This window comes from Polistes canadensis, unplaced genomic scaffold (assembly GCF_001313835.1).
Source record: "Polistes canadensis isolate GaletaPanama2010 unplaced genomic scaffold, ASM131383v1 scaffold_55, whole genome shotgun sequence".
Classification (NCBI taxonomy): domain Eukaryota; kingdom Metazoa; phylum Arthropoda; class Insecta; order Hymenoptera; family Vespidae; genus Polistes; species Polistes canadensis.
In genome coordinates this window covers 60,119-195,412 of record NW_014569602.1, presented here as the reverse complement: position 1 = coordinate 195,412, position 135,294 = coordinate 60,119, and the positions used below count along the sequence as shown (strand labels likewise).

Genomic DNA, 135,294 nt, shown 5'->3' with positions numbered 1-135,294 from the left:
TCTTTCATCGGATCGTGAGTCGCTCTCTCTCTCTCTCTCTTTCTACGCACATTCGTCTATACAATACGCATAGAGAGAGAAAGAGAAAGAAAGAGAGAGAGAGAGAGAGACGTACATCGATAGAGACATATATGCACATTGAACGCGAACCGTATACACATACCGTCGTCGTCTTTTACCAACAGTTTTATGTAAGGCCTTCGAGAAATCGTAATATAATCTGGCCACATAGTTGTCCTGAAAACCGCGCGCGGGAGATATGAAAATTCGAACGTCACGGTGTCGCATTACCTGCACGCGGACCAAGTCTCGTCTGGCTACTATCCGTTGATTCGTTTCGACGAACGCACCCGATAACGAAGACAAATCACTCACTCCCCTCTGTGCGTGTTCGTGTGCGCGTGTATTGCTGTTCTACGAGAAACGCGACTGCTGATCCCGAGAAGAAAAAGAAAAGCTATCAAAAGAAAAGGGAAAAAAAATATGGCGCAGAAGATACGTCACAACAACGACGACGACGAAGACGACGACGACTAGAAGAGTATACGCATACACGTGTACGCATGTATGCATACATATAAAGCGCGTATTCTTGGTGAGCGATTAAATTCAACGACGATGTCGAGTCACCGGATACATTTCGTTCAAGGCCAGAAAGTAAAAAGCCTTTTCAGCCGTACTTACTTACATACACAACCACCTCGAGCTAGTCTCTTTCATTCTCTTTTTCTCTCTAACTGGTACGTTTGCGCACACATCCTCGCGACAGGTACGTTCGTAGAGTAGAGGCTCGATTCGTGCGCGAACGTATCCACTCTCTCTCTTTCTCTTTCTCTTTCTCTTTCTCTTTCTCTCTTCAAACCCGCCTATCCTCATCGTTCGCTCCACAAAGCAAGTCTACGAAGCGACTAGTTACATGATCCATTCATTATATAAGATATAAGAACAATCGACTCTTCTAATAGATGCTCCTCCATCATCGCGAATCCGAAGGGCATGTTCGCATGTACCGCGCATGCTTTCTATTCCCTCTCTTTTTTTTCCAACTATTATTTTTATTATTTTTTTCAATTATCGAATATCTAACGCGCACGACTAACCGAAAATTAACGCACTTTAGAACCGCGCGAGAAAGTGTCTACTTTGACGAGAACTTTACTTCTTTTGAGTATTTTAAGAGAATATATATATAGGTATTAACGTGCATGTTGCGTACAACGCAAATAACAATGTCACTCTCTTTCTCTCATCTACATAGAAACAGACATTCATTTTTTCTCTCTCTCTCTCTTTCTCTTCGTAATAGCCTTTATGTGCTGGTACACGACGATTCTACTTACATTCTGTTACGTAACGAACGTTCGTTTCTCTCTTTCTCTCTCTCTGTCTTTCTTTTTCGAAGGAACGACGAGACGTCTCCGCGTATTTCTTCCAAAGGGCATTCTTGTTCTCAAAAACGACGGTCTGTCGTCGTGATCGTTGTCAAGGCTTCTTAAGAGGTAGAAGAATCTAATCGAAACAACATACGTATGCATTTACGTGCTCGTTGTTCTCTTCTTCGCTTATTTGCCAATTAAGTGATAGTATTTTTTCGAAAATGAGAGAGAAAGAGATACTGCGTGGGTTAATCATCAAGCTACTAAAGATCCGATAGCTGCTGGGATTGTTAAAATGAATGACCTTTCACTACTTAAAGATCTACATACGCCCACGCTTTGTCCGCATGCGTGCATTCTTCCAACTGCCCTCTTTCTCTGTCCTTTTATCTTTCTATATTTCTATTATTTAGTCATCAGTTGTACTATGATCGTTCACTCAAGTCGAGTACTTTCGTTACATATTTTGTATCATCTGTGGTACCGGTCGTATCGTGTCAACCGTTACTTCATTTTTGATTTTCTTTTTATCAAATTCCGTTCGATATTTAATTATTCGTTTCTTTTTAATTCGCAAAAAACAAAGCAACGTTTATTGGTTTTCATTATTATTCACACATCTATTATTGATACACGATTAACAACTGGTGGTTAGTGAAACTGAATTAACAATTTGTTAATACTTCTATTCTTAATTTTTATTATTTTTCTTTTCTTTTTTTTCTTTTTCATTTTTACTCTCGGAAAATATGTATATGATTTGTTGCACACGATATTTTTCTGTACGGCAAAGAAAACCTGTCTAATGTTATCCACATAGGTGGATTCTTTTGAAGCATTAGGCTAAGTTGACCTCTTTCTTTCATAGTTTATGTTTATCTCTGTTGACGGCAACGATGCCAGCGCGTTTTAATAAAGTCAAGACCACTACTTTTGGCTTGGCCTTGCACACACACATAATATGAGTCAGGCGGAAACGAGGAACGTCGAGCGATGACCAACCGCTTCGCGAGAAACCTATTACCGCTACTATATGCGTTTCATTATTCTTTTCTCTTTATTTTTTCTCTTTTTCTCTTTCTCTTTCTCTTTTTTTCGTTTCATCGTCCCGCTACTCTCGCGAAGAATCTTTCCTCTCTCGTAATAAATTGAGTCAGAGGTGAAAACAATGTTAAAGATGCGATTGATTATATACCAATCTCTTCATTAAAAAAAAAACACACACGCACGCACACTTTTTTATTTTTTCCGTTTCTTTCTTTTTCTGTCTTTTTTGTTTATCTCATTGAATTAATTACAAAAGTCATTAGCGAGCGACTTGGACGCTAAGAACGAGCAACGTGGAAAGAGAATTCTCAAAATTATTATTACTGCGTTAATAATTTTAGAAAGTTGTTACAAAAAAGGAACTAATTTAAAAATAATCAAAATAGAAAGGAATTACTATTATAAAAATGTTAATACGTTAAAAGCTACTACTATACGCATATATTTATATATATATATATATTTTTTTTTGCTCCGTACTCTCTTTTCAGTAAATGTGGAGCAATCAAGCAGCTACACAATAAATTCTTCGCATATTTCATATGACGCTCTAATTTCTTTATAAACGCGTTCCACAATACAAAGAATTCTTTTTTATCGACCTAGGAAAATGTATTCGATATGCTAAAAATATTGTTATGTTGCACGTCAAAACAAGTCTCATTTTATATTGAAAATATTCTTAAATGAACGAATGTTCTTTGTAAAAAGATAGGAAAAAAGAAAGCGAAAGAGTTGGAGGAAAAGAAAAAAAAAAAAAACTATTCTAATTATACAGATGCATCAACGTCGCCGTATCTATCGATGCCAAGCATCGATTAATTGTACAAGGCCATTATCGATTCTATTCATTCCGCACTCGTTTATCCAACTATGCTAGCTCTGCGCTAACGAGGCTTTCGTCAATAACATAACGAAACAGACGATACAATTACTTGCCTCGACCTTGGATTATTTTCGCTTTTCCGTCTTAAACCTAAAACACCTGTGCCATCATAGATTTTCATTTATTACGATTTAATCCTTCGCGTTATATTAGAATAATTGTAATTGTCTACAAAAATATATTATACACTTCATGAAAATAAAACAAAGAATCTTATAAACCGATTGTCGTGAAACATTGAACGTAACGATCAAAGGGGGAAAAAATCATAGTTCTGTTGTAGAGAATCTTCGTAATCGATTGGAAACGTATGTATCGATAAGTAATAAGAAAAAACGAGGATGTTTTCTTATCGAGGATAAAAGTAGCTAGCTTGGCGATATATGATAGGAAAAATCATCATTCCCGCGTTAATAATCGTCGTATCGAGAGTTAGCGCGTGTTTTCTCTGCACCGTCACCGTAACAGGATTCGCAGGTAAGAACGGGACAGGTAGGAAGGATCGAGTCGATTGCATAACGCTTTGAAAAAACCGATGTAACTCGTCGGAAATCGTCGTTTAGTGATACAGTCGCGAGCAACCGAGCGCGAATAAACAACAGCTATATGTAATCCTTATAGAGGAAGAACGAATGATTCATAATTTCATCGCTATCAAAATAAAATATGTATTATATACATATTATTTGAATATATGCATTCATGTTTTTTTATTCATTGTAAAACATATTAATTAGAATCGAAAGATGCTATAGTTCGGATAGCAATGGGTAAACAAAAAAAAACTGCCAATTTCGTTCCAGATTTTGTTCGACCAACTGTATTGAATCGTTCTCTTCTACATGCCGACCATATTACGATTGCATCGTTACGTTCGTCCTCGATCAGTGAGTTTCAAGTCGACAGCCATCGATATGATCGCCTTGGTGAAAATAATGCGAACGGTGTAAACTACTTTTCTTCTTTTCTGCGTTCAATAACGCTCAAGCGATTATCTTACCCACCGACCTTACGTGCTAATCGCACTCTCCCACTCATTTTTACTCTTTTTTTTTTGATAAAGAGACCAGATAAGGAGAGTCGAAAAGGCCAAAAACTTTCTTCTTTCTTCTTTTACTTATTTACGTAACGTTTTGTACACACATTTTCTTTCACAACACTTGTTACATTTAATTAGTTATATTTCATTTTTTTCTCGACCCTGATAATATGAAGACCAGAGTGTGTAGTGTACGAATTGAAAGACATTTTTAAGATTTTGTCCGATTTTTTCTTTGGGGAAAAAGAAAAAAGGATGTTCATTCTGTAAGGTCCATCTTCTATTCTCGGTAAATGAAAGAATGAGACGTGAAGCGAGCACCGAAGGCTCTAGTTTAGAGAGGGTGTGCACTGCTACACTGCTACATGATACTTTTATACGCGTCCACGGCGTGTTCTAGACACTTACGTAATCTCAATGATCTCACATTGTGGGTGTGGGTGGGGACCGGTCGTGGTGTCGTGCGTGTTCGTTCCCTTATGCACGTAGCGAGTTAGAGAAACATGTATATGCACGTTGCACACAGATATTAATACACGTCTTCGAAATTTCCCTTCGTAACTTATTTTGATGTCTCCTTTCATTTAAAAAAAAAAAAAAAAAAAAAAAAAAAAAAAAAAAAAAAAAACAAGAAATCATCTCTTTCATATCTTTCACGATTTTGTCGTCATTTAAATGATCAAATGACATAAATACAAATTACGCGTATAAAAACAAACGTATCTAACGCGATTCGATATCGAGCTACCATAATCGGTGATATTATGTCAATTAACGATTCTACGTCGAGTTGTCGAGCGATAAATACAAAATTGTCTAGAAGATTTGATTTAAATTTAAGATTTCATTGTAATTATGGACGCGAATGTAAAAAAATACATGAAAAAATGTATGACACGGTTGGTAGATTGTAATCGACTGTGTTTCTGACGATTCATATGTTATAATTTGGAATGAAACATTTTCGGGAAGAATAAGGAAGGAAGAAATGATCGAAAAATGATTATTTAGGTCGTTCGTTCCACCACGCGACGTAACCGAGCGCCCGGGATGAATGATTAGCGTATGTCACAAGAGGGGAGAGAGGACGATTGCGAGAGATCGTTTGGAGTAACAATGCCGAAGGAGAAATTACGTCGTCAACGTCGATGTTGGTCGGTTAGGTACGCGCGCACGCACGTACCTAAGTAACACAAGAAAGTTCCGACTAACTCTTATTGCGTCTTCGTGGATCTGTGTGCGTAAATACGTACGTGCATGCGTGTGTCTGTGTGATGTGAAAACGACCGAGGCAAAATATTATTTAGGTACGTGTACCAGAAGCATTCATTTTTCTACAAAGAAAGAATCGAAATTCAAAATTGGATAATATTTCTAACATTTGAATAAGAACAACAAAGATTTTTCCTTCAAAATTTATTCAGGAATTTCGAGGCAAAGGTAAAAGTGGAACACTTTCACTATCAGGAAGGGGTCGAGATCCCTGGGACCCAGGGTCATTCGTAACTCTTTAGAGATACAATTCGCATTGTATTCTCAACCGTAACAAATCTAATTATTCCTCCCAAAATGCTCTCATTTTCTATTCTGGACTATTTGTAAACGGGTAAATGACCTAGGCGAAGATATTCTCATTTTCTCTAAAATATATTTCTCTTATTTAACAATAGGATTCAACTGTAAAAGAGTATTCAAAGAAACTTTGTTGATTTACGAACCCTTTGTAACAGTTGCATCATTCAAAAGAACAATTCGATTATATACGCATGAATTGTTTTTATAAATATTCATTTGGGTGAAACGATTAGTTTTGTTTGATCAATTTGTAACGTTAGGTTAGAAACATTAATTATATTACGTTCAATACGAACGAGAACGCATGACATTTTCTCGCCATTAACAAACTACTCAAATATCCCCATGCATGAAATAGTATAAAGGTGTAAGAGACGAGCGAACACACAGCTTGCGAAGGAAGAAACGAGGAACGGGCGAATTGTAGCCGTCGGATGGAGAGTTGTAAACGCGAGTCAGCGATAGATGAAAGTGAAAGGGAAGGTAGAAAGGGTTGCCGGAGGTAGAAGTATATACACCTTGTCGCTCTCTTACTCGGCTCTTACTCCGCTTCGTACATATATAAGTGTATATATACTCGACTTATAGCCGGCCCAGCACTCTCAAGATTTACAATTGCCACGCGAGCCAGAACGGGCCAGAAACGAAGGAAAATACCACCGGAGACCGTGTTTCTTTTCCTATTATGGCGACCGAAAAGAAACAGAGAGAGAGAGAGAGAGAGAGAGGGAGAGAGGGAGGGAGAGGGTTGGGGGGCTAGAAAAAAGGTAATGAGATGTTAGACGCAAACGAGCGATCTTCTTTCTTTTCGTGCTACGAATTACTAATCTTTTCGTCGATACTTTGATTGCTTCGTCACTTTTTCCTTCCTCTCTCGCCTTTAACTTACAAACTAAGATTACGTACTTTGGTATCCTATGAAAGACAGAGAAAGAGAAAATGTCAGGAGGCAGCAGAAGCTTCGCAATGCAGGAGAGGTCGGACGGCTCGATTTCGATCGAAGAAAAAGGCTAAACGTACTTTGCGCGAGTTCTTCTCCCCCCCCCCACCTTCCCCATTGATTGCGATGATATATATTTAACGATCGTACAAACGAGGATCAACCTGGGATAATTAATTAGCTATTTAGAACTATTTATTAAATTGTAATTCTTTTTTTTTGTGCATATCGCGTTAAACGAAAAAGCGATTAGAGTTTGTCCTTTATTTTTTGCCTTTCCAAGTTACGAAGTAAGAAACGTGGCCGCCGTTCGATTGATATGAGAAAGAGAAAGAAAAAAAGAAAAGGTGGAGAACCAACGTCGCATTTCGTACAATCGTAAGAAATTTCATCGAGCTACGCAATCGATTCCAATTCGGTGAGCCTCTCTCTTTCTCTCTCCCTTTTTATTTATTTATCTATTTATCTATCTATTCATCTATCTCTTTATCTATCTTCCTCTTTCTCTTTCTCTTGATCTTTTTATTTCTCGGTGGCAAGTGAAAGTATATCTACCGTGAGTGGAACATTTTCGCCTATCCCATTAAAATCACTCGATCGATTCTTCGGTGACACAATAATTTACTGGCCGCGAACACGAGGAATACGTGGTTCGAGACGGTAGTGCCGTTTCTAAACCAGGAATAGAACGCCGACGCCTTTTAATAGCCTTACGGTGTTACACAATTCTTAACATTCTTCTTGTCTAGCGTGAAAAAAAACACATAACATATAATACTCTTATATATATATATATAATATTTAGAGTAAAACATTTTCATTTTCCATCTCTTTTCCAATTATTTTCTTAATATTGCGTTCGACAAAACAAAATAAACATTATCTGCAAATGTATACCGATCTCTATACAATTATAATATATTCATTAAATGAAAAAAAAATTAATGTATTTACCATAAAAATGAATGTATACGCGAATAGAAATACATAAAAACGACGTATACGTTGGCGAATAAACTTAAAGGTATTTACAAATGTGATGTCCTTGAATGCAATTAGAAAGTTGCATTACATACAAAGAAGCAAACATTATCGGAAAAGAAATGCAGATGGGTATGATAGAAACAGAGAGAGAGAGAGATAGAGATAGAGAGAGAGAGAGAGAGAGAGAGAGGAAGAAATGCATCGAACGTCGTGTTCATCGAGAGATTCGCAAAATAAAAAAAAAAAAAACGTGCAAGAACAGGAATGGGAATAGAGAACTTCCTCTTCGTCGAGCTCACGGTGCAAATTGCACGCGCAGATTCCCACGGTGGGAGATAAGACTGCAGGAGATAAAGAAAAGAGAGAAAGAGATAGAAAAACAGATAGAACAGGGGGAGAGAAAGAGAGAGAGAGAGAGAAAGAATGAAAGAAAGAAGAGTGGATTCGAAGGGGAAACGCGGGGCAGGGAAAACGAGGAAAAAAGAAAAAAAAACGGGAAAAAGGGAGAGAAGGGAGCCCGTGAGACGTACAGTGGGAGGAATGGAGGAACGATGTGGGAAAAGAGGAAACTAATCAGAAGCGGAAGTACGCTTCGCCGCGGGCCGAGGCCTTGAGAAGTATAGTCGCCGACGTAGCTTTTAGTTCTCTTAATTGCAACTTCATTTAGCGAGTTTTACCCTTTCTTTCTCTCTCTTTTCTTTCTTACTTATTTATATATATATATATATAAGTATATCTTTTCGCGCAAACGTCGCATCGTGAGAGGGAGCACAATTTATTATCTATATATATATATAATATATGTTCTTTATAGAGTATAGGAAATCATTAAGTTACATCAAATAAAATAATAAGACATAATAATAATAATAATAATAAACAATAGAAAAAAAGGAAGGTAAGCGTTATTATATAATAATAAAACCGTTGCAACAAACTGACAAAAAAACGGAACGTGTAATATAAAAAAGAAAACGGAATGCGCCGCAATGTAAAAGATATTTCCTATATTTAAAAAAGCCACATAAAATAGAATTATAATTGTAAGAAGATTAGATTAGAATACTGTCTACACATTACTTAGAATTTATAATAAATAAAAATAAAGATACGTGCGTGAGAAGCTGACAGAATTCACGACAAGATTATTTCTGTATAACGGGCGATACAGTAGATATATAATATTTGTAGAAAAGAAAAAAAGAAAGTAACTATTCAAATAAATCCAATGTTTAGTGCAAATATTTTAGAAAAAGACTAAAATATTCCGAACAGAATGTTGCCATTAATTTTCCCAATTCGTAAACTGAAGTATAGAAGATTTGTGACTTCAAGAAAAAAGAACTCGATAATCGCGTTGTATGTTAATTTAATTAATTATCTACAGAAAGAGAAAAATAGTTAGAGAAACCCAGACAGTTATCAAAGATTATTTTTGAAGAAGAGAAGGAAAAGAATAGAGAACCGCGAATTGCGAATTTAAAGTAATTCGCGATATCGTCGACTCGAACCAGGCAGGCATCGGCTATTTTTATGGCTTCGGGAGCGTTCATTCATAAACTCGATATAGTACTTGGAGACTCGAATGGCACAAACACGAGAGAGCGATCTAGCAAAGCGATGAGCTCGCTTACGTATTTATTTGTATACGCACATCGTACATGACACATATAAACAAACGCACACGTGTACTCTCGCATTTACGTATTATACTCGTATGTAGTAATACTGGATATACGTCACTTATCCGAGCACTCTGATTACGGTTATCTTGTAATACCTACGTTAATGGCATCGCGGCACGATAATCGACTACTATCATTAGTGAACACATAAATTCTTATCTAAATTTAGACGAGGCGAGAATTTAGCGTTTTGCGTTCCTATGAACAAAATCTTTAATCGAGATTTACTCATCAGACGTATACACATCCATCGTCAGGTGGCGACAACGCTAGCGTAAAGAATGATCGCAAAGATTCGAGTTAGTTAATACGCAAAGTTGTTATACTCGTGCGTTGTTTATCGTAGTAGACGCCGCGAGGAGGAGGAGGAGGAGGAGGAGGAGTCGAGTCTGGTAGGGATGTAATCCCGGTTCTTAACCTCCTCTTTGGCTGTGACCCAAATAAAGAATGCAAGAGATCGTGACAACTCGTTTGAACGATTATCGCGTAACGCGCGTAACGCGCGTAACTTGCACGCTCCGGGATCGAGCTTATGGAATGAAAGGTAACACGCAAGCAAGCCAACTTCCAGGAAGGAACTTTTTTCTAACTAACTTTTCCCTTCCGATCGTTTCTTCTCCGTTGGTTCAATCGTTAATCTCTCAGCGACGAGCAAGGGAGACTTTTCTTTTGCCGATCTGCTCCGACCGATCAGCTCCGACCGATCAGGATATCCTTTCAAGCCAAAGCAGAAAATTATTCGAAGAAACGGCGCGAGTTAGATAGCAAGAAGCGCCATTAAATTGGACTTACGTAAAGGGTACGCTCAATTGGACGTGATTCAAGATCGATTTCCACGCTTCTACTAGTTCCAAGACGATGCACTCGATGATGCTTTCCTTGGCTTTAACGAATTACGATTTAACTTTTCCATGACGTTCTATTCTTTAAGATCACTCTTAAATGCCGAACAATTTTCTCTTTCATTGCCTTCCAAATCTTATAACTACATTATTCGTATTCGATTATACGAAAGAAAATTTGGCACTTGGCGCAAAACGTTCATTAATCAAAGCCAATATTGATTATTCGAAAGTAAGCAAGACGTTTAACTTTGTCATATCAATGTATATACAAATTAATGACTCGTTTTGCTAAAATATTTCACGAGTTAATCAAAATTTGTCATCGCTCAGATCAGACAAATATATTCATCGTAAAATATTATTCTATCACCGCGTTTGATTCGTTCTTATTAAATAAAATAAACGACAATGTGAGAAATGAGAAGAAAATGATAAACCTATGGAGGGAGTGCGTGTGTACTGAATTTTTCTTACCCATATAAAATAACTATTATTTTATACACACATTTATATTGCCAAGCGTATACTCTTTATAGGAAGTGTGTTATATAATCAAATATCAAGGTTGTATGCTAGCGATTGGAACGATTAGGAAAATAAGAAAACTCGAGGATGAAAAATCGTTCGAGCGAAGACGAGAAGTTTTTATTTACGACGGATCCTTTTTATTATCTTCATCGATAGTTGCTCCATCCAACTCGATATCTCGATCAAACAATTATTTCAAACCTTTTTCTTTTTTTTTTGTTTCTCTATTTTTTCCTTTCTTTTCTTTCTATTAAAAATTCAAAAGTCATCTACGCGATGAGTAGTCATCGTTGTTGTCGTTCGTTCATGACTATTTATTCGTTCGCGGCCTTTGAGTATGATTACAAAATCACGTGGCATTTCACGTTCCAACTGCATAACTTTCTATCCATCTAACCGAATCGAAGGTGGACGGCCAAATTCATACTCTTTTTCTCACGAGACTCGTTTCTTCTTTCTTTGGTATATCTCGCTATTTAGATAGCTAATATCTAATAAATCTTGTATCGACTATCCTATATATACAAGAACGTTCGAAGAAAAACCGCGTTGTAATAAAATAGGAAATTAATTATCGTTCACGCGAGGACAAGTTGGTTTTTTCGAAAAGAAAAAAAAAAGAAAAAGATGAAAGATCAAGATGAAAAAAAGATATCGTGAAAGAGTTCACACTGGACAAATTCCTTTTTTCGAGTTGCCATATAATCAAGATAATATATTTTAAAAGAGAAGAAGACACAGAGTTGAAATAATATAAGAGAAAAAAATATAGGTGGGTAGAAAAAAAGAAAAGGAAACAAAAATAGAAAAAAAAAAAGAAAAATAGAAAAAGAGTTAACGTTAACTCGGAATTTCGACCTGTTCACCTTTTCGAATCCAATCGCGATTTTCATTTGCAACCGATCGTCGACGACGAAGAAGAAGATGACGAGAGTGTGGATGCAATTCTCTGTATGCATTGACGAGGGTGGGAGATAATGCCCAGGTGAATACGAAATGGCGAAAGTAAAGACGGTTTTTCGAAGACGTGCGCGCGAAAGAGCTCGACCTTGACTAGAGATCGCTTTTTCTCTCTTATAGTTGCGAGAGAGCTGTCGACTATGATGAGGACGACCACGCCGTTCCGTTCCGTTCCTTTCCTCCTTGTTTTTTTTTTAACCCTCTTTTATATTCTCTCCTTATCTTCTTTTTTTCTTTTTTTTTTTTTTCTCACCGCCTTCTATTTTATTCTTCTCTTTCTTGACTAATGGTAAGATAAAAAGGAATGTTACGTAACCGTACACGTATATAAGTTTAATGTAAAGAGAGAGGGAGAAAGAGAGAGAGAGAGAAACGTATAGGAACAAAAAAATAGAGAAATAGAGAACGAGCTATACACCACACTTTAACGTAAAACTATTACGTATATCCTATATATATATATATATATTATATTACGTTGCAAGAAAACAAACAAAATAAAAAGTGATACATAAAAAATACGTGACATGGATATGCATACAAATCTTACGTGAATAGGTTAAAATTGCTAAAAGATTCATGGATATCAAAAGTAAAGAGAAATTGAAAATTAATGAGATATAATTTGTCGCGGGGAAAATAAAAAAGAGAGAGATGGGGAGAGTGAGAAGAAAGATGCATGCATACGAACGAGAAGAGGGGACGACAACAGGGGACAACCGTGGGGCACGGTTGAACTTGAATTATATGCCCAAGAAGAAGAAGAAGAAGTCTCGTGACTTCGTTGCACGCTCGTAGATTAAAATTTCACTTCGACCTACGATATTAGAGACGTTTCCTTTTCTCGTTATCCGGTTTATTGCATCACACGTTCCTGTCCCGTTGGCATCGAAACGCGCGTAACGCGAACGCCTGCCTACTAGGAACAAAATTTCTTACGAGATCTATGGGTAAAAATCCATGAGGTACAGAATGAACGCTTAGAAATTCATTAGATGCAAAAATACTCTTGCGTTTATATAATAAGATTTCTAAGAGTTAGGAATAACTCGGCAAAGTAGTATCGGTCGACGTCGATGCTCTTTCGAAAGCTCGATTTATTGCGAAATTCTGACGCAGAGGGAACACGGTCCTTTACTTTTACCCCATCGCGATTTCTTTTATATACTAATATTATATTCCAGTAGATTCTTTCACGAAAGGATTTTTCCATTCGCCTCTGTTTGTTACGAACTTATGAAGAATCGTTAAAATACGAAGATAATTGTTATTTATCGTACAGTCACGGGGACTCGTTGCCACTTCTATGCGTTAAGATTATCTTTCTTATCTTCTATGATTATTCCATTATATTTTCTATGGGATTGACAGGGAAGCGGAAGTTTCTCTCCGAGAAAATTTATTCGTATTCCCATCGGAATGTAATAATATAATGAATTACAAAGTATAAGCAAGAAAAGAAAAGGAAAAGGAAAGGTAAGCTTTCTTACAAAATATCAAGCTCATTTCCGAGGTTTAAATATCGACGAGTTTCATTTTAAATATTGTTTTCAACAAGCATCGATTACCGGGGAAAAATATTGTCGATACGTGTTCAATATTTATAACGAATAATGCATTAATAAAAAATTATTCTATTCCAGTATTCTACTTTGAATATGATTATTTTCATTACAGTCATATTTTTATTTTCCGATTGTTTGTGCAATCAATAGGAAGAATCGAGATAAGTTTTCTAGACGGCATTTTCGTTTTAACTCACAATTAGATCGGATTACTCTTTCATTTACACGAAGTCTAAAACCCAAGAGAGACAAAATCGGAATGTCGGTGAGCCAGCTTTGCGAATCGCCTTATTATTATCCGCAATGGCTCGACGACGATTTGTCGTTTCGTTGACGCTGCCCATGGTAGTATTATCCAACTACGGTCAAATCGATCGAAGAAACGGCGAGTGAGTTTTTCGATCTACCTTCGAAAGAATTTTTTAACGGCTCGCAACGAAAAATCTAACGTATCGATCGTCCAGTATTAATTGGCAACGTGATTCGTATAACGGGTCATAAAATGTAAGAATTAACGCGCGTGACTTAATAGTCACGCGAACAAAATCGTAAATCGAAAGGTCGAATCGATCGGCGTGAAAATATTGAAAAAAGAGAAAAATAGGACGGGGGAAAAAGAAATAATGGGTATAGATCCTTCGGCGAAGAGATCGATCACCGTATTTGGCGCGAATGACGTTGCGAAACAAGTTAAATCTAGGATGACCAGATTTGAAAATTTAACGCACGATCTATTGTGTCTAAGAAAATGAAGTAAATCAGGTACGTCAAATATATTTTAGCCCACGTAACGTGTTCTTCTTGCCAAATCGATGATCGCACGCGTGTTGCCAGAAATTCGATAACACTTAGTAAGAATTTAAGGTAGAATTTTTCTTCTTACGATACATAACATCGTTATCTTTAATAGGGGGACAACTTAATAAATAAAAGTATAGACATTTAATTGATAAAGTCTTACCTCACAATGTAAGTCCTCCATTTTGTCGACGGGGATCGATCGATCTGTCGATCGATCACTGCCAACGTTCCTAAATTATCCGAATTAAGGTCGGTTGAATCGAAAATTCACGTCCCTCAGGATTCTTTCGAAGAATCTCGAGGCATCCTCCAAGCTTCGTAATAACGACGACGACGACGACAACGATGACGGCGATCTCGCTGGCACGTGATGTGAAACATTGAAACACACCGTTTTATACTGATGGGCGCACAGATATATCACTCGAATAATAACTCAGTTTACATGGAATCGTATTGGCACCCGCGTCGTCACTTAAACACACTCGATAAAAATCGGACGTTAATCTGTGAACACTTGTATCCTATGGTTCCTCCTTGGTTTGTACGAAGATGAAATGGGAGGAAATCGGCATCGGCATCGGCAACGATAGAAGAAGACGAGAACGATAGAAACGAGGATGGAGGTAGTTATCTTCGGTCAGCTGTTATTCTCGGTCCTCGGCTCTTCATGGTCGCGAGCACGTGCTTGGAAGCTCGTAACGTAGTAGCGTGCGGTCTCTTCCGGGTGTTCTCGAGAAGATCGATCCTAGGGGGACCACGTTCGAGGAAACGTCGACGAAAATGTCTTCGTCGAGGAGAGAAGCTTTTTCCTTTTTTTTCTTTTCCCCCTTTTTTCTTTTTCCTTGTTTGTTTGAACGGGGACTAGCACGGCGCGGACTCGAGCGTCCAGGGTCAACCGGCTGCCGCTCCGGTGCTACGCTGCTGCCGGCACTTTTACCCGTTGTGTACTCTCAAGGACTCGGAGGTGACTCCTATTCCTTTCTCTTATCCTTTCGCGCGCGCGCCTTTTTTATCCCGCTAACCTTTTTAAGTGCACTTTTAATTCCGCGTCGCGGCCGCGTGTCTCCGCTCGCGCGCGCGCGCCAACCGATCGAACGAACCAACCAACGGCCTCTTATTGTCAAGTTATCACAGTCACGTATACGCGCGGACGCGCTCCGTCCTATTTCTCTCTTTCTTTTGATTATTTTGTCTCTGCCAGGGACTGTGTCGTCGTCTCTTCCGGAGAACTCGCTTCTCCGGATGTGCCGAGAGGTCTCTTCTACTACACCAACTTTCTTTTTCTCTCTCTCTGCTTCTTCTTCTATCTCTCTCTCTCTCTCTCTCTCTCTCTCTCTGTCTCTCTCTCTCTCTCTCTCTTCGCTTCTCCTTTCTCTTCTGGTTTTGTAATCCTTTTTACGAAACGCTTCTGCAGGCCGACTACTCGTGCGCCGCCCGTACACGAGACGGCGAGTAAAAGCAATGCCTGAGCACTGTTTGTAGGAGGTGGAGAAAAAGGAGGAGGAAGAAGAAGACGAGCCACCAGAAGAACTCTCCTCCGGGGGACGTTATTCTCCCCGGACTAAGAGACGAAGATGACAACGATGACGATGACGATGACGAGGAGGTGGAGGAGGAGGAGGTGGAGGGGGAGAGGGTTACCGAAGAAATATCGTTGACCTTGAACGTTCACATTTCGAAAGGCTCGCGGCATCGAGCCGGCGAAGCGGTCCTAGCATTTCCATTGCTTTTCCTTTCCTTCTTCGTCCTCTCTTTCTCTCTCTCGATCTCGTCGTTCCGTTTCGCGAGCGAGCTCGCAACGTCGTTAATAACCGGATCGCCAGCCGCGTTTCACGACTCAACGAGCCAGAAGCATCGTTACGCAACGTTACCGAGGAGAACGACAACGACAACGACAACGACACGGCTAGGCTACGTCCACCACAACGCGATGACAATGATGATTCCTTTTCTACTCTTTCTCTTCTATTTGTATTATTCTTCCAAAAGAGCTTCCTTGATATCTATAAACAGGTATCCTCAATAAACAATGTTGAGAGGTGAGGGGCGCGCACCCGCGCTAACCCTCTACCTCCTACCTCTTCGAAAGTGCGAATATGAAATAAAGAGGGAGAGGGAGAGAGAAAGAGAGAGAGAGAGAGAAGGCGAGGATGTTTTCGATGATGAAAAATACGTTTGGCGGGGGTGGGGGTAGGGGGAAAATATGGGAGAAAGAGAGAGAGAGAGATCCACGAGATCGGATTTTAGCGCTCGACGGTGCGCTCCGCACGCGCGCCAGCCGAACTCGGCGGTTTCAACTTTTACTTTCAGGTCTTACACAACGCGCGGCCGCTCGTTGCGCTCTACGTAAGCGGCACCCGAGCGTGCACAGAACAACCGTGCACAGAACGATCGTGCACAGAACGACCGTGTTCTCTCGATTCTCGAACTTTGACGGAGCTCTTCTTTCTTCCACCTTTTTCAAACTATAACTGAACTACATATATATAATATATTATCCCTCTTTAATTCCGTTCTGTCTGCCTCTTTCTTTCTTTATTTATTCGACTTTCTCTTTCTCTTTTGTTTTCTACCCGTTGTCGATCAATTCAATTTGTCGTTTGTACACAATCTATTTCGTCCCGTTTATTTTTCACTTTCTCTCTCTCTATTTTGCCTTCCTTTTACGCAACCTTTTTTCTAAGAATCTTCTTTCAATTCTTTGAAAACGTTTACTCTGCTCCAGATTTTTGTTTTCATTGATATTGTTTTCTAATCCGTATAATGGGGTATTTCTTTGACTAAAATTCCCTTTCTCTTCTTACTCGTGATCGTTTCCAAATCAAACCCCTTCCTTTATCTTGTCCTTTGTCAAATCGATCGTAAATGACCTTTATGCGATTTCCTTTTTGTTCCCTTCCCCCTTTCGTCCTTGTCGCCCTAATAACTTTGTTCCCTATACCTCGAAGATCCTTTTACTCTTTCATTCCTTTTAACGTGTCACTTGCTTTCGGTATTTATTCGATCGATCTTCTTTTTTCTAATCCTTGAATATCCTTTTCTTATTTTCTTTTCGTTTCATGGACTAGTTTTTCTTGTCACGAATTTTGCTCTCAATTTATCATACCTCTTGTGTTTCTTTTATGTAAATATAACAAACGGACGAATATATTACGAAATATTCGAAAAGAAAAGGGAATTATTTTTCGAAATGTATCAGCAAAGTTGTACGTATGTTTAAAAGATTTGTTTGACACGTGGTATACGTCCACCACGCGCGCCCATCCAATTCCGAAAGGAGTTTCGCGCGCTCACATCAGTAGAGATCCCTGGACGATAGACGACGCAAGATCTTTTCGCGGTCGGTTTACAAATCCACGTGCTCTCTTGGTGCCGAGGATTACCAAATGGTGAATAACTAACTGACCGATGACAACGATGAAAACGAACAGAAATAAATATTCCTTTTTCTTTTTTTTTTTTGTCGAGGGAGCAAGCGCTCGTTCCCCGTTTCAACAGACAAGACAAATAAAAATAACAAGAATAGTAAACAAGTAGCAGCACACAGTTAACGCGAATAGACGACGGCACACACTTTTCTCTACTAATACAACACTATCTCGGAGTCACCTGTCGCAAGTTAAGACGGGAGGAAGAGAATGGCACAAGCACGCGCGAAAATATAATCATAGGACGCGCGTACTGTTGCTGCTGCTGCTGACGACGACGACGACGACGACGACGACGACGAAGTTTTCACGCGCGTGATCCCTCTCTCTCTCTTTCTTTCTCTCACTCTTTTTCCTTTCGTATGACACACGCACTTACGAACTTACTTCACTCTTTCTTTTTCTTTAGGAGGACTTGTTTAGGGAGAGAGGATCTCTTCCGGTCTCCGCGGTGTGTCTCACTGCTACTCGCTCGGTCGTAACTTTTGCGCAAAGCCGAGACCCTCTCTCGTGCTCTCTACATCTCTCTCTCTAACTCTCTTTCTCTTTCTCTCTCCCTCTACCAACAGAGTACGGCTCCTCTCTCTTTCTTGCTCTCCCTCCCTCTTTCTCTATCCGCTCGGCTCCTAGGTAAGCGTTGAGAAAGAAAGAGAGAGAGAGAGAAAGAGAGAGAGAGGTAGAAAGAGAGAGAGAGAGAGAGAGAGAGAGAGGGAGAGAGGGAAAGAGAGAAAGAGAGAGCGGGTAGAGCGCTCGACAGGAGGTGGTGCTTGCTCTGCCACTGCTTCTAGCACTGTTCTTGCTGGTGGTGGTAGCCGTGGTGGTGGTAGTGCAGTGGTAGTGGAGGTGCCGCTGCTGCTGCTGCTATCGCCGTTGTAGAATTGGTGATGGTGATGGTGGTGGTGGTAGTGGCACACGACGCGACGCGCTTATCCGACAAGAATGAACTATCCGCGTGTGCGTCTACGTTCAGTCCTACGTTTACTATGTGTCCTCTTATATATGTATAATAAATGCTTCTAATGTATATGAGCGCAAACGTACGCATATATTGTACGCTATACCTATTCGTTGGTGTAAGTCTACGATGTTACGTCTATCGGTGAGAGACGGTGGTGAAAGAGAAGAGAGGCCAGGTGGGCCCCGCTCGAGATCGAACCCAAAAAGGGTTGAGGGTCCGAAATGTGCGTCTCTCTCTCTCACTCTCTCTCTCTTTTTCTCTTTCTCCCTCTTTCTTTACCGACGGAATGAATACCCGACGGGCTAGAGAGGCCTCCTCGGTTGGTTCGTAAAGGGAATCGTAATATTCCGAGTAGTATACGAGTGAGTCCCATCTCTCTCGACGATCTCTTTCTCGCGACCGCGTACGCGCTCTCTCTCCCTCTCTCTCTGTACTCCTCTGTTTTTCTAACACTCCCACCATCCCAGTCCACCCTCTCTCCCTTTCCCCGGCGTGTGGTGCTCTCCCTATTACATTACAAATAGCTAGCTAGCTAGCTAGCTCTTCTCTTGCCTAGGCCCGCTGCGCGCTTTCCTCCTCTTTCGTACATACATACATACACATATATCCGCGGAACAAACGCAAAACTGTGTTCGCATTAACACCGTACCCGCGTTTTTCCTGCACATGCATTCGACTTGATAACGGACCGCGTGTTTCTTTCCGAAAGGACGCGCCGAAAATCCCGCGTTTACGTTCTCCCCTTTCATTGGACGTACTTGCTCGAATAAAGCTTTTCTTTGTCTCTCGGCAATAACGTAATACGCTCGACCTATGGTTAGACGCGGTCATCTCTTACGAAACGTAAGACAACGTTAGAAAAATCTATTCGGGAATACTTCTTAGATCTTCTTCTTCTTTTATCTCAATCTCATAATCGGAAGAGACAGGGTTTCATACATTTAAATACAAACATAAATAGATACTTACATATATATATGGGACAGCTTAAAATCCTTCCTCAATAATTCCTACTAGAAAGGATAGAAGAAACTACATAGTATTCTAGCAGTCAAGAATTATTTTGCTATCTTTCTTTCTTTCCCTTTCTCCTTCCACTTCCACTTCCGTTTCCCGCCAATCCTCTTTCTTCTATTCCCTCTTCTCGTCTATGGTCTCTTTCCGACCTCCTCCAAACACCTCAATTCAAAAATTTCGACCTCTCTTTTTCTTATGTCTTATCTTTATTTTTATTTATTTACACTTCCGTTCCCCTTTTTCTTTCATCTCTTTATCGTTTCTTTTTTCCTTCTTTTTTATCTCTTCGAATTTTACTTTTCCGCGAGTCTAAGATTTTCAAAATATAATAAATTCTCATTTTCCCCTATCCTCTCCCTCACCCTCTCCACTCCCTCTCCCTCTCCACACCCCGCCCCTTCTCCCACCTTTCTATCGCTCTATCTCTCTTTCTCCATCTTGATTTCTTTTTCCACGACCATCCCCGACTCCCTTCGTCTTCTTTTTCTCTCGTCCACCATTCCTCTACGACTTCCTCTCTTCTGCGTTCCCTTATTCTCCTCGTGCTCTCTGTCCCTCTCGTCGATTCTTTTCCTTTCTTCTCGTTTTCCGTCTGTTAGAACTCCCGTAGCTGATCCTCCCATCGTCGTCTTTCTCCCGCGCACGTTATATCGCGAGGTTCTTCGTTCGCTCGGAAACCGCAAGTCGAAATGTTTCGTTCCTTCCTTTTTTCCTATTTTTTATCTCTCTCTCTCTCTCTCTCTCTCTCTCTCTCTCTCGCTTCTTTTTCTTTTGCTACTCTCGACTATAAGTTACACCGTTCGTTCTCACATCCTTTTCTCCTTCTCCTCCTAAGAAGGAGGAGCACGTTCTGTCTCTCTCTCTCTCTCTCTGTTGCGCATGCTTTCTTTTAAAAACATGAGATCGCAACGCGGCGTAACTCGATCGCGTTTAGTATTATATATGTATATGCGCAGAAACGAGTCAAAAGAGATCATTTTCATCAAAGCGAACAAAATTCTCTGTAAACGTTTAATTACCCGTTTTTTTTTATTTTTTGTTTCGTTTATTTAATAAATTTGAATGAATATTAATATATAGTGATAACGGTTATCTAATAGTTTACGATGATAATAGGTATTTAACGATTTTAATTAAAACTCGTTGTCACGGTTTGTATGAATATTAAATTCGGATTATTAATATAAACAATAGCTGGCTGCTATACAATTATAATTTTGTAATCGCATTGTTTAACGATTTATGCAATGCAAATAGACGTACAAGAAAAAAGTAAAACTCACTTTTTGAATATTAACGCGAGCTCGCAAATAATGAGATTTCTTTATTTTATTTCACGAAACGTCGTAATTCCATTTTTTCTTCCACCCCCGCGCGAATGAACGAATGATCAACAACGATTGAGAAGGACGAAAAGGATCAATGACCCCGTTTGACGATCACCGACAATGCGTTCGATTCCGTTCACCACGGTTCCGAGCTATGGCTATTCGCATATATCCGCGAATTATGCCAACGGCGTGGCGCGGTGACTATACTTAGGAACGGTAGACGAATTTCATTCGCGAAAAGCAGCCAGTCGAAAGGAGGTCGGGGGAAACAGCTGATAGGATAAATATTCAACTTTCCTAACTACGCTGACTAAAGTAATTATCAGACGGGAGAATCATTCGATGTGAAATTGGTTATAAAAAATAATACAATCTAAAGAGAAAAAAAGAAACTAGAAATAATCTCATACACAATATTATTTATTCATTATTAAATTATTATTCGTGTTCCCCTATATATTAATTTGTTACAAAAAATCGAATTGGCCGATTTAAAATATTTCTCACGAATAACGATTGATTGGTGGTTACATATCTAAATGTGTGCAAAGGATAACTTAGAGGTAAATTTCTAGACGCATTATTGATTAATCGTTTGGATGAAATCATAATTTTTCTTTTTACGTGCTAGATCAATCAATTATCTTTTTCAAATCGATCGTTTTGTTCGACGAATGATTGAAGGAAGGAATGCCATGAAAAATGTCTATTTTTCTATACTATTAATTTAATCATCGATCGATGAGAAATCGGTAACCTTTAACGAAGGAAGAACCTACCCAACTAGGGAGAAACGAATATTGTTCGTCTTACACTCCGCGTTCAAAAGAGCGTTCCGTGACGTTCGTTAATTGCGCGAAACGTTTCGATTTTTGATTTGAACAAATGGAAAAAAGAAATTTAATGATGTTTATATATATATAATATTATAATAAACGGAGCTCGTGCTTAGTTTTCCAAAAAATCGATAAACGTTTTCATATGAATAAAACGAACGCTACGTAAATAATCGGTTCGATTTTCTTGATTTATGTTAGCATAACTAAAGAAAAATATATACGAATAAACTTAAATATGCTTACATGTATCGTATACACTTGTACATACATATGTAGATATTTCTATATTATGTACGCACGATGAGAAACAAAAAGTCTAGTATATTGACAAGAAATTCAACGTTATGACTAATATGAAGTGCACGAGTTAAACTACAAGTAAAAAAAAAAAAAAAAATACAAAAAGAAAAAGAAGGAAGGAAAATATCGAGCTATCTATCGCGTTCGCGATACTGTTTATTTATTTATGGTGCGGTCTAAATTAGAAGCGCGTTGAGAAGGCCAAGCGACTTGCGTAATCGCTGCAGGGAGCAACATGCTGCTGTTTATCATTACTCGTGAAAGAGTTGAAAGAAGATAAATAGATAGATAGATAAATAGAAAGAGAGAGAGAGAGAGAGAGAGAGAGAGAGAAAGAGAGAGAGAGGACCATCACAAGGTCCTCTTCCGTTGCGTTGCATCGCAACACTGTACGTGCAATTAAAGTGTATTGTGTTTTTATTTTTACATTCGCCACACGAGCGGCCTCCTCTCTCGTTTATCGCATTATTCTTCGGTATTTTTCTTTCACTTATCACGAGACAGCTAAATATTCAATACCGAATATAAACTCATGACAGAGGTAAATTACACGTATACGCGTAGAGATTTTTAGATATAAATCAATTATAGAAATATAATAATATTTAAGGAGACGAGCTTTTGAAAGTGTTCATTATTTCGCTAAATATCGTTTTATCTTTCTCACATTGGAATGTATTTATAATTTTAAAATTATAACTATTTGTAAATTGTAGTAATAAATGTTTCGTATATAATATTGTTACTTATTACTCGGACAAGAAAATTTATTTACCCTTTGAAAATGTTCACCTCATCCTGTACTTACATGCATTGAGTTCGAAAATAGAAAGAAAAAAAGAAAAAAGAAGAAATAAAAGAGCAAGAGAAAGAAGGGGGATTTCGTTGTTCTCCGGAATCATGGAACCACCTTTGCATTTTTTTTTCTCTCCACCCTTCGCTCCTTTCTTTTCCCTTTCTCTCTTCTCTTCTCTTCTCCCTTTCCCTTTCCCTTCTATTCTTTCTCCAGCGAACGTTCAACGTCTCTTCGCGTCGTCGTTTTCGTCGTCGTCCTCGTCCTCGTCCTCGTCCTCGTCGTCGTCGTCGTCCCACGAGAACGTAAAAGTGAATGAGAGAGAGAGAGAGAGAAAAAGAAAGAGAGAAAGAAAGAAAGAAAGAAAGAAAGAAAAAGAAACGTTCGTCGGTGATCGTACTTGCACCTTTCTCACAAGGCAACGCGAGTAGCCTAGCTATCCCTTCCTTCCACCAAGAATCCCTTTCACTCGAATTTCTTGGAGGGCAGGAGAACGAAGCAAGAGAGATATAGAAAGAGAGAAAGAGAGAGAGAAAGACACCGAGATCCAGTTTGACCGTATAGGTTAGATCCTCGTTGGACTCTTCGCGTATATTTCGAGGTGGTTCGTTTTATTGCGAATCCGGTTTGCTCCCTGTGACGAGAGTGGAGAAAGAGCTGGAGTACAGCGAGAGGAACGAGCAGAAAGAAAGAAAGGAAGGAAGACGGAGAGGGAATAGGGAGGGGGAGGGGGAGTGGTTGGTGAAGGGGTACGGGGGAGAAGGGAAAGGAAGAAAGAAAGAGGTAGAAGGGGTAGAGGGAAGGAAAGACGTATTGAAAGAAAGGGCTAAGAGTGCGAGTGAGAGTTGTTAACGTGGGATTGGTTAAACGTAGAAAAAGAGACAGACATAGAGACGGGAAGTCGTGGAAGGAGGAGGAGGAGGAGGAGGAGGAGGTGGGGGAGGAGGAGGGATCTTTCTTCCGTCGTTTCGCCAACACAACAAATACTCGTTCCCTCTTTTCTTTTCTCTCGATGGACTCGTTGCCATTGCCGTTGCTCCTCTTTGCAATTGCATTAGCTGTTACTACTTCCGAGGATAGAAATTGCCTTGGCTGTTGAAACTTTTTAACGAAAGTTACAACGTTGGGGGAAGGTGGTGGCCACTTTCAAGGTTGCAAGCTTCAACGCCCGTCCTCTACCTCAACGCAATTAGCGTTCTTTCTAGTCATGGTCTTTTTATTCGTTCAACGTCTAGAAGAGTATTATTTTACATTTCTTCCTCCTTCCATTTTGTCGATCTAACGTAAGAAATTGCGCTAACTCGTTTGCGTTCTGCGAGGGAACGCGGAGGAAAAAACAAATAACGAGAACTATCGTTTCGAGAAATGACGTTTCGTTTTGCCAATCGGTTTTTACATAATTACACACTGCTTTTGTCTTCCCATGTGACGACTAATGTAAGACTTTTTTTTAGTTTGTAATAATGCTGATCAACGCATTGCGAATGTCATGCGCAGTACGCGTATAAGTTACTTTTAATTATTCATTCGTTCGCAACAACGTAATAAGATAAAGAGAAAGAGGGAAAGGAAACAGGGTCATCCTATACGGAGGAAACAAGTAGTCGTCTTATAAATCGATCGAGTAATATTACCATTTTTTATAATGCCACCCAGTCGTTACGTTATGAACGTATACAAATACAATACATATATTTGACATAGTCATGGATATAATATTCTCAATAAAAATATAAACGCAATGCAACACGACGAAAATCTTTCCTTCTCTCATTTGCATTGGCTCATCTATTTAAGCATTTATTTGCGTTCCTAGTAAAATGTCAGCATACCAGGCTCGTTAGCGAGCTCGAGAAGACGAGCTTCGGTTGCTTCAGCTTCGACTGACAACGCAAAGCTTCTTCGTAAGAAAGTTTCTTCAACAACAATCGTAAGAATTTGTTGGATCTAATAAGTGTTACTACGTACAACCATATCCCATCTATTTTATATATCCCATTTTTTCCACTCTTTTTTTTTTCTCTTTTCCTGACAAGTTACAAATTGTTTTCGAACGCGTTAAATCGCTGAGAAAATCGTTAAAACGATAGCGTTATTAGTTATTATCCTGTACGACGTTTATGTCAACGATTCGACCGAGAATCGTAGGAGTCTGTTCGAACGTACTCTCGTTAATGGAAGAAAATGCGATTGCCGCTATCATCGCGCAAGAGAACGAAGTAATAGAGTGTAGTAATAGCTCACGGGCTGATGTCATTCGGTAACCTTCTACTTTGCACGTACGGTGTGCCACGAAGAAACGCGCGAGAGTCCGATACTTGAGAAAAAAGAAAGAAAATTCAAGAAAAAAAAATACATCGTTCTATCATCTCTCTTTTCTTTTATTTCATTATATCAAGCTAGAAATTAATTCGATAAACTACAAATATAAATATGTGTACAATATATTTGTTTAATGCAAAATAATCACATTATACATTTTTTTATTTATTAGATATCTTTTATTTTTGTTTGTTTGTATATTTTTAAGAGAAATATACGAAAGAACTCTTTCGATTAACATATTATCCTTGTCGTCGTCGTTGCAATCGTTCGTCTCGACCAAAACTTGAGAAGACCGATCATTAAAGAATCCGATTAAACTTGTTAACTAAGAATGACCAATTAACTCTTCGTGATATTTTAATTGGACTTATACAGAATGAACAAAGATACATACATATATGAGGAGATAGGTGGATCAATATTGAGTGCAGGATACGGATATCCCTTCCAATTGTACGAGTTTCCCTTTTCATATGTCTTTTACAAATATCTCTCAACCGTATAAAAGTATTCAAGTATTATTGCGTGTATACGTATAATATTCGCATGTTTCTTGAGGATCTACCAATAGTATGAATAAATAATACTAATTGTAAGAAAAATACGTACACGGAGAGAGCACGATTGATCTTTAAAATGCATCATCCGTCGTCTTTCCTTCGGTTGTTACAATGTCTTCATGTAAACATCGCGCGTTCGTAATAGAATCTTATAGAAAGGGAAACCAGGTAAATTGAAGGTGGTATTCCCCCTATTCTATAATTTAAAACATACGCTCATATATATATCAATACTTTTATTATTCTAATATTAAATGTACAAATTTGCAATGAATAATTTCTTTTGAATAACTCGTGAATTAATTTTGTTTTTCAAATTAACGCATACAAACATACACGCATTAATTTAAACTTATCTTTCGAGCATAAATTAGTATTTGATACTTAATCTCGTATCATAGAACACATGCATTACACATTGGATTTTCTTTTTCGGTCAAGAAATGACCTAGATACTTAGCTTGGTCGAAGCTCGAAGATTTAAAGATAAAATGATCGAGTTTGCGGAGTAACTCGTCATATCTTAACAAGAGATTCCTTCGACCGAGGAACCCGCAAACATACATAGATATTCGTTGAGCTAACTACTTCCCTCCTCTCTCTCTCTCTCTCTTTCTCTTTTGCCTCGCGCTTTCACAGAATTATATAATCATTAATTTCAAATCCTTCCTGTGCAGAAACGCGACATATTCTGGATAGCGTTGGGTTGCTCGAGAAAGATTGTACAATTCTGACACGCGTTTCTGGAAACCTTGGTATATCTGTGATATCTATTTTTAACTACGCATTTATAAAGCTTTAATGAAAAGTGATAAGGCAGTATATTATTTTTTTTCTATTCTCTTTTTTTCCTTTTTTTCCTAACTCTAACACACAGAGACAGAGAGAGAGAGAGAGAGAGAGAGAACGTGGAAAGATAAAGTATAGTATGTAATACACAATCAGGGGACCTCGACTTTCCAAGAATGAAAGGCGCACGTGCGTTTCTCTTCGAAATGGTGCTGGGCTGGTGCTGGTGTTGGGCTGGTGCTTGCGATGGCGGTAGTAGGGACCAGAGCCGAGGAAGAGGAAAGGGAAAAAAGAAGGCGATTGTACGTGGCGCTCGTAGGAAATGGAACGTCTTTCGGTACGAGACAATAGGGAGCCATCATGGCCGGTGGGAAACGCGAGAATGAAAAATACAAGGAAAATCTCCGACGAATAATCTTGTGCGCGCGAACGCACTTACACGCTCGCTTACGTAATTTATCATTGACGGAGGACGTTCTCAAAGGAACGAGAGACGTGAAAAGAGAGAGAGAGAGAGAGAAAGAAAAGAGAGATGACTAAAAGGGTATGGAATTAATTCTAAATAGAGAGAAATGGGTACATGATTCTTATTTAATTGGAAAGGAAAAAGGAAAAAAAAAAAAAGCAACGATGGATTTGGTTCAGTGGAGTTTTGTTTTTTGTTAAATGTATTAGGGTAAGATTGGACTATCCGAAAGTAGGTCAAATTAGTTAAACGCGTGTCGTAATGTGTGTTGGATCTAATAAAAATAGATAATATTTATCACGAAAACGTATGATAATGGAATAAGGAAGGCCTTAAAAGGTCTTTGAAGATTTTCGTAAGATTGATTTTTCAACGCAGAACAGTATTTTCTAAACTAAGAAGATTTTTGGAAAAATATTGAAATAAGACTCGTATTAAGAGACAAGTGTCGATTAATCGATTATATATGTTACGCATTTAATTCGACACGACATGGCTTCGTGGCTTAGAATTTTTCTTTTCCGAGAAAAACCATCTAAATGGCGCCAGGCAGGGCGATCGTACGTCTGATAATCCACGACGCGATCCACGTGTACCCCCGATCGAAAACCTCGATCACGAACAGATAAAACTAGTGTTTGCTCGTCAACTCGAAATATCATTCGATTTTTCGTGCACGTGGAGAAACATTCCATCGGACGGATTTTTACGATATCGATCGTTCGATATTACCGAATATATCTACCTAGTTACGCACATACGTATGTGCGTATATCATAGGTACATAAAAAACAATCAATGATTTCTCTTTTATCTAAATGACAATGCGATTCAGTAACTCGTATAGTACCCTACCTACTCTAATTCGAATTTTATTTAAACGCAATCTTTTGCTTTATGTTGTCCATTCGAAAAAATGATTTCTCAAGTAATCGATATTGACGAACAACTAACGCATATCACGTATATCAAGAGACGAGTTACGAAAATACTTTTACATTTACATTCATACGCTTTTATACCCGTTCTACCGATGTTTTCAAAAAATCACCTTGACTGCCGTCTTCTTGCCGACTAGTCCAGGCATAATAGCTCATTTACGCATTGTTTATCTTCTCTTTTCTGCATCATAATGATCCAAATCTTTCAAACGATTTTCGATTATCGCGTACGGAGGAGGCGACATTGCAATAGCATTATTACTCTACCGATCATTATGTAAGGTTATAACGTTATGTGAACGTTTTACATTCGATGGCTTGCGCGATCGCGGTGCTCTCTCAAGGCCTCCTCCACATTGTTATTTGTACGTCGCGTTAACGCGTCGACGCTCCTCGACTTCTCCAGGGACGTAGTGTACAAGACGTCCACGAAGAAACTCCCATCAATCGAGAACGTCTCTTTCTCTTTATCATTCGACAAACGTAACCATCATCTATAATACCTTTTCTATCTATCCACGAGTATTTTCTCTTAAACATTTCAATGTCCTTTAATACCATCGAATATCATATTTCCATAAAATTTATTTCCATTCGTGTCAAGCAGTCAACGTCGTCTCGAATTACGTGTTTTAGAAAATGATTACATCCTCTGACTTCAAGGAAATGTCATTTAATCGAATTTATTCGAATGATTTAAAGGTGTCCAATACTTGTGTAACGTAATACATACTAACGTTCGAAGTAAAGAGCACAAGTACCTGATAGCTTATAAACCTGAATGATACGTGTCAGAGTGCCGTTAAGAAAAACAAGTTGTAAAAACAAACGCTAAATAGTCTTTCGTTCGCTAGCCAAACGTTTATCCGCGAACAGCTAGAAATTATGCGCGTTCTTGCTCGGGACGTCCACGCAAATAGCTTTATGCGACGTTACAAACTCAAATGGGTTAACCTTGGGAGAAAATCACGCGATCCAGCCGAGTCCTAAGCTCCTTCCTTCCTTCATTTCTTTCTTCTTATTTTTATTATTATTATTATTCATCTTCTTCTTCTCTTGCCTCTTACCTATACTCCTACTCCTATTCCTCCGCCATACATACATATGTATTCTTATACACCTATACGTATTCATACCTAAAGGCTTGACTTTTCCAACGCACGTTTATACTGCGTCTCATTTCACGGAAGACAACAATTTTCACGTCGTCAAAATCCTTACCTTTTAAGAATACGTTTCACGCATGAAAACGTGTCCATAGATTATTAATCTTTTAATTGCAAATAGATTTTTAACGCTTTTCCAAGAATGCATCGGAAGCGTGGAAAGCAAAGGATGCGTCCTATTTCTTTTACGCTCGTTTAGAAAATTTGTCATATAATTCATAGGGAACAAAAAAAAATGTGTGTTGCATTTATTCACAAATAGTAAATATCATAGTTTGTTCATTTGGAAACGACGTTATTCGAAAGCCATAGAGGATCGTTTATTGTGTATACGCATGAAGATAACTACTTGGTTCCAACTGGAAGTAGGAGGAATCGTAGAAGCGTTCTGCGTGTAATTCTTTGTCGCTTATCTCGGCACGAGTTAGTCGGCACACCGTGCATATGCTTTCATTCTAAAACGTCCCCGCGCCCTATCGTCTTGCATTTCCATACGAGGTATCTCTTTCTATCTATATCTCTTCTTGCATTTCTTCTTTCATGTATAATGCTACGTCGTTGTCATACACGATTGGAACTAGACGTTCTCATAGCGTCGAGTAGAAAGAAAGAGACGGATGGCTAATAAAAGTGGAACAGTAGAGGAAAGTGCAACGCGATGATAAGCTAAAGAGAAAGAGAGAGAGAAAGTGCAATAAACAAAAGATTTGGTATATCCATTGAACGATGTTGGATAAATTAAAACAAATAATATCTACGTATATAATATGATCGTAAGGATAATATAAATAAAGCAAAGAGAGAAAGAGAGAAAGAGAGAGAGAGAGAGAGGAGTATTCTGCTGAGTCCGAACAATACGTAATTAAATTAACAATAGAAACGGGAGAAGAAGAAAAAAAGAAGCGAGAGAGGAAGAGAGAGAGAGAAAAAAAAGTGAGGGAGAAAGGAAAGGCTTCGCTTTTAAAATTCCTCTCATTGACGCTGTCGGGGCCTTTAGAAAGCCTCGCCCGTTGCGTACGCGAACGGGAAGAAGGGCTTTATCATGCGGAGAACCGAGAAAGAAGAAGGTTTTACCGGCGCTTTGTCGACGAGAGAAACAGGGGGAGAGAGAGGGAGAGAGAAAGAAAGATATAGGTAGAAAATGAGAGAGAATACGAAAAAGGAAGTTATCGGGAGAGTGAGAGGGAGAGAGAGGGAGATAGAGGGATGACGTACGCGCACGCTCTGATAAGACCTTATCGTGTGAAAGCACCGTGGCCTACTTACACACGCTCTACGCACTTATACGCTTCTCTCTCTTTTTCTCTCTCTCTTTCTCTCTCTCTTTGTCTCTTTCTAACGCTTCAAACGAACGCACTTTGTCTCGCGCGTGCATGTCTACGAGAAGGTGCTCGTGTCCTCTTTGCGGAGACGACGCGCGGCTAGATATAACTCTTGGAAAAGTCTTGAGCAATAGATTCTATTTTTTTTTTTTTTCTTTTTTTTTTTTTTCAACTAATTTTTTCTATCATCTTTTATTTTTATTATTATTTTTTTTCAATTTCATTTTCGGCGTTCTTGTTTAATAATCGAATAATTGTCAAAAGAAATATAATTCGTATCGGGGTAAGAAGTAAAATTGAATTTCAATCGTAGAGACGAGTGTTGCAGAAATTGAAACGACTATTCGTATTTTTTGTGTGCAAACGGAAAGAAGATAATAGTTTCGTATTTTATCGAAAAGTCAGAGAGAGAGAGAGAGAAAGAGAGAGGTGATTGGAAAGGGTGAGAGGCATGGTCAAAGGATTGAAACCTTCTCAACGTTATTTTCTCTTTTTTATTTCTCTCGTGATTAGAGACATTTTATAGAATTATCACACGTGGTTAATAAAATATATCGCATGAAACATTTAACTGCGATCAAATTAAATTGCGTATTCTGTATTCTTATTTCGTTATGTTTACATTTCTAAGGATTGCTCTATCTCCCTCTTTCCACCTCTCTTTCTTTCTCTGTCTCTCGTAACTATGTATGATGTAAAACACATTTCGTCGTTTTTCCTTGTATCTATATTTCCAACTATTTTTTTAAGCACAGTTGAGTAATTTTTTTTCCGAGCAATCAATTGAACATTTTTGTTTTCTCGAACGAATTCGTGAATCGATACGACGACGACTTTTTAAATACACTTTTACTTTCTCCTCGTCGATGATACGTCGGTTCCTTCTTTTAACGTTTTCATCGATACCGCTCGAAATTCTAATTAACGCGTTTAAAAATTGACGTCAGAATCGAAGATCGTAACGCTGAGAGTTATTTTTTTCTTATGTCTTCGCAATATTCATTAAGTAACATCTTATAACTCGCAATAAATATCAAAATCAATTAATTTCAAATCATGGAATTGAAAAAGAATTATTTGATTATATTATACTATTTCACAGTTAAACATTATTAAACAGTTAAAATCTGATCAAAATTTACCAATTCGGGAAACTCGATTTCGAGAACGAATAAAAAAAGCGGATTTGCATGGGCGAATATCGATAAAACGAATCTAAATGAACAAAATCAAGAAGAAAAACGTTTAGCATTCGCAACACGTTTAGATTTTTGAAAAAACATTATATTTAACAACGAATACAAATTTCAACTTCGTTTTTATAATAGAAGAAAATACATAGCGAATATTTTTAAGCTACGACAATAATATCTACAGTTTAAACACGATGTAGGTTCGCTGTGTGTTTAGGGTTGTTTCTCTTCAACTGAGATTGACAATTTACATTTTCTACATAGGTTCTGCAATAAGATAACAATACCAAATTCGTCTTAACAATATATTTTCCTAAATAAATAATAAAACACGATACGTACTTTAGCATTAGTTTTTGTACTTGTGCCGGTTGTGTCAGTTGCCCTTGCGAAACGACGACGATGCGCTCGACTTATCACTTTTAAAACGACGCGTTATCACAGATTTTTCTATTCCAACTTACGTATGTAACAAGCAAAAAATGTCGACCTTGCTCTACTAAAATAATTAATCATATTAAGATGACAAAAATCGTTGCCGGTCGTTTTTTTCAACTCTTTCACTTTCGATAATAAAAGATTTTTCTCGGTAGTTCGCAATGGATGAAAAGAATTGAGAATGAATAAAAATATCCCCGTAACTTTTGGATTGAGTTCGAAAGGAGAAGAAGTATTATAGAAGAAGAATATGAAGAAAAAGCCTTGAACGAACGAATAGGAAAGAAAAGAAATGTAAGATATGCGAAAGAGAGAAAGAGAGAGAGAGAGAGAGAGAGAGAGAGAGAGAGAGAGAATAAACCGTCCAAGACAGAAACGTAGCCGTAAAACGTAGCCTCGGCCAACTTAGTCGTGGCCATAAACGACGCATTCGTGGCGACCATCAGGACAAGAGGAGTGGGAAAAACAGAAGCACGAGAGGAATCGTTGAAGAAAACGAAAGAGAGAAAGACGTAGAAAAAGAGAAAGAAAAAGAGAGAGACTTGTCCGTCTCCGTATGCGACTTACATAATCTTCTCAATAAACTTACGCTCATAAAACTGCCACGTTGCATGTCTCTCTCTCTCTCTCTCTCTCTCTCTATCTCTCTCTTCTTTGCTGTCATAAAAGAAAAAAAAGGTCTCCTTTACTTCCTCAACGCACGGAGATTTCTCTCCGTCTCTCGTTGACCATTGTCTATCAATACTGATTATGAGAGAGAAACATTGATCGGATGTTGAATCACGAAGATCTACAATAATTCAACGTTATTGCATGCCGAGAGAAAAAATATAAATATCGATGGTTAGAAATTGAATGTCAGTGCAATTAATTTAAGTTTTCTATTCTAGTTTATCTCAATGATTTGTTATATTAAAGTATTTATTCGATTGATTATATTATTATCATAAATCGTAAAACGTTTAACATATTATTTTTGGGCTATTATAAATAACAGAGTACACCTTATTTTATTTTTACACGATAGATACGTTATCTCGAAGAATACGTGTAAAAGAATATATAAACTGCATCTATCGAATAATACTTTTTATTTAACTCAGGTGAAGTGCTCTCAGGTAAAGTAAAATTGTCTTCTTAGAATTTGGCTCGATCGTGTTAAATCAGAATCGTTTAAAAATAGAAAAAATTGGGTGTATTTTAATAAATATTAACTATATACGTACGGAAATAATAAAATATAATATATATGATCGAATATATTGAATTAGAGACAATAACGAATAGGATAAAAATAGATTGTAGTGACCCAAATAAAAACTATGCCCGTTCAATATTAAAAGCCATATGAATAAAAAAATAAAAATAGAAAAATGAAATAGAGCAATTTTTGTGATGAAATTCGGAAAAGCAAGGATGGATCTTCGTTTTTTTTTTTTCGTCGGTAAACCCTGAGGGCAAACAAGCACCCTAAGAGTGTTGAAAAAGGATAGAAGAGGAAGAAGAAAAGGTCCGATGGCCGTGGCATTACTACTCGTTTACGAGGGCATTTACGAGCGTCCGCTTGGAAATTATTTCCCCTATTACTGTTCACAATGCCAAGATTATGAGACTTTTTCAACCTTTCTTCTATCGGTCTTTTCTTTAAAAAAAAAAAGAAAAAAGAAAAGAAAAAGGAAAAATAAAGTCCTTTTCTCGCTCTCCTTTTACGCCGTCATCAGAATCATCATTTTTATCCGACATTTAACATAAGTTGTCAAAAGGTTACGAAAAGTTAGATATGTTGAAATAGATCACTTAGAAAGGTTTTTTTATTTTTCCTTTCTTATTCTTATTCTTCTTCTTCTTCTTCCGTATATCTCTTTTTCTCTTTGTAACTTTGCAAAGCGTAGAAAACCTGTGCGCCGACGAGTTATTCAAGTAGAACGTTCTCTACCTCTCTTTATATTCGTTCGTCACTCTTTTCTCACGTCGATCCTATTGTTTTCTCTACGTACAATTTTTTTCCTAACATTTTCTTGTCCCATACGAGCAGCAATAGAATCGCCCTGACAAGGACCAAACGCGTTTCTCTTATCCTTGAACGAGGAACGATTAGAAATTGGCCTTCGACGCGCTCTTATAAACTCAATAAGGGTATTGGAAAAAGGGTGAAACGAATTTATTGCGCTAGTGATCTCGCCGACTCGTGATAAAGCCATTCGTCGCTCTTGTTACCTTCTGGGTGAAATCGGGCTATGCTTCTTAAGTTTGCTTCTGGCATTGTCATCGGCAACTAACATAAGCTCCAAAATTTCGGAGAAAAGAATTCAGACCAATCGTATTTTGCTCCAGATTCCTATTTTTTTTTATTTTTTTTTCTCTTTTCATTTATTTTTTTTTATTTTTGAAAGGCTAACAAATAGAACGAAGGTAAAAATGTTCTAGTTTTAATCCTTTCGTTTTTTTTTCCTCTACGTTTCCCATACAAATTTTCACTTTTACAACTTTCGGTAGGAACGTAGAAATGTAAATAAAATATTTTCTATTAGAGAAACCTAATATCGTAGCAACTAATCGAATCCGACCAACGCATTCGTATACGGTTTTCTTTTCTTGACTATCGTAAAAGGTTCCCCTGTTTTTCTTACCTTCCTTTTTTTTCTTTTTCTTTCTCTCGACGGTCGAATGATTTCTCGAGCGACCTCGCGGAAGACCTTTCACCGTTCCAAAGCGCGAGGAGACACTTTTTACAAATTCTTTCGCAGTCGTTTTTAAACAATTCTCCGTTTTTCCTCTCTATACTTTTTCTTTTGTTTTATTTATTTCCTTAGGATTTCTAGCAAATATAACGTCAAGGATGGAATAATTAGATCGATGTGCCTATTATTCAAAACATATTAAAAAGAACAAAAATACTCGATTGCGTGGCCGCGATTAGAATTTTTATCGTCATCCTTCGTATTTATATTTTTAGTTTAGCAAAAGAAGAAAGAAAAAAGATCGAGATATCCGAAAAAGATGTTATACGTATAGGAAGAAATTTATTTGAGGAAATACTCAAAATTAGAAAAATATAAATATTTAAACAATTTTTTTAATATCAACACACGTATTATCGATAATAGAATAACTTGTTGGAAAAGAAAAAAAACACAAAAACGAAAACAAGAGAACTACTCTAGCTGGTGAGCTTTTCAAACGTGGGCGTATGCGAGTATCTATTTGTGCGATCTCACCTCGTGTCAGAGAGAAAGGGTGAGAGGGAAGAAAAGAGAGAGGGAGAGAAATTGGGAGCAAGGTTCGGGAAGTTAGGAAGATGCTACTAAGGTGCAACGAATGGCAGTTTGCCAAACGATTGGGCAAGTGACCGGACTCGTAGGAAAATAGATCGGCTTTCGACGAATTCGTCCGGGCCAAATCGATGTCTCGGCCCGTGGCCCTCTTTTGCTTACGATGAGAGACAACTACGCGATCTTGAGAAAAATACTGACAAATCAAAATAAATAAGAGTCCTAACGAAAGGTTCAAGATAATAGAATTAATTATTACCAAATTTCGTATGGTCATGAGAGGATCTTCAATTTCCGTAATTTGCGTGAACGCGCTTTCTCAACTGGCTGATTATCAAATTTTACTCTTCCAATAGTTTCGCGTTGTACAAGCGGAAGGAAGTATTATGGAAAAAAAGATACGATTTTGATTATTATTAATTAACGATATATTCTGTTATCATGTTATTCTGTTCATACATGATCAGCACATGTTACTAGATTTCTGTTATGAGTTTCACTTGTTTTTTTCTATCGATCTTTCATATTGCACTAAATTGTTCCTCGATTCCTGCTAGTAGCCTTTCTTTCGATATTCCTTGGAATTCCTTCGCTTCGATAATTCTTATAAACTTAAGATGTATATAGCAGAGGATCAGCTTTCTTTTAAATAAATACGAAAAAGAGTTTTATGACACACAGGTATATCATCACTTAACAATAGATTTTGTTATTCTTCTGCTCGTGTAGCATAATGTGTGTGTCACATAAAATAAAGTATAACACACATAACATAAAAGAAAAGGGGGAAAGGTGAAGTTATTTCTATCTTTCTGTTATACTTTTAATAATAGAATTTAAAGTAAATATTCTGCGGTTGTACAATGGCAATGACAAAAAATTGTTCACACCAACGCGAACGAAACTAATATAAGATTACTGACCCAATAAGTATCCCCGTTTATTTTTAAAAAACATTGTGATACCATCAGATTTATATTGATTGCATGCATACATATATAAAGGAAGAGTTTTTATGCCGAAAGGCTTTTTTCTAACGAGTCAATAAAGTTTTTCTATTTCTGTTGGCTCAACCATCCCTTTTATTTTGTTTAATTAATCCAAACTTCATAACCCTAAGCTCATTCCAATTATGAAAAGACTCTATGTTGGGGAGGAATTTCCTGACATACATTCATATCTCTGTTAATTTTAATAAAAATTGAACAATCAATTCAAGATATTCACACCAACGAAAATGACTGCATAAATCTGCAAATTAAATGAGATTTAATTAGATATAAAATTCTATAATAAAATATTATTTAATTACGTAGGAAAATAAATTCTTACACGGATAGGAACACCTTACTTAGGTTTTATTTTCTATTCATTTTATTCTCTTACTCTCTGTTATTATGCTATTTTTTCAAACATTCTTATCAACGACATTGTTGCACTTTTCCTGTCGCGTCTTAATTTGTTTGTAACCCACTTCCCGACTGTCTCTTATCTCCCCTGCTGTCCCCCGCAAATCTTGCCAATTCGTTATTTTCTCGCTTCCCTCAATACAAGAAAGCTTTCACTTTTCGTCACGGTTGAAAATTTGTCGATGCCCTTCCAAAAAAACAAAGTTTCATTTAACAAATAAACGAAATCTTCCCGCGAGGAGGATTCGATTTGCAAGATTGCTCCAAACGGAAGAGAAAGTATTGGAAAGTTACCGGGAGTCCTATAGAAGAGTCCTTCGTACGAATTAACGTCCAACACGAGTAATATACTACATCTTTTTGAAGCAGTTAACCATTTCTACCATTTTTTTCTTCCAACTATTTTTTCTTTTTAATCGTATGATCGAAGATTAGAAGAGAATTTGTTCCCTCTTGAAAGTGGGAAGAGGGAATGAGAAAAAAAAAAATCTAAAGAGAGAGAGAGAGAGAGAGAGGACTTTTTGTCGTGTTTACCCGAGCACGATAAAAAAGAGAGTAGTATAGTGGCTTCTCCTTCGAGTCGGTGCTTCCTGCGTCGAGTGGGACAGGAAACGTTCCTCCTCCTCCTCCTCCTCGGCTCTTCTACTGTTCGAAATCGGCCAGAACATGCTGGCATTTGTCAGTGGTGAACGCAGGGAAAGAGGAAAATAAAGAAAGAGGAAGAAAGATGGCAAAAGAAACCGAGGGACTCGAAACGTTTGCTTACTTTCGATTTCGTTTCGTCGACGGCAGTGGCGCGTCGTGAGCTCGTGAAGATTACGTAAGCCGCCAATATGGCGGCCCCCTCTCTTCAGGAATCCTTCTCTCTTACTCTTTCTCGGTGTGCGTAGAAGCCGTACGGAGAAGGCCAACCCGGTCGACCAACGGGGGCCGTGTCGAAATAATAGTGGTCATTCTTATTATGTATCTCTTGCTTAGTGCCACCGTATGGTGGTTCTTCTCTCTTCGTTTTACCGTTGCCGAGCGACCGCTAAAACTGCCCAGGATTATTCGCCTTTGCCCTCTCTCTCTCTCTCTCTCTGTCTTTCTCTTTTTTTTAGAAGTAATCCGCGAGGAAGCACGCTTCTACAGTTCAAGTTCGCTCTCCACCCTCCTCGTCTACCAAGTTACTCCTCAATCAGTATACTTTCATCTTCTTTATTCCATATTAAGAAACAATTTGTTAGATATATTGTATTATACAGAATATTTGTATATTATTTTATTATTCATATATTTGGACATAGTTAATAATTATTACGAATTTACTTATTTAATATTTACATACGCATCAATATAGCTTTAATTCGCAATCAGTCACTTCGGAACCAGCGTCTGTGCTGGTGCTAAAAAAGAGAAAAAGAAAGAGGGGAGAGAAAAAACCCTAGAGGCCAACAAAGTCGTCTTCCGAAAGTAGAGATTGCTTAGTTCGCATAGACTCGTCCGACAAATCGATGATTAATCCGCCACTGTCTGCCAAGGACGCGATTACTCCGAACCATGAAAGTATTATTATGGCTATCCGTGTCTTTAAGAGTCAGAATTAACGAGAAAAGAACTTTATTGGATGACATTATTGGTAGATACATTTTGTTTTTGATTATTAGGATATATTTTTGATTCGCTATCTTTTTTTAGATAGCTAAGGATGTTAGGACTTTCCGCCCCCGAGATCGTTCTTATGAAGCGTCGAAATAAGGTTAATTCGATCTCGTAGAAGCGTCTAGTGCTTGTACTAGTACGTCGTTCTAACAGGGTCCAAATAGTGTCGCAAACGACGCATTTAGAAGCGACATTCTTATTACTACTTGGAGAGTTAAGGTCGACCACCAATGTACTCTTTCTTTCTCTCTCTCCATTTATCTATTTCTTCTTCAGCCAAATTATTTTTTCTTTCTCCAACTTATTTCGGCCGCAGTAACCATCCTAGTTAATTGCTTTTGTAATAAGGAACTAGGATTTCGCAATGTTTTCTTTTTCTCGAGTAAAGTTTGAATTTGACAAGAATACGAAAGGAAAGTATGAAACACGATAAGGATGGCAAGTAAAGATAATTGTTTAAACATGCACATACGTTGATAAGAATGAAATTGTAGCCGACATTGGCATTGGATTAGCAGAAAAGCAAGATATCGAATCGAAAGATTTTGACAATGTGTCGCAAGAGGGTACACACACGGCCGATCACTTTCTAAAATCGGACGCGTTCCACACGATTTTGATTTTACGAACGCGCTCACGTTCGCGATTTCGACACGGAATCACGCGCGAACGTATCGATAGCACCCTCGATACTTTTATTTATCGACGTGTCGCTAGTGATTTCGTGACGATCGATCGCAAAGACTTATTTTAACTTATCGATTTATTCAGAAAACAATCGGAAGCTCTCGTTCGTGACAATTCGATCGAGTTTCAAGAAAAAATATACTCGTATTCTGTACACACACATAATCGTCATTTGTTATAATTTATTACCGTTGACTGTATCACAAACGACTCTTGCACGTTTTATTTTATTTCATTTTACTCATAGAAACTTCTTACTTTCTTAATCATTTAAGTAGATTTTTATCTTCAAAATGATTAGCGAATAAAATTTACATAGAAATTGGCGTGTCATCAAATTTCTAAATCACGATTGACTACTCTGTGTCGCGCGTGTTATCGAATATCAACCGAATGATGTTATTTATTGATTCGAATTAATCGTGAAACGTCACGTTCGAGATCGATCATTGACAATACAAAGTTTGTCGAAATAATTCGTGGTAGGTAATAGGAACAACAAAAAACTTCGAATCGAGTTGGTATCGTTGAACGTGACCCGAGGGTCGTTCCTACGTTACCGAATACTTCGTGTTTATCGATAATCATACGTAAAACGAGTAAATCGCACGCACGCGAGCTCTTTAAGAGACGCGTTCTATCTAACATAAACGATCTCGCGATTACTACCGTTCATTTGACTTTCCCGATCGTGTCAACGACATATGTACATAATTACGACGTTTACCGAGAAGCGATTCCGCCGAGGCTGGTATAAAACTCAACGAGCGTGTTAAATGTCTATCTCGCGATCTATCGATAGACACCTTTGTTAATTTAACTTACAATTAGATTTTGTTCTCTTTTTATCTGTCATCGAAGAATTTCATCCAAGCATTTACCACCAAGAAAGTATATTTTTCCAATCTATACATTTGCCATTTCGCAAATAAAGGATAAGACTGGGTAAATTATCCGTTTAATATCTCAACCTTATAATTATATTCGTTGAACGCGTAATTTATCAGATTTTTTTCCTTTTAATAGCATAAATATATAACGATAAAAACAATCGTCTTATAGTTTATTCGCCCTTACGCGAATATCCGCCCGCATATCGTCGTGATCACCTTTACTATGAACGTATTAAGTACGTCGAGTTTGCGCGAGAATTATCGTTATTGTACGATACAACTCTACTTCTCTAACAAATAGTCTCTTACTAGAAACATCTCTTGTTCCACTACCTCCAAATTTTCTTTTTCTTTAAAGATTCATTCTCTAACCTTCGAGCTCGAAACATTTGAAGGGCAGTAAAGACAGAAGTTGCCAAGAAGAAGAAGAAGAGTCGTAGATAGTTTAATGGTAATATTTATTGCAACATCTATCTATCTGTTTAAGGAATCATTATTTTCGAGATAATCTCTTCGTTCTAAACGAAATTGTAAATAGAAATCGAATCCGAACTTTAAGTAATGTTACACGTTCTAACGTAATATTATATATGTATATGCAGGTACAACGTCAAATTTATTTCCATAGGAATGAATTATCGCGTTGTTAGATCATGAAATTAGACAAAAAAGAAAGAAGAGAAAGGAAAAAAATAGATGAAATTTTGCGTAAATCATATGTACTCGTAGGATAGGAACGTAAGCGATTGGTAAAAAGAAAGGGAAAGTAGTCGTTGGCGCTTTGGCCGTGAGTAGGCGAGGAAAGGTTGACCGGATAAAGGGCAGGCCGAGGGGGCTGACGAAGGGGCCGGAGAGAACTCCTCCCACGCAATACACGGTACTACGACCCTGTCGCAATCCAATGCGCTGCGTGCTTCGATGTCGCAATTGGAGACGCTAGGAGGGCCAGAGTTTACGCGATCGCCCCCGCCTGCCTATTTATAGAAAGGGCAAGGAACAAGATTCTACCGAGGAAGGAAAGTAGCTCGAGCGAAAGATGAGAGGTGTAAGGCCGATCCTAATTTCGTCTTTTATCATGATACCACTCATCCACCCACAGCACACACTCAACTTTATTTTGCCATTGCAACGTTTTATTAGACCACTTTTCGATTTTTTATTGTATGCTTTAGTTTTACTTTCCATCGTTCGTCAATTTTCTTTGTCGACGCACGCGAAATGTCGTCGGCCTACTTCGGCCGTAAAAATACAATTGCATAAAGTTGCATTTGCGAAATTTATTATTTTTAGACGGTAGGAAAGAGGAATAGTAGAAGAAGAAGTAGTCGAAGAAGAAAGCGTTTAAAACATCGTTCGAACATTTGGCAAAGCCAGCTGTCTTAGATATTAGTCCAGTTAGTGACTCACTAATAATATCGTTCCTTCAACTTGCATAACGACGAACATATATAGGAATTTGTAAATAATCAAATAAGACCTATGACAAATTTCTACCAATACGAAAAATTGTCAGTTCGAGTATTCGGCCTAAACCTTTTTACCATGCTTATCTGCAATATGTATCGATTATTTTTCCTGCACAAAGTGAAAGTGGCGTTTAATCTATTTTACCATCATAGAAATATTGAATATATCTTTTATTGAAAAATAAAAAATCAAATTGAGACTTTGATATCTGCCATTAAAATATTGATAGAACGATCTTATAATTGTAACGTGAGACATAATGAATGAAAAAATTCCATCATTATTTGGACCGTTTTTGTAATATTCGTCATATAATATGAAAAAAATATTCAACGAAAATTTCGACTACGCTAAAACTGTCCTAATAGGAAAATCCGAAATTAACATGGAAGGCTTTTTTTCGAAACTAGAGTCGAACACATGAAGAAAAATACGTTGTTGTATACTTTTCCTATCTCTATTGTTGGTAAGAGAAAAAGGAAGAAAGAAAGAGAAAGAGTGACGTTGGGATGGACGGGGGGGAACGGTGGGAGGGAGTGAGTGGGAAAGAGAGGGAGAGAGTGCTATCGGTAGAGAGCGGAGGAAAGTAAGAGGTTGGCGCGTTAGGCGCCGACCTATATTTTGCTTCGAAACAATCGTCGAGCAAGTAAGCGAACGAACGAACCAACCAACGAATGAACCAACCAACCAACCAACCAACCAACCAACGAATCAACAACGCTTTGCTCCGTCAGCTCTTACGCGCCTCAGCGCGCGTATTATAGCAACATAGTAGTCTAATAGAGGGAATAGTATTTATAGACGAGAGAAGGAAGGTCGCGAAGAAAGCGAGGTGGCTAGACTCATGTTCACGCTCGTGTTCGTACTCGTGCTCGTGCTCGTGCTCGTACGCGCGATATTCCTCCTAGTTTCGACATCATTTCCGGCGCTGACCCATTTCGTCCTCTCTTCGATTCTTTGTCAACATCTCAAGCTCAAGTCGGCCCCGTTCGTTTTTACCGACCAACTTTTGACCTACTTTTTTAAACGACCGTCTCAACTACCGACCGATAGACTCTAACTATGGTCCACGAGATTTCGATAGAAGAATCGCACGATTCTATTTCTTCCAATATATTTTTTTCTTTGTTTTAAATCTTAGCAGTGACTATCCACTGATATATATATATATGTATATATACATTTGTATCAAAAAAAGATAAGATTAATAATATATAAGTCCATTTATTTTCAGTTTTCTTTCAATATTTCACTTTAATCAATTTTTTACAATATGAATAGGACAGAACATAATATATATTTTATATATTTATATGAAAATAAAAAATATATATGTATATATGTGTGTTTTTATAAGTTGTTCGGTGTAATGTATTGACTTATGTGAATACAAATTTGAGCAATATAAAATGGTAGATAATAATTAATACGAGCGTGTATACAGACAATGTAAGTAAAAATTAGGTTGCATGCAGAGGGGGATAAGCTTAGATAAACTCGACTACTCGTATCACGAGATAAAGCCAAACGGGCCACTTTCTTTCGATCTCGTGTCTCGATCTCTCGAAAGCAACCAATGTTGGATGCGATAAAACGCATTTAACGTTCTTTTACCAATAATCATAGAAAGTGCTTTGCAATGATCGATAAACATTTAACAAATACGCAAAACTTTTTAGAAAATTCTATCTATATTTTTTTTTAACGCCAATTTGACCTTATATTTTTTCAATTTTTACAACAATTTGCATAAAAACCGGTTTCATTTTTACACACGACCACCGGGAGTGTCTTATGCAATCGACGCGTAAGAAATATATTTAAAATATAAAAATATAAAAAAAAAATAACTTTTGTAATAGAAATATAATTTCTCAATACTGTTTACCAATATTCAATCATAACAAAACACTGACTGAGCCGAATCTAACATAATGTTCAGACAAATTTCCCACCTAAAATTGGATGCTAAGTCTTTGAACCTTTTCTAACTACTGTTAGATTTCATTAAAATATTGATATGAATTTAAATTCCATATAAATTTTTACGGATAAATTCAAAGTGGTGTCGGAGCTGTTAAAAATAATTTAGTGTTAAAAAAAAACTCGTTAAAATAGTATAATAACAGTAAATTGCATATAAACGAAACGTTTGTAGTTATTATGCAAGATTAGTGATGAAAATATAATAGTAACGCGTGATAATGGCATAACTAAAGGTGAGTTAGAATAGCAAAAATATTTTAGGGAGGTCGAAGTCAAAAAAGGCTATCGATAATAAAGCCTTTTTCTTGAGCTTCGAAAGAAATACATTTTAAATTTTGCAAACCGGAAATGGTTAGACTGACTTTTAGTGTGATAATAGTCGTTAATGGTTTATTTATTGACTGCACAAGGACTTGTCTACTTACTACAAGGAAAAACGATGAATCGTAATTTTAGTCTATCTGATATACAACTAATTTTAAGTTCCCTGATAAGACAAGAGGAGCTTCCAACAATTACGGAACATTGAAATTTATCACGAATATATTGAATTTATATCACGTTGCAGAATATACGTATATTTGTTTTTTTCTTTTTGTTTTTTTTTCTTTTGGAATAACGAAATTTGTTTGACTCACGTGTTGCAAAAATTATCACATATATGGCCCATTAAAAAAGATACTTCAATAAAATAAGTAGCTCTAACGCAACGTACAATACATTCAACTAAGTTGAAACGAGTAATTAAGACTATCTATTACGAGCTACTGAAACTAAGTAAATTGATAAACCACTTATCTTTAAAATTAAAAAATAATGAACACTCATGTGTATCATATATATACTTCTGTTAATCTATAATGTTAACATTAAGAATATAGTACGATGACTATATAAATCCATGAATTTATAAATTAATTTCATAATATACTCTCACAATCACTAATAAATAACATAAAAATGTGTCATTTTTACATATCTATAATATTTGTGTTAAACGTACATTAAGATACTTCTGTCAGCTATTTAACTTCATATTTGCATTATTATCGATTGCACTAAATAAATAACAAATTTCTTTACACCCCCCTCCCCCACCCCCTCATATATTATTATTTATACGCTACTATGGAAATGTTGAAAATATGGTAGTTGATATAATAGATAAATGTAAATAATTGATTAATCATTAAAAAAAAACCATCCCGTGTATATCCAAAAAAAAAATACTCGATTAAGTAGAAGAGAGTAAAAAATATGGGAAGGTATTTTAAAAGCGATCTAACTCGAATAACTCTGTTGAATGAGATCTTATAGCTTCGTAAAAAAATGTTAAGAAAAATGTACGTGCAACGGCATTAAATCGTAAATAGGCAATGGGCAAAGGAAAATGTCAGTTTTTTGTTTTGGTCGTTGTCGGTGAAAGAAGTCATTTTGGTCAAAACACGGGTAAACTATAAGTTTTCAGGACAGATTTTTCAGGAGAAAGGAGTAAGAGCGTTGGGAATAAAATGCAAATCGGCTCGTAAATCAAATGGGTCGCGTGCCACCGAAGCAGGACGACCGTTCCCTTATGCGATCGAGTCTACAAGGGGGGGGACCCTTTCCCTTTGCCCCTCCACGGGTGGTTAATTGTGATTTGCCGAGGTGAAGCAGGTACACGAATCCGATCGTTCTTCAGGTGTCACGACCTCTTCTTTCCCCTATCTATCTTTTTACATCCTACCGTTCCTATGGGTGCTTAAGATATTGAAGGATCTTAAAGTTTACTAGATCATTTTTTCGATCCAATTTTCAATCAGATAAACAACAATTTGTTTGAACGATTATAAATAATATCTACTTCAAATACCATTAATATATTTACATTTTTACATTATATTGTTTGATTAGAAATTAGTGTTTGACGTAGGAACGCGTTTGTCATTAATTTTTTTATTAAAACATTTCATTATTAGATTGATTTTTCATTTATATCGTACAATTTTACATTAAGAAGCATGTAAGGTCGAGGTATGATGATCGTTTAGCTCATCGTGATAGAGTTAGCACGTAGCTCGTTCGCGCTCGGATGTTCGGCTGCTTACAATCGTGTACGTGCAAAGACTAATGTGTTAGTGTAGGTATATATGTGTATAGGAAACTTATGCCTACCTACCTACCTACCTACCTACCTACCTACCTACATTTCCCAGGCAGTCTCTCTCGGCAACTTTCTTCTGACATAACCGAATGAAGGCGCGGGCCGCGGTTATGCAATTCGAAAGTGCCCGCCTTACTTTACGTATCGCATTTGAAGGTATATATATATATATATATTCGTGCATATGTATGTAAGTACTTACATATAAGAGTATAAGTGTATGTATCGACCTGTCGTGCTACATAGACGAAACGCCGAGTTTTTACTCGCTTTCCTCGAGATAAGAAAAATGAAACGAGAAAAAAAAAAACAAAAAGTCAACCTTTTGTATGTTTATAAGAAAAGCAGTGAAAGGTTTAGATGTGTTTCGGATGAAAAAATAAATGCGTACTCGTTAATACATTACTTCTTTCGAATAATTTCGATTATCTGTAAGAAATTGCAAGGTGAATACTTCGCGGCGAGTTTTACTACAAAGTGAGTATTTTAATGGGGGAAAAAAAAGGGGCATATAACTTTATGAAAACGTCACTTATCTTTTTTTTCTTTTGTTCTTATCGTATTTCTTCTTCGCTTTACATCGTAATTAAGAAATATCGGTAACGGGGCTTATTATTAAAATTGAAATGAATGATTGATTAGAAAGCGAATTATTTGGATAAACAATACATGCGATAAACATATTTACAAGTATATTTCGCATAAAAAGTTCAAGGTTGACGAAATAATTAATCAGGATAAATCGTTGCTTGAAAAAAAGACACATACACTGACTGGATACATCTTTACCTACTTGTTTTCAAAATTCATTTCGTATACGTCAATTTTTGCAACTTTTCAAAAACTAACGCGACTTCAATTTTTATAAAGAGATCAAAGAAAAAAGATATACGATTACGAGATAATCTCATTTTCAGATTAATCAGAAAAATTGACAGTCAGTGTTGTTTGGTAATTGATAATCGATACGTGTATCAGCAGGATAACATTTGTATATATACATATGTATATGTAAGTATATGGCTTTGTTTGTCTATATAATATTATATGTGACTAGGTGTACAGCAATATCGACGTTTAAAAGTCGTATAGATGCGATGCCATTTGCAGGATCGAAAGGTTCTATCGATCTCAACGATCTTCGTGAACGATATGCAGATTCTCCGAACTACGAGACGCACCATAAAGGAAAGAAAGAGATAAGGAGAGAGAGAGAGAGAGAGAAAAAAGACACACACAAGCGCATAGGTAAGGATTCTCTCTACGAAAGTTCCAGTTATTCCCGCGGGAAATCATAGTGCGTCTTTACGTCTTTTTTGATCTATAAGAAAGATTGGAGAAATTTTCATGCCGACCTTTCCGATACGTCTCCACTCATGTCCGTAAGTTTCCCCATAACGATTACCATAAAAGTTCGACCTCCTCGAAGTCGAGCGAGGATGAAGAAGAAAAGTAAAAACAATACTTCTTGTCCTTTCCCGTAAATCATTGCTCATTATTTTCTTGGTTTTGTCGTAACACATGGTCGAGAAACGAATCCGTGAAAAAGTGGAATTTTATCGATTAAATCGGTGCTACGTGAAATCATCCTGATTCCTTTTTCTTCTGTTATGAGTTTCATTTATATTTAAAAATGGTATACATTCTTAGATAAATTTAATAGGTATATTTCTATATTATAATGTTCATAAATTTTAGGAAAAACATTCGAAATATTTTTTCATTGGTCGTATTATAGAATTCGAATGAAAATGATCAACCATTACGTAGGATATTTTTCCAGGGAGTTTTAGTCGACGATGAGAATCGGCAATGTACATACACCGCTAGAGAGTTCCGTGTCGTGTGACACGGTGTGATTGAAGAAAAGAAAAAAAAAACCTTCGAGGACAAAGCATCTTCCGAGAGGAGAATTACGTAACCTCGCGATGCAGGTTCGCGGCTTGCAAAAGCACTTCGAGTAGAGTATAATATTATAAATGACGATTCGATGATCGAACAAATATACTTATCTTCAGACCGTGTTTATACGCGTAAGTGCGTATACGAATTATAAAATTGATATTTACTAAATTTCTTATATGCATTGATATTGGTCGAAAATAAAGAGTGAAAGAGAGAGAAAGAGAGAGAGAGAAAATGAAAAGGATGAAAGGCAAGGCTGCTTATTTTAGTACGATGTATCTCGCGTTATATTGTAAAAGCCCGCGTGAATGGTGAAAGTGAGCAATGCTTTCCCTCGTAAGAGAGCGAGAGTTCTCGTCTCCTCGATGGTCTCTTTTAAACGCATGCATTACACGGTTATGTCATAACCCATGAGTCTTGTATATATACGATATATCCTATATCTGTATATTTTTAAATATTATATATCCACGTTTACGTACGCACGTATATCGCCCGACGACTAACTTTTCTCCTACCTGTTTTTTCTAATACTGCTCAAGTGACTTTTTTTTTTTTCTATTATACCAATCGCCAATGCGAGCTTCTTGCGATAGTTACGTTAGCAAAACGATCAATTTCAGATTATCTAACAAATTAAAGTCCACCTAATCTAACGTCTAACGTTCGATCGTAATTTTTATTTTTATCTACATTTCAATGAATTATTATTTTGTAAAGATATCAATGCATTCCATTTGAATTGACAATTTTAACTCGATTTTATTAAACTATTATTAGGTCTGATACGATTGATAGTAAATCTCACAGGTTATTCCTCTAGATAGTCTCTGAGCACACTTGATATCTTACATGATTCGTAATTAAGCTATAAAATCGATTTTAAATCAAAAATTGGACGGAACAAAGAAACGTGATGTGATATCTGATTAATGATCGTCTATTTACGCTTTCTATGCTGGGTCGATCAATTGATTTTTTATATTACCAACTCGTAGAAAGTAATATCGTGAAGTCATATAAAATAATATATAAAACGACATAATTTTGTATTGCTATGACATAATAATTCCTTCAGTTAAATGTTACTTTCATTTATTATTTTTCTTTATTCGTTTATACTCATTTCTCGTCTAGATCAATCGAAGCTCCGAATATCTTTCATCTGATGTCTCGGGAAAATCGTGTTCCGCACGAGGAAGCTGTTGCTAAAACTTTGCAGACACTAGCAGCATTTCATTAGCCACGACTAATAATTAAGCGTTAGACTTATTCGAAAATGAAATCTGATTTTGATAGTTTTTATATATTAACCCTTGGACGAGTAATGTCCCTATTATCGATCATTTAATAGCAGATATCATTCAACTAGATACTTATTAAATCGGATAAATAAATCATAGAGGGGAACAAATTTGATAATTTAACTTCTGGAATCGATAAGAGACATCGTAAATGAAAGTTAACCCGCGTTATATCACTTCTGTCGAGAATTCAAAAAACGAATTCGAATTAAAAGACAAGATACACGTTTAACAAGTTTTCTTACAAGTTCGTATACCGGTAATTATCAAAACGGGGTTGTATTTTGTAGATATACATTTGTTGCATGAATTACAATAAATTAACGCGATTTTATTGTATTATTGTATATATTGGTTCCGATTGGATTACCAAATTATCTTTTCGACTATCTTTCATTTTTTTTTGTCTGTGTAATCTCGAGAGTTAGTTTTTAAGAAATTATAATAATTTCTGTTTTTCCGAAGGTGTCGAAAACAGTATTTACTAGAAGCTCGAATATTAGACAATCTAACGCGTGCAAGGCTAACCGAGCCTTGAGCTGCCATTCCAAGTGTTTCGCTAAACCGACCGACCGTTTGTTAGATTAGAACCAAATATCCGTAAGATTAGATTCAAGATCGCACCATGGTTTACTCAGCTGTCTTCCCTGATCATATTTCTTCGTTCGCAAAGTAAGCCCTTTTCATCACCCTTTCTAATCACATTTCTCAAACCAAATCCCTTCTCTTTATCTCTCTATATCATCTAATCGTTATTTCTAACGGCATAGTGAAAGTTTCGTTTAGGTATTTTAACCAATCTGTACTTACGTTCTATTGAATCGTTATTATAACGTTTAATTATAGAAATCTAAGAGTAAAGCTCGATCGTTCATTTAAATAATATGCTGAAAGAGAGAAAAACAAAAGAGTAAATTATATACAAGATGTAATAATAATAATTATGAATGGAAGAAAAAAATAGGACAGATTTTTGTATGTTTATCTCTTTGACCAGAGAGTAATAAATAATAATTAAAATATAGAAAAAGGTACGTCGCGTTAACTTCGTAATATGACGTTTTTCAGCGTATTTAAAATTATTTTCATTTTTAATCGATAATTAAAAATGATTAAAACGATAATATCTCGAGAGTATATTATATAGAAGATAGTAGTATATGAGTAGTAAATATATATAAGCGCGTGCGCGTCCTTTGTTACGAAGGATGCACCGGGTTCCGTCGATTTCTCCTTTATCTCTGCCGATATCGTCAGGACAAAACAAGCCAAGGTACCTTTACCGTATCTAACCCCTTTTTCTCCTATCTTCTTTCTTCTTACTCGAGGAGCAAGTTTTTCCGAGGATCGATTTAAAGACCGGTCGCACGTAAGGCGCTTTATACAGCTCGAGAAAAGGAGTCGATTGTTTTACAACTCTCGTAGAAGGTTAGAGAGGGCTGAGTATCTCGAAAACTGGAAAGTAAGATAATTGCTATTTAAGAGGGGAATTAAAAAAGAAAAGCTTCCCTGTTCCGAGACGAGAGCGAGCATCTCACCTTTTCTAAACGCGTCAGAGTTCAAGGTTCTTTTCTCAAACACAATCAAAAGAAAAGATATATTATTACTTATATTATCAAAACTTACTTTCTTCTATTCTCCGTGTGCGTGTTGACTTTTCTTTTTCTAATATAAATTTATTTAACAAGTATAATTATCATGAGTATATATATTAATAAAACGTTTGAAGTTTTGACCGTCAAATCTCGGACTCGTCAATGATAATTCTTCCTTTTATTATAGGAGAGAGGTCCTATGAAGTAGACGAATGGAGGCGGTCGCTATTACGCGAGACACGCGTGTTTATGCGATGTTTATCAAGAAAACTCGTAACTCGAGCTATAGAACTTCGATCTACCGTGTTATCGCGTGGGTATTGGTATTGAAGTGGGTATTACCATGGACATTCATTAGGAGTCATTTTCCTGATTGAACATTTACAGAAAAAATGAAGAAAATAGAGAGAAGGAGATAGAGAGAGAGAATAAAAGAGTGAGTAAGAAAAATCGATTAATATTATAAGTATATTACAAGTAACCACACGAGTATGATGATTGGTTGTACTTCTAGCTTGGTCTATGCTTGTACCGGTATGGAAATGAGTTGCTGGTACGATTTACTTCTATTAGATCGACTGGAAAGATCGATGTTATCTTATTGATCGATGAATTGAAACATCCATTTAAATAGGTATCGATAAACTAATACCCATATTTCAATATGTTTTACGACAGGTTCTTTACAATTGTCTTCCTCGTTCTTTCATCTTCTCATTTTTCTATATGATTCACAGTAAATATTTTGTGACAAGCGTTACATAGTTAGACTAAAATTGCTGCTGCGACCGAGTATCATGTTGTTCCTATGTTATAATTAACAAATAAAATTAATTAACGGAAATAAGAATACGTATATTATATTTTTTTTGACGATGATAATCTATCGGTGTATTATTTTCTACATATTTATTATATTCCTGCAACGCTATATCTTCAAATTATTATGCTTTGTTTCTTTTGGAAACTTTTATTTTTACATTATAATTCTTGAAACATTAAAATTGTATCTTTCGTTGACCAGATTGTAAAGAAAAACTATTAAATATCTCGTTATATTTCTTTATTCGACAGATATTCGATTCCATATTTTGTCAACGATAAATAATAGTTTATAGGAAATATACGATCATTTGTACAGTTTTGTACGCGACGATATATATATAGGATATCCCTTGAAATACGTATATCAATATATATTTTTTAGCTCACGAGGGGGTCGCCCTCGGTCCTTTATGGAAAATCAATGGCGATATTTTACGGAGAAGAGCATCGTTGCCGGATATGTACCAGACTATTGCATCCGATTGAACGTCTCTTCGTTGGCTGAATTTTTCACAAAGCAATAAAAATGGATTATTATCATCCATTTTTATAATCTTTTTCATAATTCCATCTAACAAAAATATGTAAATTTGATAAATATTCATTATTACTTAAATTATTACGTGCTATTAATTATAAGAACCTATAAACGTTAATTTATATGCAATCCCAACGAAGTCGGGTATCACTGACGCGAGACTCTATTTTTTGAATTTTTTTGTTTTTTTCTTCAATGTTGCTAATACAACGATAATATGATTGCAACCATCCAAATACAGGACAAATAGAGGACAAACGTTTCGCGAGTTGAAATTACATAAGATCGCTTTCGTCAACGTCACTCTTTCTCTCTCTTTAGTTTTGTCTATACAAACATGCTGTCTTCGCATAGATATATATATATAATAAAATCTTTTATTATTCGTATTTTGAATTTACTAATCTGTATTTGAGCAATTTTAAAGGTAAAATATATAATCATATTAGATAATATAATTACAGTTCAATTTTAAAAGATTATTTTTACTTTAAAAAAAAAAAAAGGAGTGCAGAAGGAAGTATACTCGAAGAAAATGAAAAAAGAAAAAAAGACAGAAAAAAGACAAAATAAATGAAATCTTACCTGATAAGTCAACGTGATCGTTTCACGAATAGCGTAAAAGTCGGCGCACGGCTCGGCCGGATGTCTCGCTCGTAATTTCCGTCTGAGGCTTTTAAAAGAATAAGTGAAAGCGTGAAGGAGACAGACGAAGAGTGTGCCAAAGCATCCAGGCAATACTTTTTTACTTTTATAATTTTCTTCTCTTTTGATCTCTCGTTCGTTTTCTTAACAGAAGTGTGTAGTCAGCATCGTTAATGACACAAATTAAAATATATATATATATATATATATCGTATACGTAAAATATATGCGATTACAATAAAAATGTATATACAGGACATTTTTAGGTATGTCCTTCAATTGTTTAAAAAAGTCAACAACATTTTATCGAACGATCTAATAATGGAAATTTAAAAAAAAATAATATATTTTTGCGTTCGCTCGTAGAAATTGAGATATTAAGGAAAGGAAAGAAAAGGTGCATGAGATTTTAAATTAGATTCGAAAAAAAGGTACTCGTCTACGAGTTCGAGATCTCAAAGTTGAGGTGAAATAAAGGCGGAGTAACTCGTCGCATGGCGTACACGCAGTGCCGAGCTTCACGCTTCGTAACAATGCTCCAACTTTCTCCGTCACTTTCATTTTCGTTGCCCGATTGCCCGATTGCTCGGCTCTCTCTCTCTCTTTCCTCCTATCTCTATCTTTTCGTCAAATTGAGAAATAATCCAAGCATTAACGCGAGCATTCGGCGTTTTTATTATTATATGAGATCTTTTATAAAATGTAGCAAAACCACACTGATGTTAATAATAATATATTCTGCTCCTAGAGATAAAAATGATAAATAAGGTTTGGAGGAGTAATGATAGATGAAGGAAGACATTAGTTTTTTTTTTTTTTTTGTTTTTTCTTTCTTTCTTTCTTCTCAACACGTATATTTCTTAGCATTTTTTTTTTTTTTTATTTCATTGAAAAATAATGCCGTAAATCGTCGTAGGAAATAATATTTAGAATCTGCACAAATCAACTCACTCGGCGCACCACTATCATTTTATTCGCTAGAGGTATTTACAATGAACTCGAAACTGTTTGGAATCTTTTAGTGAATCCTTTTGAGAAGTCCGTGGTATTATTCGGGATCATTGGATGTGGGTGGACTGTTGTCAAGGTAAAGGTTGGCAGAAAGGGAACGATGAAAAAGTCAAAACTAAAGAGGAAATCAGTCCACCCTTCTTCTCTCTCTCTCTCTCTCTCTTTCTCGCTCTCTCTCTCTCTCTCTCTCTTTCTATCTCGCTGCTATCGAACGATTCGATATTCGTATGGCGAGTGTTTCCCACGAATCAAGGGAAAATTAGATACATCGTTATCGTTATTAATCGGATTTGAAATGGTCGTGGAAATGAAGCGATTTCCAGCGTATATCGATAGCGAAAAAAGATGTGCGCGCATACGCGTATATGCGTATGCAACCTATAGCTAACCCTGTTCCTCCATTGAAACAACATTCACGAAATACGAGTATCGGATTACAAGACTATTAGCCGTAAGTACCGACGATTTTCCTTAAATTAATGTATTCGCTCTTTACAGATATTTCAATTTTTTCAATTATTAAACATTAGCGAGCAATAAATTCGTTATAAATAGAGTTTAATTCAAGTGCTTGCCTTTTTTTTCTTTCTTATTTTTTTTCAAAAAGAAAAAGACCGAAGATACTCGTGTTGTCGTTGTTAAATAGTTTAATAATATGTACGAGAAAGTAGAGAGTTAAAACTCTTCCGACTCATTCTTTTTTCTTCTCTTTATTTCTTTCTCTCTCTCTCTCTCTCTCTCTCTCTCTTCTTCCTTTTACAAAGAGCACATCGGGAAATATCGAGGAAAAACAATGGGAAAGAGCGCCGGAGTAGAGGATGGGAAAGGAATAAGGAATATAATGGTTTTGTAATCGGGAAACATGCGAAACATTTAATAAACATCGAGTAGTTAGTAAGAATTCATAGAGCCAGCAGCATTTTTATACTTAGTTCTTTGTAAATATTCGACGAAATATTATTTCGCGTCGGTCGATTTTTTCGAATAATTCGATATAATATTTATTTATTAGCGCCACGCAAATCGACTTTAAGATTAATTATTAATATTAAAATACAAATATATGCGACGAATCTTATCTCAAAAAATTCATAATAATAATAATAATAATAATAAACAACAACGAAGAAAAAGTCGATTTTGATTTCGCCCTGTCTGATTAAAGTTCTCGACAACGAGGATAATTAATCGTTCAATTTAACTTGAATCGAATCGTATCGAATCGAGGAGGCTCGATTTTTCGATCGTTCGGAAAAATCGGCCGAAAAGTGTCCCCAGCTCTAATTAGAATACATTTAGAATTAGAGTAGCAGTGATTAAAATCAGTCGTCGCAGTCGAATTGGACTTTAGCGAAGAGACCGGTGTGACAGACGACATTTTCTAGAAATTTATCAAAATTTATCGAAGAAAGACAGCAGCAGCAACAGTGTCGGCAAATTCGAGCTTCATCGCGCGTGACGTGTGTACGTACCTCTACGTTCGACATGACTTTCGCGGTATAGCTAATAGCAGCTACATAACATAGAGTAGGAGACCTATAGTCAAACCGCCCATTTACGTAACCAGTCGGTATAGGCGCGCGCGTGCGCACCTAACCCATACACACGTTTCTATCTTTCTGCACACGCTTAACTCTTTCACTCTTTTCTTTGTATGTTAGTATTTGTATGTACGCCTTTCGAAGGTCAGATTCGACAATAGGATTCCTAAGTGTGCTTCGAGCCTTGCTTCTGTAAACGTGTTTCCCTCTTTTATCCTATATGTATGTATGTATGCTGCTGTTGCTCGCGCTCACATGCGCCTAGTCACACGCCCCTTCTCTTTTCCTTTCCTTCCTTCTTTCTCTCTCTCTTTCCCTCTCTCTTTCCCTCTCTCTTTCTTTCTCTCACTCTCTCTCTCTCTCTCTCTCTCTCTCTCTCTCTCTCTCTCTCTCTGTCCTCGAGTCTGCGATAATCAAAGACTTCGCAATCGTAATCGTTAATGAATAATAATCGAACGACTACACGACGAGCACACGCGCGTTTACCGACTCGATCTTCCGCGAAGAGTCTTTATAATTGTGACAAGAGAAAAAGAGAGATAGATGTCTTTTTTTTTTTTCTAAGCTTGCCATTTGCCAAGATCAACGAGGAAAGGTTATATCTCCTCTCTTTCTCTGTCTCCTTCTGTCCTCCTCATCCTCTTTCTCTTTCTTCTTTCTCTCTTTCTCCCTATCTATTTCTTGTCCTAATTAACAATGTCGTAATTGCCATTTTCGTTCATCATCGACTCGCTTAAGTTTCTCCTCCTCTTTCTATCATTATTCTTTTCTTATCTTGTTAACAACAAATGGTCATTTTAATTTTCCTTTCTCCTCTTATTTCTCTATCGAAGAAATATCGTCAATGAGAAGGCAGTGATTTTGATTTGCATTGTCAGCGAAAGAGAAAAATATGATTACCGCATTAGAGATCGTTTGTTTTATCGTAAATGCGTCTTACTTTGGAAGACGACGTATTGCGGGGCGACAGGCGCGTATCACTCTCTCTCTCTCTCTCTTTTTTTCTGCATTTTTTCTTCTCACAAGACCTTTAAAAAAGCATGGACGGACATACACGCGCGTATGTGCTTCGATCGCGAAATCGAATTCGCGAGAATAATTGTTGCGCGGTTATCTGGACCAGATACAAATCATAAGTAAAAAGAAAAAGAGAGAAGACAAATCTTTTGAGAGTATAAGTAAAATCAATATGTGACGAATATAAAAAAAAAAAAAGAAAAAAGGTTATTCCATTATTCCCCAAATTGGCAGGGAAAATTCAATTCCATGTGATTTGATTTCGGAATATTACATTTGATTATCGATATTTAGAGTCTTTGATTGGGGTTCTCTGTTCTAATCAGAGATCGAAGATTTATATGAAACCACCTAGAGCGTCGTGAAAGTCCTGCAAATAGGCGAGAAGTTGTGGCATCGTTGGTCGATCCCTCGTAAGGCCGAGCCAACAGACAGCCATAACGGCGAAGAGCTCGTCGGGACAAGGTCTTGGTTGAGCCAATCGATATCCATCTCTAAGGCAGGCCATCATTTCGAATGGATCAACGTCAACGTATGGTTGTTGACCCAACGTTGCCAACTCCCAAAGGAATACGCCAAAGGACCACTTGATTGAGACAAAACAATTTCATATAGGTGTCCATACGAAATACTTATCGTTCATTGATTTTCATTAAAATTCTACAGTATTGGCACTCTTCAAAGATTATATATTAATATTTGAATGATGAATAATGCAAATTATATCTATGATAGATTGAAAGACGATGATATTAGTATTAAGAGTTGGATAAACTTGTCCCAGGGGATATAAAGCAAAAGTATAAAGCAAAAGTTTGCCAATACTGTAAGTGACTTAATAATATTTATGAAAACTCGTACCACGTCCGTCGCAGTGCTATATTGATTGTGTTGAAGACTTTCCAAAGCCATCCAACGTATCGGTCTGTTTTCATTGTCTCCAAGACAATGATAATCCTGAGGAAAGAGATCTCGAGCCAAGGCAGCATCAGCTAATCTAACTCGAAGGCTACTCGGTTCTATCAAACAATTTCTGGCAGCGATATCCCTGAAATACGGAAATGTAATTTAAAATTGTTAAATCGCGTGAATAGAAAATATTGAATGTGTTAGAAAACAAGAACGTATCTCACCTATGCAAAAGTCCGCGACCGTGCAGAAAAGCCCCGGCTCTGGCAACTTGAGCACCAACGTTCACCAGATCCCTGGTCACGGGATGGTAACTCCCATCGGTAAGGTAGAGTTTCAGATTCAATTCTCCCTGCGTACTCGTGTACGCTAACAATGGGCAAGAACTGTCAAGGCAAGCTGCCGCCAAGGAAGCTATGTTCTCATGAATCAAACCAGCCAACTGCGAACCCTCCACCACAAGTAAAGATGCCTGATAAGCGGATGCCACCTCTGAAAATTATCGATCTTTTTACTTTTATCCATAATATTCGTTATCATATATTTTTCCAATATATGGAATTATTATTTATTTCAAATATTAATTATTCCTTTTTGAAATCGGAATAATAAATTTAAACGAAACTCGATCGATAACGACCAGATGAAATTTCCTACGTTATCGAAACTAGGTACTCGTGATCGGACGTAGGTAAGAACAGCTAAGAAAGTTATCAATTTTCCTGAGATCTCTCGACGTATATTTTAGAAAATGATTTGAATGAATTCAAAGGTATCCTTACCTGTCACCGTCTTGATGATTACTTCTTGTTCTCGATCACCCATGTCCAAAGTTCCTCTGTACACGCGTCCAAAGGTTCCTTCCTGTACGAGATTACGACAATAAAGTGCCGATCTCGGTACCGAAAGTGCTCTTGCCTTTTCGCAGGGATCCGTTGACTGAAAAGTGTATTGGGAGTTGTATATCGAACGATTTATCAAGTCAAACAAATTATTTATGTATTAATTAAATAATTGTAGTAGAAAACAGTTTAAAGAATTAACGAGAAAAATAATGGACACCTGTCTTGAAAAAGAATGCTAGTCGAATGAAAAAAAATATAATAACATATGCAGTTTAAATGAAAACACGTTTGACGATATTTCGTGGATAATAAAAGGATGAAAAAAAACGAGTAGAAGTTGTAGAAGAAATCTTGCGACATTTCGTCAGTGCGTTGTCGGACGTGTGATCCCTTTGTTCTTAAACGAATTTCCATCGGTCCCTGTTGCGAAACGTAACGATGAAAGCCGACGTGGCACGGTATGAGGGCGAACTATTCATTAATTTCAATTTTCCGGAGTTTTGCCTCCGGTTCATGCTATACGTACGCTAACACGTCAACTCATTCTATATATGTACATCTATATATCTATATACGTAGGTACATGTTGATGTATAGATATACACGTACATAGTACGTAGAGAATGAGAAGGGTAGCGGTAAAATAAAAGGAGGAAAAGCGGCGGAAAAGCGATTCCAAACGTGTTATCTCGTCCGAGTGCAGAGAGAGGGAGAGAGAGAAGTTACTGGATAGAATGTATTCAATTCAAAAAAGGCGAGAAAGAGAGAAAGTGAAAGGGTGAGAGAGAGAGAGAGTGTATATGTGTGAGAAAAAGAGAGAGAGAGAGAGAGAGATTATACAAATAAATTAATTTTAATATCTGTAGAGAGAAATTAGACAGCTTAAACGGAGATTCATCGAATAAACAAGTTAAACGAGAAAATAAATGGAAAAATCTAGAGATGTTAATTATAAAAAGTAGAACAAATATTCCATTACTGTTACATTTATGTTTCATTAAAATTTAACAAAAGTTATTTCAAAAGCACGTTATATTGTTCATTTGTAGAAAAAGTGCAGCAGTTACGTGATTCGTAACATGGCCTCGGTATAGATACATATATCAAGCAAATGATGTATAAAGTGAACAAAATCGAGTTGTTGAATGCATTAAAAAGAAATGGGGGAAAGAGAGAAGGAAAGGGTGTTGTTCGTAGGCGCCGAGAGGGTTGTCTCATCCAACGAGAACGAAAATGCAAATACGTTTGATTCCATGGCTTATTGGACTGGTGGTGCTTGTAATTATAGCAAGGGGTGAAAAGGGAAACAGAGTATTCGCGAACAAGCGAGCATTGTTTCCGGAAAGGGAGAAAAAGCACGACGACGCGACAAATTTAACGCTAGGCCGATTTCGCTTCTTCCCTCTAACGCGAATTTCCCTTTTTTTTTTTCTTTTCTTTCTCTTTCATTTTCCCTCTCTCGTTTTCTAGTTCCCTTTCCTATTTCTATCTTTGTTATTTCCGTGCTCAGTTCATAGCACAGAGCCCGTCGTCTGCTTTTTTTTTCCCCCCCCCATCTTTTATTTCCTACCACGTTATTCTTCAACGTTTTTACAATTACAACTCACGAAAACGCGATTAATACTTGGAAAAACTTTGTTCTGGCATAAAATAGACAAAGTTGTTCTTCTCTCTTGTGAGGCATGCATCCAAAAGAAAGTCGTGGTTCATTCCTCATTAGCACGTTGCCTTTCTTCCTTTCTATTTTTTCTTGTTACCATCCCGGATAATACAATGGAGAGAGATACTCTACTATCGTTCGACTACTAAAGCAATTTTTCCTCTTCATAATATTAATCGGTACTATTATATTTTCGAAGAGATGTAAAAAAATCAGAACAATACAAATTACTGATAAAAGCGATGAAAACCTCGTAAACATTTCCAATGCTAATTATTTGACATTTGTAAATATCGATTATTTGATAATATAATACCTTACCTACCGATTAACTATAACAGCATAAAAACGAATAAATATTTCCGAGTGACGTATAAATCGTACTGGTAGCAAACGTAATATCAAAAAGCTTGTGGAAAATCCTATCGACGAGTTGGAGAGTGCTTATAATGGAAAATGTCGACTGGAGTAGTAATAGTAGTAGGAAGGGAGAGAGATAAAGAGAGAGACAGAAGATAGAGAAAATATTTTAATACGACGACACGAAGAGTAGGACGCGAAACCCAAATAATTGAAAAAGAAAATAAAATGGGGGGGAAAGAAATAAAAATGAATAAGAAACATTGATTATCGTTAAACGAGAACGAGAGACAAAATGTATTTTTCAGTTGGAATAAAACAAAAGTAGATACATTTACTAGGGACTAGAGAGAGATAGAGAGAGAGGGAGAGAGAGAAAGGGAAGTGGAATTTCTATCCTTTTGTTCTATTACGATATCTCGCTATCGATTCCTCGATATAGCTGCAGGCAACCTTTTTCCGTTGGTCCGTGTATGCACGAGGCAAAAGTTTGATTTATTTATCGAGTGGCTTTCGTCAAATTTCGTCCTAGTCATACAGGCCGTAAGCGTTTTAAAAGCTTCATCTTCAGGAAACATGAGTGCATTTTTTGTCTCTCTCTCTCTTTTTTTTTCTTTTTTTGACACACACACACACAGACACACACACGCGCGCACACGATTTTGTTCTCTTGGTCGAATCTCAAAGCGTGAAATAAATTGACGATACGGACTCAAATTGACTCGATTAATGGTGTGTCCTTCATCGAGCTTGAAACAACGAGAAATAAAATTGAAAAGAAATTGCGAAATCGAAGTATAATAAAAATTTAATTCAATCTGAGAATCGACGTTACAAACATTGAGATAGAATGCCCGAAAAAAGTTTTTCCTTCCTTGCTCTAAGCTCATTAAACTGAATCAAATTTTCTACATTGACTGAAACCCTTTGAACATTTTATAGAATGACCGGTCGACAATCTATGAAATATATTGCCCGTAAGATTACTAGATACGAATGAAAAATTCGATAGAGTACGATTGTTTAGTCAATTATTTTTGTAGATTTTCGTATATTAATTTGCGAATAAAAATACATACTTGCATGAATTTTTGACGAAGAATCGCGTACTACAGTGAAAACATTTATTTCAGGAGATAGTCAGATGTCGTGGTTCCTAAAACGATCGTACTTTAGAGACAGGTCAGAGAATATACTGTCTCAAGTGTATCGTTTTATCGATGCTACAAGGGTATAGATATATAAGGAGAGAGAGAAAGAGAACTAAGACGCATTGAAGACGAGAAGAAAGGGAGAGTTGCTTCTCTTACGACCGCACAAGCAAGCGAGTATATAACTGCTCTTACTCTTGCATGCAAATTGTAAATGTGTACGTAGAGAGGAGGAGGTTGCTTTTCGGAGAACGTGCTGTGTAGGGACGAGGAGACGTTCGTGCACACAATCACGTAGAAGAGCTACGCTACCCGGGTAAATTGATCCAAGATCAAAGCCGAAACAATCACAGGACCCACTTTCAGCCACCCTTTGCCTTTCCTTTTCCACCCCTCCGTCCTCTTCTTCCACCCACCACCTCTTCCTTTTTCCCTTCTTCTTCCAAAACAGTTTGGAGCGCTTTAACGAGGAGAGAGAAAGAGAAAAGAAGAGAGAAGCAAGGTAACCGTGTGTGTAATCTTCCTGCTTTCGCCTCTACTCCCCCTTCGTTATTTTCCCAACTTTCGGCACCCTCTTCTTTCCGACAAAATTAAACGTAAAACGCTGCTCGTTTCCATCGTATTTATTTGATCTTTTTTCGGTATAAATCATTTCCTTCTTCGTCCAGTTTTTTGTCTCTTTAACGAACACAATCTTAATTTACTACCCTTACCAAAAGATTTTTTCTCCCTCGATTGTTTTTTGATTTTCAAAACTATATTCCATATCAGAATGTTTAATAAATGACCATAATAATGGTACGATCGTGTTATTGTTATTATTCATTCTAATCTAATAACATGTTTGTTTTTTTTTCTTTTTTTCATCAATGTTATATTACCGTAGAAACACGAAGAAAATCTTCTCTCAAAGGATAAGAACGATATTATGATAACTCGAGCATCTTGCGTGAGTTTCTTCCATCTCGCCCTTTTCCAACTACCAACGTTCTTTAATATTAATTTTCACGAGAAGTTGTCTTATCTCACCCTGTCGTCTTTTATCCACTCACACGAGTCCGAGGAATGGCGTGAGACGGCAGAGTCTAGAGAATTGGAATTTTCGATGGGACAAAGAGGGATAACGTGAAAGAGAGAGAGAGAGATGGAAAAGAGGGAAATAAAAGATAAATAAGAAGAAAAGTAAAGAAAAGAAAGAAAAAAAAAAAAAAGAAGAGAGAGAGAGAAAAAGAAAAGAAAGAAAAAAAGAAGCATAGGAAAAAGAGTACGCACGTAGATATCTTTTCGAGCCGACAAGGGCCGAATCTCGTTCGGGACTCGTACCTATATGCTCGCTTTGAAATAGTTGAATAAAGGGCTCGAAGAGGTGGGAAGGATCTGTGCGGGAAAAGTTCACCCTGGCAAGCGGCTTGCTTGCTCACTCGCTCGCTCGCTCGTCTGCGAACTCGATAAACTTTTGAACGTGGATTTTCTTCTGTATACGAGAAAAGAGACAAGACGAGACGAAACGAAACGAAACGAAACGAAACGAAACGTAATTCGAATAGGAAAAAAAAATGCGCCAGGGTAGGACGACGAAGGAGACGTTTTCTCTCTAAAAATTGCGACGAATCAACGGAAAAAGATATTTACCCTTTTTTTGCGATTTGTCTCTCGAAAGAATTTGCAATTCTCTTTCTCTCATTTTCTTTTTTTTAACGTTTAAATTGTTGAAATCGGTCATCGGGTATTTCCTTTTATTAACTAATAACTTTCATAAATCGGATAAATACGATAATTGGAAAAGGATAAAGAAAAGAAAAGAAAAAAAATATATTTTATTTTTGTTCATACCTGACTGAGATGCGTGACGTGATTAGCAGCATAGTAGCTCGCTCTGGATCCACAAGGCCTAGCATAAAGCGGTTCCAGGTCAGCGATGGTCGCGTAACTTCCGGAATTCGCGCTTCCGGGCCGTGGGTCGACTCTGACCAATACCGAACTTCTGGCAAGTCCGTCGGTGTCAGCTGCCGAATAGCTGCAGCAAGGAAGAGTTTTCCTGAAAGGATTAGACGGCACCCCCGAGTTAATCGTTCGTCTCCGCCATTGCGGAGACGTCTAATCGCCTTCCCGAGATTTTTACTAACTTTACAATGACTTTTTTTACTTCCTTCCTTCCTTATTTCACTCTAAAGTCAATCGAAATCTATCTATCTATCTTGAAAATTAGCAAATAAATACGAGGTCTGTTCAAAAAGTATCGCGAATTTTGAATTCCCGCGGGTTACGTATATACGATTTTCAATTTTTTTTGTGGCGCTATGTTGGTACTCACTTATGCTGACAAGTAATTTTTCATAGCAATTTAATCCATTTAGGGGGGAAATAAAATTCTATTTGCTATACGTATATATTCTGAACGATCGCAAAGAAATAAAAATGTTACAGTTTCAAGTGACCCATCATCATTCTCTGTGTACTTCTATACGAGAACTTTGAAATAAAACTAAAAAGAAAAAAAATAGAAGGGAGAGACAAGTAAAAAAAGAAGAAGAAGAGGAAATCAGGTTCGAATGCGTGGAATATGCACTTTCCTGGAGTGCTAGTTACCGAGTAGCATCGTCCCGGCAACGTCGAGGTAAACGAAGTTAAAAGGGAAAAAGCCATAACGAATGTCGAACCCGCGAGCGCGATAGGGAGAAATGGAGCTTGGTTTTCTCTTTCGAGAAAAGGAGAGATAGAAGGCAAACTCTGAAAGCGGAAGTAGTAGTCTATCCGCCTGTCTTTATATAATCTTCAACAAGGAATTACGTTCGACGTGGAGAGTTCCTTTTGGTTCTCTCTATCTCGTTAGATTTACATTTCCTCCCGGGCGAGCACCTCCAGCGTTTTGGATCTTTTCTTCATCCCTCCACCCCTTCGCCCCACTGTCTATCTCTTTCCCTCGTTCACTCTCTTTCGGCAAGTATCGATGCTACGTCGAAAGATAATATTCTCCTAGGATCGAATTATTTGGTCGGATAATATCGTACGGATTCGATATTCCCGCATCCTTTCGATCTTCTCTGTTCATCCATTCCATCGTCTTTTATTCAATGTGGACAAAATCGGACTCGGATAGGGATTGTACAAATTCAAACATTCGAATGTTGTTTCGATACGATAACTTGTAAACGTGTTCTCAACATTGATTCGTCAAATCGATAGAAAATAATGATGCCACATCGAACGAAGATAATCAGTTTAATTTTATAAAAGCACACGCTAGTCGTTTTATTAGAAATTTTCATTTCGCATCTCGTAAGATTCATAAAAATGTATATTTATTTCTGTTTAAAGGAAATATTTTTTTAACGATTCATACGTTCGAATTATTTTTGTTTCCTACATAAAAATACTTTTACGAAATATTTCGATTTTGTACAAATCGGTAAAAGTTTAGAATCGTTGGTAACGAATATTTTCACGCTTTACACGCAGATTGAAATATCGATAAACAAAGCTTCGTTATTTTAATGAAAAAACAGAATATTCGTTATCACTCGCAGTTAACGATTGTCAGCAACATCTACTATATATATTTTGTATACGCATCAAGAAGTACAGAGATAATATTGAATAACATATTGTACAAGTTTGCATTGTTATAACTTTTGAAACTATTCAATACGTGCGTATGTATACGAATTTCTCTAATTAGACGAGTATATCCATTATACGTACGTGTTCTTGCAAATTTGTGCAAACTAACTTTAAGCTTTTTCTTAATGTTGAAACTGTTATGAATATTGGGAATAGCAACAATTTCAATTATTTGATGGAACTTTTTTCTATTAAACGCAAAATATAAAAGTACAAATATCCATCTACATTCATAGGGTATTTATTCGTACGTTTAGCGCTTTGATGAGAAACGTCGCATCGGTCTATTATAAAACGATAATCCTTGTACGTATATACATTGATCAAAGATACGTGGAGATACAACATGGATATATAGATGAATAATAATAGAGACAAAACTCGTATTCCACGAAATAGAGCTGAATATACAGATTTGCACCGTTCAATGGTTCACAAACGTTTCTGCGTATCTTATCACTAGAACTGTCGGATTACCGTGTGACCGTGAATAAAAAAGATTTCCCTGCCTCTTTTTCCTTCTTCTCCTCCTCCTCCTCCTCCCCCGTTTTTTTTCATCAAACAAATTTTAGATTGGAATGTGACGTGTGAAATTCGTTCATAGTCCATGGTATAACGCGTTCTGTAAAAGGGTGGCTTTGCTTTTCCACCCTCGATAGTTTGTTATTAAAGGACCTCGATGGCTGACAAGATACACGATATGCCGTACGAGGAGAGATAAAAAGCAAAAAAAAGAGATAGCGGGTAGGTGGGGTAGCTGGTGGGGGATGGGGAGTGTGGGTTCAGATCGAAACGTAGAACATCGTTGGATAGGATAGTTTTTTTCTTTATCTCTCTCTCTTTCTCTCTCTCACTCTGATTCGATACAGAACCGTCGATATTTTTCATGGATTTATTGCCCGTTTCGTGTATGTAAATCTGCCGGTACAATTTACCGAAAAGTCGAGTGAGCAAAAATAAAAAAGAAAAAGGAAAACAACCAACAGAGAGAGAAAGAGAGAATCGTGTTTCGTCAGCGACATTCGAGATAACTGGAATACTGACAACTAGAATTTTCTCTTTCTCTTTTCCTATTCATTTTGTTGTCTTCTTCTTTCCAAACACACATTTCGCAGACTTTTTGAGAGATAAAAGAGTAGGTGTATCGGGGGTCGCATTGCATCCGAATTTCTCTCTTGAACTAGTATATCCTCCGATCATAAATTAGTAAAACGATAAAATGAGAGAGAAAGAGAGAGAGAGAGAGATAAATAAAGAACGAGAGATATAGCATCAGGTATTTGGTACGAGATCGTCTATGGTACATATCAACGAGCCGAGCAAAAATAAATTTCTAAACTCGTGGAAGTCTTTCGAGACGGAGCTCTTTTGAAATAATAATAAAATGTCCCTTTCTCTCTCTCTCTCTCTCTCTCTCTCTCTCTTTTTCTCATTTTCTTTCTCTCTATTTCTTACAAGATCCATTATTTCTATTCTATTTTGTTTTATTATAAAACTTTATCGTACCTTCGACGACACATTCCTACTTGGAGCATGTATATTAACGCGTTAAAACGTTGGAACGGGTAAGTAGAATAGCTCGAGGAAATTCAACTCTTCGAGGAAAGTTCCACACTTCTCGTCGTCTCTTTCGTGCATCACTTTAACATCCCCTACCCACTTTACCATCTCCACTCTCCAGTCCCGAGAGTCGAATCGCAGGAACGCCTTTTGTGCATCGAGTTCGACGCAAGAACGAAGAAGGATCAAGGAAATGTAGGAAGATGTAGGTAGGATGAGGGTTGGTAGCGGGGAACAGACGGGGGAACCGACTGTGTTCTCTCAAGCGAACGAATGTAAAATCTGTATCTTCTCCCTTTCTGGCCGAGAAGGGAAAATGTTCCTGTGTCGAGAGAGGAAAAGAGAGTGAGAGAGAGAGAGAGAGAAGGAAAGCCCGGAGCTCCGTTTTCCCGCGCGTTATCAGGGCGGAGAACCTCAAAAGAGCTAATATATCTCGAGGGAGACAATTGGCCCGCGTCTCCACCGTTAACGGAAAGATAGGAAGAGAAAACCTTCCAGGAATTTTAGCCCCTTCCAAACCCACATCATCCCTCTGCCCTTGTCGCAGCTCATCTTATATCCTCTACGTATGGATATAATCACGTGCTTTAATATTTGATGTTGCTCTAATGAAGAACGATAATCGTGTCGCGTTTTACTTCATACGGTATTAGGGAAAGAAGGTGGTTTTTTTCTCTGTTTCTTTTTTTCTTTTTGTCGTTTTATTTTTTCCGAAGGAAACGTTACTGCAATAGAGGGAGTGTATGGGGGGAGAGGGATCTGATTGTTGTTCGCAAAATGAAAGTATAAGGCGGATCAATTCTAAAGGGACAGACACGAGCTACTCGTGTAAAAACGTGAAAAGATTTAAGTCTCGAAATGGGGCGGGAAGGGGGAAGAAAAAACGTGCTTCTTACTTTATCTTTCGTCTTGCTGAAGCCGTGGGAGAACAGGCAGATCCCAAGGAACCGATTGGAATAGTCGTGCAATAAAATGTCGGATGGCGTGCCAAGCGACCGACAGATCACCGGGTCTTATTGAAAGGATATTTCATTCGGACGAGTTTTCTATCCAGCTTATCCGACGAATTTCTCGCAGGGTTCAAGCAAAGATCCTACTTCCTTCCTTTTCTACCCTCAATCGAGCACTACCTCTTTCGAGCTTTTTTTTTTTTTTACTTTTTTACTTCTCGTGGAAGAGAAAACGAGCTCGTGAGACTGCGTTAGCAATTTTTCCTCTTCTTATTTGAATAACAAATTAAATTGAAATTCATGCTGTTAAAACTCCTTTTTTACATATATAGAGAGTAATTTAAACCCATCGCGATAGATTAACAGCGAATAATTTTATATGTTCTTCTTCTTGATCGAAAAAAGGAAAGAAAAGTTGTGCAGAAACACTTACTGTGATTCCTGGACTCTAGCTTTGCTATTGCGAATGTACAAAGCACTGGCGACACTGCCGACGACTAGTATCAAAGCACAGGCACAAGTGGCAGCAACGTAGAGTGCACCAGCACCGTTCACCAAAGGACCAGGCTCCAAACGTACCGACTCGTTACGAGGGGGGGTCTCGACTCCTAAAAAAATATCACCAATTTTGAGTATCCTCGTAAATCTTCTTTATGGTTTCGTGGAATCCAATCGTATTTCATGAATAAAGATTCGATTCTCGAATCGGTTCATTTAATCGTCTTGTTTAAAACATTAATATTAAGTTTTTTTTACCTTTATACTATAAAAAGGTTAACAATATTTATGTAAAACAATTGCCAAAGATTTTTCTTATTTTTGTATATACCTACCAATACATAATTATGTATATTATATACAAGGAACGATTTTACATGCTCGCATGTTTTTCCATATGATATTTCACAAGCGATGTATCATATTAATAATTTCATTTCCATTTCGTTAAGTCCTCATTCCTCATTTATATCCCAAAATTCGTCATACTGCAGAAGCGCTAGCAACGATGCTTTTTACGCGATCAACGAGTTCTTCCAATTCATTGGCTCACGCATGCTTCGTTATCGAGTCCAATTTGCTCTCCGATGCATTATATATCGAATTTCATATTATTATATTTATTATATTTCTCTCTGAGATAATGATATCGTGTAAACAGGATTTTAACATTGCTATAAATTATTCTGTTTTCATGCAAATTTATTAGCTACCCTTTTTTTTTTTTTAATAATAATGTCACGAGAGAGTAGAAAGAAAAATTAACTCGTCCAATCAAATTAAAAATATTCATATATTATAAAAATTGAAAGGATATATTTTATAATTAACAAAAAAAGGAAACAAATATACGACCAAGTATTTTTCTAGATAATATACATAACTTTATTACAAAACAATTCGTGCAGAATAAAGATATTATTATCTTGCAAAAAAGGTTTTCCCTCATTCATTTTATCGTCACAAAATTATTATTCTACTTTTAATACGTTAGTTCGTTTCGACAAAGAATTAACGACAAATGGAAATTATTACAAAAGTTATTCCGAACGACGCGTCGTTAAAAATAAAATCGTTGAAGTTAGAAAAAAAAGAAAAACCAAAAATGGAAAAAAAGAAATTTGCGTTTTCTTTGTCAGTGACAGGCTTTTATTATCGGTCAAATAGAAAGTACGTAGAGAAAAGCGTGAAAACGTTATTAAATCGAGGAAATGATTTCGACGGGACGGATTTCTCGACGATCGAAACTTCGTCGATAGATCGGACGGCGAGTCCCTTCAATCGAAAGAGTCGCCTCGATTTCAACGTAGAAGCAGTTTCCGTTCGTTTCTTCACCTCCCCTACCTTCCCCCCTCTCCATCAACCGTTCGCCGATCGATAACACACACCATTCTAACATATAACACACGTATGTACATACATATGTACGTTTATACGTAGGACGTATCACGACCCATGTCCATCCAAAGCCAACGGGCTAGCAGCAGCTTCGACGAACCATGGAAAGTACTCAAAGAGATCTCTTTGATCTCATCTCACGAAGCCCGAACAGCCAAATGACGAGTTTTTTTAGTTCTTTTTTTTACCGCCTACAGCCACCCCCAAAATCGATCCAACATTCCTAAACAATTGTCTTCTTAATTCTTTTTCTTTTTAATATTATTTTCATGCTTTTTACGTCAGATCTCGTTTTTTCTTCATCATAATATTATGTACTTTCACAAGCATTTATCTTCTTATCTTTAATTTATTAGATTCTCTACGAAGACATTTTTTTCTTCGAAGAAAACGAAGAATCAAGACGGCAAGATTAGTTTCTTGGACGAAGCCACGGATCTTTTTCTCTCTCTCTTTCTCTTTGAGAAGAGGAATCATTTTTTCTTGTTCACAGAAATTTTCGTTTAATGTTCCAACCTTCTGGTGTAATATATACTTCGAGTTACTTTATAAATCTAGACCTTTCCGCACCAATGAAGGAAAAAAGCAAAAGTCATTTCCCTGTGGTTGCGTATCAAAATGAATAAATATGGTTACAGTTACAGTTGAAAAAGAAGAAGAAAAAGAAAGAAAGATATTTAACATTTGTTCTGTTTTAAAAAGTCGAATGGAAATGACATTCTTTTCTCGTAGAGAGAATTTGAATCACGCGAGAAATGAAATACACTACGAGCGTAATTTTATCCTTAATGAAAACCTCGAGCCTCATTTTACATCTTATATTTATCGCGGTTTCTTTATCTACCTTGGCTTTAATATAATAGATAAAACATTTGCCTACTTTTTTACGTACGGAGATACACGTGTTACTATTAATAATAATTAAATAAATAACTATGTAAAAGAACATTAAATTCAATTAACGATCATTAAAAGATAATATCTGAAATCCTTGGAAAATGTTTAAACTTGCCCGTATCTCGTTCTGAAATTTCACAAAGGAATAAGTTTTTCACAAGTAGAACAAGAAAAATCATTGAAAGCTGAGCTAGGCCTTTTAATCAAATTTTGGAGTAAGGTGTTATTAGGTAGTATCAAACAGACATTAAACGAGATTTAGGGTAACACAAAATGAAGTCTCTTTGGAATTAATGGTATGGCCTTTCAACTGAATTACTATCCAAGATTCGAGCCAAAATCGTCCTTCTCCTAAACCACGAATTTAATTCTTGCGAGATTCCCACACGAATACTTCTTATTACCAATTAATATATAAAAAGAAAAGTCTCTTTCTTCTTCATTGTCATAGTCTTCCATCTGCAAGTAAACGACTTTTCGACACGCAATATAGAAAATGAATAAGATCGTTTAATAATTGAAATACGTTTGATGTCACGAATTGAAAATAGAATAATTACAATAAAATAGAAATTTGGATATCGTTTTATGTTGACAAGGGAAAATAATAAAAAATAAAAAGACACCTTTTCTTTTTTGTATAAAACGATAAAACTACAAATCTGTTCTTGTTCGATCAGCAGGGAAGAGAGGAGAAGAAAAGAGATGAGCTACCACAACCCATCGAGGATTCCCACTACTTTCTGTCTCTCTCACTCTCTTTCGCTTTCTCTTTCAGTACGAGACTCGTTTACTTTCGAGTGGTCTCGAGGCTTCAGTTCGGATTGCCGCAGGATATCTTCGATAGCAACGAACGCGACGACGCCCTTCGACCTCCCTTTCCTTCGCCCTTCGGTCCTTCGTCCGAGAGAAAAAGAAAGAAAAAAAAGAGGAAGTCGTGATTCCGTATTGGGGATCGACAAAGGAGAATATCTTTCTGCTTTTCGCGCGTTACCTCGGAAAAATAAGACAAATATATATCGATGAGGTTTTCTCTCTTCAAATATCCCCCCTCCCCCCCCACACTTTTCTGTCCTTGTTCAAGGACTATATACCCTGACCTTTCTCCTCCCCTCTTTCTCTTTATTAAATACACCGATCCCCGTTCCTCGAGATCGAATTTTCTTGGGCGAATTGCTTTCCGTTGTAACTTTGCTTCGCTTCATTCGGTAACTGGATCTGAATTCTCGTTTGCCGATCTGTTTTTTTTTTTTTTTCTTATTATTCTCCCCTCAGCCCTTTTCTTTCATGGAAATCCTTCCTATCGTTTCTTATGACGTATGTCATCATTTTTCTTTCATCTTTCGGTAGTCCGATATGGTAAACACGTGCACGTTTCTATCGTGGATGAGAATATTTGAAAAATAGGGAGAACAAAATGTAATGAAATAATAAGAAGGAAAGAAACGAAAGGAAAATATAATAAAATAGTATAGTATTGGTTGAACTGAATGCGACGAAGTCTACGACTCATACTCTTCGATTTTCGTACCAGTGAACCGACGTTTCATTGACAGCCGAGGTTGAAATTTATGTGTCACGCGTCGAGTTGCATCCATCACCGTACCTGAGACCATTAATTTTTTCGCGAAAAATATATCAGTCGTATCGACGGAACAGGAAAAGAGATCGTACCGTTGCTTGCGTGTTTTTGCCAACAGAGATCGATGATTGTGCCGGGGTTTGTCGCGTTTGTCGTTTATATATATATATATATATTTGCCTTTTGTGAATTCATATATAACCTCATTATTTTCTCAAACTATCTATTTTGGTGTATAATCAAATTCCTTTTATATGCTTTCCCAAAAATTCCTTGTTATTTGAGGTAAAACCTAGAGTTTCCAGGATTTACCTGAATTGTACATAATTTAATGCTCGTTAAATTATAAACGTATAAACATATATATTATATTGCAGATTTGTTTCAGGCATTGTATAGGATTTCCAGAAGGTTTCGGTCAATCTATATAAAATATGCTTCAGTTGGCTATGTTTAGGGGTTAGGGGGATTTACAAATTTTCATGGTTTGTTTCACTTACAATAGTTCGAGATCGTTTCCCCCTCGGCCGTGCTCTAAACGATTTCATACTCGGTCTTCTTCAAAACTTATTTACGACAAATTGTAATAATGTATTATACAATATTGTATATTTCAAAATTCCTATTAATATTTAATTACCCTATATGACCAAAATGTAATTTATTAAATATATTGATGCAAATAATAAACATTGATTATTCAATTTAATTGCAAGTATTGTAGAATAAATGAAAAAGAGATAGATAAAGTAGATAATGGGATAAAAAATGAAAAAGAAAAGTATCGAATTCCTCGACATCGAAATATGATATATATATATAAAATAACGTGAGAATATTGCAAATGAAATAACTTTGCTGAGTAAAATGATATTTTTAGGAGCTCGGTCATCCGTGTAACGAGTTTAATCGGCACGAACAAAGCGGGAAAAGCATCGAAGCTGAGCATTGAGCTTGTATGCCTCCGTGAACGTCCCTACGAGAGTCCCTACGAGAGTCCCTAGGTGTATCCCTACGAGCGGCAAGCGAGTGTACGTACGTATGTACGAAATTCTTGTTTGATAAATCATGTATCGCCATTGTCGGTGGCCGCAGGCTACACAAAGGGTCGTAAATCGCACGTATAGAGTTTGAGCGTTTAAAAGGGATGGTTCCTGTCCATGTTTGTATGTTGTGTATGTGTGGTATAGAGGCGTTGCGTGTGCGAGACGAGGCACATCGGCGTGTGTTTTTAACGTGACACATTCGAAATTCCGTAACGAAGGCATTCCGTGAACTCGTCCAGCAGCACGCTAATTAAATTCGCGATTACATAAACGAAGTAATTATCGAGTGGCACACGTATACGCTAGAGACAAAGGTACTTTGCGTGAAAGCTCGTCCGTTGAACGCACGAAACGCGCCACGAGTCGTTTGCATTTGGAAAATAACGGAAACACTAGCGAAAGCAAAAGCGAAAATGACTATTTCAACGGGTAAAATATTTGCCGAACATTCGGGACTATAGTTGGACTAATTTAGATAATGTTGTATCGTCTCGTATATTATAAATATCATATACAAATTAGGTATATATGGATATGTCAATTCTATGGGTACTCGCTATTTATTATATATTGTAAAATGGTTCTTAATGATCCGACTCACCTTTCAAACAGATTTTGTTCCTCTTGAAGACGAGTATGGTGTCGTTGTACTTGGTACCAGGAGGAGCGGTGACGTTCAGCCTGAGGGCCAAAGGAATTTCGGCACTAACGAGACCGGAACAAGGAAGTCTGATCCTGAAGACTTGTAGGACGGTGGGGACCTCGCCTTTGGCCGACACGTTCACCCTCGGAGATAGTAAAGCCATTTTACCCGAAGCTGCACCCGCTACTCTCACCACGTCGTAATCTAACTCCATAGAATACGGTAACTGAAAGCAAATTTTGTTTTCGTCAACAAATGATTTTCAAATGTTCGTTATATTTTAAACACGGTATATTTTTGTAAAAAGTCGAAATTTAAAATATATAAAAAGTAACGATAGTTCGTACGAACTTAGATGCGAACTGTGCAAGTAAATTCTATCTTGGCATCATTTTCGTTGAACAGTCCCTTAATCCGAGACTCGTTCTGCGAATATATGTAGATGCAATGTAAACACGTTACAAGAACGTACATTATGCGTGGATAGAAATGTAATCGCGGATTCATTCAGCACTCGAATCGATGTATTTACATACCAATCAATGCTACATCGGAAATGTCTCAATAAACGGATCGAGTTAGTACATGTGGGAAATGAACAGATTATACCTGGAATACATACATTACAATTTATTAAGCATACGTAGCTTCGTTGTTTGAAATATTCATATTTTCCTTTTTACAAATATATCGCATAAATCTAAGGTAGGTTCACGCAAAATCATGGTGATTGGTCCGTTCGCAATTAGTCTAATCTCGGTCGAGGACGATCGTTGAAAAACGTTCGAGTAAAAAAGCGACGCCCTGTTTCCTATTGCCTCCTGGGTATCTGCTCCTCCCCGCGCCCCCTCGCATAGGTCGAGGCGCAAGGCGCAATTTGCCGGAGCACGTATACGCGTCCGACCGATCTGTAGGAAAAAGGAGGGGCATGCTCGAGAGAATCGGTAAAGAATAGTGTGTTTAGGCACGCCACAAGTTTTACGAGGCAACATAAATAACGCGGTTAGTGCTTCGTGATGCAGTGTCAACGTAGGCCCCTTCCCCCCCGAGTCCGTTAGTTGCGGGAGGGTAAACTGTAGAAGGGGTAAGCACCCCCGAGACAAACTCGTGCACGAGACTATCGTAATCTGTGCGATCGTCGCGCCAGGGGGTAACTCGATGGCGTGACACCTGCCTATCGCGTTTGCTTCTCATCCCTCGAGATCCCCAACAATCCTCTTAATTTTTTTTTCATCTTTTTATTTCAATTGTTAACTCACTAATGCTTTGCGTAGAATTATATAATCTATAGATTAATCTGTTCGTAATATACGTATTTTACCTACGAGTATACCAATACGAGTATAGTACGTTCCTACGCGTACTTTTTATCGGACATCAATGCTTTCCCCCATTTTTCAAACGAAAAATCAATATTTTTCTTTCGCAAAACAAACACGTTACCGTTTATCCCATTTTCATATCCAATAACCGGGAAGAATCTAACTTAACGATAGAAAATCAGTTTCCCCTTTACTCTAAGACTTTATTCGTATTCTAGAAAGAATTCAGTTATTCAAATGTCCCTGCTTCAACGGATCATTCCGTTATTGCTCTAATATTATATAGATGAAGAAGGATGTTTCTACGAGGTTCTTACGAGAGATATCACGAGGATCAAAGTCCTTTCGGTTTGAGAAAAAGGAAATATGCGTCTGACCGAGTGTAAAAGATGAGAAATTCTTTTCTCGTTTCAATATCTCTCACTTTCTCTCTCTCTCTCTCTCTCTCTCTCTCTCTCTCTCCTTTCTCTATTTTACGATGTTCAAACGCGCCGTTCTCGGATTAGCCGATGATATACGGTTATCGTAGCGAACGATCCATTCTCGTGAATGAAGAAAGACGGCAAAAAGAAGAATGAATCGTTCGGGTTCACTGGCTTTATCGAAATGCTAAGTATAATGTTTTATACAGCAGCCATTCCCCTTGCATCGATGGCGGTGGTTCCGCGTGTTCTTGAAAATCGCGATTAACCGCTCGAGCATCGAACAAGACGTCCGTTCAATCTCGCGATTAACTCGATGTCGAAAGTGGAAGAGAAGGAGGAGGGAGGGAGGGCTGGGGGTTGAATTTTCGATCCCCGACTAGTTGGAAGAAAGGATGGGGGAGAGGTTTAGAGTAAGAACGAGGCGATTCGGTTACTCTACAGCGATTTCTCAACGCTGCCAGGCGTTTACTTAATATCCACTCTCGGATCCTCATAATAACGTAAAAATGTTTACTTAAGCTGCTTCTGCTTTCGTCCGACCCTAGCGAACTCATTTACTCGCACAACCTCGTCGTAACTTTGTTGAATCTTCCTTTCAGTCTTGTCCAGTTCGTTTATCGTGTCTTAATATAACGAATTAATCATGCAATTTGGATATAATTATATAATTTTTAATACCTAAAAAATACTTAAAATATTGTCTAAAAATAAATGGCTAGACGATTGTTACTTTATTTTGAGTAGAACAATCAAATCGTTCAATGAGATGGAAGAAAGGGAGACAACAAAAATAACAAAAAAGAGAAACGGTGGATGTAGTTGTAGGTGATTGGGGACTAAAAGAGTAATCGCAGTATCGCCATTGTTATGGTCGATGAAAAGGAAGTCGTATAGAGACGACGCTCGTCGTGTAAACGTGGAATACAGGAAGGAAACGAGTGTGGCTTTGGAAGTCTCTGAAAGACGATTTATCACGAAATTATGCGAACTACTTCGCGTTATTATCCCTGCGCGTTGCCTCGTTTGGACTCGATCCTGCCCGAAGGGTTGTCGAAATTTTCAAGGGAAACGAGTCGCACAAGATTTATCTCGAAATTATACTTCGCTGCCGTCTCGTTTCCACTTCACTTTCATTTCACGTTTTCTTGTCATTATTGTCGAAGGTACGCCTTTCCTCGTTGCATCTCACATTTCTCTACCTATCTATCTATCTAGTTGAAAAAACAAAGAAGAAAAAAATTGTGTGAAACACGATTGGAAAAAGGAGAAGTTGGCGTGGCCTTATCTAAAGTTACACCCTCTCTTTCTTCTTTTATCTTTCTCGCAATAATGAAATACCATCGATCCTTTTTCCCACGTTTGCACCCATGTCGAGTCTAAAGTTACGGACTTTCGATGAAACGATTGCTATGGAGCTTCGTTGGCACCCTCCTTCCAACCATACTCAATCCCGTTCAGTTGGACATTCTATATTGGATGCACTAGAAATTAAAGGGAAGTCTTTGACGGAAACGAAAAGGGCAAGAGCACTCATCGTTCCTAACATTCTTCTCTTCTTTATCCGATCCATAGGAAAAGCTAAACTTGGTCAATCGGAAGAAGATACGTCGTTGTCGTCAGTGAAAATGCTATTTTTTTCTTTTCAAAAACGCAATGAACGTGTCAATCGTCTTTGTTCTTTTACCAATGCATAGAACAAGATCGTTGAAAAGAATTGTCTTTTCTTTTTCTTTTACTTCCTTCTCAAATGTTTTAATAATTATGTACGATATTATAATAAAATCGATATTAAAACAAATAAATTTGTAGGCTATATAAACGTTGAATATTAATTGAAGGTGCGATCTAACGAAATTTGAGAGCCTCTGTCTGAATATATTTTCGTAATATATACATTTCTTTTCTTTCTTCTTCCTTGTCCTCTTTATTTTACTTTCATGTAGTAAGTATACATGTCATAAGATTATATGACTTAAAATGAATAGAAATAAATATCGTCGAACGAAAACGGTGTGGCGTCATCGATCATAGCTGCCTTAGGCGTAGTAAAACCATTTCTAACGTGAGTGTTCGCGTCTATCATATTTTTCCGACGCGAGATCGTCTTATCACAAGAACGTCTTAACGCGAGCGTGATCTTACCTCATAAGGCTGAAGAAATTAAAAAAAAACGCTCACTCTTCCGAGAAAAGAAATAGAATAGAAAGAAAACCAAATTTTATTACAAGATCTTTATTAAGAAACAAATCTTTCGATAAGAATGATCGATATTAATAATTTTTCCTCTGCTTTGAAAAGTTAATTGTTTAAATTTGTTTTCTATTCGAAAGTATAGAAAATTTCTAATAAAATAATTATTTTACGATTATATAGGGGTTCGAAGCCGAAAAAAAGAAAACAAAATGAAAGTTTAGATAATCCGTTTGTTGCAGATTCGTCTTCTTTCTGATATTTTATTAAAAATCATAAAGCTCTTGTCAGAATCGAAACGATCGATTCGAAGACGTTATCGGTTTCCAGTTGACTAGACGATAGAGTGCACGGTGGTCCTAGCGCTTTTCCAGCATGTTTCCGCCTGTTCGTATGATCCGGTCGAAGTTCGATAGGACAATACCCGGAAGGGAGAGAAAGTTCTCAGTCAGCGTCGAACATGAGAAATCGAAGCATCGTTCGAACAGAGATAGCTAACCGAAACCTGGACCAAAGCGACAGCCTGCTTATCGCAAATGGAATCGTTAGCTCTGTGGCTTTGCAATAAACCTCCTACGGTTCTCGAGAAATTGATCGAAAATGATACAACAAATTTTTCCTTTTCTTTTAATACATTTTCATATATAATAAATTGCTTACATTAGAAAATACTTAATATTATTACTTCAAAAACTCTATCTATAAGAGAAAAAGAGAGAGAGAGAAAGGAATACGAATATACACTGAGTTACTTTTAGATCTAAAATAGTTAACTAATTTTAAGGTTACTTCAGGCTCAATAAATATGTGAAGAGTGCCTTTTAACAGTGGAATCTACGACACTTGCCTGATGGGCTTTGGTAGAGAATTCTGAGAGTAAAAGCAAAGAGAGAGAGAGAGAGAGATAGAGTTAAATAGTGTCGCGTGTAAAGGACAGTAAATCATTTGGATGCATATGTATGGAAGCAAAGAGGCACTAAGTGGGAGAGAGATAGGCAAGTCTAAACAGAAGCGTAGTGTAGATGAAACTAGGAGAGCCGAGACTTTGCATATCCACATGCGCGTTTGCACATATACGTCTCCCTCTCTCTCTCTCTCTCTCTCTCTCTCTCTCTCTCTCTCTTTCTCCCCGTTATCTCTTTATATCTCTATCTCTGTCAACGTAGGCTCTGCCTGGAACCTAGAGGGTATATCGCGTTAACACCGAGGGTAGAAACAACTCTTATACGACCCTCTCCGATTCTCTCACAGTCCGTGAAGTACAGTCGAGCTAATAATTAGAACCACGCTCGTTAAATTGTCGTTCCCTCTTGCATCTCTCTTTCTCTCTCCCACTCTCTTTCCTTTTAAACGACAAATATTGTTCTCAAATATGGCATTTAGGCTAGACTAAACGAGCTCTTTACCAATTTGACATAAGATCTGAATATGGTTAAAGTTATATATATATATATATTTTTATCGAAATCGTTCAATGTACAATATTTTAACGGGATTACGAAAAGCGTTGTTAATTATTTGATTATTGGTAGCATATTTAGAACGATATTGTATTAACTTTGTAATGGAATGCCGTTTGATCCGCCTATGTGGAGCGCAAAGATATAATAAATTATTATTAAAGGATTTAAGAGAGAGAGAGAGAGAGACAGAAATTTGGTCTCGTCGAATAAGGTACGAGTTATCACCCTCTTCCTCGAATCTATTTGCTTACGACGTAACGACGGTGATGAACGCGATGAAAGGGGTTAGACGAAGCGGACCCAAGATATTCGTTAGAGAAGAAAAGAAAGAGGAGGGAAGCGAGAAAGGGTGCGTGAGCGAAAATGAGATAGTACGAAAAGATGCTTCTAGATTAATTCATCTTCATTCCGGAAGTAACGCTGAGTCGTTTCGACGTAAACGTCAGCCGAGTGGAGAGGAAAATGACAAACGGAAACGATCTCTTCTTATTGTCATTATCTCCCTGCTATTTTCTGTTAACCCATTCACGAACAAATGTCAATTTGCCTCTTAACCCCAACACCATCTATTCTTTTTTTATCTTTACACTAGTTTATTTAGATTTAAATAACGCAATTACGCGCGTAAACAGTGGATTTTTAATCTGTAGACTAAAATTTTGACGATACCAATTTTTTATTGAAATTATCCTTTCGCGTGGATGTGTTTTCTTTTATTTTTTCTATCAAAACTAATTCAAACGACTGTGTTCCGTGTAAATTGTTTTCTGCCAAACAGAATCTTTGGAAAGTTAACTATTTTGTGCTCACATTTTTTGGAATATTTTTTTCTGACGTGACCTACCATAGACGGTACTTTACACTTTAGTCTTTTCATAGTTTTCCGGCAGTAGGTTATAATCGTTTATCTCGTTTCCTCTTCTTCTCACTCTTCCTCTCTCTCTCTCTCTCTCTCTCTCTCTCTCTCTCTCTATCAATCTTTTTCTTTCCCTTTTTCATGATGAAGCTTTTAAAAGCACTCACGATAGGTGCCGAGAAAAAACAATGCACGAGGAAATGAGTTTATAAGAAATAACAAGCTGTGGGCGGACAATGGCGTTCCACAAATAAAACAATTCACCTGGGCTAACTTTGTTGTCCACCATCCCGTGAAAAATTGACGTTACTTTGGCGAGTGAAAAATATTTCCTCTCTCACACTCGCGCGAGCTCTTTGTGTGGCATTTCCTTGTCAATTCATTCACCTCTCTAGGTCGACCGGTATCCATTGTTGTGCGCGGTTTTCGATGGCGGTACGACCACGGAAAAATCGAAATAAAAGAGACTGTTTTGTTCAAATGTTCTAATAGAAAACCAAACCGCGAAGGAAAATTAATTACTAACGTTATGGAAAGACAGAAAGAAGTTTTCTCCGAAAAATCTTCATCGATGATGTTTTTTTCTAAACGTGATCAAGTGCATCGAAATGTAATAATCATTTTTTTTTTTTTTTTAGACGAGTATATTGTTTTAATTCTAACGCTAAGAAATATTTGTTAATTTTCTAACATCGCTTACAATTTGATCATCCAGTTATTTCTGATTACCACTTTCATACTGTCCAAAATGTTGAAATATAGTTTTTAAGTATCTTCGTATATATTCGTTGATACTCTCTTATTCAAATTATTACAAGCCTTTTTTATTTCTAACGTATTTTATAGTTTTACACGATAAATGGAATTTTCTGTCTCCCCTTCTTTTGTTTTCTCTTCCTGCCGCTTTTGTTATACGCATGGCAGACAAACAATTCATTCGTAAAGCCAAATAATGAAAATTCACGGACAAACAGAGGCTCCTGTTAATCAACGCGACTTTTTTTCCGGGTTGGTGCTATGTCACTTCGATATACATTTTAATCCCATTTTTAATTAAAAACGAATAGGAATACGTGATAGAGCAGAGTGGAAAAGTCGAGATGGTATAGCCGTCGTCGTGTTCGGTTTACGTTAGAGAACGTCCACGTTCAGGAAGGAAACGCGACGAATGGTGTAACAGAGACAGGATGAAATCGTGCGAGGCTAATTTTATTACGAGAAAGTACGGTTAATTGGAGCCAGGAGCGTATAAATTGTGGCAACTCTCTGCCACTGTTCTTCCTATACATAGATGTATGTATGCGCGCGAGCGCGTCTCTGTGTTAAATTCAACGGAGGGGACAGTTTGACCCTTAATGCGAAAACATTGCGTCTCCTGTGTAGCACCCGTTGTCTATTAGAAAGAGAGAGAGAGAGAGAAATCACGTAAAGGATTGCAGGAATTCCCACAGGAATTTTGTGTAATGTCTAGCTCTTTTACTCGCAACCTGACGGCCCCACCGATATTGGACTTTTGTAGTCTTTTAATCCTGCCTCCGGCTTATTACCTAACAACAGGCGAGAGAGGAAAAAGAGAAAACTCGTGTCCATGGTACGTAACGTGACTTCTATCGAAACCAGCGAGAAAAAAATAGTGGATACGTGTTAGTCGTGTAATGACTACTTTCAATGGCCACAATTCAAGATTTGTTGGATCCTTAACTCACTATATACATACATTAATAGTTTAACTTTTAGTCAGGTTTTTTTTCATCTTCATAGAGTTATAGAGGTATTGGCAACTGTTATCAAACGAATGCGAAGGTACACGTATAAGTTTAATATCTGGACGGACTTAGTCATCGACTTTGACTACTACGAACTTGGAAAGTTGGAGAAGATGGTAGGGAACCAAGTGAAAAGGTCGATCGAAAGGCATGCGATTTGGCAAAACCGTTTATCGTCGCTCGTGTATTCGTAACACGAGGAGAGAACGAATGATAGAGTAAGAGAGAGAGAGAGAGAGAGAGAGAATGAGTGAGTTTGGAAAGACTGAAGTCCTGATGAAGGGTGGACGGTCGGGTGTGGGGTACGTAGGGCAATTTTCGCGTAATTCGATGGGGCGTGATCGTCATAGCAACCCCTACTACCCCGACCACCCTCTTTGGAAGCTGCAGCCTGTTCAAACAAGCCTCAAACTCCGTACCATACCGTATCCGTTCTCTCCCGTGGCTTCTCTTCCTACCACTATCTTCACTCCCCCCCCCCGCACCGTCGCAAACCCCACAATTCTCTCTTCACCGCGCCTCGTCACTCCTGTTTCTCTCTTCCTCCTGTTTCTCTCAGCCAGGCAAACCTCCTCGTCTCCTCCTATGAGGAAGCTGTCCTAACTCGAGCCTACGAGTTACTGCACTCTCGGTTTCCGCTATAATTCGTAATAATTACCTGGATTTCCCTGAGCGTCGTATAGAGCTCAATCGTTTCATTGTAATTACATGCTCGTTAGGACGTTGCCTCTTGTGTACGTAGGTATATCTAACAACTTTCGGTTGCCCCGACTCGAATACAACGATACAAAACCACGAGAGTTCTGTTCCATCAATCTACACTGTGGAATCTTAGTTAGAATTTAGAACAAAGCAAACTACCGTCCGTTATTCTCGTTGAAAGAGAGCTTCGTTTGTGTTCAAAGTACGAGAATAGGGATGAGAGGATAAAGTTTTACGAAGATGGTTATTTCTGAGGGAAGCATGGAAAGTACCGCTAAGAGAAACAGAAAAAAAGAAGGGGAGAGAAAGAGTAAAATGTATATATATATATATATATATATACATAGATATACATATATATATACATAGAAATAAATTACCAACGAGTTACTCGGCAGGTATTGCTAGCTACTCTTAATTATAAAACCGATAAATTCATCCTGCGGGACACAAGGCAGACGTCCGGAATCCAGGGACTTGATAAACGAGCCTCTGATCCCGACCTTCTACCTTATACCTACGTTCGCACACTATTCGCGATACCTACGTTTAAAGTCGCAACATTCTAACACCCTATTTTGATCAGATACTCACTTTTCTCAGATATCCTATTTCTTTACGATACCATTCGATTATACTTTGTTTTTATGCTCCATTCTACTTTTTACTTTTATCCGGATGTTAAACTTTTTATAGATCATCTATTTTTTTCTTTTAATTTTGATAAAACTACATGTTTCATTTGAAAAACGAAAATAGAGATATTAAAAAACAACTGAAGAGAAAGAAAATGTTCGTTCTTATCTTTTGTCTAATTTGACATCAGAGATTATATTGGATTGTTATATAAATCAAACGAGTTTTCCATAAGCAATCGAGTTTTGAGTCACGTTGAAATTTGGCGATAACGGTGCGTGAATTTCATCGATTAACTCGACACCACGCAAGCTGTTTTGCCTCGCTTAGCACGCATCTATCAGACGGTTGTTAGGCGTCTACGTGTGTTAGCATTAGAGCGACATCTCACTCCTATCATTTGTCCATTATAGCGATAAATCATTAGCAAGCTATCCTAGCTGGTTCGACTCGATGATACTCGACATGTACGAAGTAGGCAATCGCTTTTAAGTTAGTCCCTTAAAATAGTTCAAAGAATTGATTCCATTCGAGTACCATCATTTTATTCCTTTATTCTGTTTCATCAAGAAATTGAATTTCTACGTTAATGAGACTTTTCGTCAATTAAAAATACGAAATTCCATTGAACGATTATCGATCTCTTTAACGTACAATAGATTGCAATAAGACGTATCATCATTTCATGGCATTAGCAATTTGTTCTGTTTTGTAAATATATTATCATTTTTAATATGCAAAGTGTATAAAACAAATTTTTTTTTCTAGCTTGTTTGTTTTTGAAATAATACCCGATTCTTAATCAGCGATCTAAAAAAAACCCTCGAATACTAATTTTCAATAAAATCAAACAACATCTTCTATTTTGGGCTTTGTTTTTGGGATTTAGGAGAGCTGTGTGTCGGTTGTAAAAGGTGGGTACTCAATTTGGCGAGCTTCCAGAACGGACAGATGTCCCTAATTCTACATTTGATAAATGACCGTCTGATCCCGACTTTCCTACGAGCGTTGTTCCATGCTCGTTTCTTCGACGAGCTGTTCTAACGCGCGTAGAGAAGAAGAAGTGTGAGCAGACGTTAAAGATCTCAACTCCTTTCGTTTCGAAAATGCGACGCTTCTTCGTTCTTGAAGGGAGAGTCTGTAATTATGCTTCGCTGGTTAGACGACACCCAAACTTACGAGAACTCGACAACGCGACTATCACCTCGACAGAAATTGTAAGCCGATCTCTGCCTTTTCCAGAGAGAGAGAGAGAGAGAGAATTTTCTTTTAAGATCTACTATAGAACAAGTCTACTGTGAAAACGGGACATTAAACTTTCATCCTTTTCTTTTTTCCTTGATTTTATTAAAGACGAGACCCTCTTAAGTTTCTCTCTTTAACGCCATAAACGAGCTTTTGTCATTTGTTTTAGCAAAATAATTTGTCAAGTTTTTGCCACTACGACAAGATATTATAATACGATTAAATTTGATTAAGCGATACATTGCGCGCGTTGGTAAGTTTTTGTAAACAATGTATCTCTTGATTCATCTCACCATGTTCTACTAACGATTAACACAAAAGGATTAAGATAATGCGTCGGACAAAGGCGAAGACAAGGAACGGATAACCATCTAGGACGTATTTAATCTTTAGTCGTTTATTACCACTCCGACGATCATCGAAGTGGTTCCCCGCTCGAGTTCTTACTCACTCGAGATATTAATTCCCAGAGGATTTGGCCGGTTGTTCCTCTTAATCTAAGTCATAGCTTCCTCTTAAATATTTCCACAAATCTTCTCTACTATCTCTTTCGTTTCAAAGTAACACATCGATATCCTCGAAATATAATAATAGATTGATGAAAAAAAAAAACAAAAACAAACAAGCAAATTCCGAACGAAGGATTCTATCTATTCGTCGTCCGTTCTTTTTTTTCGCGGCGTTGATAGTATTAGAGTAAACGTGTACGAGTTCAGCAACTATGAGGGAACCTATCGCAAGGACAAATTTCCTCATCTAACTTTTCGCAAGGAAGATGAGACGATCGCTCAATGCCAGCCAGTACTAACGCTTCCATTCACGATATAATCTCCACGGCCTCTTTTCCTTTCTCTCTTGCTTGCTCACTTTCCATGAGGGACCCCCAACACACGGACTTTCGCAAAATTAATGACGTAATCTAAGAGTTTTCTATAGAGAACTTTGCCAGCGTCTCTTCCATGCTGCCGAGATGAAAGGAATTTATAGGTAAGCTACGTTAAACGAGTATCCACGTGTCTTGTAACTTTCTTCTTCTCGCCCGAAGCTCGATCGACTTTAACAAGTGTCCGGGATTTCAGCAAGTAACATGGTTTTTCTAACAATCGTTATATGTTTGCCTATAGTGCATAGTATGTTTGTGATATATTGTGTTCAATCATCCGTCGAATGATTTTTCTCTTTGCATTAATAGCAATGCCGAGGAATTACTAGCATTGACTGATTTCCGACTTCGACGGTAACATATATATATTCAATATAATCTTTTATCTGTAAAATAATATTCGCTTATCAATGCATATAAACGAACAAGTTACGGTTTATAATATAATGAAATTTGTTACATCACCTTTGTGCGAAAAAAGATTTACAAACGCAACAATAGTTTAAAGCATTTTAATAATTTTATAAACGCATCTCTCTTAAAAACGTATACGGTAGAAGAGTATATAGTCTGATAGTGAAGGAACAAAAAAAAGAAATAAAAGGAAGAGGAAAAGAAGAAAAAATAAGGAACATGAAAGAAGCACAGGCTATTCTCGCAGATACTTTTTTCATGTGAGACCGAAGAAAGTACAGAAAGGATGGAAAATTGTGGCGGAGGTCGGCGAGCGGGGAGGGGAAGAGGGAAGGAAGGGTGTACACAAAAAAGAGAAAATAATGGAAACACTTTACGAACAGGTAGGCGTGTTTTTCTCGCGTTACAATAACCCGTACCTGACTCCTTTTTAATGATCGTTTTTTAATAAGAGGCCGTTAAAGATTATCAAAGCCGTTCTCGGGGCAACGTTAAAAAGGTTGAACCCGTCTCAACATCTTACGCTCTTACGTTTTATTTCCACACTACAACGCTTTTACTATCTTCTTCTTCTTCTACTACGTCTTTTTAATACCGTACAGAGTCAAAATGTTCTTGCTTTTATTTTCTTCCCCTCTTTCTCTCTCATTTCTTCTTCGAGCCAAGCTCGATCGTTGAAAAAGTTTTATATTCCTCGGTAAGCAAAGAAATTAGTCGTCGTGGTTATCCCGTTCCGAGCTGTTTCGTAGCAGGAGCATGCAATTCAACGAGTTAAAATTGAATCTCTGCTAGCAACGTAAGCAGGCCACGAGTGGTAGTGGTTGTGTAGTGGTAAGTAGACTGGGTTGTTTCGCTCTTTTCCATGGAAAATAGCTCGCAAAGTTTCGCGCGGAAATGCCGAGGCCCTTGACGTGGCAAATGAAATTATTAAAACGTCAACGCCACGTACCTCGACGATGAAGGCCACGACGAAAGTGAAAGAAAGAAAGAGAAAGAGAGAGAGAGAGAGAGAGAGAGAGAGAGAGAGACATCAAGAGAGAAAGAAAAGAGTAATCCAACGTATGCATAAAAATGTAATTTTACATCTTTCTAAACCGACTAGAAATTGATTAAGTTACTGCTTTGAAAAATTTACTTTTATTATATATTCCGAATATTATAATTAATCTCGATCAATGATTATATATACATATATATCAACAAAATAGAAGAATAGAAACGAAATGACTAGAATCGAATAAAAAATTACGATTTCACATTATACAATAGAAGATTGAGACTATTCAACCAAAATCAACAACGTGAGTTGGCCAAAGTTTAACTCCAATCGAGAGAAAAGGATAGATAGGACGTAACAGACAGGATACGAGAGAAAGAGAGAGAGGAAGACTAAGGTAGCAGTGTTCTATTATGCATGCACCCTCTAGGAAGGGCCTGTTTCTCTCTTATTCTATTTCTCTCTCTCTCTCTCTCTATCTCTCTCACTCTGTCTCTATCTTTCGTCGTGTAGTCTCTCGTATACCTTAACATAATAAGGTCGTATTATGCAGCATATACAAAATTTCCAGTTTAAACGCAAACCACGTTCGTACCTTAAGGCCTCATACTCTCAGGAACGGTCGCTTTTCTACGAGGAAGTTAAGCTACGAAAAGCGCAACTTACGTGACGCTGCCCTGTACCGAGTCTTCCAGCTTTATCGGAGATTATGCCGATCGTATTTTATTTTGAAATATTATTAAATTTCAACTTTATCGTTAAATTCTTTTTCTTTATTCAACGCTTTCGAATCATTCTTGATATCCGTTTGATCCATCTTTGAAATGCTACTTGGCCTAAACACTTTTTTTACTCTTATTACTAATAATAATTGTAAAAATTATATTCAATTTGTATGTTTAACTACGTCGAGAGAGAAAGATCATAATAATAATAATAATAACGTCTCGAGATAAGGGAGGACGGCGAGAAGAAAGGATGACATATCTCGGGGAGGAAAGGAGGAGGAAAGGAGGAGGAAAGGAGGAGGGAAGGAGGCGCGTGGAAAATATATTTTCGGAGAAATTACACGAGTCCGGTCTCGGGTTACGGACGATTATGTCGCATAATCCATGGGAGGCGCGTTCATCGGTGGTCCGAGGGGAGCGACACGTAGACTCGGGGTGTCGGATGTCCCTGCGGCTGATATTCCCTGTTATCCGAAACACGAGGCTGTTATCTCACAGGACTTACCATACGGAAGCCACGAAGGGCGTCAGTGGTGCCCCTACGCGAGCACACATCACCTGCCCTCTGCCTTCCTTCCCTCCACCTACCATCCTACAGGATTATCGAAAACGTACCGAGCATTAATCGGTTCGCATCAACGATCGTGATCTCGTTGAATTTCCAATTAATTCCACCACCCCCTTCGCCAAACGATATTAATACCATTAGTAAGCCCTATGTTTTCTTATTTCTTATTCAAATAATTACTGATTGCGATACATATTTAATATGTCCTCTTTTGCTTTATTTATCGTTAAATATTAGAAATATCAAAACGTTATATCCTTTTTAATCGTATCTCATTTATTTCATAAAGTATAAGCTAGATATTTCTAATTACTTTTCTATACAACGCGAGGAAGGAAATGTTGACTCTTTCGACGAACCCATATTGATCTATATGTTCTTTTATGATACAAAAAAATATTCAACGAGAAGAGAAAAAAAGCTTTGAATTTAATTCTCGATCGATCCAGAGTCAATCGAATAACGATTTTTGTTTTTTTTCTGAATAAAATCATAATCTGAAAGTACGTGATTTCATTTAAAATATTATCGTATTGGATAGTAATAAAAATAATACGATAAAGATATCAAAGAGAAGAGTTATAATATCGTAATCGTTTGTAAACGTCAATGACCATCGTTACGATTTCGACAACAATTTTGCCGCTGCTCCTACCATTTGCCAACATTCACGAAAATACGATCGATTATTTACGGCCGCAATTTAATTAATTAACGGCAGCCGCGGTAATCGACGGTTATACGCGCGCAACTATCAACATGAAATATCGTAGATCAAGTATTTCGGCACATTCATACGCGTCGAGTACGACGGCAGGTTATAAATTCTTAATGAATGAGCCAACAATCGAACGGATTTTTCTATATTATTATTATTATTATTTTCTTCCCACATATAGATATGAAAAAAAGGTTATCTGATGATTATATTTAGATGACAGCAATAGACTGAAAATATTTTGTAGATTACTGATATCTTCATTTATATTTGTTGTTCCTTTTATCTTTTACGAGCTTTTCTAGGACAATCTTCTTCTAACACGGTCCTTTCTATATTTTTATAATTACACTTCGTCTCTGTCGACAATCGTCATGATTGTATCCTTATGATCCTTTGACCTTTTGACGTAGGAAAGATTAAAGAAATCGAAGGATTCGAGAAAAGAACATTTCTGTTTCTCCTACTAGTCTGTTCGGTTCGTAATAAGAGAGTGAAAAGAACAAGAACTAGGACGTCATGAAAGATCGATGCATTTGTGGATAAAGAGTAAAGATTGCGTTTGACCTAAAATTCTTATATTAGGATGCTTTAGGTTAATTATATAAAAAGAAAATAATCGAAGATAAAGGAGAGAAAAAAAAATATTTAATAGAACAACAACAACAACAACGATGACGAAATAGTAATTGATTCAATTTACTATTAATCAGAGTTGAAACGTTTTGCAATAAACTAAATAAACATGAATTCGGGATGATTTATGAATCATCCACTTGTTAAGCGAAAGCTTCTCCGCACTTCCTTCTCCCCCATTTTATTGTTAACACCGTTCTCCGCGAATAGTAAAACCAGGAGAAGAGAAAGTTGGAAGTTGTGTAAAATGGGGTGAATATGACAGGGGTGGATGGTCGGGTAGCCTAAGGCGACAATTACTTGTAATACCGTCGGTCTCTCGAGGCCGATGAGAACTCGATGGGGCGTACTTTCGTTCCAACGAAAGAAAAAAAGGATATTATTGGTATCTAGGAGCAGCAATAGGGCATACACGAGTCCCTATCTACGTTAGCAGAGGAAAAAAGGGAAGGGACCCAACCCTGACGCAACCCCTCGTCTTATCGTCAATTCGACGTTACCCGATCACCCGAACAGATCTTATACCCTTCGATTTCGGTTAGATTGAACGTCAGGATAATTGGGACAATCGGACGAACAGTCTCGATTCGAACCTGACAAGGGAAGTTCGTGAAACGAGACCATTTTCAACGACTAATCTCGAGTAACTGTAATCCTCATAGTTTCAACCAATTCTATTCTATGGGAAAATTATTAAACGTGTATATAGAATATATTGTATTTCATATTCGTATATAGAGGATGTTTCACGTAACTAGTTTCCTTCATTTTTAATCATATGAAAATTCTTTATGAGACATACTTTGATATAAAAGAAAGATATATGTCGTGGAGAAAAACATTTTCTTCTAAGGTCGTCTTTTATGGATTTTGTTTCAAAGCGTGTATTTTGTTATATTGTATCTTGTAGCGAATAAAATTGTAAGATAAACAAGCCTTACTTGATTCACGAGCGTCATTGATTCGTGACGCTATTCGATAATTGCGTCAACAAAAAAAAGGTTTCTTTTTACGCTACTCTTTCCACCAATCAAAGTTATCTCAAACATATTGCATATCATTAAAAATAAAGAAAATATTTTGGTAATTTCCATCAGCTGGGAAACTCTGTTAAGTAAAGTCTAAAAGAATCAAGAAATAACAGAGTAAATGATTGTATAAAACAACATTACAAATATTTGCGCCTCGTATATAGTTAAAAACTATCTATATATTATAATTATATCTACAACTTTTGATTACGTTAACTTTATCATTTGATAAACAGAATAATTAAATGTATAAAAGTATTATATTTGTTGGCGTACTCTAAAAATTGGAATATCTCGTAAAATCAAACTGTTCGGAATTAAGTCGGAATAAAAGAAAAATAATAAATTGTTGTTCACGGAAGCATCGAACGACTTGTATAGATGACCAGATTATCAATACATAACAAGATTATTCGAGATTGTCTTTATCGATAAGAAGAGAAAGATAACAACAAGGAGAAACAGCAATGGTGAGTCAGACATTGCGGAGGGTACGGATGGAACGTAAATTACCACACGCGACAAGAAGTTTTCGTGAACAGAGATGAACGGATAGACAAACGATACGGCATGTGTAATTGGGGTTGCGACCCTGTTACGCGAATGGACACGTCCAACTATCAGATATATAGTTCCACGCTGGCAAATCTCATCCACACTCCAATTTGATTTGCCTATTTGTATATCAATTTCGATAAATTTTCTCCGTGACAAGTTGGTTTATCTGGCAATATTTTAATACGTAATGTATTTGCTTATTAGATATTTCCAATTTTTACAATATTCTGTATCTATGTGCTATGGAACGAACGATATTCGACGATTTTCAAGGATTTAAGGATTATATGTCACGTATTATACAATACATATATAGGTACGTGATTATTCATGACAATTGTATACCATATTTTACGTACAAACATTAGTTAAATTTAGTTTAATCAATAGTATGATTATATTATGGTATAATTACACCGAATATATCTGTTTTATTATTTAACGAATATATTCCATTTGCCGGAGCCTGTATGACAGTGTTTTCTAAATTTTTAGTTAACTTTATGACCTTATTATTCGGCACCAGTTAATTAGATATAACTAACAAACTTTTAATTATTTAAATCATGTAACCTTCGGCCAACTCGTTTATTAATTGAGACAATCCGAGTTAAAAATTGAAAAATTAATGGAAACAAATGATAAGCAAGAAATGCGAATAAATTAAAGGTAACTTACGTGCGTTTATTAGGAACTCTTCCGAAATACACGCTGGTTACTATATATTTTACAATTTGTCGTTTGAAAAATGATACGCGTTATTTTAATTTCCTGCATTAATACTCGAAGAGTTCAAACGAGCTTGATGACGTCGAGGGACATTCAGTTTCCTATTTTCCTGTCACAATAAATATATAATATTTATGCACATTTTATGTTAATCCAAACAAAATAGGCAATATATTTGTAAATGGTAATATATTGTACACGTATTGTTACGAGCTTCGTTTGTTGGTTTATTTTATATAATCGCTATTAATTATTATTATTATTATTACGATTTATAATGTTTCAATAAAACGTTTCAACATTTGCTCATTGACATGAAATATAATTGTAAAATTTGATGGAACATTTATTAAAGAGAAATTCGCGAACGATAGATTTTCAAGGATTCGACTCGACGAATTGAAACATTTTTTTTTTATTAGCTCGACACGGTAGGAAACAATCGGATTCATAATGGGATGCAAATTGTGCCGTTCAAAGGCGAATGAAATTATTGAGAAACGTCGGTGCATTCGGTCGTATACGAAAATCGCATACAGATACGCGTCCTTGCATTTTCCTCGTCATTCAATCCTACCTCCAGATTTTTACACTTTACATTCCTATACTTGCGTGTAAATTTATAAGACGATCGCGACATTATTCCATAATCGTAAAAATTCGCAATGAAATTTTTTTCAATTTATATCGAATAACGAATAATTGTCGCAATTATTTTTATATGTACGTTTGTGGCGAATGTCAGGTTTTATGTCAGGGTCAGAGTATCCAAAAATGATTAGAATTTGAAAGAAGAAAAAAAAGAGAACCGCGTAACTCATGACTTCCTTGTCAGGAGGTGGTTGGAGTGTTTTATTGGGTGAGTTCGGTTTCCTTGGTGACTAAAGGGGGAAAGTAAAATCGAGGCACGGACTGCCACTCTCTCATCGCTTGTTTGTATTTCATATTGATAGAGTATTGATATAGTCCTCGACCGAGGTCTCCACCCTCTCTCTTTCGTCGAACACCCTCTTGCTAAACTACCATGACAATGCCTTAGAGCCCTCTATACGCGTTTCTCTACGTATATACATATATCTACATATGTATGAGTATATAGTAGCGTACATTTAAACGAGCATACCATGACTTAACACTTAAAGGACCACCATTATCTCTCTTCATTTGATTCAACTGACCAAGCGAATATTTTAACATTTCTATGTATGCGCGTATCTATTAAAACATGTGTATTCGTAACGGTGTATACAATAACACTTACTTTAACTTTTTTAAATGATCTAGCGTAAAACGTTAGTACGTTATATGAATAATGTTAATGACGTATAATAAGAATAATTTGAATATACCACAATATACCTATAATCTAAAATAAATAATGGTGATTTTGTAAAACACATTGGCCGACGATCGTACTTTAAATATTTATATTTTAATTGTTAACTTTACATAGGTCATCGACATTTATTTTTTTCACCTTGTTCATTATTCTGTTCGAGCCTATAATGGAAAAAGTATTTCTTAAGAGCATTCCTTTTGTCCTGGACGATAAAGTTTGACAAGATACATCGAAAGGGGAAAGAATAATGAAAAAAAAATCCATGCGTACATACCGGGTGGCCGGCTAGACTCTGCCAGGAAAATTCAAGATCTGCTATATTCGCTGGCACCGGAACGACAAAATTCATGGCGTACGCGTTGACCACCCCCTCTCTGACGTAGTATAATTCTGCCTCGAGTCCTGAAAGCAAAATATGCCAGAGAACGGATATCGATCGGACGATCAATTATGAAAAAGGCATAGGCCGGTGGCCGATGGGCAATGGCCGATGGCCGATGCGAGGGCAAAGTTCTTCTTCTTTCTATCGACTAACTTTTCCCTACCGTTACTACTACTACTACTACTAATCTTACTTCTTTAGCAAAAGAAAAACGACCTATCACGAACTATGCCACGTGCACCCCTTACCAAGGTACATACGTTTAAAAGGACGATGACCAGCAGGGTGCATAATTCAAACTTGTCTAAAATCATTTTATTTGTAACAAAAAAACATAATTTATTATTATTATACTTGTACGAGACTTAATGCAACTTTCAAGTATTTTCCTATACTTTTTCTATTTGTCTGTGTCTATATAATAATATTGTAGAAGGATATCACCTAAATCTAACATTTCGAACATCATTTCTTTTCTTCCTACATATCGTAAAAAGCAACTACTGATGGTTATTATCATCGCGTTTAACGGATCGTGAAATTGTATATCTGGAAGAGTTACCCAACGCACGAAATATCATGGATATTCGGCAGAGAGATTTTCAATTTCAAATCTACGAGAAAAATAATATATACAAGCCATTAAAACAAATCATGACACTAGAGAAACTACTTCGTTTTAATATTCAACTTGAATTTATATTGCAAAAGTATTGGAACCTTCGTTAATTTCTAATTGAATTCAACGTATTTTATCATATCTCGAATAAAAGAAATATTTTTGTATAAATCTTTCATTCGAGATGTTATACGGTTTGTTAAATTTTACTACACGTAATGAATAAAAAGAAAGGCTAAGAATTAGACAAGTAAAAAGAAAGAGAGAGAGAGAAAGAGAGTAAAGAAAAACTAAAATATTTCCGTATCTATTTCATATTTATTTTCTTCCTTCCTTCGTAGGATCTTTCCCATGGTGGTGTACGTGGATCATCGTCTTTAAAATCCCTTTTTCGTGAATTTGAGAGCTACTTGTACGCGAATACTACACGTTTTTATCTACTATCATAGTAGACATTCCCAACATTTCTTTCCACCCTTGAAAATTCCGCAGATAGATAAAACGAATAAGGTCAGAATTTCCTCAGCTCGATCTCAGCGTCATTTGTGTCTATCTTCACGTATGACTACGCAATTCGATATCTAGTTCGTGAACGATATCCAGAGATGTTTCCTCTAATAAATATATTTATATATACAAATATAAAAATATCTAGCATGTATATAGGTTTACCTGTGCTTTACTTAGACGTATATTACAAATATGTAAGAAACATATGCGACGACATAACCGTGACAACGTTTTCTCTTCATGATACCACGATAAGACGTTTTTGACGATGTAAAATATTCCGATTTGAAATATACATATGTACATATATACGCGTATATCTTTCATATGTATATCTCTTGAGACCGAGAGAGAAAGAGAGAGAGAGACTTAGAGGAAAATAAGAACAAATACTTGTAGTTTTTGGTCGAGCATATCTCGTTGAAACAAATCTCTCGTATAACGTCCTCTCGCACGAACGTTTTTCAAAGTAGGCCCTTGGTGCATATATATATATGGATACAGACTTAAATATTTCGCTTCTTTCTTCCTCAACCATAGATAAATAATTTTGTATGTAAATATAAAGAAGCCAAGATACATAATATACTTATAATAATTTGTCTTTAATATTCACAGTTCGAGTTGAAATTTGATAAAAACATTTGATAAAAATACGATGGAAAAAGTTTACTTCGTATTTGATATCGATATTAAAAAATGTGTTATATATAAATTTCTCTATTCTCTTGGTATATCTTTAATTGAAAGTAAATGGAAAAAAATAAGTAAAGAGTACTTTAATAAAAGCAACGATTTGCTGTTTTAAACTGGTGTAAAAAAGTTGTCGATGAAGCGAAGAGTAGACACATCCATTTATTAAGTCGCAAATGTCTTCACGCGAATGACGTTCGTCATTCGAAACTCGAACTGTTTAAGCCTCGTCGATGTCGCATCGGTTTTCTCGCGTGACGAAACTTTAGAGGAGCAATCTAAAGTTTCCGTCTGCTTCCGCCATTTCGTATGATCTCTCCGTGACTGCAATTTCTATTTCACGCTTCGCCGTAGAAACAACGGGTCGCTATTAATTTTCCTCTCTGCTTTCACGTTACTATATATATATATATATGTTACCTACATACATTAGTGTCCGCTTTCCCGCTTCTTAACAAATAAATATTATATTTATGATAATTTCGAATCTCAGAATTAATCGAACATACTTGGAAAATAATACAATATTACTTGTAAGAGCAACAAAGTGTTATTTTGTTATGTAGTGTTGTTATCTACATAAAAAAAGAAATAAAAAAAAGGGTACACGCTTAAGCGTGTCTCGAATACTCATGTCGATAGTTATAAGACGATGGCAAAAGGGAAGTTTAGCGTTAAGGGAAACGTTAAGAAGATTAAGAAACTTTCTACTCCATAGTTCGTAGTCTTCCAGAAGAAAGACAAACACGAAGGAGCAAAGAAAACGATAAGATCCCTACCCTCTTTATTCACTCTGAGCTTTAAGCGAAGGCATCGCGAGAAACAAATTAATTTCCGCTTACCTCGAGACATTTTCACCCTTGTTAATTACGAGCCTCGTCTATCTCACAATCCCACACAATTCTATAGAAACCCTGACGCGACCCTGACGCACCTCAAATTTCGATATCGATCCTATTTTCGTTTCACAATGTTAAACGCCATTCATTTTTCACGAACGCAATAATACTAACGCTAAAAATGTTTACTCAGTGTGTAATTTATCAAATGAAATATGTAATTAACAATTATTCAAAGTTTAATGGCACATCAAGTGGTGGTATTTGTTACCGAGTAAATGCTATTAAAGATTCATTTTGCAGTAGTATGAATTAAAGTTGGACAGGTAATATAAAACCCTTTAAAAAGAAGCAGCTATATTGAAATAAATTTATTGCTGGAAAAATTGGAAAAGTTACGAAACTATTACCCATAATATTTCAATCCATTATTGTATTATTTCCAATATTATTCGCCATCCTGAATAACAATATAAATATAAAATATACGTTTTATCATATTCTTTCAGAAAAATAAATTAATATCCTTTTATGGGTGTGATTGATTAAAATTATAATTAAGATATAATTTACCACAAGTGGAATCTAAATAACTATTTATGTAATAACTTGGACGGTCCACGGGGAATCGTAGGAAAGGATTGGTCACAAAAAACTAACGGAAAAAGTAAGACGATAGGGAGGAACTCGTTCGCGATATGAGGTTGGTTCCAACGGAATGAAGAAAAAATATATATATATATATCCACGAGATAAATCTTGGATGATCCCAAGAGAGGTAAAAGTCTGTGGACCGGCTAACTTCGGCTGGGATTAAGTTCCGTAATGCTAAGATGGTTCCACTGGTGCAACAAATGAACGTAATCCTGTTACAGGGCGATATAAAACCTCGTAAGGTTTCGTCGTCCTCGACTAAACCGTACTAATCCACTGCTTCTTCTTCTTCTTTCTTTTACTACCCTTTTACATCTACAAAACGGCTTTTAAATTTGATCAGGTATATCCGAAAGAAGATATTTCGAAAACTTTTTGACGTGTTTCAACTATTTCATTAGGAAACGTGACAGTAAAAATATATAAAAAAAAAAAAAAATCTTCGAGGAGACTAATCAATTCGTATTTTGAAGAGTAGAAAATAGGTGGAGGGGGTCCTCTCTCTTTGTGCGAAATTTTGCAAATAGCATTCTCGCGAGAGGAATCACGATCGTATCCATCAAGGCCGAGCATATCTCTGAAAAACACTCGGCTACGTAAGTCGCGGACCGATCTATCAATTTACTTGCGTAGAATGCCAAAGGAAGAAATGAGAAAGAAGAAAAGGAAGAGAGAAAAAAGGGTGTCCCGTTTTCCGAGATATTCCCATGAGACAAGTGAAGAGGAACTTGGGGGATGGGTACCGAAGACCCTACACCAACCAGGCTATAGGAAGATGGGTTATGTGTACCTCTCCAAGGCGAGAGTTCAGTGGTCGGACTAGACCGACTCCTGCTAAGTAGAAAATCGTGTCTGGCATATGAACAGACGGGCGGATGGGTGTTAGGACGGGTCTTCGACCATCGTTGTTGGTCGCTGCAGAAGACCGCTAATGTTGCTTTGGGTGTGCCAGTGGAACGTCCATAAACGCATTACTCCTCTCGAATTTCATCGAGTAAACCTCTCTCCAACCGTAACATCGATTACTAAATCTTCTAAACAAAATAAATATACTTTTCATCACCGATTTTTCATTAAACGCGTATAATCGATTTTCTATTATAGCGTTATTATTCCTTCGTTCAGGAATAAAGTATATTTTCGAATACAACTTTGTTCGCTATTTTTTTTTCATGATAAATATCATAATAAAAGTTCAATTAGAAGAATTAGTAAGAATAATATGATAAATAAAATAATCATGCGAGTTAACTCGTTAACTATGAATTATAATATTATTAAAAAAGAACTTGCTACGTAGCATGGTAGCATATCGCATATACACGTAAAATATCATTTATCGAACTGAAAAAAAAAATAAAAAACAAAAAACAGAGTTTACCAAAATTCGTAATACTTTGTAGAATACATTTTAGAAAAAAAATTTGAAATGGTTTTGAGATCGGTTACGCACGACGAGTGTGCTTTTTGCGACCGAGCGCGCGTCCAAAAAAAATAAAAAAAGAAAAAAGAATAACAAGAGGAGAAAAAAGAATGATGACGAATAAATAAACAAATACAAATAGATAGAACGAGAGAGGAGGACGAGAGAAGAGTACTTTCACGTTAACGAGAATCTGAGCGAACGCGTACGATGCGTCACCGGTGTGTTGGCGAACGGAACGTTTGATCTCTTCACCCCCTTTACCCTCGTGCACCAACTCGTTTCGCTTTTGTTTACGTTAATTCTGAAAACCCCCGCTATGAACGTCTCTACCGAGCTTTTATCCGAGGGATTATAAATGGAGCTCTCCCCCACCCCCACCCACCCACACTCTCTCTCCCTATCATTTTTTTTCCTTTTTTACCCTCGTCATCTCTTATCGTACGACCGAAAGAATTATCTCGCGTTCGTTCATTTACTTTGCATCAACGCGCTGCATCCGAGCTTTCGTTGTATCATTTAATGTTCTTTGTCGAAAGATTACAAAAAACAACTGCCTATAACGTGTACGTAACATTTAAAGAGAGAACGAGAGAGTGAGAAGAACAGATCATTCTCTCCAATAACGTTTAATCAGTTGATAAAGCTTTATCGAGTTTAACAGTTATTTATCTTTTTTCATCCCCATCTCTCGATTCTAATACTTTTCTAACTAACTAAAGTTATATGACATATATATCGTATATGTATATGTGCGTGTAAACAGTCAGGGAACATTATCTCTTCGATCTAGTTAAAGTTCAACACGTGAAATCGACAAAAGAGAAAGACAGAGAGTGAAATAGAGAGGTGGGGGTGGGAAGAGAAGAGACAGAAGGGAAATCTCATCCCCGTTGAGTTCAACTCTCATAGCGAGATCGAATTAGCATAGGGATCGACATTGTATCGCAGTCTGATGCGATGTCAAATTGAATTTGTAATGTAACGCTCGCGCGCGCGCGCGTTGTTCGCGAGTTTCGAGAGTATAGTAATGCGTAGGCATTACGTAACATTGTTCTAACAAGCGCTTTCTCTACACGCGCTTACTTTGCTAATTGAATTTTCCGTTAATTGCGAGAGTCATGTTAAATTTGACTCATTGTAAAATCGCTAATTTCTACGCGATCTCGTGTGTCAATACAATTTTTCTAAATATAAAATACGAGTTTTCGCGCATTCATCGATATCGTTCTATGCAAAATAATTTATATTCGAACTAAATTACATATACCTTAATCATATAATTTCGTGCATAAATGCTTTACGATTAATAATCGTATCTAAATATCGATCAACGTTAATTGTTTTGCAAAAAGCAGCTATTTTTGTTGTCGAAATAAAATTAACTTTCGTAGGATACGCGATCGCTTGTTAATATATTTATTTATATTTATTTTAATGCGTATCTAACAAGAGTAATTGTTATTGATAAAATCAACTATGATAGATCAAGCGTAGAAAATACATTCGCGCGATATATTTTCGTAAGCGAGATTACAGGCAACTCAGCATGAGTTCGATGTTCTCGAACACGAAATAGATACTGAAAACAGAATAAGAAGAAGAAGAATAAGAAAAGGAAGAAGGGACAGAGGAAAGGGAAAGGAACGCAAACCATGGAAGTTCCCGGAGATTTCGATCGGGGTCAGGAGCTAAGGTAAACACATTAAGGATACAACATCCTGTAGGAAACACATCCTGGTAGTAGGAATGGGTAGGAGTTGGCGCCCCGGGGGTACGATCGAGTGAACCGGAAATTTGAACGTCTCGAAAATCGACGACGTTCATCGAAGGCAGAGGAAAATGTTTAGCGAAGCAGATAAAATGAGACGTTTAATCTTCCAGCTTGTACTCTTAGTATCTATCTATATAGGCCTACCTATAGGCACGGCCCTTAGCGTCTCCCTTTTTTTCTTTCTGTACCTGTCAATGCCAAACGATTATCAACATAAAATTTCGTCTATACTTCCATCCGTACTTTCGTTTATTATCATAAATCTTGATTATCGTGTCTTAAAATTTATCACTCATGTTAGATTGAAGAAGAAAACTTGATAAAAGAAAAAAATAAAATTAGACAGAAGGAGAAAAAAGGCTACGGCGATATTCGCAAGGTTTATACTACGACAAATCTTGAATCTTTTCGTGTCTCTGGAGTGTTCTCCGATCGTTTCCCTTGTAGCTTACTTCGCCCTTTGTTTATCCATTCGTAAATGGAGCATTTTCGGTCGTAGAAGCACGCCTAGTTTCGTATCGTTCACGTTTCCAAGATATGTTTCTCGATTCGACGAACCAATATTGGCATCCCCGCCTTTTGCTCTCGATGAGTCGGGATAAGTTTCCCCGTTTAACCGTATCTCGAGTAGCTATCGAAGATTCTCGAAACGCTTAAAGCAGTTACTTCGAATCCCCTGGCTATCGGAAATCCCAATATTCCAATGTACCTGTGTGTATGTGCGCCGCCTGGCCTGTCTATGATGCTACGAATATCCACCGTGTGCGTTCGTTCCTAACCGCACCATTACCTTCATACTTTATTTTCGTTAGGTAGAAACTTTTGCTATTTCGCAGGGATCTATGTATTTTACCGGATACCATTCCCGTCCACAAGCATCCCATATAATATACTAACCGATTTATTTTCATTAATAAATGTATATCTGTAGATAAAAGTATATATATGTAATTGAAAAAGAAAATATAAATAATATAAAGATTTTCTTCCTATCGCATTTTGTTTTTTTTTTCTTAGATATTCTCTCCGAGATAATATATTCCAAGTTTTTCGTTAATAAATTAAAATGGGTCACCCTTTAGATATTTTCTTCTACTCGTATAGACTACTACCTATCTATAGCTAATACTTTTGTTTGGATTAACTCGATTTAGCCGGCTTCGCATTCCAGCTTTTAGTCGAATTAACTGTAGAAACCGACGCTACCGCATTTTCACTATTTCCTTCGCTTACTTTTCCATTTCCGCATGTATTTATGTACGTATATAATACTTATATAACTCGCATATAAGCCACACATAGAACATTTGGCATATCATCTTTTGTATCCATACTTGTCCGACTCTCTCTTGCATTACCAAGAGTACTATTTCAAAAGGTGTCCTTCAGAAATGTGATTATTTCAACGCGACGACCAGATCGACGTATAATTTCCTTTAGTTAATATAATTTATCAAACAAATACAATGCTTTTATATTCGTTGAAGAACACAGAAAATGGATAGAAACAAATCTGATATTATTCGAATTAATTAAATGTACCTTTTACTCGGGAAATTAAAAAATTATTTCAAATAGATAATTAAATTGAAATTTTGTATCTCTCTCTCTCTCTCTCCCTTGAGAAATTTAATCCGACTTATCTAAATTTTTGTTTTTAAGACAATAAAGATTTCTTTGATCTCTAATCTTTTAATGATTTTTATCTAACAATAAAAGTACCATTATGATTAACCTATTTTTTTCGTCGCGTCGGTATAATATAAAGTATTCTAAAAATAAAATAACGAAACGACCTTGAATTTTTATTCCTCCACGTAGGCGTTTTATCTGGATCACTTATCGCCAAATAGTACAAAGATACATACTTGTTATCACAGATGGGTGCCAGTATATGTAATGTGTGTATGTGCTAAAGTCGAATAAAATTCCAAGAGAAAAATCATTTATCGTGGTAGAAAAATTAAAAAAAAGGGAATAAAAAAAAAGGAAAAGCACGCGGTGTCACGTTGACTCGTCGAATTTGTAATAAAAAAGATAAATGCGTCCGACGAATATCGTCAAAAGCTAATCTTGTACTTTTCCGTTGCACCCTCGTTCGTAATTCATTAAGGTCCACCTCTTTTCGTCGACAAGGCGACAAAGTACTTGACGAGTGCTACAGGCAAATTTCGAAGAAACCAACTTTCTTATATTTCCCGTTCTTTGATATAAAATAATTGAAGATGTGAAAAGAAATATCCACTGGTATCTAAATAAATATAATCTAATCAAAATAATCATATTTATGATTAATAAGAAACACGATTGTTTATGATAAGGCAAAGAAAATATTATATATAATTGTATTAATTTGCAACGTTAACCCGGAATATATGTGCGTTAATTTTGAGTACGAGTGTACTTCGAAAGTGGTCCATTTAGTGTTCATGCTTGCACTTGGCGCGATGAAGAGAAGAGAAGAGAAGAGAAGGGAAGGGTGAATGGAGAAAAGGAAGGTGAAAGAGATAGACAGAAATAGAGAAAGAGAAAGAGGAGAGAGAGAGAGAGAAAACCGGATACCGAGGGTCGTTCGAGCAAGCTGGCGTTACTTCTCGCAAATTCTCTCGGTAAGAGAATAAGAGAGGGTGAGGAAGAGAAAGAGAAAGGATAAAGAAAGACCCTACGGTACTACTTCGGTTGAAAATTATCTGCGCTCACGTCCAGTGTCAGTTTTCCTCAGTGAAAACTTACTTCTCTAATACTTCACTTTTCCCTATTGTTCTCTTTGTCAGTATTATTTTCTTCTCATAGTTCGAATTTTCCATCTCACTTTCTGGAGACGTTGTCTCGCTCGATATCCAGTTAGTTGCCTCGTATTCGTAGAATCGTGTGAAACCTTTGCGAGAGTGTTGGGATCGTTTGCGGAAAGATTAAAAAAGAAAAAGGTAGGAAAAAACATGGTGGGTAGATAGATAGGTGAGAGCGAGAAAAGGTGTGAGATATAAAGAGAGTAGAGTAGAGTAAAATAAAGTAAAGAAAAAGAATAAAGAAGAAGAGCCGTCGTCTTTTTCGTGCCGAAGGGCCGACACGGAGAACCGTTGTTTCCCCGAGTGGCCCGAGAAAGAGCGTCGTCGAGCTGGAGGGATGTTTGCCTTTAATTAAAATCAGTCGCAACCCGTTTTACGCGGCTCACTGATTCTTCTTCTGAAAACCATTTTCTCCCACCTTTCTCCATCTTTCTCGATCTCGCTTTCGGTTTCTCCCTTGTCACACTTTACCAAGTATAGAGAGTTCTTAATATTCAATTATTCTTGCATGCTTTTCATTAACCGAGCAGGTTCTTCGACGAATCCGATTTATCTCTCAAAAACAAAGACAAAGACAATTCCCTATGTCGTCAACACTCGATCGGTTATTCGCAACTTCGCGTTATCGATTTCCCTCCTTATTTTCTCTTAATATAATACATAAAGTACATTTGAGGAAGTAAAAATCGCAAATGGAAAACGTATAGTTGATAATAATTACGGAAGGAATAAGAACGTTCCAACTTAGATCAAAGAAGACATTAGTTTATATAGGTATGTACTTAATAATCTAGTTAAGGAAATGTCGACGGGCCAGTATAACAACGACCATACCGAGTCTAATTGACTCTCTGAGGAGACGATAACAATAGCCAACGACGAGACAGTTCTCCTGGCGAACGAATTTCACGAAATTCGCGAAATAAGAACCGTGTTATCTCGTTGTCTTTGTGAAAAATCGCTGAGCACGGTGGTGTGACTGTATAACAGCAAAAGATTTATAGTTGGCGAGGAGACAAGAATCGAGGGAAACGTTGCTGTTGGTGCTTCGAATACAACATTTTATAATATCGAGACTACTAACATTACCAAGAGGTATCTCTCTGCAATTCTGGACTCTATAAATCCTCTTTCAACTCTCGGTGATACTCGGCGGTTTGAACGAAAAGACGAGAAGGGTGAACGTTTTAACAGTGAACGAAGAAAAGAAAGAGAATGAGAGAGGAAATAATAAAAAAAAAGAACACACAGACGGTGAGAGTAAATAGAGTGAGAAAGGGAGAGAGAGAGAGAGAGAGAGAGAGAGCGTTTATTCGAGAAAAGAAGAAAGGTGAGGGTGGTTGGCGAGCACTCGAGTCGATGCGAGACTCGTCGAGGTTTAATAGGAATTATGACTGCGACGATACTGTCGGCGCTCGTCGATGAACGAACCGAAAGGATCCTGAATGGTTCGTAATTAATATGGCTTTTTGTTCGCGCGAAAGCACTTTCGTTCCCAGCTAGACCGTCTTTCTTCTCTTATGTAAAGGCAAAAAGCAAAAGTAAACTCATTTACACGTGCGAGACAATTGCCGCAGTTAGATACATGACAAGATCTTTACTGAAAGAGATTCGTTAATAATATCCATTTGATGTCGATACCGTTTTCTTTTTTTCTTTTTCTTTTTTCACGAATGATCAATGTTTTAAAATATTATTGATTCATTTGATAATTCAATGAAATTTATATTATATGTGAATATATAATATCTAAATGTTACTAAAATTCAAACTCATTGTCAATGATTTTTAAACGAGCTCTTTGTAAATCCTCGAATGAAAGCTCGACAAATTATTACAGATCGATTCGATCGAATCGATAAATAAGAGGACGACTGCCGATAGTCGTTATGGAGGAATCTACCTAACGAAGTGAATCTACTCGAAGAAACATTGCAAAAATGAACCGCAATAGTATTTTTCTGCGGAACCGCAAAACGACGTATAAAGTATAATTAACGACAATTATCGTAACGTGGTTCTACGCGTCGCCATGTTAAATTGCTCTTGCAACTCGTCGAATTGATCTAAACGTTTGGTTATTAATGAACGCCGATACAAGGCCAAGCCTATCGCGCGCGCGTCCGTGATCGAACAAAAAATGTTTCTTAACTATTCGTCGGATCTACCTTCTCGTTCGATAAACCCAAAAACAAATCGTTTGAAAATATTTATTTCGCGAAAATTTCAACACCCTCTGGCGTGAAGAAATGAAATATTAAAAATGTAACATTTAATAACTTATAATTATATTGATCAAACTATGGGAACGCGCTCAAACTTTACTTGACTGAACACTTTTTCGAATGCTTAATTCATTAAAACAAACTTCACGTACAGAGTTTATATCTAAAGCAATAATAATAAAATAAAAAAAGTTCTATTTCAGATGATAAGCTTATTAAAGGTCTTAATTAAAAGTCTTTCAAATGTTAAATAACATTACTTTACATAACATTTATCGAACTCGTTGGAAAGAAAAGATATCAAGTTGCAATGGGTTAAGCGTATCATCCTCTTACAATGGTAACCGTATAAACAACACGATACGGAAGAAATAGGGGAAAAACGAAACGATAAAAGTTCTTTTCAGAAATGAATGAGATCTGTTAATTGGCGTTTTGTTTTGTCTCTCAAAGCTCGTAAAACACGCCTTCGTGAAACAACGAGGAAACGAAAATGGAAGAAAATGAGAAAGAGCAAAGGAGAGGAGGTAAAAAGTTTCGTGTTAGTCAGGACGCAAATTTCATTGGCGTAATAATAAGCAAATTAATAAACGAGATTGTCGGTGGACTGGTTTGTTGCCAGCCACTGGAGGACTGCTCGATCGCCCTCGCTTATCATTATTATCATCATCATCATCGTTGACGACGTCGTCGTTGTCGTCGTCGTCGTCGTCGTCGTCATCCACCCCGACTACGTTTTATCTACGATCGTTAATCGCCCTTGAGTGGCACTGAAGTGTCCATTTACTCGCTATGGCGGCCCTTCGAGTGTCAATTCGCCATCCTTCCCTCGTTACCACCTACCCCTTCTCATTCACTGACTCGACTTGACTCGACCTAACTCGACTGGATTGTCCTTCATCCTGTTTCTCATCGACTTTAACTCTCATGAAAAAGGATGATATACGAGATTGGACTAACTATCTTTTTTGAGGTGTGCTTTTCTTTTCTATTTTAATCGACATTATAAAATAAGAAATATTTTTGATAGAGTCATTTATTTAAAATACGTATACATACAAATGTTGTATGGCTTTCCTGTTGAAATATATGTGTTATGTATATCGAAAATAATTCTTGAACTCTGAAATAAATTGTTATAGCAATAATTCGAATCAACCGAATTTAATTATGTAAAGTTAAACATTAATTACGTGCTTTGATTTTAAAATTAGTAATATTGAATATATGAAAGTATTAGAATAATTTTTGGAATGAAAAAAGTATGTGCGTAGTTTTCACGCGCGATAGAATTGAAACCCCATATCAGTAAAATTAAGTTTTACGAACTATTATATCAAATTCTAATATTGGAACTATTACATTTCGTTTAACAACACACTTTTAACACTATTTATGCTTTATTCTTTACTTTCTATTCTTTATTATTTAATTTTCTTATAACTCTTACATATATTGGTCAACTCACGACTTACTTCTTTACTTTCTTTTGCACTTTCTATCTAGTATATAGAAAATCGAAACAAGTTCCATAAATCAATATCCATAGCTATGGGAAAAGAGTGAATCGAGTAGACGAGTTCATCGTAGATTTACCGATCGAAACTCGATTACTTTTCCTTCGATCATCCGCTTTACAGTCTCCACTCAACTCCCTATATACCCCCATCATCATTTTCTCCTTTCGCCATCTTCTCGATCGAAGAGCTCGAAGGAAGCTTTTAGAGAATAAAACTTTCGGAGAAGAAACTAACGCGTCTAAATACTTTACTTCTTTTTTCTTTTTGTTTTTTTACAAATTAGTCAAACCAATGTAATAAGATTTGTCATTAAAAAACGGCTGGACAAAACACATACCTACTTACAAGAGTTAGAAAAAAAGATGATTCTTATCTTATAATTTTGTAAACAATGGTCCTTTGAAAATGCGCCGATCATTACACCACGGTTTACTTAATCAAGCATCATTGATCGAGGACCGCCTTCATTCCTTTTTTTTCATCACTCCTAGCCTCCCCCCCACTCCCCGTATTACTTAATTCTCATCAACACAGCGAACGATAATTAGGCGAGCTCAACCAAGTGGAATTTTTAATTGGCGAATACTCGCCGGAAAGGAATTCCCTTTTGTTCCATCCTTTCTGTCTCTCTTTCTCACTTTTGATTCATTTAGAGAAATAGAAAGAGAGAGAGAGAGAGAGAGAGAGAGAATGAAAAGTTGTAAGCGCTTGAAAGCTAATTAAATTGGTGAGGAAGGCGCGGCAAAGTTGCAGGACGAAAGAGTTCCTTCCTTGGTTTCTCCGAATATCTCGATCCCATTGGTGAAACTTTGAAACTCGACTCGTTCAATCGCATGCTTTTCTTTGGATCGAAACAAACTCGAGAAGAATGGAATTCGAGGATGTACGTTACGAGACGAAACGAAACCGCAACGACGAGCCAAAGTTCGAATCACTCGAGACGAAACGGTAGCGTGAGAGTTAAACGTTTGATTCGTGTTCAAACGTTCGTAACTTATTAGCTTATTCAAAGTACGAAGCGTTAACTTTCTATTACCTTAGAGTAAGAAGAATATCATTCCAAATTCTAAGTTAACTTTAATCTAAGCTTTTAAAAATGGACCTAATAATTAATAAATATATTTTCTTAATCCTATTGTGAAGTGATATAACCGCACAGGTTAGTGGTACGCATGAAACTGGCAAGATAATACGGTAGACGACGACCTTCTTAACGTCTAAACGCAAGGAAATCCTTTCGAGGCAAATCGGCTTTCAGAATTCGTAGCTACTAAGATGGGTGGTTGGTAGGATAGTTGCATATGTATGCATGTATGTAAGAGGCAGGAACCTCGAAGAGAGCAGAGGAACACAGTCTCCTTCTTCTACCAAACGTTGCTTCGTCTCCGAGAGGATAAATCCAACAGCAACTGGCGTCTGAGGTTGCTTTCCGACGTCCTTGTCAGGAATTGTTTGGAGATCCACCGTTGAAACTCGCGAACGTCTAGCAACGTTGTCATCGAACGGCTTGCAAACCTGCGAGCGAGTTCCACTTTGACGCATGTGTTCTGCTACCTCTTCTCCTCTCCATCTTTATCATTCCTCCTTTTCCCAACCTCCTACTTGTCTAATACGAACTGACAAGTATATCCAAAAACTTTGTCGAACCATGGAAATCGTTTCATCCCGTCCAAGGACCTTGCGCCGATTAACAAAACATTCAAACGAAACTATTATTTCAAACTTTCCCATTTTTTTATTATTATTATTATCTAAAAGAACAATTTCTATTTCAGGTCAAATTCTTTTGCAGTTAGGTTTTTTAATTCGACCCCAACAAATATGTCTAAGTCTAATTAGATTTATGAATGATATATATTATATAAATTTATAGCAATGAAAATAATATCTGCGTACTTATTCTGCTTTAATCAAAATTTGACCACTTTTCTCTTGCCTACCATCGAATTTAATCGTATTTAATCGATTACGCGTGTATAGCGAGACGTTGATTTATTTCAAATAAACGCTTATAAAAGCCCTCGTTTTCTCTTACGAGAGACAAATAGCATCATGATTATCATCGAATCTACCATAATGTCTCTCGAATGCGGCATTGTATATGCGTTGCCATTGATTTAATGTCGGAGACTCACTTTTAACGAGATCCTAATGCGTAACGACAAATGGCCGATTAACGTAATTAATCAGAATAAAGAGCACGTTCGTGACGTGCACGCGATGTCACTATCTCAACGATGAACATAAAACGAGAACCATTCCGTTCTTCCAAATCGATTCTTTTAACGGTTCTAATTTGTTCCAACCATCGTTGAAACTTTCTCGGGAAACCTAATTCTTTCAACATTAAACGAATTACAAAAGATTAATTTAATAAAAGTAATCAAATTAAAATATCAATTATTCGATGTAAATAAATATATATGAAAATAAAATGAAATAATCAAAAAATCGAATTTCAGGATGGAAATACTTTTTTTAATCCATTTTGAGATCTTAAAACTAATAAAAGCATATCTACAAATGATAATCATTTATGCAATAATAGAAAATAATTATTCATTACAACTTAATTACAGAACAAAACGAGATTCAATTACTTCGAACATTCGTATTCCGATTAAAGTATAATTAAAGTGATCTCTTTAAATTACTCTTACGATCGATTTGTCGGCAATATAGTTCACACCCTTTTAAAATGTTCTCTCTAACTAACTGTTATACTCGAGAGAGAATGATTCTACAAAGTAATCTTCTACAACGCGTACTTGACTTTGAGTATATTATTGTACATAAGGACCAATGGCAAGTAAAGAAATAATGAGAGAAGAAGTAAGAGAGAAAAAGAGAGAGAGGGGGAGGAAGAAAAATACTTTAACTGTATACAAATAACAAGTGTTTATTCGCACGCTAAGCTATAAAAAACATCCGTAAACGTAAGGTTGATTTAAAGCATATAAACAAATGTCTGTATTCCCCATCTCTCTCTCCCTCTCGCTCTCTCTTATTCTCTCTTTTCTCTTTCTCTCGGTTTGCCTTCGTTAAACCGTCGAATATGTTGGGAGAATTCTGGTTGTTGGTCGGTGCCGTCATGCGTTCGACATGTACCATATGTCACGCGTGAACCCACGAGGCCGCATATCGATCGACCATTCCACAAAAGTATTCGGATTAATTTTCGATATTCAGAGCATAGATGACTGAAAAATACAATTCGCGACGTATTTCAAAACTATATTGCTTTCCCAAGTAGTCCCGTATATTTTAAACATTTTATCCTACCATGTTTTTACGCTAATCGATAAAGTATCGAGAATAAAACTACATGTTTCGTACTATTTACAAATGATTGATTTTATAAAAAAATAAGAATACGTAGAATTATATAACAATTGGATTAAATATAAAACAATTGAAAAAGATATTGTAAAAAGCAAATATTGAAAATATAATATTAAAATTTTCATTTAAAATTCTCGACATTTTTATAAAGAAACGATTGATATGTCCATTCTATATTATTTTGTATCCAATTATTAAAATAATGAAATTGTTTTAAAATTACAATTTTTGTGTTGTAAAAACATGAAAAAACAAAAGATAAAATTAATTATCGATTAGTATATGATCCTCTATAAATAATATACAAGCGTATGAGAATAAAAAAATTAGAATAAAAATCATGCGCGTAAATATTAAAACGCGTTATCCCGAGAAAATATTTTCATGTGGAATGCGAGCTCGCTCGAGTTTGTAACAAGATAGGTAGTAAATGCAAGAGAAAGAGAGAGACAGAGAGAGAGATACGGAATCAGCGATATGGAAAGCTGCCATGAACCATAGAAATAAAGCTGGTCTATGCTCGAGAATTCACAGTATGGGTTTCAGCCTTGTGCACCAGGTGCTCGCGGTTTCGCATATTCGATTGCAAATCACACACATACTTCTCGATCGATGCATTAATAGCTATATATGATATATTGCATTTACACTGACAATTGAGTGTGAGTACAGACATTCCTATTCAATGAAAATCGAACGCTCCTCATTCTCTCTCTCTCTCTCTCTCTCTCTCTTTCTTTCTTCAATTGCTATTGAATTTCAGCAGATAAATAAATAAGTTAGATTAGCGTTCAATATGATGAAATTCTTTTCGATTTTAGAATCAAACCTTTAGAGGTATCTTCAAAATTACAATTTTTCTTCTTTTATATAGATATATTATTTTTCAATATTTTCGTTTTTAATAAAAATCTTGAAATTAGCTTATCTATTCTAAATGTTAAAAAGAGATAAGTATCAAATTGTTTGAATAATTAATTTTGGCCAAAAATGTTTACATCACGAATTCATTTGATAAAAACTAATATTACGAATTAATTCTATTAACAAAATATCCACATGAAAATTGAGTCTCCTCTTATCGGTACACTTGTCAAAACGTATATCTATGTAAAATGATCGATAGATGAATTTTGGTAATTTTGAGGCATGTCATTAACATCGAAATTAGAATTCATTCGAGCGCAAACAATCTCGTTGATCGCAAGATTAATTGTTTATTTGTTTCTACGTGTGTTATGGACGCACATCAGTAGCGATTCGATAAATAAATAAAATATCGAGAATGGAAGAAAAACAAAGAATCGAGCTGCAAACTTTGTTTGTTATTTATATATTTTTGTATTTTTCACGTTTTCCTTTTCTTCCACCTGTTTAATACGGTTCAACACAAATTTCCATTATTCTTTCCTGACGGAGGATCATCCTTTTTCTAACACGACACTCAAAATACTGACTGACAATGCCAGACCATCGAAGAAGAATCATTCGTTATCCGAAATTGTGCGAAAATATTGACAGAAATTTCACCGTATTTCTGTTTTTCTTAGTTTATTTTTCCAATACGTGCGATACGAAATACGTGGGTATTATAATCGGTATACATTTTCGTAGCGAAAAATCGTTTAATAAAATTATATAATTTAATTTATCTTGAATTTTTCATACGAACTAAAATAATTTTATAAATTATATGTACAAAACTAGCTCAATGCCAAATTACTTTTTTATTTCATAATAATTCTGTTCATTGGATATATAGTAGCTTAGATTTTTCGTATCTTTCTTCTGAAATTCAGTAGTTCAAACGGAAATTAATCAGACACCGACGACGTCAAGAAGAAGCTAAACGATGAAACGTAACTGTAATTATTTTTTGACGATATTCTTAAAGGGATATTAATTTCTTTGAATATTTTAAACGGATATTATTTTCTCCATTTTACATTTAACCAGAGAGGAAAAAGAGGAAAAGAGAATTTAATAAGATATGCGGTTACAAAGAGCCACTCTAAACCATTCCTTACCGAGATAACAATATCTAAAGTTTCGTCGAGATCTTACGTTTAAAATTACAAATTAAAGCAAATAATGGGACAATTAATCTCTGCATTAGATTATTATTATTATTATTATTATTTCCTTGAAATTCAAATAAAAATCTTAAAACTGAATGTTACCTTTTCGATAAATAAAATAAACGGTTATGTAACTATGACTCGATGAACATATTGTTTAAGCATGCCACTTCAGGACACGGTCAAAAAACTAACGAAAATAGTCAAACTAGGGTGGCAGTAATAAAACCCTGACGCAACAAACATATTAATTAATCCAGTGTCAGGGATTAGTATGGTGCTAAAGAAACACGTCGTAACGCTGTTACTCTAACCGCATATATGCGAAAGAGCGTGCAGCCAGACTCGCTCGGCCATAAACTATGGTGGTTAACGTTATCGTCTTCCCGGATCTCCATCCCTCGGCAAACTGCTGCAATTTAGTTAACGCTCTTCCATCTTGGAAACATGTATGCTACCAAGGAAATTGATATGGTCCTTACTTGATCGCTTTACGAAATGCCCACCGTTCCATTTTTCTTCCTGTTTTTTTTTTTTCATATCTTTCTAATCGCACCAACCTGCCTGCTTGCTTGCCTACTTGCTTTTCTTTTATCCCTTCTCCGATTTAACTTAACTTCCTATTAAAATATTAGCATCATTTGCAAAAAAAAGTTTACACAAATCAGCTTTATATCGACTTTTTCTTTTTTTTTTTTTACTAATATATTTGCAATGAAATAATTTCTTATTCATTTGATTTGAGAAGAAAAATATTGTTTCGTTGATTCTTTCCTTCTCTATTTTTCATCAAGATATCAGAAGAGTGAACACGGGTGTAGAGAAAAAAAAAGCAAAATGTAGGAAAATTCAGTCTTCGTAACGAGACATTTGGAAGGGAACGAAAACGTTGCTTGTTTGTCGGCCGTTCGTGGTCCAGACAGTACAAACACAGAGGGTGAAAGGGGTGAAGAGGTGAAAGGGTGAGAGATGAAGAGGAGTAAGGGGAACGTAACGGCAAGCGATTGCGCGCACGTCGTGTCCCGAAAGCAAATTAAAAATCAATTCCAACGGCAATTCCAAAGTGTCGAGGTGCGTCGACGAGATTCGTCAACGAACACAACCAGTGAAACTCGGTTTTTCCTAAGAACCTGAAAGACCTCGTCGACATCGCGATTATGCCTAAAACCTTTAATTACATTTTAACATGTAAAATTGTTTCTATCATTTTATTTTATTTTATTATAAAATAGAAATTTTGACATATTATGTATATGCATACATAATATCTCAAAAGACGAATGTTCGAGTAAAGCAAGATGCCTATTGGAGCGTATAAGCACTAGTTAATTATGGCATAACAATGTCTTTAATCTTCGAATACGCGATTAATTGAATAAGGATAGTATGTATGTATATTCGTAAACGTCGTGTTTCCTAATTTCCTATCACGTTCAACACGAACGTTGTCATAACAAATATCGTACGAAATGACACGCGAGCGTTGATCTTGTACAATGAAACAAGTCAATAAATAATAATTAAAAAAAGAAAAAGAAGAAAATAGAAACTACATTAAATTAGAAATAAATTTTTAAAATTCATTTATTCGATTTTCTATATAAAAAAAAAAGAAAAAAAAATACGAGCCTATCGTTTTCGAACGTTAATCGTTCTTTCTTTTTTTTTATTTTTATACGATAATAAAACGACAAATTTCATCCGCCTCGCGCGTCTACAATCCAATTACAAGTATCACCGATCGATCGAACAAAATGTAATCCTACATATAAGCTTTACATTTTTAAACGTTATTATGCAAACGAAGGGTTCTCTCTTTCTCGCAATTTTTTTTTTCTTTTCATCTCTCTCTCTCTCTCTCTCTCTCTCTCTCTCTCTCTCTCTCTCGATATATTGCACTTTCACACCTGGCAATTCATTAAATGTAAATCATATTAAACTTTGCTCGCGTCCCGAGTATGAATATCCGAACAATAAACTACGTCCTGAATAATCAACGATATTCCTGGTATAAAGAATGGCACGCGTTCGTTAAAACTAAACCTTGCTAACGTAATCTCGCATAGTAATCTCATGTAAGAGAAAGAAAGTAAACCTATTCTATTCTATATGTAAACAAAACTAAATGAACAAATAAAATTATGAAAAGTATAAACGGTGGATCGTTCGTATTTTTCTTCCTACGAGTGAAAAAAAAAATTCCACTTAATATCCAACGTTATTAGATATCGATTAGTGCGTTAAACTGGGTGCAATCGAATGGTTCGACGATCTCGATTAATTTGCAAAAAAGTGACTCGACAAGCTTGCTTGTAAAAGGACTGCGGTAACGAATCATGGAAGAGTTCTACCAAGTTTGATATCCAATTGGAGCCGACAGGGTCGCGTAAACGTTCCTAAAGTCCTACTACTGGAGGTAAATGCTGAATCTGCAGGAAAGAAAAAGAGAGAGAGAGAGAGACTTCTCTAGTATTTTCGTTTTTAAAAAAAGCCAAGGGTGGAGATGGGTTGGAGAAACGCTTTATCTCCCCCTCCCCCCTTCCTCCTCCTTTCCTGCCCTCTCATTCTCCGTCTCTCTCTCTCTCTCTCTCTCTCTTTTTCTTTCTTCCCCTACGGAACGAAGTTTTCCAGGAAAGTAAAGTCATTTCGTTCTGGCAATCTAAGTTAAGTGACTTTCGAGTGGCTCAGCGACGAAACTCACCTCCGCTTCGGTCCTCAGCTTCGATCCTCTTCCTCGTCGTCGTCGTCGTTTTCGTCGTCGTCGTCATCGTTCTAACGCCAGTAACCCTTTATCTTTCTATGCACCATTCCCTATTTTCAACGATAAAATCCCAAATGCAAGAGTATTACGCGATCCATTAGGCGCGGCGCGTCTTCGCGGAGTTTTCTCCCATAGAAGATAATAAAACACGAGACTTACGTTCGGACTATTTTTTTTGTTCTATTTCGATGCACCATCTGTCCTCTTGTACCACTTTAAAGATTAAACGTCCTACGCTTCTACGCCGTACCTTCTTGCCTTTTCCCTTTTTTCTTTTCTATCTTTTTAGGTTTTCTTGTTTTTTCTGCTATAGAGTTTTCTTGTCTCGCAGAAATATTCGGTAGTAGATAAACAGATAGATGTAAATGATTTATCGAATTTTGGCAGAAAGCCATGGTGATAAGAGAACGCGTATAGAACGTGAAATATTCCAGATACGAATAACCGATCGATTTTACCATAAATTAAATGCGAAACAAGAAAAGCAAAGAAAAGAAAAGAAAAAAAAAAAAAAGAGGAAAAGAAACTTTGTAAAATATAATATCCTCTAATAATATTACATTTTATAATATTTTAACGTAAGAAAGAATATACGAGCTCAACGTTAAAACAAATATGAAACGTTCGAGAATCTCTCTATGCGAAAATAATCCTTTAGCATTAAGCAACAAGTTCGCGACATAATCGTAAATTAAAGCGATACCATCGTGTAAGTTAAAGTATGCGAGAAAAAAAAAAGAGGCGAGGAGAAACGGACGATAATATATAGAAAAGGCTTTGGAAATGCTCGAGATTGGCTCGATTTTCGAGAAATCACGAGTGTCCAGTCGCTCATAAATACGTCAACGTCTCTTTCTCCTTCCCCTTTTCCTCTCATCTTCTCATACTCCCTTTCCACCCTTACCCCTTTTTACCGACGGAGAAGGAAAAAGCTGAAACGTCCCGCTCCTCGCTCACTTTACGTAGGAATGGGTGCGGCTATATGAATCATGAGGGTTTGTAAAGTGATATCGAATGGTATACAGAGTGTTCACACGCGCTAGGGAGTCCGCTATATGTATATATATATATAAATAGAGAGAGAGAGAGAGAGAGAGGTGCAGTGTATATAGGTGACACGGCCATTAAAACGAACGCCTCGTGCCGCAAATTGCTGATTCAACACTCTCCGCGACACTCCATAAACGACGAGTGCCAATTTTGCCTCTCTCTGCCACTATCTATCGCCATATTTCTCTTTTTTTTTTCTTCTTCTTTTCTCCCTTACTAGCTCAATCAAAATTAACAATAAATAAGTACTTTCAGCATTTTAAACTTCTTGGTAATTTCGTCCCTCTCTCATTCTCAATTACTAACTCTAAATTACTTTTCGCGTCTTTCTATCTTATCGCATTCCCCGACACCATTTTCGTGCTATCAATAGCATTGCGTCTGAATTGCTACATCGAAATAGATCCGTTTTCAAAAACGTTTCTTTTTCGAGTAACATCCATACTCCTATTTCTTTTATCTATACTTGTTTCTTGTTGTTTTTTTTTTTTTTTTTTTTTTTTTTCTCTTTTTTTTTTTTTTTTTCTATCTTTCCCCTCCTTTCGCATTTTCCTCCTACTCGTCTTCTCAAGCGTCGGTAGTTTTCAACCCTTCTATGTAATGGGATCTGTTAACGAGTTCTCCTATAAAAGAATCATTATATCAAACTTCCTTTTTGTTTTTTTTTTCCTTTTTTCTTTTTATCGAAACAACGTTGAGATAGGAAACGAAAGAAATGCGAGAAAAGAGATAAAGAAATTCTTTAAATGACGAGCTTTGTTATCAGAGATATTGAACGAAGTCTGATAAAATTCGAAAAAAATAATAATAATAATATCAGAACTGAACGAACTTACCCAACAGTTTCATAACTTGTGATTGGCTGATGAAAATGTTGAGATACGCCTCGCTGCAGCCTATCAAGATTAGGAGAACAAGGAACTTGCATCTCTGGAGATCGCAGGATCCATCCGCCCACCACATTGTCTCACACACGGTCACATGCCACACTTTTTGCCACGACTACGACGTATCGCACCGGTATGCAACCGACGCGCTTTTAAAATAAACAAACGATCGTGATCTTATATTCGATATGATGAACCCTTTTGTCATCTTCAACCGGATACATATTTAAAAACTTTGTTTCGAGAAACGAAAGAAAAATAATTTTGTTCACAATCTTATACAATTAGACAAATGTCTATTTTTTTGTTCATATTGTTTTCAACTCTTAATAAAATAAGAAATAGTTTGAGTTTTCGTGGTGTAAAGTATACCAAAGTCACGTGGCTCCGAAGATCGACGAAAAAGCACGAGCGAACGTTGACAGGGTAAAAACGAACCTGACGTTGCGAACGTCCGTACGCAACTGGCGAACAGCGTATACGGTTTTTCGGGGACGCGACAGGATTCGCGCTTGCGCCTTACACAAACAGGATAGAGAAAGAAAAGGAATCAAACGAAGAAAGGAATTGAACGAAAAACAGGATGAACTGGTAAATACTTTGGAAAAAAACGTTCCACCGAAAACTAATTTTTTACTTTTACAATATTTCTTTTCTTCTCCATCGAAAATAATTCTTTCAAGTTTTATTATTTTTCTTTGCGACGAGTGAGCATGTTTCTTTAAATCCTTCCTTCTTATTTCTTACCATTATCAGTATTTTTGGTATAACATCCGATCATTCGCACGCGCGCACGTTCATTCGTAACGAGAAAGGAAAATAACGACTTGTCATTTTTCAACGAATGCGGACGCCTTTCAAATTTTGTTTCTTTGAAGCGCGAAATTCCCCGCTGACGTGACCCCCCAGAGCGCGAAAAAATTCGGCACCCCTGCTTAGCCCCTTCCATCCTCCTCAGAACGGCGCAATATCAAGAAAAGTCGACGTAAGCTGATCTCGTCTAACGGGAAATTGGGGTGCGAGCTCGAACAAGAATAAGAAGAAAAAGAAAAGGAAGCGAAATAATCTGAGAAAGTGGAAGAAACGTATATATCGGCTTGAAGAAGGAAGTTGCTTCTGTCCTTTTCCTTCGTTTCCGTCGATTTCCAATTGTATGCGACTACTCGTCCTTAAACCATGACCCAACCCGTCGCTTTAAAAACGTTAGAATTTTAATTAAACAGACAGCATTCCGTGTTCGCAAACTTTTAACTCTTTCTCTCACCTCTTTTACGCTCTCTATCTCTTTCATTTCTATTATTATCAATTCTATTATTCTCTTCTTCTTCTTCTTCTTCTTCTTATTATTAAAATCCATAAATTATATTATTGCTTTTTATCCTAATCCTTTCCTCCTATCTCAACCTTTGCAGTATACTTTTACTTTCTCTTCTTTTTTTTTTTTTTCTACTTCATTTCATAATACTTTTCCATCGAAAAATGTCGACATTCTGTTTTTACTTATATAACCTTCATTAACTAAACTATTACAAAAGACAGAGAACATTTTTTTTCTTCTTTGCCCATTCACAAGTTTTGATGCCACCCCCCAACAAGTTTGAAATTTGTTCGTAAAAAAAACTACTCCCGCCAGCTTTTCACGATTTTATACTCGTGAATTCAAACTAGGAGGGGTGTGGAAAATGAGGTGGGGGAGAAGGTCGATCCGTGCACGCCTTTCGGCACATCGAAACGGGACTTTAATTATACTGCGGGATTAATTAACTCCGTTAAATCCAGCGGAACGTACACCCTCATCTTGGTTTTCTCTCTCTTTCTCTCTCTCTCTCTCTCTCTCTCTCTCTCTAGAGACCACCCGATGGACTATCGCCGTCATCGGAGGGATCGCCAAATAATTAAAGAGCTTTCTTCTCTTCCTCTCTATCTTCTCTCTTTTTTTCAGTTATCCGAAAAGGGGGATGATGGTTCCCTGCCCGATTTCATTTCGCATCTTTGCGATCACGCGCACATGAACATTTTATAATGACGACAGTGACGCCTACGGTGTTCCATGATCTTTTATAGATTTTTTCTGATTATCCAAAGTTCCAAATATACAAGAAGTTTCGTCAATTTAATTCAAGACACGTGTCAATATCAATCTTTGTCACGTAGTTATCAAATCTTGGCCATCAAAGTCTCTTGATCAACACTTCGAAACTCGTTTATTTTAATATTTTTGTCTCTATTTATCATTTAAACAATTTATTTCTTACGGTCGTTGCAATTATATCGGTAAAAAATTGAATGTTTGGACAAACTCGAGAAAATATACGTGCACGGGTATTATATACTTTACTATCAGATACATTCAGATTCATTAAATATTTGTACGATGGAAAGCAAGAAAAAAGGAAACGGAAAGAAGAAAGCCCTAGAGAAAGTTTACCCTCGCTGTTTCACTCCCATATATTAAAAGGGAGAATGAGAGAGAGATAGAGATATGAATCTCTATTAATATTTACATTTATATTTCTTTATTCTTCTCTGTCTTTCTCTCTTTCTTTTCCAAAGATCGTAGCTCTTGGCAAAGAAGAATCCTTTCTACGTTATAAATCTACCTAGTCGTTTATTCTCAAATGATCGCTCTGCTATTATACTTAAATATCATCCTTATAACATCATATAACGAGTACTCATGTTATTTTGAATTGTTCTATAATACTTTCATGCATTTTTCGTGAATTGCTAATTGCTTCTTTTATTACTATAATATCTTTGTAGTATTGAATTATATATTTTTGTACAAAAATATTATTATCTGTTTGATTCGTTTACAGTGTTACAATAATATGGGATAAATAAAACGCGATCAACGGGTATATCCGAATAAATCTCTAAAGGAAATGTTTCTCTGCAATTTATCCAAGGTGGACATTCGACAGATACGTTTATATCACGTAGCTGTTATCTCACAATAGAGAACATTTTTATAATAGATCAGAAAGAATTGTGATAACTTCTAGAAGAAATAGGAATAAGGAAATAATAACACAATCGAGCGTTACACATAAATACGTATTAATGATTTAATTTATGTAATTGCCTTTTAATCAAGTCCCCTCCTTTAAGTTGATTTTATATTGCCCTAAATGGAAAAAACGATAAATGGTGATAGAGAATGATGGTAGCGGTTGGAATTGTTAATACCAAGCTTCAAAAAGACGAAACGTTCATCAAGGTGATATCCTGATTTTCGTTTGAAGGGGAATTTTACGAAAAAATCCTGCGACAGGGTTTGACATACCAGTTTACCCATCTGGCATTGCAACCAAACCGATGTCTGCGATGAAAAGAAGCTACAAGACAATTAACGGTGAATTTATTTCATTAACGATCAGGAACACAACGTGAGACGTCGAGATCGAGGCTGAAATCGACGACAGGACTACGAACTGAAATTAGGACCAACCAGGCAAGAAACGCAGACGGCGTGAAACTAACGAGCTCCTCGAGACAGCTACGCTCCAATCAGCTAGATCATTAACTTCGATAATTAATAATCATTGGAAATCGATCCTTGTTATCGCTAGCTTTTTTTTCTTCTTATTATTATTATATTTTTCTTATGTTTTGTTAGATTTTCAACGATTTTCCGGATTAATACATCAACTTTTTTGTTTTATTTTTTTAGCAGTAATATCATTTTTTTTTTATATAATCCATTATTTGTACACAATAATATTTATTTTTATAAGGTTCATATTTGATTTCATTTGACATTCTCTATTTTTTTCCTTCGTAGTTTCATCTTTGCTTCCATCGGTGCAATCAAAATTCTCGTCGTCTCTCAAGATATTCCCCAACATGTTTACGGAGAAATTAATGAAGCACCGACTATACACCGTGGATGCTTCGAACGGTATAATTACGTTCGAATAAATAATTAAATAGTCCTAGACGTATCAATAGGGAAGTTCGATACGAACGTAACAATCAACCATTCTTGCTGTGTCACGCAAACCGAACGTTTTAATCATTAAAGATTATCGTCGATTCTCCAACTAGAGAGTTTTACCATTATTCGTAAATTATTAAAAAATAAACAAATAAATATAAACGTTAAAATATATTATTAAACAAACATTTGCCATTCTAACGAATAATCATAGCTACCGTATTTTAATACGATTTGTATGTTTCTATATAAAATATAGTTGCAAATATAATATACCTATATACATACACACACGTACATATATTATCTAAAAATAATTCAAGTAATTTTTGTCGAGAGATATTAATAACATTTCTTTATTAAATTCCCATCTATCGAAAACTTTGTTCCGTATCGCGCCATTATTTACTCGTTGTAAAAAGAAAGGAAAAGGAACATATTATTTTCCTTGGGATAGAACTTTACGAAAGACAATAGACGATTTTCGCCTAGGATAAAATCGCAGAAAATTTCTGCACAGATGGTCGACAGTGCGAACGAACGCTTTCGCCAAAAGTTTTCGAGTTTTTCGCTGCGACGAGCCAAATCGCTGGGACACCGGTGCTTTTCGATGAGAGGGTAAAAGAGAAAAAAGAAATACATGTATACTAACAGAGCGAGAGCGAGAACGAGAGAGAGAAAGAGAGAGAGAGAGAGAACAGACGGAAAATTTCAAACGAGTCCGAGGGGAAAACGGAAGCACGGTGTCACCGGTGTCACCGATTCGATCGATATGCGCACCACGTCGCAAAATCTAACGAATTCTCTAGTAACTTCGTATCCAGTTATACGTTGTTCTTGCACGCTAAATAAACTTTATAATTCAAAATTACATGGTTGGGGTGAAAAATAAAACTCTTCTTTTCATTTTTTTTTCTTTTTTTATAATTTCGAACAAAATCTCGCGTTATTCTTTACAACGTATAAGAAGTCATTCTGATTGTCTTAAGAAAACTATGAAAAGAAATAAATATCTATGTGAAAATTACTAAACGAAATGATATTTTGACAAGATGCTATTAGATTTGATTTTTATCAAAACTATGATAGTCGAAAATATCGAAGGTTCGATCGTTTTACCAAGCAAACACGTTTGTCGATCGATTAAACGCGCATAATTTTGTAACTCGTTATCGGTATTACGTTATCGCGTTTCACTGGCCGCTCACAAAATCATTCCCTTCGTAATCGCTATGAAACACCTATGGATGATTGTAGAATCACCATCCTAACGCGACCTTTCCCCCCCGTCCCTTCAATTTAGAATCGCGAGACGAGCCAGAAATATTATGGAAATTGCTATCGCTTGAAAGGGATGGGACGAAAGGGAATAGGACAGAGGAAAAAACAGAGATGGGGAGTGAAGGAGGGGTGGAAGGGAGGGAGAGGGGGAGATACGACGTAGAGATTCGTAAATCGAACACATTAAAAGTCCATTATCGATGGTCCTAAAGAAAGAAAGGAAGAGAAAAAAAAAAGTAGAAGGGAAGAAGAAGAAGGAGGAAAAAGAAGAGAAAAAAATCGAGTGGTTCGTTTGACCCTCGACAACGTGTCTCTAGAGACTTTCCATCCCTTACTATACCGATATCATCTTTATTTGGAAAAGGATTTTCTCTTTGATAGAATCCAGAAAAAATATAGTTATGTCTATAATTATTGATTGAACATTAGATATCCATAAATCAAAGTTTAGTGATAACGATATTGATGCATTATTACGGATATAACAGTAATATACTCTCTATTCATTACGTACTATTATAATATAATATCATATTACGTAAAATATTATAAAAATAAAAGACATCTTTATTAAATATTAATATATTTTCGGAGTTTTCGAACTACATTAGTCGCTATCGATAATTTCCTTCGCAAATGATAGTAATTTCATTTTCCGTAATTTTCCGTTACTCCGGGCAAAGGGAAAGAAAGATTCTTTATTGTTGTGATTAGAAGACTTCCTTTACACTCGGGGACTATTCGATCAACGGTAGCAGCACTTTCTAGAATTAAAGTAGTCGACGTCGCGGCTCTTTTCAAAGTGCATCCTAGTCGGACGTTATTCGATTAAACGACGTTCGCTTCGCGTTTCACCCTCTACCAGTACCACCACCACCACCCACCACCACCATTGCCGTCGCCATCGCCATCACCATCTTGTAGAAAATGGAAGAAACGCATTCGTTAACCCCATTAACCGAACGTATGGCCCGTAGAAAGCTGTTTACTATAGTCGAGTAGGATAGCGACGAGGGTTGTGACGGGGTACTCTTCGATTGGAATGCTGCCTGTTAAAGATAAGGGTCGCGACCCCTCGTCAGGAAGGATTGTACAATATGCTAGACACCGCACTGTCACGTACCGGGTGTACGCGCTTCTACAAAAGACGAAGGACAATTCGAATTCGATTATGGGATCAATTTTCTCAACTGGAAGATCCAAAGATGTACTTACTTTTTATATGTTATAATATAAGTATCTATATTCACATAGGATGTCTCTAAACATTTGCAAGCGTTTATCTTCGATTAAACGGACAAATAAATTCGCTATATTATTTTTTTTCAACTATCTCCTTTAAATTTGCAGGATTGAAAAAGAAAATATTCCCGTTTGTAGCTTGTTCGCAAAACTTAACCAACACCTTAACCGTTGCTCCTGATCATCCCGTGTTAGATCAACTGCTTAACTACAAACTATTCCAACGGAGAGAACTCGAAATACGACTCGACCTGTCGAAACGAATTTAACGGACTTATTCTCGCTTGAATAGAATTCAAACTCGGATTTACCTTTTGCGAACTACTACGATGTTTCATTAAATTCGACATAAAATCAAAATAATTACGACTCCTCCCAAGTATTTAGCCTCATGATCGATCTAAAAATAACAGAGAATTTGACTAGAAAACAAATGTTGCGTCAAAGTTGTGTCGATCGAAATTGTAATAATGTTTGAATATGCGTGATTGTACGATATACGAAGCCATGCTATATATATATATGTATATATATATATATAGTATGTACACGATCGAAGGGTGCCAATCGCTCGCGCGTAAAGAGCGCGTATACTAATATACGCATACATTCACACGTACGTAAATATATATATCTACCTATCCGCATACAGGGTGTTCTAATTTTAATCGTAATAATAAAAAATCTTCTCTTCGAAATAATACATATAATAATTATCTAATAAACCTATCTCCCCAAAAAAATAGAAGTTGGACAAAATTGAAAAGATTTAAAATCGACAGTCGATTTTCAAATAAGGATCTTTTAATGTCAGAAGAAAAAAAAAAGTTATATTAAAAAAAGGTTACTTTTAAAACTGTTACTAAATGCATATATTTTTCATGTGCGAACAAAGATATAATATAAGTTTATCTAATTGATTTCTTTGAAATTTATAAAGAAATAGCTTTTCAAAATGGAACATACGAATTAGCGAAACACCCAGTATAGAGGAATATACGCAGTCCTGTAAACGTCCCTATATATATAGTATACACAACGCGTATGTACTTTGCACGGTAGAAGGGGGTGTCCTTATCACCTCGTGCCACATTGACTAAACGCCGAAATACGATTCCGTACTTTGTTTCCACGGAAGGCCACGATAATTGCACGAAAAGCGGATGAAATTGCGCCGCTTAGATTACAACCGGGATGCTTTCTTTCAGGGGGTGAAAAGAGAACTGGGACGAGGATGACAAAACGTTTAGAATAACCTCTGCTTCTTCTTTTTCTTCTTCTTTTGCTTCTCGTTGAAATTCGAAGATCTATATGGAAACTCCTAATTGCTTCCTTCGTCACTTAAACACCGAGACGTCCGAGCTTCCTGCGTTATTAAACGTTCTTGTGCAATTAAGAAAACAAGAACGATATTTTTCTCTCTCTCACTCTCTCGATGTCTATCTTTCTTCCTTTTTTCTTCTTTCATCCGCTTCGCCTTGTTATCTAAACGAGGATCTGCACCAGATCGTTTTGCCCGAAGGGAATACTAATTGTAAATAATGTAATGCGATACTCGTTCGAATGGAATCAGATATTTGATAAATTATCCCGTCCGTTTTTCGATATAACAAATGATCCGAATTATTACTAATTATCATCATTATATATATTGAACACAATTAAGTGGTTTAGTAAACAAATTATGAAAACACAATATATATATATATACGTATAAAATGTAGACCTACCCGTAAATGTATTACGTATTTGCGTATCTGAAAAGAAAATAGAAAGAAATGGTAAAAAAAAATATATCTATATAGAATATCGAGCGTGTGTATATAATAAAAAAAAAACCTATTCAAAATAGCATGAGAAAGCATGCGTTGAATCTAATTGTATGAATAAACATTTTTTTTAACAAATGGGGTTAATCAAATGTTAATTGCACGATTAAACAAACGTATGTATGTCGTATGCTTCTAATTTTAAGTAGAAAACTCCAGGATACGACGGTATTAGTAAGTAATAGGTCCTGTCCCAGGATTTACTTGTTTAAGCCTTAAGGCTTAACACCTTGCGTGACTTCCTTTCAAACGGTCGGCTTATTTTCCCTCGTAATTCCTTTTCGTGTATTATTTTTACGAAAAAAAAAATCAAAGCTCAGTAGATATGTACCTATATATATATATACACATACGCAACTTGAATAACGAGGGAAGTACTTAAATCGAAATACATAAAACTTAGGAGGGATGGGAGGGGTTGGAGAAAGAACGTCAACAAATTTTCATCGTATCGTTAAAAATTATTCCACGTCATCGTCGTTCACTGTTACGAGCCTATTAAATCAGAGAGATGTCTCCAAATTCGAATCCTTTTATGAGATAAGAGACGATCGACTAGTTCCGACACTCTTTATTGACTTTCCTCCTCGAAGATATAGTTTTCTATGATACATAAATACTTGTTTATCCGCGTTTTTATCCCGGGAGATGCCGACCATTTTGTAACAGAAAAGTTGCCAACAAGGGTCCCGTACGGGTTAACAATCACTGAACGAAAAAAGAAGAAGAAAATAAATCTAAAGAAAGAGAGAGAGAGAGAGTGAGTGAGAGAGAACAAAAATTAGGAAGAAAGAAAGAAAGAAAGAAAGAGAAAGACAATTTATAGTTTATTAGCTCCGAGCAAACTAGGAAGCACGGGCTATTGGATGAAAGTCCATTGAAACTTCCATGGCTCTTGGAATAGGATAATAAAATAGAAGAGAGAAAGAGAGAGAGAGAAAGGAAGCTTGTACGTGATGTAAGAAGGGTGAACGAGTATAGAGAATCGCTAGGAATATATACCCAAAGGTATATACCTTCAAGGAAAAGGATATTCCTTTCTACATTCGAGTGTGACACTACTATCCCTCTTATACCCTATCTACGTTTCCCTATTTTTACCTCTTTATTCTTTTTCTTATTTTTCCCTTATTTTTTCCTTCTTCTTCTCCTTCGTTTCTATGTTCCTACCTCCCAGAATAGCAAATACTACACGCGTTTAGGGAATTGTTCGATCGTTCGAACAACTTTATTCGCGACGTTACATCGACCACTATAACAAGATTCTCTGGATCTCTGTACTCGACTGGTGTGAACATTCGAACCGATTCCTCGAGTGCAACTTAAACACGAATGCACGTACAATACTACAATACCTAGGAGATCTCTACGAGAGTTTCGAATCTTCCTTGATAAATTTCAATGATAGATTCTGAATATGCGCGTTTACATCGATGACCATTTGAACATTCGATTGTATTTTATTTAGCAAAATATTATTATAAATATCGGACTGTTGTTATTAGTTAATGATCTTTGTTATCGGTGATAGATCGTAATATAAGCAATTAATAAAAAAGAAATATTGAATCATTACGATTAAAATCGACATTCTTGAACGAAGATAAAACAAAATGTTATAAAATTATCATCTCCATCTAGGAATAGGATTTTAAATAAACTGATGAAAAAGTAACTGGGAGTGGGTGGAGGAGGGTAAAGGATCGAATGGCGATTGGCCAAAAATTATGTATTCCGTCGATTCCGTCGTTCCGTTGAACGCCAATTTGCAGCTCTTTACGACTACTACTGACTCTCTCTCTCTCTCTCCCTCTCTCTTCTACGAGACGAAAACTCGTTCTTTCAAAGGAACCAGAGGATTGGCCGAGGAGGAGGGTCATTGGGGTGGAAGGAGAAGGTAAGCCCTCTTTGCCGCGTCGTCGAAATTCAGCCCTGCGAAAGCTAGAAGACAAGGGAGTGGGAGCAATAGAGTGAAGAGGAGAAGAGAGGAGAGGAGAGAGAGAGAGAAGAAAAAAAGAAAGAAAAGAGAGAGGAGGTGGTAGCTCGTGAGAGGGTGCTTTTACGAGCTCTTGGCTCGCTCGAAATTTGTCTGGATGCCATCCGAGTATCCCGAAATGTCGGTTTTCCTTGGCCGCGTTAGGGTCCAACCGGTAGACAGGAAGTAGTAAAAGAGAGTCGAGTCACCCTCGTCTGTCTTCTCCATCTCTCTCTCTCTCTCTTTCTCTCTTTCTTTATTTTTTTCTATCTTTCTTTCTCTCGTTAAGTCCGGTTTCATTCATCCCGAGTCTCTGCTGTTACACGATGATACCGATTCCGTAGTTCATTTTCCCCCTGACCAACATGTCCATCCGAACGATTCTAAACGTTCTATTACATGCGTACATATGCATTAGAATAGTATGTAGAAACGAGACTCGAATTCAATGAAATACTGAGTTACGTATCTATCTTACTTTTTTTTTTCCTAACTCGAACTCGAATAACTTAGGTTGGTATTTTTATATGGCTTGATGTTAGCTCAAAATTTTGTATACCGAATAAAAATATACAGAGATATATTAAATATTTGTATTATCGATTATAAATAATAAAGTATTTTATTATACCGACTTATTATTTTGGAATTAGTTGACGGAGGGAGAGAAAAAAAAAATTAATTATTATTCTAAACCAATTCCGTATTTATCTCTCACTCTCTCTCTTTCTCTCTCTCTCTTTTGCTTTTTCTACAAATGATCATTAACGAGCGTTATCCATTTCACAGACCAAAGAAATATCGTCGACGAATTTGACGATTACACGAGAATTCCACGTACGAGATGCATATAATTAAAACCGATGGAACAACGCAACCTACTAATCTCTTCGCAATTACGTGTGTAATTTTGCGAAAAGGGGTGACTATAATTTTTCATCGCCGTGCATTTGGCTCGCGTAATTGCAGTTTCCCAACGATATGTCAAGCAGCTACGTGAGCGGATTAAACCGAATTCGTAGGACCTCGTGTGAAATTTCATGAGATTTTCCTCTTCCTTCCTCTATCCTTGTAATGAGTATGAGAGAGAGAGAGAGAGAGAGAGAGAGAGGGAGAGTGAGTAAGAGAGAAAGCAACACATTTTGTAAACTTTTGACCTCGAAACGTTTTGTCATTGCGTCTTTGTCATCAAAAGATTTATCATCGGCTCTTCTCCCTTTCCCTTTCCCTTTCTCGTGTTCCTTCTCCTCCTCCTCCACCTTTATTCGGTATTCCCTCTGGTAAAGAAACGTTCTTACAAAAGACTAGCGACGTTGCTTGAGCCGTTATTTTCTTTCTTTTTTACTTTCTCCCTTGCACGTCTTTTTAGCTTACCTACCGTGTCCCTGTTAGACGTCACATAAGGGCAAAAGAAAAATTGCGAGTCCCGAAGGCGCCAGACAAATTTTACATATCTACGTGTACTATTTACAGCGAACGAGCCACCAGAATTCTAACGATACTTATATCTCTTATACGATATCTTTTTGATTCTATAATAGATATGTTTAATTTTGTTTAAAAATTATTATGAAACTTTAGGCCGATCTCTTAAATGTGTTATTATTTTATTTTATAATTAATAAATATGTATTTACAAGCGCGTCGATTTGTTAAATCATAAAATCGTTTTTGTAAAACAATAAATAAAATAAATTCGAATTGTCTGTGGGATGAAATTAATAGATTATTCGAATAAAAAACTATCGATATTATTTTGTAATTATTTTCGATTGTGCAATAGGAAAATTTGTGCTCGCCTGATTCGCGTTAATCGTCGTCGACTTTAGGATCTCGTAGCAAGACAAGAGGAAAACGTTTACAAACGACTTATCCGTCTTGACGGATTCAGGACGTTTTGCTCGTTACCGGTGTTTCCGTAGTACGAGTAATTACGCGCGCCTTCCTACAACGATAACAGGATCTCGTTTCTGGTTGTAAGCCTTGGTAGAAGCATCTCTCTTTCCCTCTCTCTCTCTCTCTTTCTTTATTTCTCTCGCCAATCTACCTCATCTAGTAAACCGATTATGAAAAATTATATCTTATCAATTACTATAATACATATATATTATATATGTGCATAAATTTCCATTTACCAAATTAATTTTATTTCATTTTTCTACCATTAGAACGCGCTTGTTTTAATTACGACGTTAATTATTCTTAAAAAGGATGCGCAAATAATGTTAATAAAAAAAATAATAAATATATCAATTGGTGTAATAATATTAACTCGAACGAATAATGAAAAAATTGTTCAATATTTCAAATAAAATAAGTCAAATATCGGAACAAAGAAAACGATTATATTTCGTTATATATTATTTCAATAGGAAATTAAAATATATATGTGAAATGGTATGAGAGGTGGTAATCGTTTAAACAATCCCTTTTATTCACCACTTCGATCCGATCTACTATTAATATAGCAAACCTACGCGAGCTGTCCCAGACAGTTTTGAATATTAGATTAAACGTCGGTCGATCCCCCGTCATTAGCAGGATAGTCTAATCAAAGTCGATGCAAAGTTTGAAAGCGTTCAGCGGGAGGTGCACCTTATTAACCTGCCTCGCGTCATATCCTAACCCTCGTGCTGCGAAAAAGATAAAGAGAGATAAAAACAGTCGCTTATCCGAGTCATCGCTCGTCCCTTCTCCTCCTTTCCCTTTTGCCCTTACCGAAACTCCCCGTTTTATCCCGAATCAAGGGATCTTAGCTGTCGTCTTGGTAAGTACTTCCTTTCCTTCCGAAGAGATGCCACGAGTGAATCATGCCCTCATCCTCTACTACTCTACTACACCACCACCACCACCACCACCACCAGCGGAAAATCTTTCTTGGTGATTTATCAAAGACTCCGACGACGAATCGCGCATCTCCTCTTACAGGATTATTTATTTCACGAATATAACACCCAAATTGAACTAACGAGGAGAGTTAGCCGGGTACTTACCCATACAAAAATATTGAAATATTTTATCTTTATATCCCATCCCATGTGTGCATTCATCCTATTCAAAGTATTATTTACTTGGACAGGCGTATATTTTGTTTGTCTTATTTATACGCGTGAACGACATAAAAATTAATTGATAAATACTTTGAAAATAATAACTCTTCGAAAACTGGACTGGTGAAACAACAAAGTTTTTCGTTTTCTCGATATAGTATAATAGTAGAATATTTCGTTTATTTAAAGATTCAATTTCGTGCTTGAATATTTGGATAGAAAATGAATCTAAAATTCGGTTGGACTACGTAAAATGGTTTATTATAAATAAAAAATTATACAGAGAAATAGGAAAAATAGTTGGGGGGAAAAATACTGAGAAAGAGAGAGAGAGAATTTTCTTTTTCACTTTTCTCCTAGACGACGAGCTCATCTCACGAAAGTGCTCTTACGCCTTAGAACGATCGTCCGAATACGACCAGTGAACTGGCAACAATAGCGACCACGAACTATGCTCGAAAAGGTGTAAATGAGAGAGAGAGGGAGAGAAAGAAAGTGAGATAGCCTTCTGCAGTTAGATTTTACGGTTATCCTTTACGGTAGCCCTTAGGGAATTATTCGATGCCCCCTTATCTCTGGTTATCGAGCTTTCTAACTAAACCCAACAATGTAGTTTTCGTCCTGAGTTTGATATTGTAAAGATGCACTACGATGGTTCATACTGACGGACCATATCCATGGTATCCACTCTATGAAATCGGGAATGTCCGCGTTAGTTTTGAAGGAAAAAAAAAAACCAATCCTTTCGATATATTCTCATAATAATCAAATTCCTAATTATTATCGTATCAACGTTGTTCTTTTTTTCGTTATTAGCGCGAATATTTTTAAAAACTCTAAGAAACACGATTAATTTGATTTTGTGTTATAGTTCTAAACGAAAGAAAAAAAGAAATGTGCTTTTTCTTTCAATATAAGTTAAAACAGCGATCGAAATGTATAGGAAAAATAGTGCTAACGAAGGATACTCGCTATTTTGGATATACGCGAGCCTTTCATTCCTTTCGAACGAATAATTTGAACACAAGCGATGCTAATTAACGATCGTCGGCTCGAAAGATTCGAATTGAGAGGTAGTGTTAACGAGAAAAAAACTTTAGTCAAAATTTTTTCAAATGCCAGAACGAAAAGAGAAAGAAGAGAAAGAAATCCAATAATAATTTGAAGTGTTCCGAAATACAGAGAGAGATAAATAGATAGCAATAGAAATAACATTTTATGAGAATTTCTTTTTCTACGAAATAAGTCAAAATTCAATTCTACTAAATACAAAAAATTAGATTGAAAAACATTGAAAAAATAGAATTTAGAAATTGTGAAAAAATCTAGAAAACGTTTGATTCGTATTACAAAGTACGAACATTTTGATCGGCTGATATAACATACAATTCAACTTATAAGTCGGCTATAAAAGAGCAAGTCAAGATCAAAAAACTCACTTTGAATTTTTATGCTTTCGATAAGATGGCAGGCAAAAGTATGCCTGTCTCCTTACTTCGATATCGCTGAAAAAAACGATATATAAAACGATATATAAAAATATCATTTATCAACTTTAAAAACGTGCTTTCTTTTAATCTGATTCGTTATTTTCGAAGATTTAGATCTGTATCATTTTCATCATCTTTTCAAGTCATCGAATCGTTACTTTCTGTCAAAATTTCTATTTTCTATTCTAAATGAACGTGCATACAAGTGCAATCATAGGCATGTGCTATCGTATCACGGATACCAACAAATTTGCTAGTCAGCAAAGCGAAGAGTATTTAAATTCTCTTCGTAGAAAATAGAAAATAATTTCGCTTCTCGCATGCTAGAACGTAGACTCGCTTCGTTACCTCTGACGATTATTGCACCCGTTGCCGTTCGTATAATACATACCATAGCACACACATCGCGTATCGTGCCACTCCATCCACGAACGATATTAATATCGTCGCGTCTCTCGCGATATTACGTCGAGAAGCAACCTATGTAGTATGTCAAGGAAGATGTGGGTATTCCTTTCCAGACCCTTTTCCTCTTCCTTTCCCTTTCCCTTTCTCTCTCCCTCTCTTTTTCTCTCGTTTTCGACTAGGAAGTTATAAAATTTCCAAAAGTGCATTCCCTGCGAGAATTAAACTCCGTTGCCGCGTTAAAATATATTTCTTTTTTTCTATTGAATATGTGTGTGTGTGTGTGTGTATAAATATGTATATTATAATATCTATGGGATAATAAAAAAAATATTAATATGAGTTAATATATAATATTACTGAAGATTAATCAATGTCATTTTTTGGTGGAGGTTTCGTTTGAAATTAAAAACGAAAGAAAAATGTTATTAAATAGCTATTTCATTCTTTCTATTTCGAAAGATATGAAGGTAGTTATGTGAAAATAAAACCAATGATCGATCTTTATCGTAAAGAGAATCCAGATGCAACGAAGAGAAAGGTTGCGCAGAAGACGCGAACTCGCAAACTTTTCACATATGTGATACCCAAGGAAAAACTTTGATTATTAAACTTCATTTTCTCAATACGACTGCTACAAAATAAGAGAAAGAGAAAGAGAAAGAGAGAGAGATTTTTCAAAAACTTTCTGGACGAGCACGATCTGTACTTTGAAAAGTTCCTAATAAAAGAAAAATACGATTGATCGAAACTCCGATAGTTACAGTCGAATTGTAGGTATCTTTAAACAATTGCAATAATTCGAACAAAATCAAATATAATAAAGATAGTTTTTTATCCGATACAATTATATCAAATAAATTAATGTCATGTTTCTAAAATATATTCAAACTAACGATTATGAAATTATATATATTAATTTGTTATATTAACGAATCTACGTAATTATAATATTAGTTAAGATAATTTAATTTTTCCAGATCATATAATTGTCAGACGTAAAAGATACTTTCGTCGTTACGATAGATTTTAAATTCTATTAAATATTTTCATAGTTTCACGTGGAACGGTATAATCGATTGCAGATAGATGCAACGACCTTCTTTTACTTCAACGATACTCGTATATCAATTTTAAATAGAGTAGGGTAGGAAGGGGGGGGGGGGAATACGTTTAATTCGTTATACCTATCTCTCTCATTCTTCTATCTTTCTTACACTTCTCAATTCTTTCCCCCAACTTCTTGTCATATTCAAACCAATATCGCTGTTTCATTATGAAACGAAAAAGAGAATACTGTATAAAAGTGTGGAGTCTTGTTTGCTAGGGAAATAAATTTCATAAGGCGCCATAAAGGCTTCTATAAATATTAGAAAGGCAGACTTTTTTTCCCCTCTTTTGTCGTGATAAGGCTGACTGTTAGAAAATTGCTTTCATCTTTTATATCTAAGATTGGTGAATACATTTCTTTCAACGAGATATAGGTAGTGCTGCTATATCCTGTTTATTAATAGATCTTCAAAGAACTCGAACGAAGTAAAAAGAAAGTTGTTCTCATCGTCTAAATATTATTTAATAATGAATCGATTATAATCTCGTCGAAAGTGAAACAAATGCTTGTTAAAAATTCTGATGGGTCGATCAATCGATTAAAATGAAATATCGATTGTAGACAGGAATTAAACCATGAAATGACAAGCAAAAACTATTTGCACCAAAATAAAGGATTTCATCCGAAACTTAATCTGATTGTACCCTTCGATCGTTTTATAAAAGGTTTTGTGACTGTTAACGACACCATACGTATCTATCAAGATTTCGCATTCCAATGAAATGTGTAAGGGATTACAAAGAAGTTCATTCTCGTGACACTGTATTTTGTAAATTAAAAGAAAATTGTCTGAAACGTAAGATTATTTGTGGATTTTGTAAAGACGCTATCAACGACGCAGTTCGTTGTTTGGTAAATCATCTTTTGCATTTATCTAATACTATTAATTTCATCGAAATCGATAGAAATTAATATCTTTAATTATTATTTTCCGTTTGACTCGAGTTTTTACCTCCGGTATGCTACGAATCTTTTTGCAAAGATGCCGAACATCTCCATGGATTGTGGAAAGAATGGGAACGACCTAAAAGCAACTCAATTAATGGCAACTATTTTACTAAACATCGATCCTGGGTAAGATAAGAATTTTTAATGAATCTTGCTGTATACTATCTCCACAAAGACTTATTTTATCAGAACGAAAAGAAAATCAAAGGTTACGTGGATCCAAAAAGAATTTACAATTACAAATATTCAATTACCGAATACGGTGACCACGACGACGAATATATTATTATAAACGATTATAAACCTGACGCAAGATATTTGACTAAAAATCCAATTGGTCCTGATAAAAAGAATGATTCGTTCGAAGTGAGTAACCTCAAGAACGTTGAGATTAAAACAGATAGAAAGAAGATTGTAGGAAAAGAGGAGGACGATTCTCGAGGGAGATTGAATAGGAGGAGAGGTCAGGAACGTTCTGGCAAAATGATCCATGATCGTACGAATGAAAAAATTCCTCTTATACGCCGACTTCGAGGAGACTGGAAAGAGATCAAAAAGGACGAAGAAATGACTTCTCGTATAAAGACTGAGAAGACTTATCGTCGATCGGTAGAAGAAAAAAGGAATAAAACAGTCTCGGTAGTTGTGCCGAAAAAGGGAGATGTGCTTGACAGGCAAAGCGGATGGGCGTATCGTGACAATGATAAAGAACCAAAATTTCTTACAAATCGTGAAAAACGAATGAACGTTCCCAAGGGATACGAGGCTAATGACCAAATGTCAAATCTACCTTCGAAAGAGAAATACAATCAAATGGGTTTGCATTTTTTCTTATTTAACGTAAAATACTAACCAAATGTTTTCTTTTTCTTTCTCTTTCTCTCTTTCGCGTTACTTAGAAGAACCTGTTTTTTTTATATTAAAATTCGATAATTCATTAATGTGATAAAAATTTGACTCAGTTACAATGGTAAATATTATAAGTGACACGCAGTTTCTTCCTATAATATTTTTCGTTCTTCTTTATTTTCCCTTTCTGAATTTAAGTTTTACGAATGAATGAGATTGAGAGAGTATAATTGTATAAAATAAAAGTACAAAATAGACAAATTTAATTTATAATTAGGTACAGAAAAGTTGACGTTTAATACAGTACTTGGAAATAATATCGATGATAAGGATATAAGGTGCACTAAATCAAGAGATTCCAAGTTAATGGAGTCAAGTTTAACCATTAATGAAGATCATACAAGGACGAACGAGTCACGTTATTGGAATATAAGATCGATTCCTTCGCTATCTCGTAAAAACGATATTGGTAAAAAACAAAGAAACAAACGAAAAAAAAAGGAATAGAAAATGAGAATAAAAAAGAATTATTAACGAAGGATATATCGAAACGAAAGTACGCGTGTACTACGATCGATCGATTGTCAATCGAGATTCCTTCGAGTGGTTGGCGAATCGTATTTCGTAATTAACTCGCCGCATAGTCGAATAATGTGATTTGTAATGGCATGCGTGTGTATGCATATATTCTGTTTCATATCCTAGAGAGATTCCTACTTTGTAGGCTCTCCAAACACGATCGAATACCAATTATCGGACGAGCACTTCGTGAAGCTTGGTTGGACCGTATTACCTATTAGGAAATTTATGAGGAAAATACCTCTCTACGAAAGCAAGATGGCAAAGCCTCATTTGGACTGGTACGTATACATTTACAATTCGCATTTCGATAATTACTCCTATTTCAATAATCCATTCCATCTCGGTTTCTTCTATTATAATAATTTCACATTTTTTAACATTCGTCGTATGTAGATGGTATTTAAGAATTACACATTATACAATATTTTATTATATTTGCTCGTTAGTCACGGCCTACAACATCCCGAGAAGCTCGAGAGCACGCCTATAATTCTTTCTTTTGTAATATTTTCTATTATAATTTCCCCTATGTATATATATATATAAGAAAAGAAAAAAAACCAACACGACCTAGATGAAATTAAAAAAAATTAATAGATTTTTACGTATGTAGAAAATGGAAATGTCATTGGTCGTTCATCGGAAAAGGAAAAAAAAGAATTAAAAAAAAAACAAATTGAAAATAACTATGAGAATAGAGATATATAAAATATAATATATGGATAAACGAAAGGTACTCGTAAT

The 135,294-nt window shown here is 36.5% G+C and overlaps 2 protein-coding genes across 4 annotated transcripts in view; both read right to left on the bottom strand.

Moving 5' to 3' along the window:
- The window catches only part of LOC106785721 (transcription factor Ken 2), a 26,258-nt gene extending 7,618 nt beyond the window's left edge, over nt 1-18,640 (bottom strand). The window contains exon 1 of the mRNA XM_014746406.1: nt 14,392-18,640. Coding sequence (XP_014601892.1) covers nt 14,392-14,412 — 21 coding nt within the window. The 5' untranslated portion in view covers nt 14,413-18,640. The remainder of the gene's footprint in view (nt 1-14,391) is intronic.
- Nucleotides 18,641-55,295: 36,655 nt separating this feature from the next.
- Nucleotides 55,296-116,300, bottom strand: LOC106785749 (tyrosine-protein kinase Drl-like). 3 transcript variants are annotated; one of them, XM_014746462.1, is made up of 9 exons: nt 115,801-116,300; nt 92,580-92,707; nt 73,058-73,325; nt 67,469-67,643; nt 62,738-62,942; nt 57,671-57,827; nt 57,113-57,380; nt 56,841-57,027; nt 55,296-56,565 (listed from the first exon to the last, which is right to left on the bottom strand). In XM_014746462.1, exons 1-9 carry the CDS (start codon nt 115,925-115,927, stop codon nt 56,317-56,319), a joined length of 1,764 nt encoding a protein of 587 aa, XP_014601948.1. In that variant the 5' UTR covers nt 115,928-116,300; the 3' UTR covers nt 55,296-56,316. The 3 variants fall into 3 exon arrangements, with proteins under 3 accessions (XP_014601948.1, XP_014601949.1, XP_014601951.1); XM_014746463.1 differs by having other exon boundaries at nt 62,738-62,921; XM_014746465.1 differs by lacking the exon at nt 92,580-92,707 and having other exon boundaries at nt 115,801-115,865.
- Nucleotides 116,301-135,294: the final 18,994 nt, after the last annotated feature.

Bases quoted from the DNA above. Each gene is read 5' to 3' on its own strand.
- LOC106785749 (XM_014746462.1), bottom strand. From the start codon at position 115,927: ATGTGGTGGGCGGATGGATCCTGCGATCTCCAGAGATGCAAGTTCCTT. The intron at 73,326-92,579 runs GTATGTACGCAT...ATTTGCTTTCAG, and splicing joins AGAGTCTAGCCGGCCACCCG to TTACCGTATTCTATGGAGTT. The intron at 57,028-57,112 runs GTGAGATACGTT...TCCGTATTTCAG, and splicing joins GGTCGCGGACTTTTGCATAG to GGATATCGCTGCCAGAAATT.